This window comes from Lissotriton helveticus, chromosome 9, assembly GCF_964261635.1.
Source record: "Lissotriton helveticus chromosome 9, aLisHel1.1, whole genome shotgun sequence".
NCBI lineage: Eukaryota > Metazoa > Chordata > Amphibia > Caudata > Salamandridae > Lissotriton > Lissotriton helveticus.
The window spans coordinates 940,479,195-940,614,703 of NC_136070.1; the positions used below are offsets into that span (position 1 = coordinate 940,479,195).

Below are 135,509 nucleotides of genomic sequence, written 5' to 3' on the forward strand. Positions count from 1 at the left end.
ATGGCCAGGTTTATGACTGGGTTACACCTTTCTTTATTAAGGTTTCATCGATATCTGATGGGAGTTCCCGGCCTAACTGGGTAATCTATCAACGAACTGGACATCTAAAATATGGGCTTGCTTACATGACTTCGCTCTTTGTATTATTGTAGAAATATGTATATTGCCATACCATAAACTCAAGAATTCTTGCTTGAAGCCATATATCTTGTATATAAGGAGAAGGCTGGTTCTGTAAAAACGACCAGTCTCCCAAAACCTACTCTCCGTGTGGTGTACTTCTGGGACACGTGTTACTTGGTAGCTACCAATAAAACTTGATCTTTGACTGCGATAGAAGACTCATTGTTTCTGTGGTCCGGAACAAGGGAACTCAGAGGTCTTCGGGTGTTATCCCCTGACACCAGCGGGTTCCTAAAAACCCGTTACCTCAGTTGGCGCCCAACTCGGGGCGATATCAAGCGGTGACGGTCCAAGCCAGATGTTCGTGAGGAGCTTCGTGTGAAAATTCCGGAGGACGGCCAGCCACTTCAGCGACCCCTGTATGTCGACGTGGTTCCGAAGGTCTTTGCTGCGAGGTTCCCCGCGTCCCGACGGCTACGAAGGACTGCTGCCCTGACTATCGCCTTGTTTTGGACCCAGTGATCCTTGGTAGAGCGAAACGATAGACAAGTCTTCTAGCGACGTCACAGATCTTCAAATACTTCAGTTAAGTATAAGTGGAGCGTCTCCCAGTTCTTAGTTTGTCCTTAGTTTTTGGTATCCTTGAGATACGACTTGATTTGGTACTTGCAAGCCCCAAAGCCGAAGGACTCGTGTATTCACGAGAAATATCGTAACAAATAAATCCTTTGAAGTTTAAAGCTAGACTAGTGAGCGAAGATGCCTGGTTTTAGCAGACTTGGAAACTTGTTTTGTCTTGGTTGTAGTAAGGACTCCCAACTGGAAGATTCTTGTCCGGTTCCTCCAATTGGAACTCCAACGTATGAACTCTATGTAAAGCACGGCGTAGGTCCTATAACATATAACGAGGTATGGATAAAATACACCCGCAAGGATGGTGTTTTAAAATGGCCCCAATATGGTAGTTTCGACCAAGAAATATTAGATAACTTAGAAGTCAAATTGCTCAAGAAGAAAGCCCGGCCGGCGATGTTTGACTCTTTCCGCTTATGGCGCAAAGAAGCCAAACAGAAAGAAATAAGATTAGCAAAAAAGAATAAAAGAGGTATGTCAATGGTGCAAGCTGCCGTTGCATACAGAGATAACGAGGAAGAGCAGGAGAGCGAACAGATGCTTAGGAGCAAGAAACTAGCGATAGATAAATGTTACCCGATGCTGCCAAATAGAGGAAAAGGTCAAAAGGAAGGATCCGAGAAAGATCCATTAATGTCCCACCTATTAAATTCTCCGCCACCCTATGCACAAAATGCCACAGCACCTCCGCAACCTTTAGTTGCACCTTTGGTAGCTGTAATACAGGCTCCTTTACCGCACCCACCGGCTACTCTTCAGCTGGCTCCTGTTTCTTTGGCACAGCCTCCTCAAGGCTCACCGATCACATCTACTTCTCCTACCGTTCCTTCTAAAATTTCGCCTAGCGCACCTTCTAGTCTCTCTGATACTCGTTCTACGAACATTTCTGTTTCTGCTTTGCGTGACTGTTCTACTACCAGTTATTCCTCCACTTTCACCTTCCGTCTGGCATAAAATGGCCAGCATTGTTACTAACTTTCCTTCACCACTTTTTCGGTCGCCTAAAACGACCCCTAACACGGAACGAAGACAATTACGAAGCCAAATGCCTGATTATCAGGAAAGGGAATCATTGAATAAGTTAGCACGAAATTGGGCTATGGATACAGCGAGATATGATGTAGAGTCTGTCATGAACGTCTTCCGTCAATGGGATGAACCAACGCAAAGATACGTCTTTCAGCAGATGTGTGTTTTCCTGTGTGAGGATTTGGAAGATAATGGTCAGAAGAGCAGCCAGCAAGAGTTGTGTAGTGTGCGATTTAAATTTGGGGAGGGTATGATAGTTGGTCCCGACGTTGAAAAAGCAGTTGAGATATTATTATCACATCGAAGTACGGGTGGTAATTCTGGGTCATCCTCTGACAGTGGTACATCTAGTAGGAAAAGAGCGAGACAGTACCCCATGAGAGAGGTTCCTCCGGTTAGGAGGGAAGGTGATGCAAACGCAGTTCCACCGGTTCTGCCTCATTTCCAGCGTGTATGGGTACATGTCCCCTGGAAAAGATCCGAAGTTTTAGCGCTCAAACAGACACTACCCGATCCCCGTAAAAACCCGACTGGGTATTATAAGGAGTTGTCCCAAACTGCAAGCTCATGTATAATGAATTTAGCGGATATAGACATGTTGTTTGGGAACGTTGTTCCACATCCTTTATGGAGTAAGATACGTCATACGGATCATGACCAAGAATTAGGTGACTCATGGGCGAACATTGCGACTACAGATGCTAGACAAATCGGTGGTTTCAAGCCTGAGCCGTTAATAGCTGAACTTCCTGGTAGAATTATTGCGTACATGAAGACAATTATGCCTGATGTACGTGTAAACTGGGACAAGCTATCCGCGTGCAAGCAGAAGAAAGACGAGAATGTGTCTGACTTCTTCACGAGATTTGAGGAAACTTTCACTGACCATAGTGGTCAGGATATGGCTACCGAGGGTGGCCAAAGACTGTTTGTAGACAAATTTGTACACAATTTGCTTCCTGAATTGTGTGCTAAACTAAAAGACTCAGAAAGTGCTTGGGCTGTCTCTACGTCAGCGCAGATTCTAGCAACAGCCCAGTACTATGAAAATAGGCGTAAAGACGAATTAGACCAGGCAGACAAAAAGACGAAAGATTTGAAAACTAAAGTTCTTCTCCAACAGGCCTATCCACCTCGTATGGCTAGCCAGCCCAATTATCAACAGAATCAGCAGTACTCTAGAGACGCGCAACGAAACGAGCTTTCCCATCAGCGTCCTACGTATGGCCCGAATCAATGTGCGTATTGCAAAGAAGAGGGTCATTTTAAAGGTAATTGTCCGGCTCTTGCACGACGTTTAAACGGTGCCCAAGGTGTAAGGGGAAGAGGTGTTCAGCATGCCTCTAGAGGTAGAGGCCGTGGAAATTTCACTCAAAATATAACTTCTTTTCCGCCTCAGAAATCCATGAATAGCTTTGATCAACAGAGTAATTCATCGTCCAAGTCAGCTCAGTACTATGCTGACGACTATTACACCGAACACGACAATGAGGGTAACGATCGCTAGGACAGCCATGGACAAAGAGAGGGAGTTGTTTCAGTTCCAGTAGATCAGGATGGACCTTATGTCGAGGTTATTACCTCCGGAGTGTCAGAGCCATTTCTGCTGGATACTGGTGCTACAAAAAGTTCTATTATGCACTCAAAACTTCCTGGCGCACCTTTGTCTGGCGAAATGAATGTCTCAGTAGGCTTCTCTGGCGCCCGTTAGAAACCCGATCTCTAGTCCGGTTTCGCTTTCTGTTGGCCCCTGTGAATTAGAAGCACCCCTCGTTCTTACAACAGGTTGCGGTGAAAATGTGTTAGGATTGGATTTGCTAAAGAGGTTGTACGCGACTTTGTACTGTTCTCCCTCGGGAGTACAGCTTACTTTAGGGAAAAAGGTCATTTCTCCAATGTACTTGTCAAAAGAAGGTATCCCAACCGAATTGTCATCACTTCCGGATATACTGTGGGCTAATGGTTCCAACGATGTAGGTCGTTTAGAGATAGCACCGTATGTCATAACTTTGAAAGCCAACGTCAGATTGCCACGTATTCCCCAATACAAAATATCTAACGAATGCGAGAAGGCATTATTAACGATCATTTATGATTTGATCGATAAAGATGTTATCGAAGAAACAACAGGAAACATTTGTAATAGTCCAGTTTTACCGGTCTTAAAACGTACTGATCCTTCACAGCCCCCTGTGTATAGGTTTGTGATTGACCTCCGAGAAGTAAATAAGGTAGTTATACCGCAGTTTCCAGTCGTCCCCGACATTACTGCTTTATTGACAATGGTTCCAGCTTCAGCAGATTGGTTCTCGGTGATTGACCTGAAGAACGCTTTCTTCAGCATCCCGATCGCCGAAGAGAGTAGAGACCTTTTCGGCTTCAATTTAGGAGGACGAAGCTTCCGCTTCAAATGCGCTCCTCAAGGCTACTGCGAAAGCCCATCTATATTTAGTCAGGCTCTGAAAACACAACTAGACACAATTGTACTGCCAGATGGGTCAACATTGATTCAGTACGTAGACGATCTACTGATCGCTGCAGACACTGAAGAGATTTGCAAGGAAGCTACGTTGTCGCTATTACGTCACCTATGTGACATGAAGCACAAAGTCTCCCTTTCAAAACTGCAATTTTGCCGACAAGAAGTAACCTACCTAGGTCACATCTTATCGAAGGAGGGAAGGAGACTGACACCAGAAAGAATACAGGCAATCACAGAACTAAGTGCCCCAAGGACACAGAGAGGTGTTCGAGCTTTTTTGGGCATTACATCGTACTGTAGACAATGGATACCGAATTTCTCACTACTAGCCAAACCCTTACTGTCACTACTCCGCAAAGACACGCCTAATCCTATGCCTTGGTCTGAAGATTGTCAGACGAGTTTCCGCGAGTTGCGCGATGCATTGTGTTCGGCTCCTGTGTTGGGAAACCCCAACTACAGTAAGCCTTTTACATTGTATGTCCACGAAAAAGAAGGTTGTGCATTATCAGTCTTAATGCAACTCTTTGGGGACAAACAGCGCCCATGCGCGTATTTTTCGGCAACTCTAGATCCAGTGGCTAAGGCACTGCCAAGTTGTCTAAGAGCAACAGCCGCAGCAGCTGTCTGCATTCGACAGTCTGCTGGAATAGTCATGAATAACACTTTGATCGTTATGGTTCCGCATGCAGTAGACATTTTGCTAAATAGGACAAAGACACAACACCTTACTAGCGCTCGACTATCCAGTTACGAACTTACCCTGCTAGCAAGTCACATCCATATAAAGAGGTGTGATACACTCAACCCCGCTACGTTATTACCCATCCCGACAGAGACAGACAAGATTGACAAACATGACTGTTGTTTCAGGACCGAGGAAGAGACAAAAGGGAGAGTAGACTTACAAGACACTCCCCTTCCCGAATGCAATGATACTCTATGGGTTGATGGTTCATGTTTCAAGTTGCCGAATGGTGATACGACTACAGCATATGCCATAACGACATTACACACCATTGTAGAGACTGCACGCATTTCCCACGGTTCTGCACAAGCCGCCGAACTTGTAGCGCTTACTAGAGCATGTGTGCTGGCGAAAGGAAAGCGAGTGAATGTGTACACTGACAGCCAATATGCCTTTGGTGTGGCTCACAGTTTTGGGAGATTATGGCGTGAACGTGGGTTCCTTACGTCCCATGGTGCAAAGATACAACATGGCCAGCTAGTTAATGAACTCCTTGAGTCACTCACCTTGCCCCTACAAGTCGCCATTATAAAATGTAGTGCACACAAAAAGATTCAGGATGATGTTGGCCGGGGGAATGCATTGGCAGATGAGGTTGCGAAAGAAACTGCAAGGAACACAATGAGTCGGATGTATGTCATGGGTCCCGCTAGATGGATTGCTGATGTGGGAATGTGTGAGGACACCATTGAAAGCGTAAAATCGATACAAGCCGAGGCCACTGAGAACGAGATGAATGAATGGAGAGGAAGCACAGGTAGATTGGATGCGAATGATTGTTGGGTCGAATTATCGGAACACCAGCGATGGTTATTACCTAATGCATACGTACTTGCAGTAGTAACAATGCCTCACGGAATGGCACACATCAGTTCGAGAGGAATATGTAAACTATTGGCCCCAGTATGGCAGAATAGCAATATCCCAAAATGTGCAAAGAATGTGGTCGAAAAGTGTATGGTATGTTTGAAGTACAATCCCGGTAGGGGAACCCCAACTCCAGCTGGTCATTTTGCGCCTCCAACGTACCCGTTCGAGGTTTTGCAGCTCGATTTCATCCACATGGAGAGGTGCAACAATCTGAAATACGTTCTCGTTGTTGTTTGCGCCTTTTCAAGGTGGGTGGAAGCTTACCCCCTTAAGGACAATACCGCCTTATCAACTGCCAAAGCCCTTGTCAAAGAGTTCTTCCCTAGGTTCGGTATGCCTAGAATCGTCTGGAGTGATAACGGAAGTGAATTCGTAGGATGCGTGATGAAGAGAGTGTGTGAGTGTTTAGGCATCCACCAGAAATTCCACTCTGCAAATCACCCCCAATCAGCTGGATTAGTAGAGTGCTACAATGGCACTCTAAAACTCAAACTAGCCAAGATCCAAGCCAGTACAGGTCTTAAATGGCCTGACGCCCTGCCTCTAGCACTTTTGTCAACCAGGACGACTGTCCACTCCAGGTTAGGACTTAGCCCCCATGAGATTGTGTTTGGCCGCCCAGCCAACGTCTGGGGCGTGCCAAGACCCAAGAAACTAAGCGAGATAGAACACCCCGTACTGCTTGACTATTTGTGCGAATTGACAACTAAATTGCGTGTTTTACACCAACAGGTTCACAGTTCTTCTCCACCAGCCTCTGACGATCCAGGTCACCTCATCGAACCCGGCTCGTGGGTTTTGGTGCGGAATTTCCAGCTCACCAACAACGGACAGCCGAGGTGGACCGGACCGCACCTAGTACTACTTTCAACAAGATCTGCTGTGCGAGTGGAAGGCAAGAAGAACTGGGTACATGGGACCCACTGCAAACGGGTCCCTCTACCCCTTCCATACGACCAGTGGGTCAACAAAGGACTTGCCGACTCTGAGACAGAATCAGTACCTCGCTTCATCCCTTTCAGCGATGCCCGTTTGAAAGAAACTAGTACCGAAAAGGAGAGTGATCATATTTTGCAAGGACTTGTGTCACCATCTATGCAATTGGACACTACTGAACCTGAAACGCTGTTTGAAGATCACACCGTACCTGGGAAACGACGATACAACCTGCGGTCTAGACAAAAGAACTAATAAAAGTTTGATCTAGTGTAATTTCCTTTTTCCCCTAAGAACTATTTTTGGATTTGCAGCTCTCTCGTCCCAAGGGAACTAGCTCATTTTTGATTTTTCGAACCGCCATCCGGTTCTGCTGCTAGGGTCGCGGTTGAAGTCTGGGGAGTGCAACTGGGAAGTTCTAGGTCCACGGTTCTGATTGGTCCACGGGAGTTACCCCGGACTGAGCAGAGCGCGCTCCCTGGGAGAATCAACCACCGCGGGCAGCAACTAGAGGATGGAGTTTCCAAGGGTAGAGAGACCTGTCAGGCTCACGAACTTCAGAAAACAATTATGCACGATACTGTCCAGAAGAAGATTCCTGATACTATGTGTTTTAATGTTATGTAGCATACTTGTGTTTTTTACTAGTTATACACTATTCGTTTTTAAAGTTACCTTTTCGAATGACACCCAGCCACCACCTCCTCCCACTATTTCTCCACACTACTTTCACCCTTTACCTGAACACGAGTCTGCCCGAAGACTCGAATTTGTAAACAACTCTTTCATCCAGCTTCTACACCAACACCAGTCCATAATGAACACGTCAAACTGTTGGATATGCGGACTTATGCCACACACAACCGATAAGGGGATCCCATACTTCATTTTGCCATTTAGCTACTATGGTTCTCTGTGGGCTTTCCAGACCATGTTCTTATTTGCCCTAGAACCATACCCGACCCGTTCCGCTGCGAGCAATTCCAGTAACAAGGCACTAATCGCAGGGATAAGGAACATGAGTAGGGATATCGACACATATCTGACAATGCCCAAAGATGAACTGAGTCCCTACACCCGTTGGAATGTGACTAAACATGGGGTTTACCTGGTCAAGAGCCAGGCAGCACAGAAATCTCGCCCAGTTTGGATAGTTCCCCACCGAGGTCACTTATGCTTACAGGGTATTGGTAGGAACCCCACAGCACAGTTGGGAAAGAGCGTTTGCACGGAAACATATGTATTTGCTTCCCGAACTTCCCCTATACTCTTGGCAGCCAAAGGCACGTATTTCGTTTGCCACGACCAAGCCTACACGTGGTTGCCCCCTGATTTCTCAGGTACATGTTTTATTTCATTTCTGCTGCCTCCTACCTACACGGCCCGAGCAGATTACCATCGGACAAGGACAGCTAGAGGTGTCGTGAGTAAAGACGACACCGTGGGTCAGGAATTCGCTGACTTCGCAAAGGGTTTTCTGCCATTTTGGGGGCCTATGGTGAACAGCAGGAATATTCGCCAGTTAGCGAGGATAGTTGAATCCGCCGTGACTACGACGGCCGGAGCACTTGGCAATTTGACAACAGAGCTTCAGTCGGATCGACTTATGACCCTTCAGAACCGAATTGCCTTAGACATCATACTCGCCGATCGTGGTGGTGTGTGTAGAGTCATCCAATCCAGTTGTTGCATTTTCATCCCTGATAACGCACCGACAGTATACCAGGCCATCTCCAAATTACACGAAATATCTGGTTCCCTTCACATTGAGAAAGGGGATTGGTCCCTGCTGGGGTGGTTCTGGGAGCTGATCACTGCCTGGGGATGGAAAACCTTGATCTTCATTGGGATGATCTTGGCACTTCTGTTCATGTTTTGCTTGTGTATACAGTGTGCTCCTGCACTATGTGGCCTCTGTGCTACCTCGTGTGTACGGAAGCCTGTGTCGCAGGACGAGCTGAGTAACAGAATGATGCTACAGCAACATCTCCACGAATTTCTTCATACCGATATGGACTCAGATTAGCATGAGTTATTGCCTTATATGAGGGCAAAAGGAGGGTCTGTGGTTCTCAAAATCCGGACCCCGTTCTCCCGATATCGAGGTCCAATACCCGTGTCACGAAACCTCAACGTACCGAGACGATTTTTGTGTCTACGAACCGATAATGATTAGGACATCATTCCTATGTATTTGCGTTACAATCGAGGGTTGCCAACACCCCTAAATCACAGTTTCCGTCCCATCCCTTAAACTCCATTTTGTGAACGGCATCCATCTTGCATCTTGCCCTCATGATAAGTCAATTAAAGGTCGAGCTTGATCCAAATAGACACGTCCACCTTTCGTGACTTTCCCCTGACCTGTCCCAACTGACTCCACTGTCTTCGGCCAAACCTGTTTAGGCAGCTCCTCGCCCAGTGGCCGAATGCGATAGCATCTACGCATAACATTCCACGAACCATTCACTACATACAGACCATGCTTTCTGCAAACATGCACCTGTCCACGTTCCTTGTTTATGGCCAGGTTTATGACTGGGTTACACCTTTCTTTATTAAGGTTTCATCGATATCTGATGGGAGTTCCAGGCCTAACTGGGTAATCTATCAACGAACTGGACATCTAAAATATGGGCTTGCTTACATGACTTCGCTCTTTGTATTATTGTAGAAATATGTATATTGCCATACCATAAACTCAAGAATTCTTGCTTGAAGCCATATATCTTGTATATAAGGAGAAGGCTGGTTCTGTAAAAACGAACAGTCTCCCAAAACCTACTCTCCGTGTGGTGTACTTCTGGGACACGTGTTACTTGGTAGCTACCAATAAAACTTGATCTTTGACTGCGATAGAAGACTCATTGTTTCTGTGGTCCGGAACAAGGGAACTCAGAGGTCTTCGGGTGTTATCCCCTGACACCAGCGGGTTCCTAAAAACCCGTTACCTCACTGTGAGACCGGACTGTACCAAACGGGATGTGAGAGGCCATACTGCTTGCAAATAAGCCTCATGTGTGACATTTGTGCGGTTTCAGTGCTCTTATAAGTGACGTTCAACTGCCCAACGTGCAACACTTGAACACTTTCTCATGAGTAAAGCAAGCAATGAAGTGCACGGAAACTCAAATATCAGAAATTAAATCCTCTTGAGAAATTAAGTTCTAAAAGTATCTTAGCCCTTCTTAAGAGGCTATTAAGAAAATCACACGTTTTTTGTAGATTGCACCTTCTGAATTTAAGTATTTGAGCTGCTCTTATATGTGATCACTCGGTGCAATTTAGCCACTCTTCCGGCAATTAAAATGTATTGCTTTTTTTGCTTAAATGCTTTGTGCTCAATTCCTAAATTTTGTGATTCAGTTTTGGCGACAGGCAGAATCCAGTTTAGTTTATGCAGTTTTATTTAACGCGCACCTTCAACCATGGGCAGTATTACCCAGCGTTTTTCAACAGACACTGTATATTATTTTTTCCAGTGCCACTGCCAACAATCAATACATTTCTGGATTGGGCTCCAGGACGTCACGACTGCTGCTAATTCCTTGCAGGCCCCATGTCCCGACACTAATAGAGCAAGCAGCATATGTAACAGCTGCCTGCTCCAAACTCGGGAGACACATTGTGCTAAAAACCCGTTCGGACTAAAGGCCATGTAAACTGTCTGCCACTGCTCCTCGCATTTTTCAGCGCCAATTAAAGTTTTAGTGGCTATTGAACAGTCTCTTGCATGTGGTAGTGAAGTGCGCACTTTGGGAGAATACGTGCGAGCTGGTACCAAGTAGTGTGGGCGCCCGCGCATGCTACAGGGAACAATGCTCTTAAGTGACTGTAAGTGACCTTTTTGTTGCATTCTAGTTTAAATTGGTTGTGCAATTAGGGCGGCGGACTTCACTTAACTGTTTCCTCGGGTTGAGAAGAGGGTCCCACAAGGCACGGCGGGTAGACAGAACACGCACATCTCAAACCTTCTGAACAGCATATGCCAGTAATGGTGGAGACTACGCCTCAGAATGCACGTACGACGCATACGTACGCACGTCGCTCACCATGTTGCAGGATGATAAAGGTGGCATTTCCATCTTCCCCGTGTGTTCCCAAATTGTGTGCGGCGCCCCTGCCTACTCATTACGTCGCACCGGGGTGCCGCGGCGCACAGTTTGGGAACCACGGGCCTAAGTGCAAAGTGACGTCGGAAACTGATGTAGACCACAATGGAGGACTTCAGAAAATATGCAGCTCGTGAAGACTGTGCAAGAGTTCAGTGGAATCCAAGGGTAGATTCTTGAAGAGGAGAACCTACAAGCAGAGGGGACAGAGTCTATGCCACTCAGAGGTGACCAGGAGGAACGAAGAGCAATGCCCACCGAAGTCAGAAGTTGCAGGAGTGATGTCAGGGACCTTGTCGCTGCGCCACACTAAGGAAGACCAGGAGTTGTGCATGAGCTGTCCTACGCCGCAAGTCGAAAAGCAGGGGGTCGGTGTCCGGCTGGAGCATCAACAAGCCTTGGTACCTGCAACAGGCTTGGAAAGCAAAGATGGAGCAACGTTGGGACCAACAAGGTCCAAGGGACTCATCACAAGCAGGAGAGTCAGAGCAGGCCCAAGCAAGCAGGGAGCCCACTGAAGCAGAAGACCCTTGAAAGGATCCACAGGTCAAAGGCACAGGAATGGCAAGAGGGCCTTGAGCAGCTCACCAAGGATGATGGCCCACAGTGCAGAGGATGCGGTGAGGACATTGATCTTGGCAGGAATAGATGCTGGAGCTTCTTGTATCCTGAAGTTCTCTGGAGTGCGGAACCAACAAGCCTAGGCAACGGCAAGTCGAAGCGGTGCACAGGGGTTCGGTCCAAACAGTTTCAATGAGGGATACTGTCCTCAAAATTGCAGAGAGGACAGTTGAGGCCTCGAGAGAGTTGTAGAACCACCACCTGTGTTGCTGAACCTTTCCAAGTCCAGGGGACGTCAGGAGCAGCAGACCGATAAGCTTCCTTGCAGTGCCTGCAGATGCAGGGGAGGGACTCCTTCACTCCCAGGGAGATTACTTTGGGTGTCCTTGATGCCCACAAACCAGTTGAAAATCCTGGAAGAAGGACAGACACAGACGATGAAGACTTGCATAACAGTGAGACCAGGAGTAGCAGTAGTCTTCTGTGACACAGTCTCCATTCCAGGCGAAGTCTAAGTGTCCAAACAGTCGAATAGTGACATGGTTTCAGGCTTGAGTCTTGTCCCACAATGAATCCGAGGACCCACCCACAGGTAAGCCCTAAAATACCCTAGGAAAGGGGTTAGGCCGACTCAGGGGTGCCTCCCAAAAGAGGGATTGAACAGAGAGGTGGAGGGGCTGAACAGAGAGGAGCATACTGCTGTGGCCTTTGTCCAGTTTCGTGTTACAACAGGAGCCAAGGGCTCCCTAAAGTGGCTCAAACCGGAGTATCAAGGAGGGCACCAAATGTGCCCTTCAAAGCAGTCTGGTGGCACTGGCAAGCGCCCCCAGCCCAATACAATAAGTCCTGTCTGGAGGTTGTCACACCTCCCTGTGACAGGAAACCTATTGTTCAACCTTCCCCCCTCCTCAAGCTACGCTCAGCAGCAAGAGGGCAGAATTGTGTCTAGGGTCGGCAACAGCACTAGCTTGCTGGCAGACCCTGGAAGGCTGTTACTGGGAGTACCAGGGGCTTCCAGAGGAGACCGCAGCACATGGAATCATACCTCCGACAGCAGTAACGGCGTTGGGGTATGATTCAAACATATTGATAACAAACATGCCCAGGCTCGGCACAGCCCCTATATAGTTAGCCATCGCGTAATGACCGATGGCCACAATGTGTGTCAAAATGGCTGACCGCACTTACAAAGCCTGCAGAATCGCCTCTGGGGTTTGTAGGGGTGTCCTGCTCTTGCAGGGGCACCCAGACACTTATAACATAGCACCCTGCCTTCAGGATTGTACGGTCTGCCTGCCTTCAGGATTGTAAGACCTGCCTTCGGGTGACTTATAGGTTTAAGTGGGGTGACCTCAGCTCTAAGAAAACATATCTGCCATAGCGGGTGCTAGCACTAGCTTAAACAGGCTGCAATGGCAGGCCTGTAGTCAGTTTGAGTGGACTCTCATGGGTGGCATAATCCATGCTGCAGACCATGGGAGACCCCTGGAGTACCTATGCCCTGGGTACCTCAGTACCATATACTAGGGACTTATAGGGGTACACCAGTAGCCAATTGTGGAGGTACAAAAGTACTTACCCTGTCAAATTTAGGGCAGAAGCAGTGACTGGGGTCCTGATTAGCAGGATTCCAGTCAGACTAGTGAAAAAAACATACTGACACCTAACCAGGAAAGCAGATCCTAGTCACTGACTGGTGACCTGTGGATGAGCTGATTAGCCACACTAGTGACCAACTATCGGGGGTCACAGCCACACTGAGGTGAGAGGAGTTGCTGGGCTTTAGTCAGAATAACTGGGATCACTGCGATGGATGCTCTTTTGTATTTCTTTTGTAAGTTGAGGAACCGACAGGCCTAATGGGTAGGGACAGACTACCTAGGGGCTCCCAAAAGACAAAAATGGACCAATATACAGCACAGGGCACAGCTAGTGACCCGCCGCAGGACCAAGTGGGGGTGACACCACGGCCTACAACTGAGGCTTCAGGGACCCAGATATTGGCCGCAATTGAGGCCTCCGGCCCGGCGGTCCAGGCCAAAATTAAGGCCAGAGCCACTGATGTGTACCTCCTCAGGATCGAACTACGCAAGGTTGAGGAACAATCTGGGGAAACGGAGACCCCGGTCACAGAAATGTAGAAAGTGGTCACCACACTGAAGGCTACGGTGGCTGCCCTGGAAGCTCATTTGAGTCGACAGGATTTACAGATGGAGGATGTGGAAGGACATTCCTGCAGATGCAATGTGTTGAGAAAAAAAAAATAGCTGAGGGTGGCACACCAGAGGCCTTCCTCAAAAAAGATCAAAATGGTGCTCCCCAGCATGGCATTATAGAGATTTTTTGCAGGGGGTCGTTGGCCCCACAACCAAAACTGGGGGTTTCCATCCAGGTAATTTCTCAACTAGAGGGACCGTGACAAAATCCTGGAGGGGGTGTGGAGACCTAGTGACCCACTGTTTGGAAATAGCACCATACACATCTTCCCCAACTAAACAAGGGCTGTCCAACTGCAAAGACAGTCCTTCAGTGGTGTCAAACAAAAGCCAGAGCAAAGGGCCTGAAAGACATGTTATTTTACCCCCTTCAAACTTAAGGTGCTGTGAGATGGCTGTTCCCACTTCTTCAGGACATCCGAGGAAACTTGGGACTGGCAGAAGATCCATGGTGAAGACCACTTGCCATCGACATCCTCGGGACAAGCCTGGGATAGGCAGCGTTGTGGGGGTGGTCCCCCAAATATTCCCAGGAGACATCGCCAACGTGGGTACCTTTTGTGATCAACCATGAGAGTGGTGATACCACTCGATGGTACTCTGGACCTGGAGGTACAGCGGAAGGAACGTGAAGCTGCAAGGGCATTGGTCAAGGCTGTACTTCTGCCACTTGCTCATGTATGGATTCAGATCTGATGGGTAATCATGAACAATCGAGTGGGAAGGTGGCTAAGTCCGAATGTGGATGAATGTCTGAAGAAGCCCCCTGGAGGTGCTGTGAAGCTGCGCTGTACTGTGTTGGGCCGCTTTTTGCCTGAAATATAACCTCAGTTCATATCCAACAGGGATCTCACGCAAGCTAAAGCTGCATCTCCTGGAGGCAGAGGCCCAGAAACGTCCCAGAGAATGGAGGGGACAGCTTTAGTCCACCACCTATTCTTTCTACGCCAGAATGGTGGCCGTGTGGGTGACTCTGGGGTTCCCATTCCAGTTGTGGATGTAACAGGCCATTATATACTTATACATGGACTGTAAAATGGCCAGGAGACCTGCGTACTGAACATATATGCACCAAATACTGACTGTGAATTTTTCGGCTCTAAAGATGGAATCACTGCCCTACTTTGGACTTCTGCCCAAATTTTAGAGACTTTAATTGCGTGCTAGATGGTAGACTCGACCGGCAACCGCCCCAGATGGGCACGAAGCCCGCACGGTGGTCAGCTTACGAGACACTATGGCTAGATTACAATTACTAGAAATTCAGAGAGAACTTCACACCACGGTTGCGGAGTTCCCTTGCTATACCCCCACCCACGGGGTGCAAAGCCGACTAGACAGTTTTCTATCGTCTAATGAGGTCAACCTGAATGTTCAGAGGGTGAGTTACCAAGCACAAACATGCCCCACTATTATTGGAGTGCGGAGTTCGAGGTCATTGGCGTAGCCAGAGGTGTTGGGAGATCGAGAATTCAATACAGATATGGCAGAAGCACTACAAAGCTTCTTCACCACAAATTGTAACTCCTGTCACACACAAGGTTCAGAATGGTGAGCACTTAAGGTAGTGGTCTGCAGGATGAGCCTCGGTAAAGCATATGGTATCTGGCGGAGGCTTGAACGGATATTGCCAGAGGGGGACGAGGCCCTCGCACGTCTACAACAGCGAGTGAATAACAGAGTCACATAAGGTAGCTCTGGTGAAGGCGCATAGACAAGTGGAGGCTACATGGCAAAGTCTAGACTATCATGTCCAAAAGGATTACCGCCAACGTCTCAACCGAGATGGAGATAAATCTGGCCACATGTTGATACCCACAACTTATCCTAGCCCTCTTTGGTCCCAACAGCACATTGACCACTGGACAGGCGGCAATTAATCTGACACTCTATGATCACTTGCTGGTGGTGTATTCGGTACCAGTGCTTGGAAATGTCGCTGGAGTGGGATGCTTCTTGGATGGGGTTGCACTTACTCGACTTAAGGAAGCTTAAGTAGAAGGATTTGGGGAAGATCTCATGCTGGAGGACCTGCAAGAAGCCCTCAATGATATGGCAAGCGGGAAATGTCCGGGCCCGGATGGTCTCTACAGTTGAATATTTCCAAACTTACTCCGCTTCTTTGCTCCCTACCCTACTAGAAACGCTGCACGAAGCCCACAAGATGGGGGCATTGCCGGACCAAATGCGCGAGGCTCATCGTTATGCTCCCTACGCCGGGCAAGGATCTGACTGATCCAGGACCATATAGGAACCTCTCCATGCTTAACATTGACGTTATGTTGCTGGCCAAGATAGTGCTGCTACTACGGTAGAGCTGGTGGTTACATATCTGGTCCAAGAAGACCAGTATGGCTTTATGCCAACCAGGGGCACACACATGAACTTATGGGTGAATGCAAACAGAGACACGGAACTGCAGGCAGCGCTCACAGCACTGAACATAGAAAAAGCTTTTGAGACGTTGCCCTGGGCTTACTGGTGGGAGGTGCTGAGCTGTCGCATGGGCGAGGAGTTTCTGGCATGAGTGAGTACTGTATTCGGAACCAACTGCAAGAGTACGTACTGGTGGTGAAGTGTCTGAGGCACTTTGCATTGAAAGGGGTACAAGACAGGGTTGCCCGCTGTTGCCGCTCCTTTTTGCGCTTGCTATGGAGCCACTCACAATCAACCTTTGGGCTGAAATGCGAGACTTGGGCGTGCGGGGGAGGGGGGTACATGACTCATATTGAGTCTTTATACGCTGATGATGCGTTAATCTATGTGGCGGATCCGGAACAGTCAGTACCTCACCTACTGCGGCTGATGGCGCATTTTGGGGATGTCTCAGGACTCTGTGTCACCCACCAGAAGACAGTACGATTTTCCCTAGAGGCACTAGCTAATTTCAGTGCCCCCGAGCTTCCCCTGTTGGGATTTCAGTGGGAGACAGTGAGCTTCCACTACCTGTGAATGCAGCTAGCCCACGAGCAAAAACTTCAGTAGGACTACAGTATCGGCAGGGTGATGGCCGGACTCACTGCCGCCATACAATTTTGCACTACCCTTCCGCAGTCAGTCATAGGCAGAGTGGCATTGAGTAAAATGGTTCTACTGCCACTGTTTATACACCCTTCAGATTTCGTTCTACATGTTACCGCCCTCGCTGTTTCGTAGTGTCAATGGTCTACTGGTGGCCTGGGTGTGGGCAGGTAAAATAAACAGAGTCTGCCTTGAGATACTTAAATTTGATCTCAGCCAGTGTGGGGCAGAGGCCTTTCAGACCATGAATTCTATTATCCGGCTGGTCTGTTGAAATATGCCTCTGTGGTGGGAGGATGGCCACAACTGGGAGAAGAAACTCATATCGTGCTCTGTCAAATTGGCTGACCTCCCTAGGGTGCTCACTTGTGATCACTCTTCCAGCAGGTTCCCCCTTTGTAGACACACAGGTGATGTTGGCATGGGAAAGGGCTGTCGTAGGGCGTTCTATGCCAAGCTCCTTCCAATTTGGTGGGTGTGCCCGTTTATAAACATACAGGCCACAGAGGTGGAAGACCTTTTTAAACTGAGTCTTTATTTCCAAGGAGGAAATGGGTACACACTTTGGAATAGATGAGGGGCAGTTCTTACTATACGCCAGTATCTTGCGCATGGCCCAAGACATCTGGACAACATTCCCGGAGGAGCCAGGAGAATCCCAGGTGTTACAAGTAATAATGGACCCTGGGTCCACAAAGGAAATCATCTCTCGACTAAAGGCAGCCTGAAAGATGATAAAGACAACAAATGAAGGACGGAATGCAGAACAAATAAAAAAATCCACCCCCAGGCAAGAGATCTGTGTTAAATCCATCATTCTTTATCTCTCCATGCCAGCCCAGTTTAGACCCAGCCATATGCAAATCAGTCTTCACTCTGTGCCTCATGAGAACAGTCCAACCCGAACTGGCAAGCCAGGTCCTCCCAGATGTCAGGCAGATTCACACAGGACTTAAACGTGCAGCTTGAGATGCAGATTTAGAATCCCAGCTTATGGACAGAGAGTGGAGGAGGACACTGGTGCAGGTGCTATTCTGTGTTGTGATCCCTGTTCCCAATAAGGCGCGCGCACACACACACGCAGGACATCCAGCAAGAGTTCGCGCCGCCGCTTTAAAAAGCGTGTGGCACAAAAAACAGGCACTACCTGCGGTTTTGCCAACATGAGTCAGGAGTGCAGGTAAGGATGGCTTGGGGCTTGAGGCACTTTTGCAGTGCGGGGAGATGGTGGGCTTTTGTTTAAGTATTCATGTTATTCACAGCTCCATCTCGAGCTGTGATTAACATGAATACTTAAACAAAAGCCAACCATCTTCCCCGCACAGAGCTTTACTAGTTCAGTTCAACTTTATTTCGGCTAATAGCCATAAAAGCAGGAAGTACAGACAAGAAAAAGACATTTACAAACAGGTGCTAAAAAGTACATTTGACAACAGTTGATCACAGGACACATTACAATTAATATATAGTGGGGCAGAGTAACAATTAATTCTGTGCAATTAATTTTGCATATTGCGTAAAATCTAATTAAAACCATAAAAAAGGTTGATTCTTTATAAAAAGCCAGAGTAAAACCTAGAATAAAATCTTTAAAACCACATAATTTATACAGAAAATAGATTCAGTGCATTCTACTTTATTTAACGTTGTGGGAGAAGACTACAGATTTCATTATTACCTTATAGTTTATATCCAAAACGTTTTCTAATAAGGAACACATTGAATAAGAATCTGCTTATACAAAAAACCACCAGTTGTGAGGTATTAGACCGTATAATACGCTCAGCCTCTTTATACGTCCTGACACCCACATTTTTACACAAGGGTTTTATCCAGCGCTGTCTAGGTGACGCATAGACGGAACAGAAAAACAATAGATGGACATCATCTTCCTTGGCCTTTAGTGGGCAAAGGGTACAGATACCATCCTCTTTGCTATCTCCCCATTTGCATGTATGAGCATTGGTCTGTAATACCCCATATCTAAATTGTAAATATAAAGTTTTTGCTAGTGGTGGGTTTATCTCATCCATAAACGATTCGAATGCAGCAATATCCTTTATGGATAAAAATTTCTGAGTCAATATACCAGTAGATGGGCAGTGAAATGGCTCGTCATTAACATGAGACCAATAGGTAGTTTTTAAAATCTTTTTACACACAGAAGTCATATTATGGGGTTTGTCCCAGAAATGGGACAGCCCTAGCCTGGTACACCAATGTTGTAGTGCCACTTCAATGGGGAGCGGAGACTTAAAACCTCTACTGGGGACTAGGTGGCCACCCAGAGAAAGAACAAAGCAGCATAAGCACTGGAACTACTGGCAGAGGAAAGCATAAGTACCTGCTGCAAGTCAGATTGCGGTCTTGTCATCCACAAATGCAGATCCAGAGAGGCTACTCTGGACAGGCAGATCTTGCCCCAAAAGCACCCCTTGAGCATAGCCCACTGAGGGCACAAGTTCAAATTTAGAGCCACACCGCAAAGGGCCCCAACCCAATGCAGGAGGCTAACCGGTCCAGCTGCTACAAAAAGTTTGATGCAGGAAGAACTTTCACTTGATAGATCACAAAGATAGGATGAATGACTAGGACATGGTGAAATAGTCAAAAGACCCCAGGGGTGACTGTAACCAAGAAGGAACCCAACAAGAGCTGGAGAGGATACTTTGAGCCACGGATGTAGAACCCAAATGCTGAACAAGAGAGACAAGGTGCTCTGCAGGTAGTCTAACACCTTACGTGAGCTTGCCTTCAACAGCCAGTCATCGAAGCAGGAACACATGCTTTCCTGAGCTGTCAAGATCAGGAGCAACCACCCACATGACTTGCATGACGATCCGATGGGCTAATGTAAGACCAAAATTAAGTCCACAAATTGGTAGTCAGTTGAACCCACCCCAAAACATAGACATTTCCTGCGGGACTGCATCACAGGTACATGCAGGTATGCATCTTGCAAGTCCAAGGACACCATCCTGTCTTTGTGGTTCAAGGCCAACAACTAAGGGACAACAGTCTGAGGTACTCTTTCCAGAGGAAGGACTTCAACACAGTACAGTCCAACATGAGTCTTCAGCTCTCTTCTTCTTGGAGACACGAATGCTATGGGAATAGTTTTCTTGTTAAAGCTCCACTTCTGGCGCCAGCTTGACTGCAATATTGGCAGGCAACGTCAACACTTCTATGGAGAGGAGACCGCTGTAAGAACAGGAGGAATGTGGGGAGGAGCATCCTGAAAGGACTGGGAATAAAGAAATTGGATAATTTGTATAACCCATCTGTGAATGTAAAGATGATTGAGAAAGTGGCATTCTCAGGGCCCCATGGGCAGCTATGTCCGCACAAGAGCCAACTAAAGAAGTTTTGGTAGGGTGCTGGGTGAAGAGAAAGATTAATGCTGCTTTTGCCCACTATGTTTGGCACAGCTGCTGCTCCTGAAGCTCAAACATTCTGTGTGCTTCCCATAATACGGGCAACCAAATCTGTGTAATCTATAACAGAGTGCAAAATATGCTTGAAAAGTCTGCGAAAAAGAAGCGCTTGCATGTTCAGAAAAATGGCGCAGGTGGGTCTGCCGTCATATCCAAAGGGTACAGCAGTGGTCAAAAATCCCAAGGAGAAATCTTTTCACCAGTACAATCAATCTGCTTAGTCGGCCTTTCCAGGAAGGTAGAACAGAACGCATTAGGATTAATCTTGCAACAGGAAGCATGTACCATCAATCTCACTGGTAATGGGTGCAGCATTAGAAACTAGGGGTCACTGGAGGCTGCCTAGAATGCCTCACTGAGAAAAGAAGGGCACAAAAGCAGATGAGAAATCCTTTTTATTGACAAGATAATAAAGAGACTAAGTCCGAGCAACTTTTGAAAGTTCAGACATGGATCATGTGGCACACACCTTAAAAAATTGCTACAGTTTTTAAACATGGACATCTGTGCAATTTTTAAGCAGGTCTATTCAACACCATCACATATGCTAACATAACTACACCTTAGAACTCCTTCTGCATAATGAGGTGATAAACAACTTTCAGCTCAGGACATAAACTGCTCCCGAAAGATATAAAAAAGGCAATTTTTGGAGGTGCGTTGCCAGCATTTTTAAAGACTCTTGGGTACCAAATTGTACAAGTTGTCATATAAATGTACCTGGTGTTGCAAGATAAGCACATTCCTGAATTACTTTCAGATACAACTCCATGCTATTAACCATGACAAGCACACAAAAACCTTGCTTTTATTAACCAATAATTGTGTGACGATTACTTCAAGCATTCGTTCTTTCTCCAATTACTCAGCTGACACTAGTACACAGCTATTCCAGGTATTCATTTCTTAGCTATTAGTATATTACATGCACTTTCAGATATTCCAGGGTCTCTCTTGTAACACTAGATAACTTTACAGCTACACAACTTTTGTGTCTCTCTAAAAGGTGCAACACTAACATCTTCCATGGCCTCATTCTTTGGAGCTCTTGGCAGAACACTTAAATGTTTTTCATAGGAGCACGCCTTTCTCCATCTTTAGAATACAAGCATCTTCATGAATTCCAGAAGCCCCTTCTTAAAGTTGGTTGCCTTGTGGAACACTGGCAGATGCGGTTATTCATGGACTTCTAATGTCTATGTCACACTAACACCTTCTAGTATACAGGCTCACGTCCTCGGTCAATATCACAACATGCTTTTGTGCTACACCATAAAGCGGAGGTGCAGAGAATGCATGCCGTATATCCAGCAGCCTGAAGACTTCAGGTCCCGGTCATCAAAGTGCTCATACCATTATTGGAACAATAAACTAGGAAGTGCCTTTAGCTCCAAAAAATAATTTTAACAGCTGTGTGCCACAGGTAGCCTTAAGCAGGACATCCATTGCCCCACAAATACGAAACACACACTTCTGTAATCTACTTCAAAGCAATCTGCTACATTACGTGAGTCTATGGAGAATGTCTGTAATGCAGGCAGCCAGCAGCAGGTAAAAATATTGCTTGTCACGTTGATAAAGAAAGTCTGTAGACAGGCAGCTCTCAATAGCACAGGCCAAACATGTGTAACAGAAGTGTTCTTCTCTGTAGAGTGGTAAGAAAACAATCCAAAAGAATAAGAAAATTAGAGATGTATTAACAAATGGGTCGGTATGGAGTCGCTGCCAGTCAGGTGGTTTCGAGAGGAAAAAATAATATCTCGAGGTTCCTTAGGAAAGTGCATTCAAATAGCATAGGATGCTCACTTTGGAGCCAGCATTTGGTGACTTAGATTTGTGGTTGACACTTATTTGTCGCTGCAAAAGATTACTTCCCTCATCCCCCAGCTGCCTCATCTCAGTTTAGGCAGCCACATCCAATTCATCAGTGTGTGAGGGGAGAGGGTGACCAGCACAGCTTAGAGAACGCACACCTTCATCACTCTTGTTCTTTGCTGTCAGTTAACGACCGTCTCACTCAGTTCTTACACTGAATAGTGTTGATAACAAAGTCATCATAGGTTGCATCCTGCTCCTCCTCCTGAAGTTAAAAAAATATATATGTGAGGTTAAGAAATAGGCAAATACCATACAAAACAAAAACTTACAAACAAATCTTCCTTTCCCTGTTCATATGTATTCCTCGGCTAAGTCAGTTAGCTAGCAGCTCCTATTAAAGCTGTCAATCTGGAGCTCACAATCAGAGCTAGCTGGACCACAGCTTTAATTTCGACCGTGTGCTGGAAATTTAAACTAAGCAGAGGTACTTTTACTGCTTGGATACGTATGGCCTGCAAACTATCACTAGTGACGAAAAACCAGTTTGTTCTTTCGCCATACGTTTTTAATGTACTAACTTGCTTTTGAATCAACTTTCAATGATGTTAATTTCTTCTGTGTTTCAGCAGCCTCTGGAATGGGACTTGCAAGAGAAACAATTAAACTATGCAATATTTATTAAAAACCAATTCAATGCTGAAATCTGATTTTTCTAAATATAATGGAAAAGTAATATTTATAAAGTTATATTTGCCCTGTCTGAAGTATCTGGAAGACAGATCTACATTTGCTCTCCCAATTCTGCTAGCCAGTATTTTGCATTTGAATAGGTATGAATGAGGTGTGATCTTGCCCTCAGGAGCAGACAGTGTGATCTGAAAAGGAAGAGATGACCCATATGAACCTGACATAATATGCAGGGTGGGCTGTGAGGACCCGTTTTAACATTAAAGTGTCAAATCCTGCTTAAATGTTGCATCCTGTTTGACCAGTATGGTGGGGGTTTCATAAGACACTTGGAGCACACTTTAAAAAGGATTAAACTGTCACAGTGAAATGTTAGCCGACACTAGCAAAGGGCCATTTTTTTGTTCACCCAGCCAGCCAAGCCCCAATAACAGTAGTTCTCTTGTTGACATTTAGGGCACTGGGAAACATGATGCCAAAATAATGTGCTTATCAGCGTCTGCTTATGAAAAATAAGTTTTTGTTCTCCCAGGTTTCTCGGAGGTTGTTGTGGGTACTGGACCTGCCTCAAAGTGGATTTTATTGGGGAGATGTGTGGCGCCGCGGCCAGGGCAACTGACGCGGGAATCGGGATCACGGTTCGATCGCTGGTGGCAGATTAGCCCAGCACCATGCGACTCTGGGCAATAGCTTGCTTAATCTTCCCAACGGCCCCCAGCGCCTGGAGACCCTTACGGGTGATTGTTCGCGCTTTACAAATGTGGATTATTATTATTGTTAGATGTTGGAGGACACTAGGATTGCCATAAAATACATACATATACACACACACACACACACACACACACACACACACACACAACCAGCCCTCTAAGCACAAGATTAGTATGGCCAAAGACTTCGGCCAGCTTGAAAATGCCTAAAGTGGGTAAGGTTGGCTCTGAGAACCTCTACCTCATAGATTAGGGTATTCCTATGGGTCATTAACACCCACTAGCTAATTCATAGTGTGTATATGTATATGTGTGAGCTAATTCTTTCAAAAAAGTATGCAGTTCCTAGGATACAGGAAAATTATATATAATATATATATATATATATATATATATATATATATATATATATATATATATATATATATATACGGTATGTAAAGTTCCAAACGGGTCCGTAGGCGCAGCAGTACATCCACACGAACAGACAGGAACTAGCAAGACCCAAAGTGGTGCAATATTATTTTATTAGGTTTTTAAGCCCAGCACCAGTCCGCCATGACGCGTTTCGGCTAGAGATAGCCTTGATCACATGACAACGTCACGAGGGCTGACCACCCATTTAAAGTGCAATAGTGCCATCACATGTCATAGAAGCAGAAAAAATACTAATTCTCATTTTTTCTCCAACACATAGTTAATTACTGCATAAATGCTGTACCTTGCACATTATAAAATAAACCATTAGTTTCTGGACATTATCTGTAAAATACATGTTCCAACCAGAAATTAATGAACCACTTAGTACGTCAATCACTATATACACACAGGAAATGGCAATTTATCAATATTCACTAAAACCTTTAAAATAGCATACAAAAGTTAAAAGCTATAAATATTATCATTTAAACATTGCCATTAAAAAAAAGGGCATTTCATCAGAATATAACACCCCCATCTGTAAATTGGGGTATTGATGATGCAATTGATATGTGATGGAGGGAATTACAAAAATGGGATATACATCGATATTTAGGGTAAACAGTACAATTGATTTATGTGCAATTTTGCGTAACAAGTGCAAAACATGTCAAGATGGCAAAAAAAGTGCTACCGTGAAAAGTGCAAAATTGTTGAATCAATAAAGTGAGATTTAAAAAAAGTTACATTCAAGATCAAGAGGGGTCCAGGATACATGTTAAAGTTTCATATTACCGGCCATAACAAAAGCAGTCACAGTATGATGTTTAAAGTGCAATGTGCAATTCTGAAGATCAGTAGTTACTATAGATAGGTGTGGCAGTCCTCCCCAGTGTTCAGACCCTGTGGTGTCTTAGTGTCTAATAGAATGATATAGCGTGTCTCTAATTTACGCAACAGGGACTCTCTATTACCTCCCCTCCTCTGGGGAGGAACACAGTCTATCACATAGTATGAAAGCAGGGAGGCATCTTTCCCATGACATTTTTCAAAGTGCCTGGCAACTGGGTATGAAGGATCAACGTTGCTAATCGCTCGCAAGTGCTGTAGAATACGCTTGTGGACCTGTGGTCTCGTACTACCCACATATCTAAGCCCACAAGGGCACTCTAAAACAAACTGCAAATTCAGTTTTGCAGTTCAGTTTTTGCTTGATTTTAATCGGAGACGGAGAAAGTGGCGTGTTCACTTCAGATTTACTGATGCCATTCTTGCAAGCTTTGCATGTAAAACATTTCAGAAAACCCTTGCTTTCATTTAATCAGGATGCCGTTACCACCTCAGGGCTGCTAGATACCAGGCTGTCTTGCATTGACCTAGCTTTACGGTAAGTTATGCTAGGGCATTTAGAAATGTCAAGACCAAGAACAGGATCCTCGGATAATAGTGACCAATTATCTTGTGGATACTGTTATGCTGGTTACTGTAACCAATGATCAACCTGGTCTCTTCTCGAGGCCCATTGACCGGTGGTTTCACCTGCTTCACTCCTGAGCCCAGGAGTGTTGTTCTATCCATTCTATTCGCTTTCAGAATTGCACTGTCTATAACTTCAGATTTGTAACCCCTTTGAAGGAATCGGGCTTTACACTGGAATTGTGCCAGCCGGCATTCTTCCTCACTGCTGCATATTCTCCTGACACGAAGCATCTCACCATAGGGGATGCTTCGTATCAGGTGTGCTGGATGATGGCTTCCAGCATGCAACAGTGTATTGCCCGCTGTGGGCTTGCGGTACAACTTGGTGTGGAGACTGCCTTCCCGGACATATATTTCCACGTCAAGGAACACAATGGATTCAGCACTGATATTACTGGTAAATTTGATGTTGAGATTGTTGACATTCAATTTGTTAATAAAATCTCACACTTCCATCTCAGTGCCATCCCATATAAAAAACAAATCATCAATAAACCTTGACCAGAATTTTACTTTAGTATTCATGGTGGCACAATGTTCTAACATGAGGACCTGCTCCTCCCAGTACCCCATGTGCAAACAGGCGTAACTGGGAGAGAAGCAGGCCCCCATTGCCACTCCCCTGGTCTGAAGGAATAATTGTTTGGCAAACAAGAAGACATTGTTCTCTAAGCAGATTGAGATCATGTCTAACAACATTTTCGAGTGTTCCTGGAAACAATTCAGTCTTTTTCCAAGAAAATGTTGCACTGCTTTAAGACCATCTTGATGGAATATACTGGTGTACAATGAGGTGACATCCATGGACACCAGAATGTGGTTGGAATTCCATCTGAAATCAATAAGTCTTCTAAGTAAATCACTGGTGTCTAGGATAAAGGATGGCAATCCTTTCACAAAATCTTGCAGGAAGAAATCAATATATTTACTCATATTCTCCAACAAGCTGTTACAAGCAGAGATAATGGGCCTGCCTGGTGGCTGTTGATAGCTCTTGTGTACTTTAGGGATGAAGTAGATAACAGGAGTGACTGGGTAATCTTTTTTCAAAAACTTGAATTCATCCATAGTGAGCAGGCCTTTGCTCCTCCAGGCTGAAAGTTTAGAATATATTTCGTTTCTAGCCAAGAGGGCATCTTGTAAGGTGATGCGTTTGTAACAGTCCCTATCATTAAGCTGTTTTAGGGCTTCTTCTAAGTACATCTTACGTGGCCATAAGACCACGTTGCCACCTTTGTCCGATTGTCTTATCACCAAGTGTTTGTTTGCACTGAGTTTTTTGATTCGTTTGTGATATTCACTGTCCCTGTAGTTGTAACATTTAATTTTGTTGGCATTTTTAATCTGTAGTTCCTTCAATTGCATGGTTACTCTATCATGAAATAAATCCACATTGTCCTTAATCATGAGTGGGCAAAATTTTGATTTGGGTTTGAAGGGTGTCGGGCATAAGGCAGTGACAGGTTCTCCTCCGAGCACTACTTGATTGTCAGATTGTGAGGGGAATTCCACCTCCTGGAGCTCGAAAAGTTCTTGTGTTAAGGCTGCTCCCAAATTGGCCGCTTCATTGGTTGCATTGGTTGTATTTGGGAAAGAAGCAACAGGCTGAGTGCTACTAGATACATGCAAGTTCAATGTTGTGCGTGAGTCATGATATTTTCTCAATTTCAATTTACGCACAAACTTAAACACATCAATCTTGGTGGTGGCGTAGTCAAAATCGCCACGAGGACTAGAAGTTAATCCTAACGCCAAAATGGATGTCTCCTTTGGAGTCAGAACAATGTCAGTTAGATTGATGACTGCATGAGCATTCTCGTTGGCATGGGTGATGGCATTTACTCCTGTGGTGGTGCTGGGAGCGCTTTGTTCCACTGCCATCTGGTGCGTTGTTTCCTTTGCGTTCCTCTTACGTTTGCGGCGTTTGTTACTTTTCCGCCTCCCTGCACGTTTCCTGTTGGCTTGCTGCCTGCGGTTGACTGAGTTCCTGAGCGCAGGGTTAGTTTGCGATCCTGCTGGACCAACTCCAACTCCTGCGCTGGAGTAAATTTTCGAAACCCCGACCGTTGTTGTCGCCTTGCTTCAGTATCCGACTCACTTTCGGGTTGCGAGCTGTCCCCTGAGAATGAGGACAGTTCAATCTGCTGTGGGGTTACTGTAGTATCTGTAGTATTAACGGCAGCAGTAGTATTAGTGATCTTACTCTGTTTATATATATATATATATATATATATATATATATATATTCACTGAAAAAACCATAGGTTATAGACCATATATAGTTAGGAATTAGCATTTAAAAAACCTTATTTTACTCACACAAAACCATTGAAATTCCATATATAGTTAGTTGTACTAACTATATATCGCGCACCCGCAATCCACTGCTGATCATGTCACATATTACATCATTCATGACATGGTCAGTGACATCACTGATGACATCACTGATGACATCTCAAATGACATCACTGACGACATCACTGATGACAACATCCAGTGACTGTATGTTTCTGTAAAGTTAAAATATGTCTTACATATTGAAGAATGAGTGGATGTATAAGTGTCTGGATGAAGGATTTAGTAGGTGCATGACTGACTGTATAAGTGAGTGATTAAATGTGTCTCACTGAGTGCATGGGTTAGTGACTAAACTGTTTTAAATTGTGCATTATTGTGTCTGTTGTTCTGTAATCTGATGCATGTGTTGATCAGTAGCTAAATAAGTAACTATATGGGTTATTGATTGGTTGCCCAAGCATTTGTATGGGAGACTGAGTGTGTGTGTTGGTGGCTGGGAGGTGTATGACTCTGTGCATAGATGTGTGAGCAGTTGATTCACTAGATGTATGGGTTCAAAAGTGCATGTGGAAACAGCTGTATGGGCGGTTGACTGTGTGCATGAGTGTATTGGTGAGTGAATGGATATCTCAGTGCTACATGTCATAGTAAGTACATATGTAAAATACAGTACATGTGAGAGTTGACATATATAAATAACTGTGCATAGGAGCCAGTGAATGTGTGAGTGGCTGTATGCATCATTGTGAACTTGTATCCAGGATTGTATAAGAGAGTAAATATGTTTTAGTATATGTTTGAATAAGTAAGGTGTGTATAACTGTATAGTTGAGAAAATGGAGGTGTGATTGATTCTTTGCATGACTGACTAGGTGTCTGAGTAACTCCATGGATGAGTGACAGTCTGTGAGTGTATGTTTACACTGAGTGCATCTAAGGTTATATTAGAGTCTGAAGAGGTTCATTGTATTATCACATGAATGATGTCATCAGTGATGTGATCAGTAATGTCAAATGAGATGTCATCAGTGATGTCATCAGTGATGTCATCAGTGATGTCATCAGTGATGTCATCAGTGATGTCATTTGAGATGTCATCAGTGATGTCACTGACCATGTCATGAATGATGTAATATGTGACATGATCAGCAGTGGATTGCGGGTGCGCGATATATAGTTAGTACAACTAACTATATATGGAATTTCAATGGTTTTCTGTGAGTAAAATAAGGTTTTTTAAATGCTAATTCCTAACTATATATGGTCTATAACCTATGGTTTTTTCAGTGAATTTTCAAGGTTTTGTAAATGCTAATTCCTAACTATATATGGTCTATAACCTATGGTTTTTTCAGTGAATTTCATTGGTTTTTTAAAAGCTAATATCTATAGCTGTAAAATGTATTCTTCTTTAAATCCCAAAATATATTTTATGTTTATTAATAATTTTTTTTTTTAATATTTTTTTTGTTTCGCTCCCGGTTCGCGAACCGGGAAGCTTTCCGTTAGCTCAATTTGATGCCGCGACCCGGTCCGCGAACCGGTAAACGTTCCGTTAGCGCAACTGCCGCGTTAGAAATCAACATCGTGACGCGTTGCGGAAGCGCGACGTATCACGTTGTCGCGTAATGCGTCTTATGATGCGCTGCGTTAGCGCACCCGGAAGTGCTCCGGTACGCGAACCGGGCGCTACCCACGCAAAAAAACAAAAAAAAAAATTTTTTGTTTTTGCCCCGCGGGGCCCTTTTAAAGCCTCCACATTAAACCTAGGGGGTCAGGGAGGATCTACTATGCCCCCTTATGGTCATTTCCCCCTTTGTTTTGGCCTCCTCTTGTCTCTCAATCCTACCGAGAGACAAGATGGCGGCCGCTCCGGACTGTTTAGAATGTTGACAGACACCGGAGAGCCAATCAGCTTCGCTACGCGAAGTTCCGTTACGCGTAAAGTCCGCGAACCGGAGCGCTGCCCGGTCCGCTGTTACAGATATATATCTTTTTTTGAACGTTAATTTCTCAAAATCCACTGAAGCACATATATTGAGACCTACAAAAGGCACATCGGGCTACCAGTCCCTACAATTTTGCCAAGTTTCGTGCAAATCCATTCAGCCGTTCGGGCTAAAAGTGAGGCCAACCGCCCTATGGAAAACTCAATGTTAAAAACACGTTTTGGGACCCCCCTTTTTTCTCGGGCCCCCCTTGACGAACCCCCCCCAAATTTCCAGGGGCTGCTCAGAAACAAAATGTTCCATTTTCCAGAAAATTTCAGCCAATTCCGTCCACAAACGCCAAAGTTATTAGACATAGGATTTTTTCCCTATGGGATTTTTGAAAATTCTAACTATATATACCTACTGGCGACCACCAGTAGGTAATTAATATATATATATATATATATATATATATATATATATATATATATATATATATATATATATATATATATATATATATATATATATATATATATATATTTCCTGTATCCTAGGAACTGAATACTTTTTTGAAAGAATTAGCTCACACATATACATATACACACATACATACATACACACTTCATCATAGGGCTTGCGCCGTGTTAGGCCGGCAATGCCCGACTGGCACGCTTTCTAGGGGCCCTATATCGGGGATCTTTTGTTCCCAAGCCGTATTGTGAAGTGCGACCAGAAGTAAGAGGACTATCTAAACAGTGGCTGACATCCTAGTCCTATTCCTCCCAAGCTGGTAGGGCAAGGGTAGTTCGTCCAGCTATCGGGCTTAGTCAAAACCAACGCTATAACTTGGTGCTCCCTCTGCCAGTACTTAATGTAGTTGGTTACCCAACCAAGATGGGTTGGTATATCCATAAGGTTCTTTCACATTTAGATTGTTCTAATGCTTGGTTTACCCCTTATACTAACTAGGTCACCAACCACTGTGTAGATAGTCATTTTATTTCCGGTCCTGATGAATTGCCAACTGATCACTTTTGTGACAAACAGTGTTGGTGTTTTGCTAATGTCTAGTTTTCACTAGACAAGTAGACTCACTGATAAAACTTTTTAGAGTACTACTTAGTCTCTTTTAAAATTTTCCTCACACTATTCACACACTCATTAACACTCCACGGACCTACAGTTGCACTTCACATTACGGCTTGGGAACAAAAGAGCTCTGATAAAGAGCCCCTTAAAGGGTGCCCATCGGCCATTGCAGTGCCACTCGACAAGGAGCAAGCCCTATGATGAAACATGACACTGTCAGGTGTGTTAGGGCCCCCAGTTCCAAAAGGAGGAGACTAGCTCCAACCTTTGGTGTTGGAATCTTTCTCTCTCTCTCTCTCCAAATCGCTCTTCCTGTTTACTTAGGAACTGCATACTTTTTTTTATAGAATTGATAGATTCTAGGGGTTTATATGCTGGATCTATAAGCTACCTCAGTCCCCTCATTGTTGTTGACATACCCACTAGCTAATGCCACGTATAAATATGGCATCCCCAGGCACCCACTTCAGAACACTCCTGTATCTGTGGAAGATCAGACCCGAAAATTGTGGACCTGCATTCCTTGTACCCAGAAAAATTTTAAGGCTGCCATGCTGTTAAAGTTACAGGGACAAAAACTAAAAGAGGCCTTTTCCTGCAACTGCCTGGCAACCAGAGGAAACTGGACTCTCCTGTTGACCTCTGTCTGTCATCCTGGGAGCCTCGAAGTGCCTCCTCTGAGGTCCTGGGGGCTTTTAAAGTGTACTCCTGTGGTAGATCGAGACTTAAAGAAGAAACATCTTTGACCATGACAAACCTGGCTAATGTATCCGACCTGTGCTGCATCACGATCAGCCTTGAAATGAGACTTAGACCAGTTTTACTATGACTACTGTCAATCAGTGGCACATTTTTTTTGGTCAATGCCGTTAGATCCAAGATGGGAAACCATTCTCCATTTCTTTTTCAGGTTAGTAAAAATCTAGAAGGTAATTAATGCATATGGGGTCAAATATTTATAGATGATCCTAGTTGATCCTAGTTGGTTAAAACCACTTGGTCCAGTCTACTGGAGGGAAACCTCAGTAAGGCTATACAATTGCTATGTTCTCACGTATCTTTCTGGATAACCCTTCTGTTGTCCATGGCGGGACCGGTTATCCGATCTAAAATGGTGATGCTGAAGTGCCTCCTTTACTTTTTCACTAACCTTCTGGCTGTTGTCGCTCCTCGAATCTGACGGACTGACTGATCTATCTTATTTTGGGCTATGGCTGAAAAAGGATGAGTTGTGCATGCGGAGGCTTCCATCTTAGGGTGCGGCATGGGTGCCTCTAATTTTTCATACTACGACCTATTGGCTCAACTTCAATGGGCCGTTCTTTGGCTAGTGGTATACCATTGTGGGGAGGCGGGGCTCACACTAGCTTAGCCACCCGCAGGTCCCACCTTCACCTACATCGCTGGAGGACATAAGCTGGGGGTTCCCATATGCCAACATGCGGTGACCCTATTCCGAGCTCTTGCCATTCATAGGTCTTCCATATGGAGTTGGCATTCACATTAGAAGTGCTCTAGAAGCATGGGAGACAGCTGCCATCACGACAATTGATGACCGGTTTCTGGATGTGCCCTCCATGGGGCAGTATTAAATGTGCCTAGAGCAGTGCTTCTCAAACTTTTTTTAGAACCACAATCTAACTTTTTAGACCAGCAAACGTTTGCATCCCACCTAGCTTTAACGGACACGAGGGGGGCCATTTTTAATGTAATATTGGTCATGCGTTAAAAATGTCAAGAATGACCACAATAACATTAGCTTTACATTTTTTTGGGTTCCTTTAGAATAGCAATTGCTTGAAAATGTCACAACCATGACCACACCCTTCGATATGTCTTTATCGGATTGCGGCCAAGTTATGGAGCTGTCCAGAAAAGTGGCAGATGGTAAACTGCATTGGAGCTGGAAACTTTTTTGGAAGGGGTGCTGGCCTGTGGTATCTGCTCAATCACATCACAAGGCTTCTGAAAAATTGTGGTGCTGTTACCAGCTATTTTAGCAAATTTGAAAAACCATGAGGTGAGGTCCCATATCCATTTTTGTGCTAAAACAAGGCCCAGTGGTGCATTACATGCATGCATACACATATCTTGCAGTTTTTTTATAAGGTGAACACCGCCGAAGAGCATTACAGTGCTTTAGATGAACACCAGATTACATTACATAAGATCAGATTAATTTTATTTTAAGTACAGGGGATTACGTGGTTTACTCAGAGCCAACACTGAGATGAATGTATGACGGTATGCTGCATGAGTGTAGGACACATGCGTTCCGAATCCAGTCTTTTGTACGAACGTGTCTTTAGGATGCATTAGTTCAGCACGCAAGTAGTTTTAAAGACTTGCGGGGGGGGGGGCAAGGGGGGTGTACTGGATGTTGGAATAGTTTATTTTACTACTCAAACTCCAGTCTGTGCAACAGTAGGGAGGAACACCATTCCACCTGAATGCGTTGTTACGACGTACGTGCTGAACGAATGCGTGCTAATGCCACGTTTGTTCTATTGCAGGCGATGTGTTTGCCTAGCGTCATTCCGGGTTCGTCCGAAAGGACATTTCCCCGTTCAGGACTCTAATCACATTCCCCAGGTCTAAAGTCAACAGCTCTGGCCGTTCAACCACACCCATATTTCTCAATTTAAGTGTGAAAGTCATACACAAGAGGGTTGATTGTGTAGGATGACATATAGTAAGCACATTCTCTACTGAAGAGGCTTTGTGAAGTAAACAAAACACACAGCAGCAAGAGGTACTGGAAGGTTCACGCAGAGGCTTGGATGGGAATACTTGCAAGGGTTGGTTTTAATCTTGGACTTGGGTACATAGTTCAGGAACTTTGTATCAATGGTGCAGGAACAATTTTTGAGAGTGGGGGTGCGGACATCAGTGTTTCGTCACTGAAGTCATAAGGACTGTGAAAAATTCTATAATCACAGAAGGTGTAGCAAACATATTCAGCAGGAGTGGGGTAAGGGTGTAATATGTAGCTCAGCGGCGGCCCGTGGTGGGAGTTCCGTGGGGCAGTGAGGCGGGGCGGGGGAGGGGCAGGGGTAGTAAACACCGGAATATGGATGTAAGTAAACATTTAAATAAATAAAACTAATTTTGCTGCGCACGCTGCATCGCAAAATGCAATGCAGCACACACAACATAATTCGTTTTATTTATTTAAATGTTTACTTACCTCCGTACATCGATATTCCGGTGTTTACCACCCCCCACCCTACCCCTCCCCCGCCCCACGGAACTCTCTCCACGAGCCGCAGCTGATGTAGCTGGTGGTGCATTTTGGAGAACATGGTCGCACATAAATTACTATAGCATTGTGCAGTTGCGCACTAATTTACAGACAGCATATTTTCCCCTGAAATGGTCACTACATTTGCACAGACATACACCAATCTCCATGTTAAAAGAATAAGCAGCAATTTGTCAGAAAATATAGCCTGACATTTGACCTCAGGCTTTAAAGAAGAGCAAATGGGTCAAGATAAATACAAAATGTAAGCCTTCTATCTTTGTAGCTCTTTCACCACCCACCAAAAATCGTCTGGTGACCCACAGTTTGGGAAACTCTGTTTCTGAGATATCTATAAGGACCACTAAAATATACTGACCTTCTTCAATAATTGGTTTAACTAGGTCATGATATTCCTGAGGCCATGTTTCCATGAAGAAGGCAAGGTCATGCCACAGATGCTGATTACAGCTGGACAATATGGCGGCAGTAGTCGCTATTTTATCTGAAATCTTTGCAAATGCACTCATTTTCTTAGTCCTGGTTACAAACAGCTTACCCTCATGATCCCTATGAATCAAACCAGATACTGCTAGTTATCTGAGCTTCATTGCATTGCTAGGATAACAATCCATTTTTTATTTGATTAAACAACCATGCTGGTACATAATGTGGAGCCCAGTACTTTCTCTAGTCAAGAAACTAATGTTGCTCCTGTGGCTAGATTTCTCAAGCAGGTCTAACATTCCTCCCACAGGAGCCTGGAATAGGAAAAGACCCAAATGATCTTTGTGGTAAGGATTTATTTCTTATTTGATTTTAAGCTCCGGTCCCAATGACAATAGGAATGTTGAATGATTGAGACACCCCATCTATAAGACAACAGAAGTGATTGGGGTCATCTGGAGGTGCATCTCTGTGTTGGATCTGGACTGGGGACTTCAGTTGGGACATAAGTGCCCCATTCTTGGTCATGCTGGTCATGATCATGCAGGTCATTTATTGCTGACTAGAATAATGACACATCAAAGGCCATGTCTTGTGCTAACAGGTCAGTTGCTACTGGATTCCTTCATGTGGCGACACTAATATGCTTAAGGGAGGGCTCCGTATGTACATTGGCTTGCTGTTATGTGCGACTAGTATGGCATTGTCAGGGTTGGTTTACTTACACGTTTTTCACTCTTTTTAATGTTGTAGGTTGCTTGGTTCAAGCCTTCGGTAATTATATTCAGTTACATGATTAATTTGCAGAGGTCTGCTGTCCAGAGGATGGTCTATTACACTCTTGGCCTTTGATACCAAAACATTGACAATGACCTTTGCTTTCGCCTATTATATTGATCCTACATTCCTAATCTACTAGACAAAACAGGATTACATGATTTTTGTTTAGATAGTAAGGTCCTTTTTACACACCTTTGTCAAACTGTCTTATGTTGTGCTCCCATGGATTTGTCATGATTGTGTATCTGTGGAATTCTCCCTCTATGGTTAAACCTTTAATTCATTTTTGCATTTAAATTAAAATCATATAAACGTATTTACTTGCTTACAGGCTTCCAGCTTCCCCTATGAAAATTGGCCCATGTGGATGTGACCGTTTTGGATACAAGTTTAGTGAATACTAAAAAATTCCCCTGAAAGCAACGGTCTTGTATTATTTGGACTGTCCCAGCGTCTCTGGTGTTACTGGGCTGTCTTCACTCCTTTCTTTACTTACTGCATTGGCTTGTGCAGCATCGTGAGATAAGGATGGTGCTATGTAGCCATTTTGTCGCTAAATGTACTTATTCTTTACCTTCTGCCCGGAAGAGAAGATAGGCTGCATTATACTTATTAATAGAAAGCATGCTTCTTCACTACAGCCATGCAGCATATTTAGAGATGGCATCAAAAACGGAAGTTCCTGGGACCAGTTTCTGTGGCTTATCCGGACTCAAATTCCTTCATGAGGTCTACCTACATATAAGGTCTACCGACTCCTAGAACCCCCCCCCCCCCCCCCCGCCCACGTTTGGTTCTGAAATCCCGATTTACCACAGGAGTCTTGATTTCACATAGTCCAGCACCAAGGCAGACGCACTTCCCTGTGGTACCTTTCATACCACCATGGCTTTTATAAGTTATCCAGTACTAGAAACACAAAGTCGTGCAACGCCCTTCAATAAATACTCCCAAGTGCTTCGGCCAAGGGGTGCCACTTCCTAAGTGGGTAGTAGAGTGCTCCAGTAATAGGAGACTATCCTCAGACTAGTAAAGATAACTGTTGCAACCTAGTATCAAAGGGAGTAAAAAGTATTCAGGCCCAAATATGAAAGCTTTCTTTGGGCTACAAAATCCAGTCTCCTATGACACCCATCCAGTCTATGACAAACAATAGACATTTCTTCAGACACCTTAGATGACCTGTAAAGGAAAATGGACAACTTAACTACCTTATAGTTTAAAAGTCATGTGGTGTCCAGGTTAACCACTGATAACAGCATGCCAGCCCGAGACTGATGATCGACCGAAGGGCTAATTTATGAGCTAGCAAATAAGCACATTTACCTAGGGGTGTCCTGGTGTAGAGGGAAGCAAAGTTATTTTTAGAGCATCTGTAAAAAGCAACGATTTAAAATCCCACTCCTTTCAGGATAGATAGAATAATGAAAGAACAAAGGTCACTGTACAGCAACAGGAAACAATGTTTTAAAGGGAAAGTGTCAAAGGAGAGAAATAATGCATTCTGACAAAATGTGGTCAGAAAGTGAGCTGACTAAGGATAGCCAGTAAAGCATAGGTGTGGACCATGGAGAGCTTCAAAAACATTTCATTACTTTCAGAGAATCTTTTTGGTCATGCCTCCTGGAACTGGTAGCACAAGGGGTTGATGAAGAATAGAAGCAAAACTGAACTTAAAAGTCCATCTCTCTCCAACTTTCAGTGGCTTAACTGATGTAAGGGAGCTTTTTTGTGTATGTTTACTAATTTCATATTAATGAAGGCAGTTTGTGCTTCTTTGGAGTGTTGTGACGGATAAGCCACAGTAGTTTTTAGAGAAAGACTATCATACAAGAATGTAAGAGCACACCCTTTTCATTATCGGGATCACTGGCCCATGTTTACACCCATGTGCATTGGGACATGCTGCACAGCAAAAGATGCAGTCCTTTGCGGGACAGGTATATATATGCAGCATCCTTTGCTTCCAGCTTTATTGCCCATTTTCTTGATAATACCAACTTAATGTGTCGCCATTATGCCAAAACTTCACGAAGAGTCCAACACTGCTACTTACATCACTGCTCATATCCAAGCTCTCATCAGACTCCCACTCAGGCTCTCTGGATCCAAAACGCCTCAACAGCTGAAGAATGTGCTGGTCCTGCCGGTACATGGCACTATATAAAGGGGTGTAGCCAACATACATCTGGGCATCCTTGTTTGCCCCAGCTTGCAGCAGACATTCCACAACTTCAGGGCACTGAGATTCTACTGCCAAATGGAGGGGACTTCTGCCACAGCTCAGTTCCTAAGGAAGACAGATTAAAAAATGTGAAAGAGGGCTGAAGCCTCCTGGATCAAGAGGAGCATTTTTTCACAGTCAACTACTTATACATACTAAAATGACGACACTACTCAGTAAGTTAGTTTCTCAAAAGGAATTTACAATTGCTTCCACATTTAAAACGTCAAACATTTCAATGCTCTTTTGAAAATATATGTTGTTATATCATATTCAAGTGATCAAGGTATGCATAATGAGGAGGATAAAAGCAGGATATTCAAAACAGTTATTTCGTAAATCAACACCATCAAAGTCGTTCCACGCTGATCTCCCCCTGCAACTGAACTCGGCGGCATTCCCCCTTCAAGAAATACCATTCACCAGACCTCATCACATTCAATTAGCATTTAAAGCAAATCAGATCAATATTGTTTCTATTTAAGCACACCTGGGGTCCTAGTGCTTGAGGTATCAAAAGTTAAGTACTGCATACATTATCAAATCTAAACCAAAGTCTAAGGCTCACTTAAACACAAGGGGTTGTACCTATAACAAATGAACAAGACAGACACAAAGGCCGGTTAACTGCTACAAGATAATCAGCCTAGGTTTCCCTGTAATTCACACACTTGTACTTTAGATCAGCAATCACTTGAATACAACAACCATAAGTCAGTGTTTGATCATGCTAAATTGGTTACCACATAAAGCCTCCTACTAGGAGCTGCTCCAAAAGTGAAAATCAGGTGCTTGTGTTAGTTAGGCCTATCATTCTCAATCAGGCCTAAACTCCTCTCGGAACTAGGGCGTTTTTCTAGGCTTATCCTTCCTTATCCTGTACCTAGAGAAATAGGAGGATAAAAGGGGGAAACACTGTTTCACTGGTGATTAAAACTGTACTTTTCCTCTACTGTTACTTGAGATACAATGCACTTGATGGTAAAACCTTCCAAGGTTAATACTGCAGTGTGCTGCAAAGTTATCTTCTTCAACCGGTTTTGCAGACTGCAGTTCCGACCAGACTGAGAATGAGGATATTACAGTTCCATTTTTTTGGCTTTTATAGAGTGGCTTGTAGTGTTGTAACGAGCCATGGGGGCAATTTCGAACAGTACAGCTGACTGATGCTAAAATCCAACTATGAAAAACATTCTGTTCGCTACAGACAGACACAACAGACACAATATTCAACTAAGGGCCACCAAAATTATCCTGAAAAGATGGGATTCTGGAAAAGATGCCAAGAGCCAATGCTACCTCGAGATAGGTCTCAGATCTTTAGTATTTGTGAGAGTCAAGCTTCCACTGGTTCCCATTCTGCCTATGAGAGCGTTTACTATGTTAAACCTTCACAAGGTCAAGAAAGAAAGAAATACAATCACTTGGGGTAGGAGTTTAAAGGACTCCTCAAGGTCAGCAACGTATCAAGGTTTGCATTTCTAGAATACGAGGTTTGAAAGCTGAATTCTTAAAACCAAAGTAGGCCTGTAGCCAGCAAACAAATTTGTACGTCTACATTTCGCCTCATATTAGAATTCTTTTGCTAGCCTCTTTCGGCAATACTGACCGCAGCACTAACCTGTTTGTTCAGGTCAGCTCCTGAATCCAGAAGCAGTTTCACCATCTCCAAGTCTTTGCGGATGACAGCAATGTGCAAGGCAGTGAAACCTAAAGTAGGAGGAAAAAAAAAATGTCACCGGAAGATGTGGAAAATATTTGTAAGGTTAATATATCTCATAGGATAAAGAGTTCCAAGTACCATTGTAGGTAGCCCAAAGCTAGCAAATTGCAACAATCAGATTCTGGGAGATGAAAAATAAAGCAAGCTCTGGTTTGTCACTTTTTAAGCCCAAACATTAACATATAGTGTTCAGGCCAACGTTTGCACAAGTGATCTCAAATCAACCAAATCCACTAAAGGAAAAAAAAGGAAACCTCTGCGTAAATATAGGAAGAAAAGACAAAGGCGGATAATCTTTCAAGACTCTATTGTATCTATTAACAATGAGGAGAATGCCACTAATTCTAACCCGGGGTCCATTAAAAGGGCAAGTGAATCTTGTCATGAACATTTAGGTATGGAGACTAACGATAAATTTCTTCCTTTGCCTCCAGAAGACTTGTCCCAGAAGGGTGGTCATGGCCTGATTACCCCGCAGGTGGTTGAGACAGGAAGCAATACCCCGGCTGTACTGGGGGTCCTTAACCCTTTTGCTCCCTCCTTTGCCCCCTCGGTCGGTGCTGATATAGGCCCGTACCACGGTCCTCAGGTAAAAAAATCATTGAATTTTGTGGACACTTTTGTTTTGGACTTTGTTCCTTTATTTGATGTAAATTTGCCTCCAAATAGATCTTGGTTGCTTAAATGCCTTGGTGATCAGGAATCCCTTCACCTTATTCAATCAAGGGATATTGAGTTAGTGTCTCTGTTAGGTGAAGATAGTGTAACCAGTATTAGAGTCAAATTTTATTCTAAACTCATTGTAAATTTGATACTACAGCAAATGGAGAGTTTTCAATGTAGAGGTATCGATGTCCTGCCTATTTTTGGTTCGGATGTATCGATCTCTCCTCATGGGATGACCAGACAGGGCGACAAGGTGGATAGGCAATCCTCTCCGTTTGAGGATCTAAAAATTTGGGTCTCAAAGGGGAAACGGTCAGTCTCTAAAGTACTGCCTCTTCCGCCAATCCAGAACTCCGCCCCAGTAGACGAGAATCATCGGTGGAATTGGCTGCATGGTGTTCTTGCAACCAAGAGCGCCGATAATTCCAAATTATTCCATCACCTTTAACAATCAACTAAAATTAATTTCTTGGAACGCAGCCGGGACACACAGTAGCCCCGAGAAACTTGACTTCTTATTCTCGTTAGGAGCAAGTGTGATCTGTATCCAAGAAACATGGTGCACTGGTAGTATTTATGGAGGGAAGGAATATTTCGTGTTGGAGGCTCCTGCCGCCCCTTCTAGGAAAGGTCACGCTAAAGGGGGAATAGCTTGTATGTTGTTAACTAATAAACTGAGCTGGAGATTCTCGCACTACATTGATCCCAGTAATCTTTTTCAAGCTATAAGTATATCGAATCTCCCTAATTTTCCTAATAAATCCGGCATTGTAATTATTAATGTGTATGTCCCACCTGAAGAGTGTTTTAACATTTTATTGAAGCATGTATTTCAATATATTGGACAGATTAAGAATGTTCCCTCTCCTCCTGATGTCATTCTAGTTGGAGATCTGAACTGTAAAATTTCGAATGTCAGTTTACATTTATTTAGAAATATACCCAAAGAAGAGGCTTACTTTATTCCACAATCGATTTTTCCCGACAAAATTATAACTAATAAAAGAGGAAAGATTCTCTTGGAGGAACTGTCGATGGTTGAGGGACTTATCTTAAATGGGAGATTTCCTTCTGATACGCCAGCAAATTTCACGCATAAGTCTCCCTTCAGCTCCTCTATCCTGGACTGTGATTTCTGACTTTGACATTTTTCCTCATGTACAGGACCTAATGATAGTCCCCACTTCTCTGAGTGATCATTGCATAATTACCATGATGCTCTCTCTTAAACCTCCTCCCACCGAGTCTTGGTCGCTTGGTGGTAATGAGGTCACCTTCCAGGGAACTTCGGGTAGGTGTCGTTGGAATAGTACTTTAATAAGAGGTGTACATGATATTTTATGCAAAACTATACCAGTATTAAATAGCTGGTGTGGTGTTGAAATCGCTAATTTCGAAAAATTGGTGAGAAAGATCACTTTTGATGTAAAAAAGGTTAGTGGTGTTGGAAAAAAACCTTATGTCCCTAGTGCATTGCGCACCCTGAACAAGGAAATAAATAAACTTGTGCGAATGCAATATATAGGAAGATCTGGGGAACTTGCTAAAGAAATCTCGAGGTTAAAAAGAAGGAGAATCAGATTAAGAAGGAGTTTAAAAAAGGAGAAGGAAGACTCACTGTGGATAAATTTACGGGAGGCTGTTGTTCATGGAAAAACTAGAGAATTCTGGTCCATAGTTGGGAGGGGCTGCGGTACTAGAAGTAGTCCTCTTCCGATACCCATTTCGGAAGAGGTATGGTCCGCTTATATTAGAAAGCTGTATGAAGGGAATGATGACACGGGTTCAGACAGTGTTCCTGAACTCCTTTCTGAGGGTCTGATTATTTACCCATCTGTGAAAACAATAGAAATGGCTATAAAGAACATGCGTTTGTCGGGGGCAATGGGACCTGACGAACTCCCCATGACAGTCTTAAAGCAGGATTCTTTACTCTGGAGTAGGATTCTTCACCCAGTGTTTAAATCCTGCTTTGTTACTAAAACTGTTCCAGCCTCATGGAAGGGAAGTATATTGATCCCTATTTTCAAGAAAGGATCTAGGGAGTGTCCCATGAATTACCGTCTGATTGCTCTCCTCGACTCAGTCGGAAAGGTTTTCGCTAAATGTATCCTGGGCTTGCTGGAGGACTGGGTAGTGGAGAATAATATTCTCCCATGTGAACAGACTGGTTTCCGTAAGGAACACGGTACATTGGACAATCTCACTACTCTGCATGTGATTACAGATAAATATGTACGTGTAAGAAGAGGAGTGGTGTTCGCGGCGTTCATTGATTTCTCCACAGCGTTCGATAAAGTCGATCGTCGAACGCTGTGGAGAAAATTAGCTGCTCTTGGCTTACCAGTGTATCTCTTGGAGCTATTACGTGCACTCCACTCAAGAGACGTGGTGCAGTGTGCTTCAGGGGGGTGAGAGGGGACTTTCTCCTAAGATCCCCTCCCAGAATGGCCTTAAACAAGGCTGTCTTTTGGCACCTCTATTGTTCTCACTCTACACTGCTGACCTTCCTGCCTACTTAGCAGCATGTGTGGGTATAGCTCCGGTGGTAGGTGGGACCCCGATTTCTTGTCTCATGTATGCTGACAATATTCTCGTTTTAGATCTAACCCCTAAAGGTCTTGCTAATCGGCTGAAAGCTTGGCACGTTTTTGCTGATACCCACTGCATGAAAATTAATATATCTAAAAGCAAAGTTATGTGTATCGCTGGAAAAAAGAAATGCCGTTCTGTAAATTTTGGATGGTTTATAGGGAGCCAAAAACTAGAGGTTGTTAAAACCTACACCTTTTTGGGAAAAATTATTGCGGCTAACTTGAGTGAGAGGCCCCATATAGAGCACTGTTCACGTAAAGCATTTGCCCACGGCAGAGCCTTAAACTCCCTTTATTCTGCTACTGGAAAGAGACACTTGCTTGTCTTCTTGAAGTGTTTAGGGCCAAGATTCCTCCTACGATACTGTATGGTATAGAACTGTTAGAGTTGAAGAACTGGGAGTTCTGTAATAAAATTGAGGGGAAAATCCTAACATCTCTATCCAGCTTTAATACTTCCTGCTCTTTGGCAGCCTGTAGGTTGGATTTCGGCCTCAGAAGCAGCTGGGTTCAGGGACTATGTGCCTTGGTAAGATGGGTGGCCTGCTTGGCTAGAGCTGAATCAGGGTCAATGAGGGCCCTTCTTAAAAAGGAACTGTTGGGCAATTTCAACGAGTTTTCACAGATGGTAAGGAACTTCAGAAAAGTTGTGTCACTCTTAAAGCTAGATGAAAGTATGTTATTTCTGTATTCATCATCACAGCTAAAACTGGTCCTAAAACAGGCATCGTGGGAACTATGTCACCAAATGGATAGGAATTTAATACAAGGGAAAGGGGGTAGTAATCTTCTCCTCAATTCCTACATCATGAAGTTGCCCCAACCCTATGTAAGTTGGAATTTACCGCATGGTATTCGTAGATTATGGTTTCTGCTACGCTATGATGTACTGCCCTTAAATTCGCTACTCTCCAAATGGTACGGAACCTCCCCCATTTGCAATCTCTGTAGTTTGAGTACTCAGAACTGTATTCATGTTATGTTAATCTGCCCTGCACTCCGACCATTGCGCTTTAAATGGTTAAAATCGATATGTCTCCAATTGGGTATATTTGATGTTAATGTTTTTTTGCGAGCTTTATACTGTCCCCCAAATGAAATGTTTTGCTTCTATATTTTTAATTTTTTAAAGGTTTTTTAGCTCTTTATTAAGGTAACCTGGAGAGATTTGACTTTGTGCCCTAGTGCCATCGATTCTATGGATGAAATTTACTTTGTATATGTGATGTAGTTTCTTTTCTTTGTCTGTATTTGTCATGAATTTTATGTGGCCCTTAACCAGAGCCAAACATAATAAAATAAATTGAAATTGAACCAAATCCACTGCTCCACTACTTTTGCCTATAAATTCAGCAATGCCCCACAGGAATCTAGCGCAATGCTGCAGAGTCTGATCGCGTTCACCAACATTAGTGATTTCAGTGTGCTGCTAAACATTTGCTACTTCATCTGAGCTAGTGGCATATCAGTGCATCTGGTACATTGTGAACTATCAGCACCACAAGGACCAAAGGAGACGTCTGTGCCAAAACACAAATTCACATTGAACAGGCAGGGTCTGCCAACCCTCACTTACTAAGAGGTAACTGATGCAAAGCTATTTCCAACAAAATGATCTAGAAGAGGTTTTGGTCACATCTGTGGTCATTCACCTTCAGAGCAGTGGCAGCTTACCCATTAAGGTTGCACAGAATTAATGCCTTACACCACTATTTTCACCTGTCAGTCGGAGCAGGACATTCAGAAAGAGCATTAACAATCACACTGTACATGTAACTCCAGGCCCCACAAGTGCATGTAACTTTCCTGAGAGGGACTCTACATCACCAGCTGAGGAAAAGCAGAAGCCTATTCGGTATCAGAGGACAAGCAAAATGTATAAAACCTCTCAAATTAGGCAGGCATATGCGTATATGTATGTTAAGGCACATGTGCCTATTGATGGAAATAGTAAATACGTGCTCAATAAATATCACTTTAAAAGTATGAATATTTCAGGATAACTTGTAGTTCTTGCTTACTGACCGCATAAGCTGTCAGTCAGAGACCTTATGCTATAAATTATTTACCTTATAAATTTATTTATTATTTGTATTTATTTAGAAGTTTTGTATAGCGCTAGCTGGACCCGAGGGTATTGGAGCACTTCACAACAAGTACAATTATGAGCATTTTTGGTAAAGACAAAATCCGCAACTTACAAACTTAACAGCATTATAGACATAATTACAATACAGATCTTGTGGTCGAACAAGAGGGGTGAGGCGGAGGGGTTTCATGAAGAGAAGTTAGTTTGCCGATACCGAGTGGGGTGTCTATCTAAGAAGAAGTGGTACGGCGGGAAATCCCATCGATTTTAGTTTTAAGACTGTTTTAGACCGCATTGAAGTTATGGTGTGGTGTCGAACACTTTCCGGAATATCTTGTAGTTTTCTCATTACGTTCGAGAGCGCTCTAGGAAGAGGGCTTTGAGTAGGATCTTGAATTTCGGGAAGGAGGTGGTCGTTCTGATGTGGGGTGGAAATGGAGTTCCAGATCTTAGGTGCATTTTCCGCAAAAGATTTATTTGTGGTTTTGGGTTTCCGAGATTTCAGTGGGATGAGTAGAAGCGTGTTGGAACTTCTGAGGTTCCTGGACTGGCCGGCCCTTTTGAGTTTGGCAGCCAGGTATTCTGGTTTGCCTGTGTGCAGGGCTTTGTGCGTGAGACAGGCTGTTCGGAAGCTGGCTCTTTGTTCAAAGGGAGCCACTTAAGATCCTTGAGTGCTGGAGTGATGTGGTTGAATTTCTTAGTTCCTGTGACCATTCTTGCTGCAGCATTGAAGGTAGTTATCAGGGGACCTAGGTGAGATTTTGCTGTCCCGGTCAGGGCTGCGATTCCATAATTCATTCTAGAGAGCACCAGTGCCTGGGTGGCCTGTTGAAGATCTTTCGGGGGAAGGAAGGGTTTTATTTTGTATAGAAGTTTCAGATTGAGAAACACACTTTTGGCTGATCTGGAGATGTGTTTTTTCATGTCCAATTTGGGGTCTAGGGTAATACCTAGAGATTTCACCAAGTCCGTTGGCGTAAGGGCACCATTGAGGGCGTCAATGGCTTTGAGCTATTCCTTGATTTGGGGGGTTTCGTCTCTGTTGGAGATGAGGAGAACTTCTGTTTTCTCTTGATTGAGTTTAAGGTGGTTCACTGTGAGCCAATGTTGGACCTCTTTGAGCGTGACATTTAGTCTGTGTATGTCGTCAATCAAGGTGGTTTCCAGATAAAGTTTTGTGTCATCCGCATAGAGGTGGAAGGGGATGTTGGAGTGCCTGAGAAGTGTCTCTGGTTCAGTTTTAGCTTTGTCAATGTTTGCTGAAAAATAACATTCCCAAATGGTCAGACACCAAGACTGGCTTTGTTGATGCTTGCGATGCCAATGTACAAGCCTTGGACCCCCAACCTTATATCTTCTACTAAGTGCTTCCTAATAAGTGGTAAGTCCATTCGCAATTATAATAATTCAAGGCAACTGAGGCAGTCACAGGATGATGCATGACACCTGGGCAGATGTGATGTCTCTAAAAAATATTTTTTTTTAAATGTAATTGCCCCTAGGGTATCTGTGTCATGGTATCACATGTTGCACCTCTAATTGTATAAAGTCCTCTGTGCTTCCATTTGTATCCTCGACACCAAGACGGCTTTTTGTGTCTTTGTTAGTGACAAGGCGGTAGCAATCCCTGGTGGCCCTGCTCTCTCGTTTATTCCTCCCCCATATATATGGGGGTTCCCGTTAGATGTAAGCCTTGGCCAAGTCAGTACCACAAACAAGCACTTGAAAAGTGAGACCTATTGGCTTTGCCAATTCTTTTTGTTTTAGGTCAAGCCTAGCGGCAGCGCTCATGCACTGCTCGCTCTGCGAGGCATGCAGTAGTCTAGTATGCTGTGGAAGCCTCGCCTTCGCTCCACCAATATTTTTGACTGGCTGGTGTCATGGTCCTTGGTAAATGCTGGCTTCCGATTGATAATGAGGCTTGTTAGTCCCTCCTTGTTACCGCCCTGTCACCATTTGTTACCTCCCATAAGGACTTTAGCGGCTGCGCTGGTTTATTTAATTTACTTGCCACGCAGGCCTAAAGGGAGCGCTTCTACTCACTAATCTAACAAGCATTTGCAATGTAATAGGTTTCACATTTATGCAAGTTTGAGCTATTGACATTGCAAATAACAAAGCCTTTTAATTTTGTTTTTAAAACATAAATAAAAGCCATTGTCATTTACAATGCAAATAGTTGTTTTTAAAGTGATAAGCTTTTATTTGGGACAATCGAGTTTAGTGTTCTAAGAGGATAATTGCAAATTTATAGAAAGGTGCATATTTTGATAAACAGGCATTCTAATGTTTGAGGACAAAATTACTATATTTCCAAATGCACAGCCAAAGCAGATCATTGGATGGTAATTAGCACTGATCTATGAACTGCTAAAAATCAGTCTACCTGTGTACTATATACTACCCAAGACTGCAGGACCTCCTTTTTCCCAACCAGCTCCTCTTAAAGAGGAGTTTTAGTTTATGATGGTTTTTTGGCTACGTGCAGTATAGAAATATAATTTACGTAAAATAACCGTTCATAAACTAGCCCTCTCATCTATACTGTTGCAGACCTTTTAGGGAAGTTCCACAGAAAAAGCACAATTTTGTAAACCTTTGGTCAAATTTTCTTAGGGCAGGTAACCCATAATATTCCTAGAGATGGTCAGGTTTATTTGGCACATCATGAAAGTATTGAAATATTTCACCTGTCCTTTCAATTCTATGATTTTATGTGTAATGTATGCTCTAAAATGCAGCACTTGTCATATTTTCAAATCTTTCTTGGTCAGTGGCTGGGATGTTGGGAATTTTTTAAACACCACGAGACAGTAGCACTTTCTTACTTTGCTAACTGGTTGAAATGTGGGGCAGATTCATACCTCAACTCTTTCAAAGATCAGCAGGTCCTACCACTGCCCAAACTCTCAGATGAGACCTGAAATGTATCCTTAGAATTCACAAAGCATCCAGCACATCCAGCACCAGAGAGGTTAAGACCAGTGCCTTTGGGCACTCCGCCCGTTCTCTATAATCGAAACAGTTGTAGTACCCCTTGCACCCACCCACCACCCTCTTACACACCCAGACTAATTACCAGGCACTGTGTTAGTTAGCAACAGTCAAAAGGAACTGCCCAGGGTAATTCGGGCTATCTCCAGTTTGGTCGCTAGTCAACCGAGTAGGGCCCATCCAAAGGTTACCCAATTTCTGTACTTACGGTGAACTTCAGAGATCCATTACGTGATCATAAAGAGTCTCAAAACTACATCAGCTTTCTTATTATAGTTTGAAACCTGTTTGTTGAGCTTTATGGAATGCCCTTAACCAATTTTGTCCGGTGAGTCCAAGATTTTATATTTGTGAAGTACATGAATATTTTTTACAGCCAAATTTCAAATACATAAAAACATTCATGTACTTCTATGATTTTAACTCCTGAATTGATGGAATTAATAAAAGACCATCCAAATAACTTAATGTCTCAATTACTTACCGGTACTTGCAGTACTCTGAGTCCTACTCCCTCACTTCCATTACTTACGCATGAGGCATCCCTGCCTCAGACAACCATATCACGCGATTTATCACGCGGGGACTATAAGTAGCCCCCACCCCCTCAAACCTCCTGTAATACCACAGAGATCAAAACCATACCAAAAGGTTGGCCTGGACTACCAGGGAGGGAGGGATGTAAGTAATGGAAGCGAGGGAGTAGGACTCGGAGTAATGCAAATATTGGTAAGTAATTGAGACATTACCTCCTCGTCCCTCCCTCGCTTCCATTCCTTAAACATTGAGATGTACAAAGCCAAACAGGTCAACCAAAGAAGGTATGCAAAAAGAGGCTAATCAAAAAACCCAGACAACAAGAAAGAACACTACACGGGAACCGTAGCGGAAAGAACCTTGGATCCAAAACCCTCAGCATGGTCAAGCTCCTGGCCAATCCAGGAACGAGAGAGGACAACAGCGAAGCCCAGGCGGCAGCCTGGCAAAACACAGAAATGGAAAACCCCAATGACCTCCGCATATGACACCGCCATGGACAGAGTGGAACAACCCTGAACCCCCAAGGAGAAAGGTGCCTCGCCACCTTGCACGCCAAAGAAATCAGAGACCGACCCAACGACTCAAAGAAGGAGCAGCAGGACGCAAACCCCGACATACAGGCCCAAAATCAACAAAAAGCAAATCAAATAAACAGAAAGGAGAGACCCACCCCAAATAGACCAGGAAAGCCCTGCGAACATCCAAAGAGTACATCCGCTCCCCAGACTCCGATGACGGGGAATCGGAACAAAAAGGAAGGACCAACCCCGACCTATGCGAAACCGAGAAACCACCTCAGGACGAAAGATAAACACCGGACTCAAAACAAACCTACCCTCATAAACCCGAGAAAAAGGGGGTAAGGAAGAGAGAGCACCCAGCTCACCCAGGTGGCGAGCAGAGGAAATGACCACCAAAAAGAAGAGAGCACCCAGCTCACCCAGGTGGCGAGCAGAGGAAATGACCACCAAAAAGAAGGCCATGAAGGACAATAGGCGCAGGGCCACAGAAAGCAAGGGCTCAAAGGGAGGGGACAGAAAAAGCGTCCAAGACCAGAGACAGATCCCAGTAGGGAAAAAGGCGTCGAGGGGCAGGAAGAACACAACCCAAGCCCTCAAAAAGGCGACCAACCAAACCATCAGGATCAGAGAGAGAGCCCCAAGAGCGCCGAAACGCCTGAATCGCAGATCACAGCAAACGAAGGGAAGAAACCAGCAAGCCCAAGGCAGCACCCTCCTGGAAAAACAGCATCACCTCAAACAAAGAAGAGGAAGCAGGGACTAAACCCATGTCACGTCACCACCGACCGAAAGAACGCCAGAGCCTCAGGTAAAACTCGTCGGGCGCCATGCCGCCAGCAGAGTAGCGATCAAGCCAGCCGGAACCCCTTCACGTAGCAGACCCAAGCAGCCATCCACCAGGCCGCCAAGCGCATCCTGCCCAGAACATTCCAGAGCAACACCAGGAAAACCAAAGGTGACGGAGAAAGAGGCAGCAACCACTCTACTCCGACCCCATCCTCACCAAGAGAGGAAACCAGGAGGCACGAGGCCAAGCCGGAGCCACCAGAACCACCGGAGCCCCCAAGGATCAGACCCTCAGAAGGAAGCGGAGAAGAAGGGGGAAGGGAGGAAAGGCATACAGAAGCCTGCGTGGCCAAGAGCAGAAGAAAGCATCCACCGCCCAGGCAGAACCCTCCTGACCGCGGGAGACAAACAGGGTCACCTATGCATTGCTCATACATGCAAAGAGATCCACAAACAACCCCTGAAGGAGGCAGAAATAAACAGAGGACGGGATGGTCCTGCCGAGAGCATCCTCCAGGAAACAGGACAGCAGACAGTGCCATCAGAAGAGACGCCGCACAACTGAACAACAGCAACGCCGCCAGAGAAGAGGACCTGGCTCCCCTCTGCCAGTGCACGCAAGCCATGGCAACAATGCAGTCTGTCCCGACCAGAACGGAGCTCAGCAGAAACCGAGAGACGGTCAACAGAGCCAATGGACTGTCCCCAACTCCCTCCAAAACTATGACTTCCTGCCCTGTGAGGGGGACCAGAAGCCCCTGGTCTGAAGAACCCCCAGCCAGGACCCGACCCCGAGAGGCCGGCAACCGCGACGACCACCTCAGGAGCCGGAGGATAGAGGGAGATCCCTCACAGCAGATGATCCCGAACCATCCACTCACACACAGCCGTCCAGAACGGAGGGGACACTGGAAACAGAGGAGAGAGGGGGAGGCAACGGAAAGACCAACACGCCAGAACATAAGCCATCATTGTGCGCAATCGAAACCGGGTCCATGGAACCAGAAAGACCGTGGCCGCCAAGCTCCCCCCCCCCCTGCATCCGGAGCCAATGAGACGTCACCAGGACCGGACAGAAGAGACAGGATGCGAGAATGAAACTTGTCCACCCCCAAACCTGTCCGAAACCAAGCCCCCAACGGAGAGACAATCTTGGGACGGAACAAGGAACGACATCCCCACATAGAGAAGAAAGCCGTGCCCCCTCAAAACGGCCAGAACCACTCCCGTGTGACTAAGAGCCAAATGGAAAGAGGGAGCATGAACCAACCAACAGTCCAGGCAAGGATGGAGGAAGAACCCCCGGGCGTGGACCAAGGTCACCAACAGAGCCAGAAGCATGGTGAAGACACACGGAGCTGACTGCAGACCGAATGGCAAAACCGCAAACCGGAAGAGGGAGACTCCAATCGCAAAACGCAAAAACTCCTGATGCACCAGAGTCACTGGAACAGGAAGATAGGTGTCCAGCAGATCGTCAGACGCCATGAGGTCCAGGACTCCCACCAATGTAATGAAGGACACGGCGAGGGAAGCCCAGGCCTTCACTGCCAGGCCCAGCAGGCAGAGAACAACGAGGGAGAGGACCTCCCACTAAGAATCCAAATGAAGAACTTCAGAAGAAGACCGCAGCACCGCAAACGGCCAGCGAGTGGTACGCGCGTCTCAACAGGTGAGACAAGAGAAAAACAGGAGGTTTGATGGGAGTGGGGGCTACTTATAGTCCCCGCGTGATAAATCACGTGGTATGGGTGTCTGGTGAGGCAGGGATGCCTCAATGCATAAGGAATGGATGGGAGGGAGGGACGAGGAGGTAATGACCAGACTTTAATGTACTATAATAAAGGCAATATATTTGTGATGTATCTTGATCGCATGATGAATAAGTTCAGAAACAACATCTCCAGACACTGTCTGCATGCACATATCATTACCTAGCTCTCATCTTGTGAGATCAGCCACGATCCACACAGCTCCACCAGATTTCACTCACACCAGCCAAGAATTCCTTAAAAAGCCCTCTGCAGCGCTATGGACCCTCTCACATCCTCTATGAAGGGCACATAACTTCTAGAATGGCATATCCTGACACTCAGCCAGCACACACCAGCTCTGCATCCACATCAATGCTGTGCATGTCTGAAACCATTTTGTATGTGAAAAAAAAGACTATTGAGGGAACGGGATAAATGTTATCTTGCTTCTCAGTCCTCCTCTCCCCCCCCCCCCCTCCTCACCCCCTCAGCGCAGCCCAGAACTACATTATGCATGCATAGTTCACCTTAGGCATGATAAATGCTTCTTCGTGCAGTTTATTCGGCCAAACAGGCTCAACACCCTGGGACAGTGTGAAGTATAAGATATATTTCCTTACTGTCATAGTTGGTGCAGTCCAAAAGTTTCTGGATATCATTGAGATTACCAGTCGTAGGAAACAAGAGCACTTTCGCACAGTCATATCTTCCTTCTTTGCAGGCCAAGTGCAAAGCTGTGTTGCCTGCCTTTTCTGGAACACATAGGCTGGCCCCAGCCAGAATCAGCTTGCTGGTGAATACAGGCAGTCCAATGATGACAGCAATGTGAAGAGCAGTCTGCCAAATAAGGAGAAAAATCAATGAGAAACGAATAGTACCAAAAGTAGAAATCAAAGATTTGAAGGGACTCACCAGAAAGGAAAACTGTGTAGTGCAAAGCCAGACCAAATTAACAGACCTAGATATCTTGTCAAGTGAGCACAGGCCGTCTCCGTTGCCAAAACAAATAAGTGTGTAAACTTGTAAACTTATAAACTTGGGGATTTGTAGATGTAGATTTGTAGAAGTGTGTAGGTCACAAACGCTCTAACTTCAGTTCAAGAACAGTGCAAACGTATCCATTAAAGGAGGTATACGTTTCCCACTTCCTCTGATCTCTTCTACCACCAATACCGCCCCTCTAAATGCCTCCCTAATTTACAACTCAGTTTCATTCACGAATCCCTTATTCTCAAACATCTGAATTCAAATTCACTGCCGGGCATCATCACAACGTTTTGGACCCCAGGTAAGTTCTAGCAATGATGAAAGGACAATTGCTTTCACCGATGACAGTGTGAAATGCTCCACATACCCATAACATGTGTACTCGGACAGAGAATTTGTAAATGGAATTAGGTAGAGGGGAAGAGTAAAGAAATCATGCACCATAAAGCCTTGCCTTCAATGGTCAAGAGGAAAAGCACACACAGTACCGGATTTTAAAGTGCATATTTTCCCTGACAAGCTTTTTTATAGTATTGTAATTCTTGAGGGTAGAGGAGAGTACCGATGCCACTGGACAGGGAAATCGCTATGCATTTAATGGGAAAAAAACCTGCAACCCGATGTGTGTGGGGGCTTATTTTGAAATGTATACTTAAAATGATCCAATAGGAGAACGTGCTCAGGTTTTTCCAACTGTCCAGTATTACAATCGGAGGGAGCCACTTCATAGTCACCATGACTGAAATTGTTTGATGATAATGCTGTTATGCGTTTTAGTATTTTTATTCAATTGCGGGTTTTAAAAAAAAAAGTATAGTAATTTGCGCTTTGAATTTAAGCTGTGTATCAGACTCATCAACTGTATTACAAGAGACCATTAGACTTACCCCAAATTAATAGTCGATCGTTTTTTTAGGGATATCTGACCATGTGGGTTAGTTCTCTTAGCAACAAGGGCATTAGTACATACCCGATGGTAGTACTTTGTATATTTCCTACAAAATCTCTACTGAGTAATTGCCAGTTACGTTCCAGGGAGTTGAAAAACCAGATCGAGATCCTCTGTACCATTTAATAAAAAGCATATTTAGAAAAAACACCTTGACATACAGTTTCCAAATAGGTTTTTAAAATGGCACGAAAATTCCCAGCCCAATTCCTACTCGGAGGAGTTGGTTCTTAAAAACAGCTGGAAAAGGGAAGCTGAAAGCCAATAATGCCACTCAATGTCATTAAACGGATAAAAATTAAGTAAATGTGCAATCTGGGGTCGGAGCACTCAATTCATGCAAAAGTGACGCTGCCCATTAAGGGCAATAGGCATGGGAGACAACAGACATCTTTTGGGATTCAAGGGGCACCACATTTAATAAGGTTATGGCTTCCAGTTACACAGACATTCTTTTCTTTCTCCTAGGGGAAGTTCAGATGGAACCATAGCAAGTCAACTGAAAAGCATTTGTTGGGTTCAAAGACAATTGATATGTGGGTTTATTTTATCCATAGGAGTTATGCAAAGCTAAGTTGGCACGACATAAAACGCACAAAGTGTCATAATGAAGCAGACCAAACCACAGAGTTTGTAAGTATGGAACTATTTCAAGAGCTGGCAAACTTTCTCAGGACACAAAGTATCAAAGCCTTCAGAAACCAGAGGATAAATGTTTGTAAGCATCGAATCATCACACCTTACATGGAATATGTGGGATCTGTTGTCAATGTATATGGGAGCATGCAAATCATGTTGCAAAATCAAGACTGACCTGTCCCAAATCATTCTGTAGGTCCAGGAATTCAGTTCTCCCCATGTACTGCAGAACAGCATCAAGAAAGGTTTCATGCTCATGAATAACAGCCAGGTGTAGAGCTCTAGATAGACAAAACACCCTGTAAGTGCATTGTTCGTCACAGAGACCACTTAAGCACATCCAAAGAAATGACAAACTTGGAGAGAGATCACTGAATATGAAACAGAAATGTTGCCCTGACAAAGCATTCGTAATAGAACACAAAACTTAACCAGGTAAAGATTTGGCTTTCCAAAGTACAGTAAAATCAATGTAAATTTTCCAAAGTCATAGGCAGGAAATTGTTCTGAACAATGCCATAAGTATAGTGACATTCATATTCAATCCCTACCCGTCATGCTAGAAGTGCATCAAACAAAAGGCATGTGATTTCTCAAAAATTGCAATAAGCATTGGCAAGGTCAATAGGTCTCACCAATTAAAAGATCTGTTGGCCTTGGCAAAGTTAGCACCATAGAGTAGAGCGCCATGGAGTCTCGCAGTTTGGAGTATGTATGGTGTGGCAGCACAATGCTATCACAGACAACACATTTTCAATTGAAAATACCATTGTATTTGCACAGACTTAATACTATACAGAGCACAAACGATAATGTGCAGAAATGACTGTGTATTAATCTGTTCCAGATTGTATTAAAATATTTGTTTCCACCACACATCAGATATACAAAAAATGTGCTTCATGTGTGCTTTCTTAATTTGGATATCTTCCGAAATATTTGTCCAATTCATTCACTGGCATTTCAATTTTGTTGTGTGTTAGAAAGAAAAAAAGCAAGCATTGGCATAGCCAGTAGGTCCCGAGTTTGGGACCTTATAGGTTTTTAGCCAGTCAGCACATTATTATATTAGCCATTTAAAATATTATAGTTTGGGGTAAATCAATGGCGGGAGACAATTCATATGCTGTCAAAAAAAGCCATCGAAGAAATGAATAAGCAAGCACCTTAGTAATAATGATTGCTTTGTCAGAAATTGATTGTTACCTTGATTAACTGCTAAAAGGCAGCGGACCAGGTGTTTGCTATGTGCAGATTCGCTTCTGTGTACTGTCAACCCTACACTGCATGGAAGGCACAGACATACCCAGTTGGAGCAATAAGCTTTTGCTTGATTTGTCAGGACTGGGAGCTCCCTGGTGGCTGGTCCATGTAAAGTCCTCTCTGTTACCAGCCAGTGATCAACGCAGCAAAAAATAACAAGCATTTACAATGCAATGGTTTCGCCTTTGGAAAAGTTGGAGCTATTGGCATTGTAAATGACAAAATTTGTATTTATGTGTTGGTTTTGAAAACAGATAAATAAATGGCAGTCATTTACATTGCCAATAGCCTGTGCAGTCACTAACAATGCAGCAGGCACACCTGACACGGACAGGCAAGCAATGGAAGAATCAATGGGACACAGCGTGCTCTCGCACAAACTTCCATTCCGTATGACGCATGACACCTTTTCCATTCCCAAAGGATTTTGCTCGGATACCATTAGCACCACATTGGGAGGCATGCTCAGCCACGTCAGAACGATGTCCGAAACAAATAAGAGGGTGAGACTAGAAATGGACTGCCTGTGGAGAAACGGAGATAATGCTGGACAGGTAGCTGGCTCTAACGTTGGCGTGTGCAGAGGACGTAGTTGCATGTCAGGCCTTCCTGACATAGGAGTGGATCTTCAACAGCCTCACCAGCCAGCTAAGCAGATACTGTGATTGGTGTCAGGGATGTCTCCGTGTTACATAAACAGCCCCTCTCTGCCATCGCTCCGGGGGCACCGTGCGCGCTATTTGCGGCGCCTCCTGTGTCGGATCGGGTTACCCTGGCACAGACGGAGGCCTGCCCCCCGGGCACCCTGGCACAGCCCGCGCTGCTCTCTGGGCGGCATGCACACGGCGTGCAGAGGGCGGGGGGACTGGAGGCATAGGTCCGGTGGGAGCTGCTACTAGACGCCGCTCAGGGAACCAGCTAGTTAAAGCTTGCTCGGGAGGCCACCCTGGCGCATAACAGGATGCTGTGGGGGCGTGTGCACGTCGGTGTGCACACATCCGTCCGCCTGGAAGGGGGAGAGAGGCGCTAGACAAAGGAATCGGCCGCCTTAAAGATGTGCGCGGTGATCGGTGCCACCTGTGAGGTGGTGCCCGTGTGCGGCACATGGCAGAGGTAATGGGCCACGGGGTACAGGCGGTGGCGGGCGTCGCACAGGCCAGGAGCGCCCGTGTAGAGCCGGTGTGTGTACTCAGCAGACGTGCAGTAGAGTGCCTTCCGAGGTGCACAAGTGTGCATCTCAGATACCAATGCGTCGTGTGCAGCATGCGAGGGGAGGCGGGCTCTAATGGAGCGAGTGGGGTGCACACGCGGTGGGTGAGGCGGTGAAGGATTGTTATTATTTTTTGGTAAAGTGTGAGTAGTCCAGTGCCCTCGGCCGGGTGCGGCGTGGACTCACGTGCTGGTATTCCGGGGACGAATGATGGTGAAGTATTCTGCGCTGCGCTAGCGCAGAAGTGGTCTGGGCGCTTCTTTTTGCCGTCTTTCACACTCACTAACTGGAAATATTTCCGAGTTTATGCATTTTTTTTCTGACAACAGTAGTCCGAAACACAGAGGCAGTTACCCCCTCCCTGGTTTGTCCTGTTTCTCAGCTTTTTTGTCCGAAAATATATATATTTACTTGAAAAAATACTTTGACTGACCATATGTGCTCAAGACGCCCAAAAGAAGCGCACATACCGCCTCTGCGCTGGCGTCCTATGTGGAATGACAGCAACGACAGTGCAATGTCTGTGCAGCGGCGCAGGTGAAGGGAGGTGTCCGTGCGCTTGAAGGGAGCACCCCCTAGGACCACCTCTCAGTCTTCTGTATCTGATGAAAGAGTCCGGAATCGTGCAGGATATATTCAAGTTATTTATTCAGAACGCCCGTGAGCGGGCCCCAGCTGCACAGTCCTGGAGAGTGCCAGACATAAGAAAGCAGCAGGTTATTTACATCACAAGCGGCTGGGAACCCGACAGTCGTATGTGTACATAGATATTATGAATTACCAATAGTGGGGGGTGATTAACAGCTCCAAAATAGATGCGGACCGGAGTCACCACTCCATCTCGAGATAGTCTGGCCGCATGCCATGTGAAGCATAACATGAAGGCTAATCGGCCTGTGGTTACAGAATCGGGCAGTGAATCATATATGGGACGTCTGGTTTCTGCAAAGTAAACATGAACTTCAGCAATCCTCTCGCTTCAGCTGGCATGAGTTAATTATAGCCGGGAAGTAAGGATAAATCCATCCTCTCATTTGCCTCTGCACTCTGACCTACTAGCAATGTACCATGGGAAAGATAACATATGCTCTTTGCACTCAGACAAATGTAAATGTGTCCACAGTTCTTTTTCGTGTATGGGAACATTCCTGTCTGCTCGGGCAGGAAAGTAAGAGTTTAACGCTCTGCTGGGAAAGGAGGCTATATGTGGAACACAAGCTATTATTCTCACAGGGTGGGATGGCAGATTAGGTTGATACACAATGGAGACACTTACGTCCATATGAAATTGCAGTTTCACACGCTTCAGCAGGACATCCACAGAAGTGTGCTGTTCGTTGTGTGACGGCACAGCAAAGAGCCGTGTGCAGCGCGGGAAGAAGGTACAGGGGCGTGTGCGACCGAGTCCTGGAAAGACAGGGCAACTAGGTAGTAGCAGTGAGATACGGTAACTGTTCTTTGCAGAGTGCCCAGATAAACACGTCCTTGGCAGTGTGCGGAGATGTAGACAGGTGTCTTGTGCAGTGATGCAAAATGCAGCTCGTTGTGTGCAGTACACAAAGAGGCACAGGAGTGTGCCGTGCACGGTGCGCAGTACCATGGACTCGTGCCGTGTGGTCGAAGTGAGCAGAATGCGTGCAGAGCAACAGAGCATTGACCGGCAGAGGAACCGCTAACAGGGAGGAGCAGGACAGCAACGGAAGAGCATGTTAAAAATAAAAAACAAGTCAGGTCCCGGGCCGGCAGCCAATCACAGCGCGGCCCGGGAAATGACATCACGGGGTGTCCCGGGCCGGCAGCCAATCACAGCGCGGCCCGGGGAATGACGTCACGGGGTGTCCCGGGCCGGCAGCCAATCACAGCGCGGCCCGGGGAATGACGTCACAGGGGTGTCCCGGGCCGGCAGCCAATCACAGCGCGGCCCAGGACACACGGCAACAAGGGGCGGGACTTAAAAAAAGAGTCAGAAACGCCCACGATTTGCGTTCTGACCGGGAAAGAGTGATGGACAACCGTGTCTTCCAATGGCTAGCCTCCATTTATGGAGCTAGCCAATGGAAGAAGGGGCGGTTTCAAGTCCCCACTATTGAGATTACATTAGATTTCGCCCTGGGCGGAGCAACTGCTACGCAGTTGCAACGCCAGGGCGAAACCTAAAAAGCCATGTCCCCCAAAAATTGGCATGGTACGATGAAGAATGTATGATGCTAAGCAAATGACAACAGCTTCAATGCAACGACAGGGTCAAAACTGCGCCGCTCACAAGCTGTCATCAGTGGCTTACTCGAGGAGGCCGACGATGGCGACGAAAAATACAAATGAAAAGCGACAACAAGTCCTAAACCATGCTAACAGTTATGGCACGCTCAACCGCCTCATTTTGTAAATTGAGTTTTTGATCAATACTGGTATTGTCAGGCTGCAGCTCTAATACCTACAAAACCCTCATGAAAAAGAACAAGAGAGTGAGAATGGAAAGGCGGAAAGGAGAAGGAATATACTGATGATGCACACGGAGGGTGTGACAGCAGATGAGAAACTCGTGCATTTGGAGGACGGTCACTGCAAGATGTAAGATGCAAGAGGTAATGCTCTGTTGGTTAAGCTGCCTGCCATACAACGGCAGACTAAGGATTCTTTATTCAATTAGATGCGATCTCACGTGTTTTTCGAACAGCTGCCGCAGGTCACTGTATAGACATCAGTCCGAGGCTGCAAAGGCCTTTTTTTGGATCCGCAGTCAAGCACCGCGTGCAGGCTTTTTGTATACTTCACAGCTGTCACACAAAGTTGGTACCCCCCTTTCCATGGACACCTCACTACAGGAGGCCGCAGTCAGTGCTGCATAACACATTCTGAAAAAAACCCTCCCCTCTCCCCACCTTCCGTTCCTCATTCGCAAGCTATAGTCCAGCCCCTCACGAGGACCGTCATCGTCCGATCTCAGCGACATTGATGAAGTACAACATGTCCTCAAACACACACAAACCTTTTCTTGTAGTTTTATATAGCGCAGACTCGACCCGAAGCCAGTCTTGGAGTGCTTTTTGTAGGCACTGGCGGGAGCAGGAGAGCCAGGGGTTAAACTGGGAAAAACAATGCATGGGTGGACAGGCTTGGGGTCTCATGCTATTAAAGCCTTCCCTCGCATCACTATGCTGCAAGCACTAGCTTAATAATAATAACTCCACGACCGTCATGTACTGCATCGTCTCGTGCTTCTGACAGCCTTGAAGAGCTGCAAGTTAATAGCACTTGGTTTACCGACCTGGTAAGGATGAAAAGCTGAGCAGCCACTACAGCGATTAAAGTTCATGATGCCCTGCGGACACAGACAGATCTCAGCATTAAATCGAGCGATGCTCGGATACTGTAATTAATTGCCAGGGTGAGAGACAACAACAAGCATTTACAATGCAACGGTCTCGCCTTTGCGAAAGTTAGAGCTAATGTCATTGTTAATGACAACATTTTTATTTATGTGTTGGTTTTGAAAACAGATAAATAAATGGCATTGTCATTTACAATGCCAATAGCTTACTCTCGCAAATGCGGGACCAATTGCATTTGCACACACACACACACACACACACCCTATCACCCCAAAGAAGGCACTGAGAGCTAGTGCATGGAGACATTAGTAGTTTGAATGTACGCTTCAGTACACAGCAGTTTCCCACAGCACGGACTTGTGTATTAATACTGCAATTTCTCGTTTCAGTTCTTACTGGACACGCAGGATGGTTGATGAATATTTTAGTTTCAGAGGCGTTCAGCAAAAGCGCAATTTCACTGCTAACATCCCAGAAATACTCAATAAGGTCACCCAATTTCTATCAACCACAGCTACTGCCAAATATTTGAAAAATATTCTGGTTTCTTCGCTCTACTAGTCTCCGTCAAATGAACTTGAAATTGGCTTAGCCTATTTAAGTTTTCAGTGCTTAAGCAACTGCTAGGTCTCGCAAGAGCCCCTCCCACTGCTATGGATCGACAATCAGCAGTAGGTTACTGTGTTTTATCTCACGGTATCTGATCTCCACCGAGCGACAAAAGCTTTGGGCAAATCGATGCAATGGTGTCGGTCTAGTTCCCCCACAGTCTGGTGTAAGAATTCGGGGAGGATTCCAGGCCCGCATCACAACAAGCATCACCTGTGATATCAAGCAAGGCTGCAACCTTGCGTCCGAAAGTGCAACTTTCCCAGCAACTGATGGGCTTATCCGGACCCACGTCTTCCCACTGCAAGACAGGTTAGATAACACTGTGCAGCGGAGAGGCCTGTGTGCTGGAGTGCAGAGTGCTATTAAAAAAACAACAACACCACAGCCAGTGCAGATAGCCTCAAAAGTCAAATACCACTACACAGCATCTTACATTGAGAAGCTGGTGCAACAGACCGCGAGGTACCCAGGCAAATCCCACTGTACAAAAACAAGATCTACAAGCATGTGCAGTTAGATTCAAGGGCCAGGGTATCTGGAACTAATAATTACAGTGCTTCTAAACACCCTGGTACAGAAGATGCAGTTTCTATTGAGTGACTGACAGTGCCCACTTCCTCCGCCCCCCCTCACCCCCATCTTACAAAGAGCCTCAACTAATGTGAACACCGCTGCCTTAACACGTGACACCTGCAGGTTATTTTCTATCCATCTGCTCTTTTAATCAAGTACGAGATGATGCTATTAAATGTAATTTGCATTTAAAAGTAATAAGTCTTTTGACATTAAAGAACTGGCAAAATTAAAATTGTTGCGTGTAATTGCAGCTTGATTTGAAGCTTGCAGTTACCAAAAGATTGTCAGGGGAACTTAACTTCGCAAACACGTTGCCTACTGAAAATCAAACTGTGGCCCAGGAGCCGTACAAACAGAAACCACGACTGCAGCGGGTAAACAAATGAGGCAAGCTCGTCCACAACATATTTGTGATGGGTGTGCAACATACTTCCAACCAACAAAAAAAACGAGAGAAAGGGGGGTCGTCTTGTTTGAGGAAGTAGATTGCATGGAATGGGTAGATGAATGGGATGCGTGCAGAGTAGAGGGGCTGGGGGCAAGGACACAGCAAATGGCAGCAGCGGAGAGGGCGGGGGCGCCCGGGGGGAAGGTGCCAGACTCCGCAATGCAGGGTGTGTGAGCAGGCTTCACGCGTGGGGTGTGGCCATGGCCTCCGTGCACAGCGGTGGGTGCGAACTAGGTTCGGGGTGCTGGGTGGGCACGAGGTGTGAGGGTGATCAGTGTGCCCTTGATGCGGACTTGGCGGGCAGCGGTTTGCACAGAAGCGTGGGCTTAATCCTTTGTTGGAAGTGCGGGATGGGCTCGTTGTACGGGATGTGACACCTGTGTGTGAAGGTGCTGGATGTAAGTGTGCTGTCGTTGTGCAGCATGTTGGAGGCGACCATTGTGCAGTGTGCGGGCCCTAGTCTTCGTGCTATTGGCCTTCCGTCGACTGAGGCCGGGGGGGGGGGGGATCAGGGGCAGTGCGGGGTCGGACGAGGTGGAGCTCTATTTACTGCCGGTTCCACGGATTCCTCGTGTGCTGTGCGAGAGGAGTGGTGTGCAGCGTTCAATGCGCGGGACTTGGGCGGTGCCTGCATCGCACGAGCGGGGTGGCTGGACCACACAGGAATGGTCACGCATCCCAATTACAATGGTGATCTTAGGAAATCCAGTAAAAGAGGTAAACAGTTCTCAATATATTGATACGGCGAAAGCGAGAAAAAAAATGTGACGCTTAGGAGCGGGCACGTTCTTCTGTGATTGGGGGGTGGGACAGATCTGCAGAACGTCACGTTATATATTACTTTGCAAGGTGCCATTTTATTAAATGTCCATGAACCATTAACTGTTTGATGTGTACAAACTAAATCCTGATTTCTTCAGCCCGGAAGTGAGGGAGAAGGTATTTTACATTTGGGTATAATGTTGAGCAAGCACTGCAGTATCTGGAGCAGAGATACGTTGTAGCAAACAAGTGTTTAATACAGAGAAACTAACCATAAGACAAATGTCTGAAGTTTTGGACCAGGTTTCTTCTTTCTGCAATATGTCGAGCAGCCATATAGAAAAAAATGCCCCCGGAATCCCGCCGCGGCCGTACCGGAAGTCAGGCAAGGGCGACGGGGGCGGGGCCTCGTCCGGACCGGAAGAGGAGGCAGGGGAGTCAATGCGTCTCGCGGTCCGGGGCTCCAGTGAGCGGTGGAGAGCCCCGGAGCCGCCAGCAGGAGGCTGCGCGAGATTGGCCCGGTAAGTTCCAAAGGGCTGGGGGGGCTTGGTGCACTCGTGTGTGCATGCTCGTGTGTGTATGTGTGTGCATGCTCGTGTATGTATGTGTATGCTCGTGTGTGTATGTATGTGTGCGACGGTGACGGTGGGGGCGGCTCGGTGCGCGTGTGTGTGTATGTGTGGGGGGGTGTCTCTGTATGCATGTGCGTGCGTGTGCCCTTGTGTGTGTGTTTCTGTTTATGCGCATGCGTCTGTTGTATTGGAGCTGCGCGCATTGCTAGAAACTTGCAACAGCGCTCGTACTTGTGCGCGTGTCAGTTTGAAATCGCCTGCAAGGTGATGCGCGCGGCCAGGATTGTCTCCTGGAAAGCAGACACGGCAGCAATAGGTTCTCGGCGGAGACGCGCTTCCGCGCGGCTTAGCCGAGACCTAAAAATAAGGCACATTTTACACACAATCAAAAACAGAGAGGAGAAAAGGCAAGCATTTTCAGAGTCTGTGGGTTGGTTATCTCAGCGTTCCAGTATACAAATGGTTCGTCCATTGGAAAATGAACACTAGCAGAGGAGGCTTTAACAAGCGCGGCCGCGCAAAAGCTAAACGAAAAACAACCTTTGAAATCTGACCCGAAACAGATGGCACACTGCACACCGCTGCTTGTAACCACAAGCCGTGGGCGGATACATTTCCTGGGAAAGGTGGGACATGCACCCGCCTTTGTCCAATTGCGTGCTGTCTTCGCACGCAAAGCCCTATAGGAAAAATGCTTAAAAAAAAATATATTTTTTTTTAAAACACGCAAGAGCATGTGAAAAGTCCTGAGTGATTCCAAGAGGTCGATTTCCTAGAGCAGCGCATGCGTACTGCACATGCGCGCTGCGCTCGGCTCCACATAAAAAAAGCATTCCACACTTTCCTTTAAACCCCACAGGACCCAGCAAGTTTGCCACTTAAATCCTCTCACTTTGCAGTCAGAGTAAGAAAAGTAAACACCAACCTCCATTGGAAAACAGAGGGTAACATTTAACTTCTGGACAGGAAATGTAACAAGAACAAACACAATTTACAGGCTTGTTTTATTGCTTATTCACTTCTGAACTCCAGCATGATTACTTTCCCTACTTCAAGCACTAATAGGATACGTGTGAAATTGAGGAAGAGGATTGTTGAAGTTATTCTTATTAGTAAAGGGTACAGACTAAAATAAACAAGCTGGCAGATAGAACATAGTTCTTCTCATAGGCATGAAAGACTGGGTGGTGACAGATAAAGAGAACCATTCAAGCAGAGAGATAGGAGGCAGGAAATAACAAGCATTTGCAATGCAACAGGTCTCGCATTAATTAAGTTTGAGCTATTGGCATGGCTAAATATTGCAACAAAAGTCTATAAATTGTAGGCCAAAAAATGTGTATGTATTTTTGTAGCAATGGTGGCATGCTGCGCTTTAGATGAATATGTTTCAAAGTAAAGTGCGCTTGTGTGTGGGTGTGTGTGGGTGTGTGTGGGTGTGTGTGGGTGTGTGTGGGTGTGTGTGGGTGTGTGTGGGTGTGTGTGGGTGTGTGTGGGGGTGTGTGGGGGTGTGTGGGGGTGTGTGGGGGTGTGTGGGGGTGTGTGGGGGGGTGTGGGGGTGTGTGGGGGGGTGTGGGGGTGTGTGTGGGTGTGTGTGGGGGTGTGTGTGGGGGTGTGTGTGGGGGTGTGTGGGGGTGTGTGTGGGGGTGTGTGGGTGTGTGTGGGGGTGTGTGGGGGTGTGTGGGGGTGTGTGGGGGTGTGTGGGGGTGTGTGGGGGGGTGTGGGGGGGTGTGGGGGGGTGTGGGGGTGTGTGGGGGGGTGTGGGGGTGTGTGGGGGGGTGTGGGGGTGTGTGGGGGTGTGTGGATGTGTGTGGGGGTGTGTGGGGGTGTGTGGGGGTGTGTGGGGGTGTGTGGATGTGTGTGGATGTGTGTGGATGTGTGTGGGTGTGTGGGGGTGTGTGTGGGTGTGTGTGGGGGTGTGTGTGGGGGTGTGTGTGGGTGTGTGTGGGTGTGTGTGGGTGTGTGTGGGTGTGTGTGGGTGTGTGTGGGTGTGTGTGGGTGTGTGTGGGTGTGTGTGGGTGTGTGTGTGGGTGTGTGTGGGTGTGTGTGTGGGTGTGTGTGGGTGTGTGTGGGTGTGTGTGGGTGTGTGTGGATGTGTGCGGATGTGTGCGGATGTGTGCGGATGTGTGCGGATGTGTGCGGATGTGTGCGGATGTGTGCGGATGTGGGTGTGTGCGGATGTGGATGTGGGTGTGTGCGGATGTGGGTGTGTGCGGATGTGGGTGTGTCTACTTACTGCATTTCCACAAAACAAAATAATGGGTCAAATCTAGTATAACAACTTGCTTTGTGATAGATATATTTAGTGTAATTCTGTGAAAAACGATTTCATGTAGTAAAGAGCAGTGGCTGGTGAACTTCTTCAATTATAAACAAAATCCACCTACGTACACAATTCACTCTGGGAATTATTTCTGTTTGTTCATAAATCTGTTCTGCTGGACGATTGGCATGCTTTTCACACAATGCCATCCACTTTTCTGTTGTGTAAAAGAAAATGCCCAGGCCTAGTAAACAGCATTCGTACCAAGTGTATCTGATAATATGCACGTTTAAAACTGCCCCCAACTAACCAGCACTTCATTAACTTATATATACCGAAATGTATTAATACCTACAAGCATATAAAACTGGGTGATCTTTTATTTATCGAACTAAGACATTTCAAAGGTGCAGACCTGGCGGCCGCGGTGGCTGCCTACCTTTAGCCCGTGAATGTTGCACTTTTACCAATGGTTTGCAGGCTGGAACAGTAATTTACCAAATTGAAGCACACAGAGTCATTCACAAACACGTTCAAAAGCAATTGCTTAACAAGCAGGAAGTAAGATAAGAGAGGGGGTGGCAAATGGTGAGCACTTTCGCGGCCGCTTTGATGTTCTCAGTGGCCGCGGGACTCACTGAGAACATCAAAGCGGCCGCGAAAGTCCTCCCAAAGGCTGCAGGCGGACAAATGGTGCGCGCGCCCGGCGCACATGCACTGTGCCCGATCCGCCTGCAGACTTAGGGAGCATTTTTGAGAGCCCTTACTTAACTCTCGCAGAGCAACGCATGCGCGTTGGCTCAGCGAGACCTAAAAACCCACCACACACGTTTATTGCTTCCTGAACTAACATACAAGGGAGAAGACACACATACTCTTGTGGAGTGTGTGAGAAGTTGGCCTGATATGCAGTGCTCACTATTCTAGTGATCACTATGTATCAGTCCAAACAACCCTTATTGATGTTTGGTTGTAAGTCAACCTGATAGACCAGCTATCCTAGTAGCATGGACACGTGCAGTCTTTAGGCTAAACTCTAGAGGGCGTGTTAAGCCAGCTGTTTTACCATCACATATACCCCTTGAACACCAAGTGAAAGGACACCACACAAGTTGTTATGAAAATAAACGTATATTTATTTATAACAAGACTACCCTGGCTCTTTATGAGACAGGGAGCTAAGCACACAACAAAACTCTTAAAGAAATACTTAAGGTCGCACAATTTACACAAATGCCCGAGGGGCACGAAAAACCATATACACAAGAAGTGGAATGCGAATTACTAGCAGGTAAGTAACTATTCTCATAGGCTTTAGGATCGCTAGGACTAATCTACTGAACCTTCAGATTGCAAGCAGGAGGCCTAGGGACGTCGTGTGCAGAGTGGGAACTCTCACGCGTAAGGCGGGAAAAAGTCTATGGAGGCTAGTAATAGCAAAGTTAGTGTTCTCGGGCGAACCCGACTAAGTAGAGCTGAAACGACAAAGGATCCTGACACTTAGATAGTTAGACTATGCTGGAGCACCGAAATGCTCAGGTTACCTAGCCCAGGGGCTGCGGCTGCATAGGGCTGAAAAGACGTCGGAGATCCTCGTTGCAGTCTATGGAGCCTGAAGAAAGAAGTTGCTGGCAGGCGACCAGTGAAGAAGTTCGTGGTGATCCAAGCCTGGGTCGATGAAGATGAAGACCTGTAAGCAGAGGGGACCAAGTTCTGAATCACTAGCTAGTGATTAGGTGGGCACCAGGATGGCACCGGACGAAGTCACCTCGACCAGGTGAGTGGGCGACGCTGGGCTCTGCAGTCTCTAGGACCAGGAGGCTTTGTCGGCGACCAGGATGGAGGGGCGAGCTGTCCCACGAAGGTATCTGCTATCGACGTCGCTGGACCCAGGATTGGGGCAACAACTCTTGGCAAATGCAAGCCCACGCGGTGGACTCAAAATGGCGTCTGGAGTGGACCAGGAGGGTCCGGGGTGCTCGTCTGTTGGAGGGGAGCAAGGGCCAGTCTGGAGCAACCAGACCAGCGGTGTTTGTCGTCGAAGTTCGTTGTCAGAGGGTCACTAGCCAACGGGCAAGCGACCTGGACAACGGGGTGAGCAGTAAAGAGCAGAAGGGCCCCACGCAGATCTCGTGGATGCAAGGGGGCTGGACTTCGGTGCTGGAGCTGCTCAGGGTTGGGGCTTCTCGGACCCCAAAGCACTTGGGCGAGGGTCACTCGGTGGTCGTGCTGGGCAAGCGTCGGGCAGTCTTGAAGATGGCCGGTCCCTCGAGGTCTCGTCACACCCACGGGTCTCAGCTGGGCTGAAGATGCAGGTAGAGGTCAGAGGTGCCAGGGAAGCCGGTTCTCGTCGAGCTGGGCAGTCTTGATCCGGAGGAGAGACTTACAGCAGACCGCGTTGCTTGGATGGTGCCTGCTGCTGCAGGGTGACTACTCCTTAGTCACAAGGGAGAAATCTTAGGAAGAAGTCTTGAGTTCCTTTCGTGGAAAGTAGTTTCAGGATTCAAAGATGATCTAATTTGGAAGGGGGCCTGCTCCTACCTTTATCCTGCAAAAGGGGGCTGGCACGCGACTATGTCCTGCCCTATGGGTGGGACTAGGATGGGGGGTGGTTACACCCCTCTCCTTTGTCCGGTCTCTCCCCAGCTCAGGGGCTGGTGTGCCCCCAGAACTGGTTTGAGCCGGCCTATGCACAGTGAGCACCGGGGTGCCACTTGCAGTCACCTTCCTCTAAAGCCCTGCCTACCTGGGATACACAAAATCCTGTCTGGGATGGTGCTGGCACCGCCCCTGACAGGAAACCCTTTGTCCTTGCCTCCGTTGCTGGAAGGACTCCCAGCAGCAGGAGGGCAGACTTGTGTCTCGGTGGCAGCATCCATTTTGTGGAGCTGAGGCTCTGTCTGACTTTAACCGGGGTTACAGGTTACATACATGTCGTGTCCCTCTAGAAGGGTGGAACGCTAACCCCGTCGCCAGAATTGGCGAGGGGTTAGTATTCCAATTCGTATGACACCTTACTCGACATGTTTTGATAATGTTATACCAAAGTTAGCATTTGACCGCGAGGTACATAATGCACTTAAGAGTATATGGTATAGCGTTATCATGGAACAGCTATTAGGACTTGGTTCCGCAAGCTGCAAACGGGCTCAGCTCATGCCAGAGCACCATTTCACATTATTCCAAGCACTCTGCCTTCAAGATTGTTAAGGCCTGCCATAGGAGTGACTGATAGGAATATATGTGTCCATTTTAGGGTTAGATATAGGAATACTATATCTAAAGCAAAGGGTGATTACACCACCTTGCCCCAGCTGTCAAGCAGCCAGTTGTGTCAGTTTTGGATGGCCAGCCAGGGGTGGCATAATACATGCTGCAGCCCCTGGTAGGCCCTGTGTGCACCTATGCCCTGGGTACCTAAGGTACACTGTACAGGGGCTGATAAGGTGACTCAGTATCCAATTAGATATGTACCTAGGGTACATGGAATCCATTTTACAGAGAGAGCAGTGGGCCTGGGGTCCTGAATGGCAGGGCCCCAGGTCAACTAAGTCAGAAAACCAGCAAAACACCAGAAAAAAAGTTGGGGGCAACCATAGTCAGGGATCTACCTTCCTACATAACCCCCCCCCCCAAACGAAAGGAGATAAGGCTATCCTTGACCAGGTAAGCCTACATTGCCTAAGTGGCCATATAAGGAAGTACCAGCACTGGCATGGTTACCCCCTATCTCATGGTCCACTAAGCAATCCCTCACCCTAAGGGTATCTGAGGGTCTCCACCATAGGGAATCTCTACCTGTGGTGTGTTTTGGTAAAGTAAAAGGCTGGTGCTGGGATGGAGTACTGAAGTGAGACTCCACTAATGTTGGGCTCAACTTCCTCCAATCACCATCTACCATGTGTGCCTTTCTTTCCAGGACTGAGTTGCTGTGAGCTCTCAGGGTCAACCTCTGGCTACCTAAAGCTGGAGGCTGGGTCCCTCTGTTTGGCTTACTGGAGGGACAGGTCAGGTCTGGGGCCCTCAGGTCCCAAGTTTGGCTGTGCCCAACAGTGTCCATCTGTGGGAGGTCCCTAACTAATTTTAAGGGGGATTCCTCAGGAGTGTGTTTTATTTTCACTTGGCTAGGTCTGCTAGCTTCCGTGCCCTTAATCTGCTGATTGGGAGATTCTTTTGGACAGGGGGCCCTTTGGGGTCCAACACTGGCCTCCCTGACCTCTACAGCCCTGGGCTGACTGAGGCAGGGTAGAGAGGGGCAGGTTACCTGCTCCAGACTGGGTCCCACCTTGGAAGGGTCCACTGACATCAGAGGCTCTGCCAGGCTAGGCCTGACTACCTCTGGGGCAGTTTCTTCACAAGGGGTCAGGTCAGTTCCCTGAGGAGGCAGACCCTTTCCTAAAGTCTGGTGGGAGGGAGATTTCTCTTCCTCCTCAATGCTCTCTGTCTGAGTGGAGTGATCCATAGTTTCAGGCTTCACAACACTATTATCTGTCTGAGTTTGAGCTGTGGCCATCACAACTCTCCCAACCTTTTCAGGAGGGGACTCAGTTCGGGTATGGGCTGTGACCATCACAGCCCTGCTAACCTTTTCTGGGAAGGAAGCGGTCTGAGATTGGGCTGTGACTGGCACAGCCCTCCTGACCTGTTCAGGGAGGACATCTTGGACTGGGGCTGTGGCTATCACTGCCCCACTAACCTTACCATGGAAGTTTACCATTTTGGAATGGGTTTCTTGCTCTACCTCAGCCCAGGCTGAGATCTCTAAATCATTCCCCAGTAGGCAATCTACAGGCAAGTTTGATGACACTGCCACTCTCTTGGGGCCAGTGACATTTCCCCAGCTGAGATTTACCACTGCCATGGGATGATCTCTCTGCACTCCATCAATATTGGTCACCTGGTATGTGGCTCCAGGTAAAAGTTGCCTTGAGGGGACTAGGCTCTCAGTCACCATGGTGATGCTAGCCCCTGTATCTCTATAGGCCTCAACTTTTATACCATTGATGAGGGGCTCCTGTCTGTACTTGCTCAAAGTGTTGGGACAAGTAGTGAAGTTGGCAAACCCCATGCCATTTTCACAGACAAGAGTATCCAAGTCAGGGGACCTGGTTAGGCCAGAGTCCCCAGGAACTCCCAAAGTAAATGCACCCAAATTCTTGGGGGCACTCCCACCACCTGGGGGATTACTACTAGTAGTAACAGGAGGCTGGGAAGTCTTACTTGGGGGTATGTTTTCCTTATTGGGGTTCTTTGGGCAACTGATGTCAGTTTTCCAATGACCCACCTGCTTGCAGGTTTGGCAATAAGGTTTCTTTTGGGTATTGGAAGGATTCTGGGACCCACTCCCTTCAGAGGATTTTTGGGGCCCTGATGTGGTTTGATCTGAAGATTTATTCCCACCCTTCTCTTGAGGCTTGGTTGATTCCTTCTTTTGGTCACCACCTTGGTTCTTAGGCCTAACCCTGGTTCTGACCCATTTGTCTGCCCTCTTACCCAATTCCTGTGGAGAGGTCAGATCAGAGTCTACCAGGTGCTGGTGTAATAACTGGTTCTGACAATTATTTAAGAGTTGCTCTCTCATAATTAGATTATACAATCCTTTGAAATCAGTAACCTTACTACCTAGTATCCAGCCTTCAAAAGCCTTAGTGGCACAGTCCACAAAGTCAGACCAATCCTGAGACTGAGTTTTCTGGGTATCCCTGAACAGCAACCTGTACTGCTCAGTGGTTAAGCCAAACCCATCAACCAGTGTATTTTCCAGGACTTGGTAATTGTTAGCATCCTCAACTCTAGTAGTGAGGAGCTTATCTCTACCTTTGCCTTCAAAGGAGAGCCACAGTATAGCTGCCCACTGACTCTGGGGGATGCACTGTACAGTGCAGGCCCTCTCCAGAGCAGCCATCCACTTGTGGATGTCATCCCCTTGTTTAAAGGGGGGCACTATCTTACTCAGGTGTTTAGTATCTAAACTCCTTTCCTTATCTCTTGGGAGATTGCTGCCACCAATGGGGACTACCCCACTCATCTGCTGCTCTCTAGCAAAGGCAAGCTTATCTTTGGCCAGGGCAAGTTCTTCCCTTTCAATCCTCAGATTAGCCTGTTTCATCCTTGCTTCATGCTCTCTTCTCTGAGGGGAAGTCAATCTCCTCTGGGGAGAAATCCTTCTCCTCTGAGAAGAGGCATTAGAGTGCAGAGATCTATTGGAGTCCCTAGAATGAGATCTATCTCTTCTAACTACAAGGTTAGGCCTCGTTAGGGTCAGTACTGAGGGTCCCCCAGATCCTTCCCTAAGTAGGTCTAAGTTGGCCCTAGTAAGTCTGCTGACTAACTCAGACCTTTTGTCTGCCTCATCCCCAGAGAGTTCCTCTTCTTCCTCCTCCTCAACTGCATTTTCAGTGTCAAGGAGGTCTGGATCACCAAGGGTACCCTCTAAGGCTGGCATACTCCCATCTGTATGAGAAGCTTTCCTAGCATAATATGTCTCTAAGAGACCTAACAGAAAGGGAGTGGTGGGGTTAGACCCCTGTTTCAATTTCCTGGAGGTACACAAGTGTCTCAACTCCTGGAAATTGAGAGCTGCATATCTTGAGATGACCTGTGGAGGGTCAACAGCCACAAGGGGAGTCTCTGAAGACTCTCCATGGGTAGACATGCTTTTCTAGTGAGGTGCAAGTGGTGCACTTACCTACACTATTTGTTTGCCTACTGATCCCTTGCTAGGAGTTGTAGGTTAGGGTGTGCTAAGCCCTAGGAGCTACAACAGCTGGTTCAGTAGAACTCAGAGTATTCTAAGCTAAGTTATATGTACCTTGGTACTTATGTGATCTTTCAAATGATATTCTTAGGATACGTGTGGTAAAACAGCAAGCTCAAATCCCACCCGCTGCTCACCAATGTGAGAAGTTGGCCTGATATGCAGTGCTCACTATTCTAGTGATCACTATGTATCAGTCCAAACAACCCTTATTGATGTTTGGTTGTAAGTCAACCCGATAGACCAGCTATCCTAGTAGCATGGACACGTGCAGTCTTTAGGCTAAACTCTAGAGGGCGTGTTAAGCCAGCTGTTTTACCATCACATATACCCCTTGAACACCAAGTGAAAGGACACCACACAAGTTGTTATGAAAATAAACGTATATTTATTTATAACAAGACTACCCTGGCTCTTTATGAGACAGGGAGCTAAGCACACAACAAAACTCTTAAAGAAATACTTAAGGTCGCACAATTTACACAAATGCCCGAGGGGCACGAAAAACCATATACACAAGAAGTGGAATGCGAATTACTAGCAGGTAAGTAACTATTCTCATAGGCTTTAGGATCGCTAGGACTAATCTACTGAACCTTCAGATTGCAAGCAGGAGGCCTAGGGACGTCGTGTGCAGAGTGGGAACTCTCACGCGTAAGGCGGGAAAAAGTCTATGGAGGCTAGTAATAGCAAAGTTAGTGTTCTCGGGCGAACCCGACTAAGTAGAGCTGAAACGACAAAGGATCCTGACACTTAGATAGTTAGACTATGCTGGAGCACCGAAATGCTCAGGTTACCTAGCCCAGGGGCTGCGGCTGCATTGGGCTGAAAAGACGTCGGAGATCCTCGTTGCAGTCTATGGAGCCTGAAGAAAGAAGTTGCTGGCAGGCGACCAGTGAAGAAGTTCGTGGTGATCCAAACCTGGATCGATGAAGACCTGTAAGCAGAGGGGACCAAGTTCTGAATTACTAGCCAGTGATTAGGTGGGCACCAGGATGGCACCGGACGAAGTCACCTCGACCAGGTGAGTGGGCGACGCTGGGCTCTGCAGTCTCTTGGACCAGGAGGCGTTGTCGGCGACCAGGATGGAGGGGCGAGCTGTCCCACGAAGGTATCTGCTGTCGACGTCGCTGGACCCAGGATTGGGGCAACAACTCTTGGCAAATGCAAGCCCACGCGGTGGACTCAAAATGGCGTCTGGAGTGGACCAGGAGGGTCCGGGGTGCTCGTCTGTTGGAGGGGAGCAAGGGCCAGTCTGGAGCAACCAGACCAGCGGTGTTTGTCATCGAAGTTAGTCGTCAGAGGGTCACTAGCCAACGGGCAAGCGACCTGGACAACGCGGTGAGCAGTAAAGAGCAGAAGGCCCCACGCAGATCTCGTGGATGCAAGGGGGCTGGACTTCGGTGCTGGAGCTGCTCAGGGTTGGGGCTTCTCGGACCCCAAAGCACTTGGGCGAGGGTCACTCGGTGGTCGTGCTGGGCAAGCGTCGGGCAGTCTTGAAGATGGCCGGTCCCTCGAGGTCTCGTCACACCCACGGGTCTCAGCTGGGCTGAAGATGCAGGTAGAGGTCAGAGGTGCCAGGGAAGCCGGTTCTCGTCGAGCTGGGCAGTCTTGATCCGGAGGAGTGACTTACAGCAGACCGCGTTGCTTGGAAGGTGCCTGCTGCTGCAGGGTGACTACTCCTTAGTCACAAGGGAGAAATCTTAGGAAGAAGTCTTGAGTTCCTTTCGTGGAAAGTAGTTTCAGGATTCAAAGATGATCTAATTTGGAAGGGGGCCTGCTCCTACCTTTATCCTGCAAAAGGGGGCTGGCACGCGACTAAGTCCTGCCCTATGGGTGGGGCTAGGAGGGGGGTGGTTACACCCTTCTCCTTTGTCCGGTCTCGCCCCAGCTCAGGGGCTGGTGTGCCCCCAGAACTGGTTTGAGCCGGCCTATGCACAGTGAGCACCGGGGTGACACTTGCAGTCACCTTCCTCTAAAGCCCTGCCTACCTGGGATACACAAAATCCTGTCTGGGATGGTGCTGGCACCGCCCCTGACAGGAAACCCTTTGTCCTTGCCTCCGTTGCTGGAAGGACTCCCAGCAGCAGGAGGGCAGACTTGTGTCTCGGTGGCAGCATCCATTTTGTGGAGCTGAGGCTCTGTCTGACTTTAACCGGGGTTACAGGTTACATACATGTCGTGTCCCTCTAGAAGGGTGGAATGCTAACCCCGTCGCCAGAATTGGCGAGGGGTTAGTATTCCAATTCGTATGACACCTTACTCGACATGTTTTGATAATGTTATACCAAAGTTAGCATTTGACCGCGAGGTACATAATGCACTTAAGAGTATATGGTATAGCGTTATCATGGAACAGCTATTAGGACTTGGTTCCGCAAGCTGCAAACGGGCTCAGCTCATGCCAGAGCACCATTTCACATTATTCCAAGCACTCTGCCTTCAGGATTGTTAAGGCCTGCCATAGGAGTGACTGATAGGAATATATGTGTCCATTTTAGGGTTAGATATAGGAATACTCTATCTAAAGCAAAGGGTGATTACACCACCTTGCCCCAGCTGTCAAGCAGCCAGTTGTGTCAGTTTTGGATGGCCAGCCAGGGGTGGCATAATACATGCTGCAGCCCCTGGTAGGCCCTGTGTGCACCTATGCCCTGGGTACCTAAGGTACACTGTACAGGGGCTGATAAGGTGACTCAGTATCCAATTAGATATGTACCTAGGGTACATGGAATCCATTTTACAGAGAGAGCAGTGGGCCTAGGGTCCTGAATGGCAGGGCCCCAGGTCAACTAAGTCAGAAAACCAGCAAAACACCAGGCAAAAAGTTGGGGACAACCATAGTCAGGGATCTACCTTCCTACAGAGTGCCTCACGGAAATGAAAAAAAATATTCCCAGGAAGCGAGCACTTCTGGAAGACTACAAGGAGTCAATTAGAAAGATGGTTAACAGGCTATGCTCAACAGGAGGGAGAGAGACATGCCGCACAGCCTAAAACAAATAAAGTCAGCAAACAGAAACCAAGCAAATGTGAGTTACAAAACAAATAGCAATGGGCGGAATGGATTCCTAGGGAAACATGATGGTTGCCAGTTTATGTGCACTTGAATAGAGTTGTCGGATCAGGTGCAAAATCAATGGTAAAGCGCATAGGCCTTTTTTGTTTCATAGGGAAAGTCATGCCAGATTTCATAGGTTTGATTGGTTTATTGTGAAACACTAACAATGTCAGTAGGTCTGACCTACTGAATTGTAAAAGGTATCTAATAAAAAGACAATAGGCATTGAAGGTTGGATTGTTATTACACCGTGCTAAAGCCTGTAAACAAGTATTTTGTTACATAGACTTTCACAGATTACCAGAGTATGCAAGTGTTTTCGTTTTGGCAATCCAGCCAAACTATGGGAATACAAGATATGCACTATAAAAATACTGGTACAGCCCTCATGGGGAATACAATTTTTCTTTGACATCTATAATTTCGTATACATTTGCACTTTTTGACTGTATGCAGGATGGCTGTCTTGTGGAAGCTTGCATTCACCCACACTGACAAACCCTGGGAGTAGAATTACACTAACTATTCCTGCTAGTCCTGGATTTTTCAAATCACCGAAATAGTTATTGTTGATGCTGAACAGCATTGGCAATTAAAAAAAGCCTTGCATGCGTCTTTACACATGTGCATTTATGTATCACATTTCTACAGTGGTCACAGTGTTGTATTACAGCCATTATTGTTTTTTTTTAACATATTATGTAAGTGCTGTAAGTTCCAATGGCGGATGTCTTATTTGATGAAAGGAGTGGGCTGGCAGGTATTTGCAGCTGTCTGGTTTTCCCCAAAAACTATTTTTTTCTTAAATAAAAAAAGGAGCGTAAGAACTGTGGAAAAAACAGGGCAGCAAAGCATCGGAGGAACTAGATGGGTGTAAAAATGAAAAACAACCGAGAGGTATCGGGGTGGGGGGGGGGTGGGGAGAAGTGATGGCGAACTGGCTTGGAGAGTGAAGCAACACGAAGAAGTAAGGATGAGGATTTCAGTTGGGAAGCAGTACACGAGCGTTAGAACAAGAAAACCCATGCACTTGCCGCGTGTGCTGAAAGGAAAAGAAAAAAAAAAGTAGTTCCTGAAGTAAGAAGCAGAAAGATGCAAGTCGTCTAGTTAAAAGGATGATAGGTAAGGTGTGATCCAGGAGTACGAAAAACACATGGGTAAGGAAAGCAATTGAATAAGTAGCAAACCAATAGTAATTAATGGCTGACCCAAAGTATTGCTATTGTCAGCAGTAAGCCTGTGAAAAGAAATAGGTAACACGTTCTGTAGGGAGAAACAGAAGCAACGGGCCTGAAACCCCACTCGCTAAGCCATGGAACCTTACCAAGCCATGTAAAGGGCCCTATGTAGGCAAAAAATGAGGCGTTGTTTCACAGGATGAAAAACTCTGAACAACAAGTAACCTGAGACAAGAATGCAGCCTGCCCTCGCCACTGCTGCGTGCTCAATTTATTTGTTAAAACAAGCCGGTAATGACGTGCAGCCGCGAGTTGTGTGTGCGCGCGCGAGAAAGTAGAACGCGAAAGTGAAACTGATTGCGTTTCAGATGGCGCCTCGAACGGTGAAAGCTGATGGGTGCGCGCGTGAACGCAAGCGCTAGGCCATCAAAAGCATGGGGTAGCACTATGAAAATCCCGCTTACTAAATGACTCGCAGAGAAGTGCAGGCGCTTGCTCAGTGAGACCTAAAAGCGCTATGACGCAGCCAGTGACGACGGTGTCATAGCACTTTTATTTCTTTTACTTTCACACACACACACACAAAAAAAGAAAAAAAACACAGACGACGCCGATTGCTCCCGCGTATTTGGGACCTATTGACTTTGCCAATGTGATTCAGCATCAGCAACAAGCACTGGCAAACCAAAAAGGATTCCTAACAGATTTCAAAGGGGAGAACTCGTTTGTTTGCCTAGCTATTTAAAGGCTGGACCTCTCGCTTCTGTAGACACCATTAGTTCTGCCTATTGCAGCTGGCTTACAGTGGCTCTTAAAGTTCAGACTCTTGCTCAGTGTACTGGGTTACACTCCTATCTTCTTTGGGTTTATTAGTCGAGACTTAAAAGTCCCTAAAATATATGCAGCTAAATAACGTGCACATTTTTTTCTCTAGTTATGTGATACAGCTGTGTACTTTGAACTATGCCTCCATGTAGCTTCTAAGGATGCTAAATATAGAGCTCATTTCTGTTGTGACTACTCAGTAAGGCCTGGCGAAAGAGGGAATTTAAAGTGAAGTGTTTTTTGGAGAAACTTATTTCTCCAGAACACATTTTTTTTCTAGTCTACAATATCCAGTGTACATCAAATGTGATTTTTGGGGTCTGACTATTGTTTGAGCCATCCTACTCTGGTGAGAGACATTTGTGGCTAACTGATCTTGTAGTGATCTGGCAGTTTAAGGATCTCTTCCAGAAGCATGGTGCGCAGGGAGAGGGGGGACAAAGGTTAGTGAAGAACAAATGCAGCCTTTGCAAACATCTGCAGAATACTGATTTACACTTTCGTCACTAAAACTTTAAACGGCTACCTTTTTTGCTCATTATAACGTTTACAATGTTATTTACCTTTCTGAAAACAAAGTCATATTGTCGTGGGTTGACATGGACTGGACCCTCCAGATTATTATTTATATTTATGTTTTTTCTGCAGTGCTGGAACCATAAGAGGTTGCCACAGAAAACAGTAAAATATTGTGCAGAGGAGATGCCAACAGGGGCAAAAAACAATATCATACCTTGCACGGTTACATACACTAGCTACAAACTTGCACTTCTTATACTCCTTATTTCTGCACAGTGAACATCTAATGACTGTTATTCAAGGGATTGCAGCCTTCATAAAATGTACTATAAAAGTGACAGGGTACTGGCAGCCAGACGAGCTGTCAACATGGTTTCGTAATATTGCCTTTAATGTATGCTTCCTTGGATGAGGTTCGCATTAATATCTCCCTTTCTATCTGGACTATAAAGGTAGTATGAATGCATAATACCACTTACACTAGAGTACAATTTTGTCTCTTCACTTTACAGCAAAATTAGCACCAACACCTTTGCACTTTAGTCTGGAGGCATGGAAGAGACAATATAAGATGCTATGTGAAACCCTTAACAAGCCGAACAACCAATAGGACATAAGGCAGCCTCACGGCTAGCAGTATCCGTATTTTATGACCACTTGTTATTTGCACTTTAAATGCCAGGTTTGTACCGACTTCAAAGCATTTTTGTATGGGAAAGCCAGGAGCTACAACTTCAGGTGCCGGAGTGGCACAGATAAACAGAACAATTAAGTGGCAGAAGATCAGTCTGTGCACTCTTCTTTAACCTCACCTCAGTCGTCATGCTAAACTATTGATCTGTAAAAGGCCCTGGAAAATGCGCCGATTCTTTTTATGTCGTATTACTTTTAACGTCTCTTAGTTCATTTTAAAATGTCAATCTTTGCACTGTGTTGTCAATTTTTTGAATGGGTTTTAATCAACTTAACATACTTGAAATGTGCTACTCCTAGTTAAAGTTGCATTAATGTTAAGCATCTTGTCCTTTATAACAGAATTTCCCCTCGATTTGTTAGGTGTGGTCATGTGTTCAATACAGGGCCCATCGTGGTTTTCCCTAAATTAGCCTAACTGTGCACGACCCAGGACGCATTAGCTTTGCACACGTTGCTATATAAAACACGTTTGCTTCAGTGACACATTTATTTTCACACAGAACCTTCAGTTGTTTTCTCGTTCTGTTCTTTCCTGGGATTTAGGCTGAACAGCAAACAAGGTCAAACAACAATGTCCCTTGTTATTTTGTTCTGGTCAGGGACTCACCTAGACAACACAGAAATGCAGCTGTTTATGAACATGTGAACCTTGTCATATGGGTATGCACAGCAGGGTAACACAGAGATAGATATTTTCTAAGAGACAGTCAAGTTTATTTCTGTAGAAGGGGAGGGGGTTAGGCTATTATGTCTTATAATATAACATGACCAGGCTTTTCATAATACACAGTTTATTGACAATGCTGATGGTATTTTTGCTAGGCAATTGTTTTCGGACTGTGGCACATATAATGCGTTCTAGAGTAAGATAGTTTTCACCCAAGTAGAGTCTATGTTTACATCTTTTCTTTGGGCAAAAAAAATCATCACGTATCGCACTCAGCACTTTATATGAAGAACAGGACCGAGGAGGTTTAGTCCTCCCGAACCTCAGGGATTATTACTTTGCTTATTTTGCTCAGTATTTGTCTAGATTTAAATCTCAATCTCAGTGAAATCTTTTTATTAATTGCTTTATGGAATTAATGTGTAAGGAAAGTCAAATCCATTCCCTATTGTTTATTTTCCAATCTGCTAAGCGGGTTCGCTATAAGTGCCTTCACTGTTTTTTTAAAAAACCTCCGCTGCATACTCAACACCCGCTCCGCACGCAAACTCGCCGTCGAGCTCTGGGACCTGCTCGACACCACCACCCCAGACGTTGCCTTCCTTAACGAGACCTGGTGGAACAACTCCTCGGCACCGGACATCGCCACAGCCATCCCGGACGGTTACAAGATGTCCAGCAGAGACCGCACCAATGGGATGGGAGGAGGAATAGCCATCATCTACAAGTCCACCCTCCCGATCCACACCCTCGCAGAAGACTCCCTCAAATCCGCCGAACACCTTCACTTCCGGATCCACACCGACCACAACACCACCCTGAGAGGAACACTCATCTACAGACCTCCCGGACCCCGGGCCCTCTTCAGCGACTCAGTCGCCGACCACACCAGCACCCACGCACTCGCCTCCACGGACTACATCCTCCTCGGGTACCTGAACGTCCACCTCGAGAACACCGACGCCAACTCCAAAGCCCTGATCGACAACCTCGGCCTCCGACAACTCGTTACCGAACCCACCCACGCGGCCGGCCACACGCTCGACCCAGTTTTCTCCACAAGCACCCACGCCACCTTCAACCACACCACCGAACTCCACTGGACTGACCACCGATGGATCCACTTCACCTTCAAGAAACCAACCACGCACCACCGCACCAAACAGCTGCCTCGCCGCTGCTGGAGCAAAGTTAGCGAAGACCAGCTGACCTCCACCCTCGCCCAGAACCCACCCACCGACACAGACGCCGCCACCCGAAACTTCAGACAGTGGATCGACGACTGCGCCAAAACCCTCGCCCCGATCAAGAAACCCTCCATCAACCACCCCAGCAAGAAAGCCGCCTGGTTCACCGAAGAACTCCAGATCTCCAAACGAACATACCGGAAGCTGGAGAAGAAATAGCTCCACGACCGCACACCAGTTAGCCACGCATCCCACAAGGACGTCATCCGCAGACATCACCAACTCATCAGAACAGCCAAGAGATCGTCCTTCAAAACCTGACTGGACAACAACGCACACGACAGCAAACAAACTTTTCAACATAGTGAAGGAACTCTCCAACCCCAGCACCAACACCAATGACATCCCGCCCTCGAAGGAACTCTCCAACCCCAGCACCAACACCAATGACATCCCGCCCTCGCAAGATCAGTGCGACTCACTGGCCACCTTCTTCCATCGCAAGATCGCCGACATCCACGACAGCTTCAACTCCTCATCCGCCCCGACTGCAACAGACCACACCCCGAATGCCACCTGCACCGACCAGCTGACCTCCTGGTCCCCACGTCAACGATGAAGAGACACGCAAGGTCATGAACTCAATGCACTCAGGAGCTTCGTCAGACCCCTGCCCACACCACGTTTTCAACAAAGCTGACGCAACCATCGCACCCCAACTGCGAAAGATCATCAACATCTCATTCGACACAGCGACATTCCCGGAAAGCTGGAAGCACGCAGAAATCAACGCCCTCCTCAAGAAGCCCAAGGCGGACCCCAGAGACCTTAAGAACTTCCGGCCCATCTCCCTGCTCCCCTTCCCGGCGAAGGTCATCGAGAAAATCGCCAACATGCAGCTGACCCGACCTCGAGGACAGCAACATCCTAGACTCATCCCAATCCAGATTCAGACGCAACCACAGCACCAAGACTGCCCTTATTGCCGCCACGGACGACAGCGAAACTTCAGCCCTCATCATCCTGGACCTGTTGGCCGCCTTCGACACAGTCTGCCACCACACACTAAGAACACGCCTCCAAGAAGCAGGAATCCAGAAGAAGGCCCTGAACTGGACCGCATCCTTCCTCTCCGGCAGAACCCAGAGAGTCCACCTCCCGCCCTTCCGATCTGAAACCACCATCATCTGCGGCGTACCCCAGGGCTCATCCCTCAGCCCGACCCTGTTCAACATCTACATGGCCCCCACTCGCACAAGTGGCCCGCCAGCACGACCTGAACATCATCTCCTACGCGGACGACACCCAGCTCATCCTCTCCCTCACCAAGGACCCGCACACCGCCAAAACCAACCTCTACGAGGGAATGAAGGCCGCCGCCGAGTGGATAAGGAGCAGCCGTCTGAAACTGAACTCGGACAAGACGGAGGTCCTCATCCTAGGTCCCACCCCCTCTGCGTGGGACGACTCCAGGTGGCCGACCACACTGGGAGCAGCTCCAACACCCACGGACCACGCACCCCAGGATTTATCGTCGACTCCTCCCTCTCCATGTCGAAGCAGGGCAATGCCATCATCTCCTCCTGCTACAACACCCTCCGCATGCTTCGCAGGATCTACAAGTGGATCCCGACCGAAACAAGAAGAACAGTGACCCAAGCCCTCGTCAGCAGCAGGCTGGATTACGGCAACGCACTCTACGCAGGAATACCGGCCAAACACCTGCGACGACTACAACGCATCCAAAACGCCTCAGCCCGACTGATCCTCAACGTCGCCCACCGCAGCCACCTCACCTCCCACCTAAGAGACCTGCACTGGCTCCCCATCAACAAGAAAATCACCTTCAAACTCCTCACCCACGCACACAAAGCACGCCACAACACCAGACCAGCCTACCTGAACGACAGACTCAACTTTCACACACCCCCCCCGAGCTCTGCCAGCCTCGCCCTTGCAGCCGTCCCGTGCATACAAAGAACGACCTCCAGCGGCAGATCCTTCTCCTTCCTCGCCGCCAAAACCTGGAACACCCTCCCCACCCATCTACGGCAGACCCAAGACCTGCTCACCTTCAGAAGGCTCCTCAAGACCTGGCTTTTCGAGCAGTAGCAAACCCCCCTCTCCCCCCCTCCAGCGCCTTGAGGCCCTCACGAGTATGTAGCGCGCTTTACAAGTTCATTGATTGATTGAATGCGAAAAGTGTAGCATAGACTCCAGGATCCCCAAATAATAAGAAAAGAAAAGGACCATGGCGTCATTTTGTAGGCGCAGGTGTGCTGACAAAAATATGTTGATGCTTTTAATTTTTGACCAATGCCCATTGATCATTAAGGGGTGGGGGGGCACACAAAAGGTATTTTGTGTTTTTTTAAAGTGGGTAAGGGTGGCAACATGAGGCGCAGAGGCAACTTGGGGGCGAAGGGAACACTTCAAGGTAGAAGGAACAAACAAAACTGGAGAAAGGGAGAACAACATGCAGCGGGGAAGCACCCACGAGCGAAAGCAACATGCCCGGTGGGGAGAGCTTGAGGGTTAACACATCAGAGGGGGACCGAATTATCACACGTGACAGGAGTGTGCAGAGCGAAAGATAAGTACACCAGGGAGACAGCAAAAAAACATTTACAAAAAAGAAACCACACACAACCCACCATGAACTTTTTGAGAAGTTTAACACAAAAGGGAAAAAAGCTGAATCTGAAATATCACACAGAGTAAACAAACAAAAGAAGATGGAAAACCCGCACATGCTAACTAACAAGCAAGCTAAAGAGTGTCAATGAAGCCTCCCAATGTACGGCAAAGGGCGGTATAGAAGTACACTATAAGCTAACAATAAGTATAGCAACAAAGAACGCATGCGATGTCTAGTAGGTGAGACCTAAAAATGCAGCAAACACTGTCTGGGTATTTTTAGACTTCAGAGTAATCACCAAGGCGGAAACGCGTTCTTTGGGATGAAAATGGACACCAATGCAATTCAGGAATTTCCAGGGTGATCTGGGCTTCCTCCTGTAGTGCGAGGGAAAATCCCACATCAGCTAAAGATAACAAACCAGTGCAGGGGTGTATCGATGGACTAGACCAGGAGTTGTTAAAAGAAATAACGATTACACAACGTAGATGTTGAATGCGAAAAGCAAAAACGTTTGATCACTACTGTGCAGTGATGTGCCCACTATGTGATAATAAACAGGTTCAAGGGTTGCTATACTGCTATTACTGTGCAGTATCCAAACACATTGACACGTTCAAATGTTTCGATAAAGGAGTGACGGAAATTAACATGACGTTTCACATTCACACTACAAAACCAAACCGTAGTAACTGTGCAAGATCTACTGATGCACATTCTGGGGGTCCCACATTAATTTCCGTATATGTGAGTTTTAGATTTCATTTCACGATACATCTAGGACATCGATTTATCACAAGGGAAGGGGATCAACAGGCAATACAAATACGCAAAAAACACCCTTGTGTCCATCATTCAACTCGCCGCACGCTGGTATAATAATAATTTAGCTATACAGAATTTAAAACATTAGCCTTGCATGCAAATCACAGGACATAGGGGGCACTGGCGTAGAGATGGGCTAGGACATGGCAGCGCCGAACTGTGTTCGTTTCACCTGCGAATGTAGGTACCTTGATATTTGCAATACCTCTTACACTTGACGCGATTAAGAATAAAAAAAATAAAAAATCTAGGCGGCTGCTCTGCAGGCACTATTTTTAGCATTATAGAGTATTAAGAGCTTACGATCTAAAGTCCAAATACGGCATCCTTTCAATGAGCATCTCTCACACCGATGGGAGCGAGCTAGACTCCAAACAACCTTTTAGCAATGGCATCCTTCTCGTAACGGGGCAAATTACCAAGTGCTTGCAGCGGTGCCAAAACTACAACACCTTGGTGTAAGAACGCTGCAAACTAAATCACAGGCGTATTAGTCTTCACAGTGACCCGAGGTTAATCGTGGAGAACAGCCCAATATCTCGAAATTCAACACTACGATTAAAGAGGATGTGCATCACCAGAGAAACAATCCAGAATATCCCCATAATGAAGTGGCCGAAAGGTGACTAACCTGCCAAGGAATGGGCGGTAGCTTGCTGAGGTGAGTGTGACATCACATTGAGCACAGATTAAAAGCAGTAGCTTGTCCTTTCCTTTTCAAAACAGTATTTATGCTCGTCTTATACAACAGTCCGTCGCTAAAATCCCTAATGAAATGTAGAAGTGGGATGTCAATTACAAACACTACTCACTTTAAAGACCGTATGGCCGGGAAAAGGGTTGAGCAAAAGGCAAACAGTATAGTGTATGTTTAATTTCTTTTCTTACACAGGACGTGCCAGTGTGCTATACGTTCAGAAAAGCAGATCCAATATAGGGCAAATCCACTTGCACTAAGTAAATTAATATCCTATTGAGTTTTATTGATGTGCTTCAGTACATTGAGCTTTAAGCCATAAAGTATACGTAGCATAACCATCACTGTGTCGTTTTAGGTTACCTCACAAACGGGGGCACTTTGCAAGTTTCTAAACTAACAATATGTACAGTGGTACAGCCCATGGCACGGATGCGGCTCATAAGCACTCTAAGTCACGGAAGATAAGGAACACAACCATCTATAGTGTCACCCGCACCACTGTTTCTCCGAGAACTTCATAGCAGCAGAGGGTGCCAAGTTAAAGCTTGCGCTGCGAGTGAGAGGACAGGCAAGCGTTACACAACACCATATTAAAAAGGCACCATATACTTACGTGTCTCCCTCGTCTGAGAGATATCCGAAAACTTCCACGGCCCAGGGATCGGGGTCTGCGCGTTGTTCCAAGCGGATGGCCTGCACTAGATCCCTCACCTCCACGACAGTCGCATCCTCATCCTGTAACGAATCGCCCAAAGCAGAGTCAAAGCGTTCGAATTCCTGTTCCACTGAGACTTTGTGGGTCTGTTCTTCACTCCAAGGTTTTGGGTCCTTGATCCCCGGAAGCTCCCCAGCCCTCGCCAAACTATCAGTAGACTTAGGACTCCGGAGTTCTCTCTCCCAGTTATTTGTTACCGGAAGGCAACCGAGGGAGTCGGGAAGGCTCAAGAGCTGCCCCTCCAACAAGGAGCCAAGACCGCTGTCGCAACAATCCTCGTCAAGCCGTTTCCCCGACATGACTGCGCCGAGCAGCCCTGTCGTTTCGCTACCGGATTCCCCCCAAACGGGGTATTTTTATGTAACCTGGGAATTCCCCATTAACCCGACCAATAGCTATTTCAGTTCATCCCAGCTCAAACCAATGACAGAGAAGATCACTGCGAGGCCGAAGGACAACAAAGATGGCGGCCGAAGCTATTTTAAAGTAATCTTCAGAACCTATTCATGGAAATAAAAAAGGGACCCATATCTCACAGCTCATTCCATAGCTGCAAACGGCGGCCGTTTTGGAATGGCGATTATTGTACTAAATAAACCTGATAGGATTGAATATAATACAGAAGTCCACTACGGCAGATTATCACATCACTTTAACACTAAATAAGGATATGAATCACTGCCAATGAAAGCTATATATGAAGTGAGAAAATAGATATTAAAACAAGATTACATAAGTTATTCATTTTATAAGGGACACGTTTTCAGTCTACGCTACAAAAAATGTGTGTTTAAGATTGATAGGTGTGTCTCTCTCTCCTATGCCAACACATGCACCATCATACCTCCAAACAACCGACACCGAAAGCCAACAAACTCCCTACAATGTCATAAGATTTTTCACATAATGTTGTTATAACATTTTTCTGCTTTTGTGTGCTGACAAACGATGTTGATGAGTGGATGTATGAAATATATCTGGCAACGTTACAAGACAAACATGAGAATGATACTAAAAGGTTATGCCTATACTGGAAAATTTGAAATATAGTGTAAAGTCGCTCTCTTGTAAATAATGGCACTGGGCTTGATCAGTAAGTAAAGAACTTTATTTGGCAAGTACAAGTCACAGAGGAGCGCCGGCCGGCGCTTCCGATCACTCTGCGCCCTTCGCGCGCTCTGCCTACGCTGCGCGCGCAGCTTCTCACTTCGCCGTCGCACGTCACGCCTACGTGACGTGCAACAACTAGAATGCGTATGCTACATATCTCCCCCTTTTTATTAAACAAGAAAGAGTCACTCACAGTTCATTGTCCAATTCAAAATCTCGGTATCTGGAAGGTCTTACCACCTGCCTTCCACTCCTTGTGACCCTGACGGGGTTCTCCATTGACTCTTGACTCTGAGTCTCAGGGTTTACTGTCCCTTCGTTCTCAACTCTTCCTTCGTGCGTGCTTCTCTCCTGCCTGTCCCATTCCAATCCTTGACTTTCATTTCCTCCTTCTTCTCCACTTTCCGTTCCAGCTCTCTCCCCAACTTGCTGTTCCGCGGCTGCTTGATTATTCTCCACTTCGGGGCCTTCCTTGTCTTCCCAGTCGGCGCTCTGTTGTTCCCAGCCCAAAACTTTATTGCACCTGGCCATGCGGTCTTGGGACCACACATTCCCGTCGCTTAGTAAGGCAGCCCGATCGTACACTTCCACCACTTGCAACGGCTTGCTGTACTTGCTGTCTCCCTTCTTCTGCAGGGTGGCCAATCTTACTCTTACCCACTCTCCATGCTCCAGACCTGTGCCTTTGACATTCCTTCGTTTGTTGTAGTGGTTGCTGTAAATTGTCTGTGCTTTCTCCAGGTTGGCGCGCACCACTGCGGGGGACCATTCACTGGTGATGAGCTTTTCCTTCCAAATTCTGTTGTCGTGGGTAAAGGGTTCACGTCCTCTCAGTATTTGGAATGGACTATATCCCGTTCCGGTAGGGGTTATTCTGTAAGCCCATACCATGTTCTCTAGCGCCTTCTCCCAGTTCTGTCCACTTGAGATGGCCGCTTGTATGGCTCCCATCACCACCCTGTTAAATCTCTCCACTAAACCGTTTCCGGCCGGATGGTAGATTGCGGTGTGTTTGACAGTGACGCCATTTCTGTGCATGAACTTAGTCCATTTTTCTGACGTGAACTGGGGTCCATTGTCACTCAAGATCGATTTTGGTATTCCTTCCCTCGTGAAAGTCTCAGACAGAAACTTAAGGATGTTCTCCGTGTCCATGGATTCATCTACTCTCACTTCTGGCCATTTTGAATAGCGGTCCATAAGCACACACACATATTTCTGTGTGCCTTGGTCGTCTAGGACCGGTCCCAAAATGTCTATGGATAGTTCTTCCCACGGATTTGAAGGGGGGTCAAACTTTCCTATCGCTGGCCTCAATGGTTTTAATGTCTTGTCCGCCCGTTGACATTGGGGACACTCTCTGACATGCCTTTCAGCCCTTATGTCCATGCCTGGCCACCAGTAGTTTTGTTTGGCTCGTGCCTTGAGTTTCCCTATGCCCAGGTGTCCCTCATGTAGCAAGTCCATCAGTTTTGAGGTGAGGGTCCTTGGGGGAATCACCTTATCTCCTCTGTATATGAAGATCCCTCTGTCTCCTATCGACAGTTCTTCCCGCACTTCGAAGTACGGCTTGAGGTTTGCTCTTACGTTCCTTTTATCCGGCCATCCATGTGCGATGTACCCCTTCACTTCCTTTATGTCAGTGTCTTCTTCATAGGACTCTGTCCATTCTTGTAGACTGATCAGTTTCTCTTGGTCCTCTATTAGAGCTACCAAATCCCCACTGCCGGTAGGGTCATCCTCTCCTGGCTCCATGGCGGCTGCCCTGCTCAGATAGTCCGCTACTCGGTTCCGGCTCCCAGGAATGTACTCGACATCATACCTGAACTCGAGCAACTTTAGAGACATCTTGGATATCCGAGGGGTGGCACTGGCATGTCCACTCGACGTCAGCACCTTCACCAACGGCTTGTGGTCTGTTCTGAGTAGGAAGCGTGTTCCCCACAGAAACTGCCGGAATCTCATCATGGCCCATACGACCGCCAGCATTTCTTTCTCGATCACGCTGTATTTGCTCTCTGTATCTGTCAGTGCTCTGGATGCGAAGCTGATGGTCTCCATCTCCCCTCTGCCTCTGTCTTGCATGAGTACAGCACCCAGGCCTTTGTCGCTGGCATCTGTCGTCAGTATAGTGGTGCCTTGTGGGTCATATCCCTTGAGGGGAACAGCTCCGGTAACATCCCTTTTGATCAATTCGAACTCTGCTTGGGCTTCCGGTGTCCATTGGAACACTGTGCTGTCTCTGGTCAACAGCCTCAAATTGTGGGTCTTGGAAGCGAAGTGTACCACAAACTTGCTGTAGTACTCCGCCATCCCCAGGAACGACCTGACCTCTTCCTTGTTCCTGGGCGGCGGTGCTTCCGCGATGGCTTTGACATTTTCCGATTTGGGGGTAACGCCCTGTCGTCCGATCTCGTGACCTAGGTACGTCACCGACTGCAGTCCCAACCTACACTTCGACCACTCCGCTGTGAGACCTTTGTTCTCTAGTGTTTTCAGCACCTTTCCCAGCTTCTGGTCATGATCTTGCTGGTCTCGCCCCATCACCAAGATGTCATCCTGGAAATACTGGACATCCTTGCAGTCTCTGAACAGTTGGTGCATCATTTTCTGGAAAACAGCGGCTGCTGAGGCCAGCCCGAAAGGCATCCGACAAAATTGGTAACACCCAAACGGGGTGATGAAGGATGTGAGCCGTTTACTGTCCGGGTGCAGTGCAATTTGGTGATAGGCCGAGGTCAAGTCGATAGTGGAGTACCACTGCACCCCCCTGGTCTTGGTCAACATTTCCTCGATTCTGGGGAGGGGGAATTTTTCCACAACGATATTCTTATTCAGTTCTCTCAGGTCCACGCAGAGCCGGACCTTCCCATTTGGCTTCATTACGACCACCAGGGGCGCCAACCATTCAGCACATGTTATCGGCTCAATTATTCCTTTCTTTTCCAACTCTTGGAGTTCAGTTTGGACTGCTTCTCTCACCGCAATCGGCACATTCCTCACCTTGTGGGCTACCGGAATGGCCCCTTCCTTGAGCACAATCCTGTGTTGGAAGTTTTCCATCCGTCCCACTGTGCCACCAAATACCTTCGGGTAGTTCTCCTTCCATTTGTTCATGTTCGGCCATTCTTCTTGCTCAGTCAGTAAAATCTGCTCTTTCCCTCCTGGATCCAGTTTAATTCCTAAGTCCCCTTGGTCTAGCCATCCCAGGACCGAGGGTCCCTTTTCTGCAATGTACAGTTTGCACCATGCTGACCGGCCCCTGAATTCGAACAGTAGGCGGCGGAACCCCAACATAGGAATGCGATCTCCATTGTAAGTGACCGGTCTGATGTCTAGCTTTTCCAACTCCGGTCCCAACCTGGGTCTGAATGTTTCTTCCCATACTGCCTGTTGGATGATGGTGAAGGGGGATCCTGTGTTCGCCACCACAGTGATGGTGATTCCTCCCATTGACATGTCCAGGATGGGTTTTGTGGATTTCCTCCCTTCTATGCTCATCACTTGGTCGTATATGCACAGGACCGTGATCACCTCTTCTTCTGCTACTTCTTCTAGATCTTCTTCACCTTGCTCAACACATTTCACTGTTTCCTTCGAATGTTTCTTCCTACACACCTTTTCATAGTGGCCTAGGATACCGCAGTGTAGGCACTTGGCTCTGAACGCAGGACATCTTCTGTCACGGGCATCATGGGACCAACTGCCGCATCTGTAGCACGATTTCTTGCTGTCGCTCCCTGGTTGTTTCCCTTGCCACCTGCTAGTACCTTTGGCTGCTGCGTCTTATCCTCTTTGGTCCTTACGGTGGTCTCCTTCTTGTATTCTGTTCACCATTGTCGGAGTGCCCACGTCTTTCTTGGTTGCTGCCGCACACCTCCTAGCAAGCTCGGCCCTCTTTACGATGACCATAACTTCTTTGAGCGTGGTGTCGCCGCTCGCCCACAGCTTGTCTTGGACCTGTGTATTCGTAGTGTGCATCACGATCTGGTCTTTTATAAATTCATCCTCCCACAGTGCGTATTTACACGGGGCCGCTAGTTTTCTCAAGGCTCCTACATACTCCTCTATGGTTTCTCCAGCCCGTTGTTTCCTTTGCTGGAAGTTGAACCTATCCACAGACACACATATGGTGGGGCGGTACCTCTCATCCAGGTCTTCTACTGCATGGGCATAGACATCCGTATCCATGTCCTCTCTCTTCTTGGGCACCAGACTCTTGTAAATCCTGAGACCCTCCGGTCCCAGGTTCAGCAGCAAGATGCGTTTCTTCCTTTGGGGGGTGAACTTCTCTTCATTTTCGTCCTCCAGGACCCCTATGAAATTATCAATATATTCCTTCCAATCCTCCCACTTCATCAGGGGTTCACCAGGTTTTGGTAGGAATTGCACCGGTGCAATTGCATAGCCTGCCGGCGTGCTCATCTTCACCTCCTTGCTCTCTGTCACTTTGACGGCCTTGCTGGTGGGGCTCCCTGGGGTGCTGTCTTTTACTTCTGTATCAGCGTCCTCCTGGGGACTCCTAGTGCCAGTCCCCCCTTCTTCTTCCTTGGCAGCCAGCGCTGTTCTTACCTTCCACGGTGTGCTTGGAAGGTATTTGCGGTGATCGGTGTTCTGTGGTTTGCAGCGCAGCCACTCTGGCCACTGCGCCGCCCCTCTGGTTGCTGTGGCACTGCCACGCTCCTCTGCCTGTGTTCCTTGGTGGGTTCTGCTTTGCCCCCTTGTGCTCTCCACTCACTGGCCCAGTGGCGCCGCTCTGTGCTGTGTCCCCCCGTGGCCTGGGGGTCGCCTGCTTGGCTGCAGACCACGTGGAGGTGGTGGTTCGATTTTTTCCTCTTTTTCTTTTTTTTTCTGTTGGGTGCCAGTGGATGCCTCCCGTCCTCGTCGCCACTGTAAAGTCGCTCTCTTGTAAATAATGGCACTGGGCTTGATCAGTAAGTAAAGAACTTTATTTGGCAAGTACAAGTCACAGAGGAGCGCCGGCCGGCGCTTCCAATCACTCTGCGCCCTTCGCGCGCTCTGCCTACGCTGCGCGCGCAGCTTCTCACTTCGCCGTCGCACGTCACGCCTACGTGACGTGCAACAACTAGAATGCGTATGCTACATATAGGTGCATTTTAAAGCAAAACAAACCAAGAATGTTGATCTGAATATAAGTTAAAGACCATTTTACAGGTCATTAATTGTGCAAATAGTGAGAAATAGTGTGGCCTGAAGCAAAATGAGCCAGTGTCATTAGCGTACATGCCAACCCTCCAGATTCAGGCGATTTCAAAGCTAGTCTCTGCATCCCAATTCCTATAGAAACCCAGTCCTGCCAAGTATCACGCATCTGCCGTGACGTTAACGCATTTCAGTGTGGTGATCCGCATCACCGCACTGAAAAGCATTGTCACGCATTTGCGTAGCTTCCCTAAGCACTGACTAAACGATATCATGCAGTGAAAGTGTGGCAGCTGGCAGTGGCAGCACGCTCTACCTGGGGTGCGTGCGCTGTTCCTGCTGCAGGCTTGGGTCTTGGAGCAGAGTTGATGCTGCTGTTAGTCTCGCAGCGCAATGCAACAATGTTACATTTTGATTTCCGCGTCGCAGCTCACACAGCCTGACGTCGCGGTAGTGCCCAGGCCAGTCCGATACATTAATTAGTCTGGCGCCGAAGGGAGGGGGGATGCCACGTCCTGCTTGAGAAGGCAGGAGTTTGATGTGGGAGGAAGTAGCCTCGGCTGGCTACTGGTGTGCTGGCGCCGCCACAATCTTAGCTCCTTCAGCAAGGCTCGGGCTGCTATCGCAGGAGTCCCACAGTGAATTAAATTATTCATCCCAAGGCTCAGCTTCACGTAATCGTCAGTGACCAGCAGTTGCAGTGGCCACCGAGGAAAACCCATCACTGATTGGAGCAGCAGACTTTAGGACAGCCGGCCCCTGGACTAAAGAGGCGGGCGGTAAACCTGAACTGCCACGGTTACTTGCAGTTCGCTTGCTTAGGAGAGTTGCTGCCTACAAAGGAGTCAAAGTAAGTACCAGCCACCAGAGTGTGTGCGTGCTTATTTGACCCAGCGAAAACAGTACTTGCTGAATATTTAACTAAAATAATTTGTTCATAAGCAAGCCAAATACGTGACGATCATCATGATTTACATCCTAAATGACAAGGAAATTCATGCAAACAAAATGCCATAAGTCTGCCTTTGTGTTTGGATGTGTTTTTTTCAATGATTGGCGGGTTTTGTGCTTGTAAGTGTCTTGACGCGTGAAAGATTGCGAGATTGTTCTTCTGTACATTCGTGAAGTAACGTTTCATGCCCCCTCACTATGTTTCTATCACAAAGTACCTCCTGTGGTGCATGGATCCTTAATTTCTTGGATGTTTTTTCTCACTGCGCACCCTGCTGAGATGGTGGCGAGTGTGTTATTCAAGGTTCAAATGGATATCAAGTACACCCGATAACAAACAGCAGTTTATGTTCTTCAATAGTTTAGAGCCAGTTTGTTGCACTGTCGCAAGTGAAACTACTGTCACCAAAATGTTACATGCTTTTTTTTGGCTAAAGCGCCATTCTGGCTGGAAAGTTAACTTGGCAACTGTGGTCTAAACTGCAGAGACAGGTAAAAGTAAAGTACTGTGGCAGTAACTTTTTTTGTAATAAAAAAGGAGGAAATCCTAATCCAAAAATGAATCACTGCGTGTGTGCCATCAGGACTGAGCATAATGTTTACCACAGAGCTGGCTCGTCACCTTCCTCAAAAGAAAGTGTTCTGAAAGTCAGGTTAGTGAGACTATACTATTAGCCTATAGCTGTGGCCTAAAAGAGTGCCTCCCCGTTTTTTAATGCTGCCTTCATACAGCTCGTGGTTGGCGTCAATCGAGTGACTCTGCAGCTGATTATAATAAATCATGAACGCCTTCTAGACTGCTTTATCTATTTTTTGCAATTTCAGCTGCAGTCTGATAAATTCGTTATTTAACAATTATTTCTTATGCTTTGAAGCAGTGAACTTGAACATTCTTGTTGCCCAAATGGGTGTAATTTTCGATATTTTATGTTTCCCTCCTCCTCATTCCTTTATTTTGCTCGGGAGCAAGTGTCACTCATAGTTGCTGAAATGTCACTCATAATTGAAAATGTGACACATAGCAATCTGAAACCTTGGCAGCTATGGAAACCTGATTCGGAGTTCTGTAAAACTGCCAAAAATAAAATGTTGATGCCAGTCACGTAAGCTCCAATCCCCCCTCCAAGAATTACCTCTGACATCAAAGGTTAACTAATACTTTGTCTTAATTTTTGGAGGGGAGATTAGAGGAATGTATGACGTTACAATGCATACATTTACAACGCATTCACTTACAACGCAATTTTTACATTGCAACATCCACTACAATGCATTCCATTACATCGCATGACACATCACATTTTTAACAACTACCTTTACGACTCATTCCATTACATCGCATACTACCTCTACAATGCATACCATTACATTGCATTTAAAGGTAAGTATTGGATAGTATAGGGGTAAAAATTACTATTCTAACTCCAGGGGGTGCAACAGAAGGGTAAGTGTTGGATAGTGTAGGAGTAAAAATTACTATTCTAACTCCAGGGGTGCAACAGTAGGGTAAGTGTTGGATAATGTAGGGGTTAAAAATTAATAGTCTAACTCCAATGGTATGCGTTGTAATGGTATGCGCTGTAATGCCTGCGTTGTAGTGACATGCGATGTAGTGTCATGTGTTGTAATGGTATGCATTGTAATGCTTACGTTGTAGTTTTATGCGTTGTAAAGGAATTTGCGATGTAATGCCTGCGTTGTAAGTGTAGTATGATGTAATGGTTTCATTGTAAAGGTTGTTTTCCGGATTAGAGCATGCGACAGGCCTCAACAATTTTATTTTTGACAGCTTTACATAGCGCAAACAAAAAGAGAGTTTAGAACTCAGTTTTGGTTACGCTATGTTATTAAACTTTCAAAAATGAAATGATGATTGTCTGTCACCATACATACCAATAGGCCAGATTCAGGCAGATTGTATTTGCCTCGATATGTCAGTGAGAAAAATACATTCTCCTCACTATTTTAAAAAAATCTCTCACTTGCCTGCCCTAAAATGTTAGCATGTATGCATTAGTTACAACTGATGGATCACCTTAAAATCAACTTTATTGGAAAATAGTCCATTTTCATGGTCAATGGATCTTTAACATTTCTGCCAAAGTTTTTTTGTAAATCATGGGAAAACTGTTCTAAAATTGCGGTCAGCAATACAATTGGTCAGAACTGGGTCTAGCATCAAGACCGCTTGAAGGGATCATGGGTGGTTCTCTCATGGAACTTTATTTTGAAACATGATATTTATAAACTGGGTCAAGTGGTGAATTTTAAAACACATTTTCTGGTTAGATTAAGGAATAGAAATATGGGTTCATCATTGTAGATTCTTCCCCAGTCCAGGAACATGCAGATAAAATATGCCACACCAGAGCTGCTATCAAGAGTTACTTTATTCCTCAGCATACACTCAAACACTGCGCATTACATCATACTTTACAGTAACCACACTCTAACACATCCCCGCATATTACGTATTTCCTCTTCAGAGTCCACTAGAACCACAAGGGTCCAAGTGCGCATGGCATTAATATGCTACACCACCCCTTTGTTAAATAAAAAGTGGCAGACATCACTAACATCACTTTTCCTCAATTAGCTGGCGAAACGCTCCCACTTGTCAGCGAGCTCAGGTGATCGAGGTCCACCCTGATTGGGCAATGGTGACAGGCTCAGGCGTTTGAGCTGTATCTGCTCCTGGGGTCACCTCAAGCGTGGTTTCAGGACTCAACAGGTGTAGCAGTAGGTGTTTAAAATGTGATGAGTCCTGAGTGACGGATTGTCCAGGACGATGTGCTGTCACCAAATGTCCCTTGCACGCCACTATCTGTAGAGGATCAGCAGTAAAGGAGTGTCCATTTTCTGCATTTGTCTCTGCTTAACCACTACCCAGTCTCCTTTGTCAAAGACTGTCTCCTGGACATGGCTATACTTATCGGCATACATTTTCCTTTTCAGAGTCAAGTTGGTGCCTCGAACCTTGTCAGTACTCACTGATCAATCCAGGATCCATTGAGGTAGTTTCGTTCGGATGGCTCTCCCAAATAGCAAGGTGGATGGACTCTCACCAGTTGTGGAGTGAGGAGTTGATCGAAAGGCCCGGAGGGCCTAACACATAGCTTGGTTCAGATCAATTCCCTCCATGAATTCTCATTGAATGACCCCCCTGATGGTGCACATGAATCGTTCAACTACACCACTGCCTTACGGACAGATAGGTGTACTCTTTTGGTGTTTGACATTGAGTCAGACAAGAAACACTTTGCTGTTGAAGGACGTGCCATTATCAGATCTGAAAATTTCGTAGATGCCCCACGTTGCAAAGATGTTATCAAGCCATTGTATGACTTTGTCATAAGTTGTTGAAGACTGCTCTTCCTCCAAAGAAAATGTGAATATTCATCTAGGACTACCATAAGGTGGTGTCCATTTCCTTTAGGACTAGAAAAGTAAACTGCCACCCACTCCCAAGCATGGGCAGGAAAGTCCGACATTGTCACGGGGTGCTACGTCACCTTGGGAGACAAAAAGTTGCAAATGTGGCACGCTTTCGGCTCGCTCTCGACTGGCTCATCTAGCCATGGGAACCATACTCAAACTCTTAAGGCTTTTTTGATCGCTACAATACTGCGTTGTCTTTCATGTGCCAGCTCGATGACCCGATGTCTTAGGCTTCCAGGTATGATGATTCTTGATACCTCGCAGTATTCCGCCTTCTTGGGTGACTGCTAACTTATCCTGTACATTTTTGAAGTTTTGGAATTCCACATCATCGGCAAGGGGCCGAGTACTTCTCCTCCAACAGTGTGTGGTAATAAGTTCTCTGATGACAGGCATATCTTTATCTGCATTGGAGGCAGCAATGATTTGTTCCACAGACAGAGCCACTGGTGTGCTGGATCTTACAGTCTTATGTGAGGTGGAATCTTAGCATTCGGGTTTCCCAACATTTTGAGCAACCCCTGCTGATCCACGATGATGGTGAATTATTTTCTATTAAGGAATACCTGAAAATGTTCGCAGGACCACACCACAGCCACTCTCCTTCTCAAGCTGAGAGTAGGCATGTTCTGTTTCAGACAGGTTGCGACTTGCATAGGCCAGGATATGTCTCTGAGAGTTCAGATGGCCATTGTGTTGAGCAAAGATTAGCCTCAGCCCTACCAGGCTCACATCAGCTGGTAATCGGTATGTAACTTGTGGTCAAAGTAGGTGTGAGAAGCTGGCTTGGTATATGGTGCACACTTATTTAAGTGGGCACCCTGCACCGATCCAGACGACCCTTGTGGTGATTTAAGTGGTCTTAAACAACCGTAGAAAGTTCTCTAAGTGGTAGCTGTGGAGAGCAGCCTTCAGGCTTAGTACAGAAGGAGTGTAAACAGCTTGTTTTACCAGAGCATTATCTTATTGGTTTATATTAAGTGAAAAAGAACCACACAGTATATTTATAAAAATATGTATTTATTATGAGACACTCTCTAACAGATACAGATATCTCCTAGCTGGAGATATACACAATGCACGCAATAGTTTGCGATAGAAACATATAAGTAGCCCAAATACACAGTGGTCGCCAAGGGAGGCCAAACCATATACTAAAATAGTGGTATGCAAACCAGGACTCGAGTCGAGACTATACCCAGAAGATATAGAAGTGTTGGGGACCCAAGGACCCTCCAGAGGTAAGCAACCAGACCATGTGCAGAGTGGAAACACGACCGCAGGCTCAATACAAGTCAATGGGTAAGCAGCAGTCGCAGTTCTAAAGAAGAAGGACCCTTCCCAGTGGACCATGAAGAAACCCTGTGAAAGACAGAAGGTTGGAGAGCCACCCCACCCGTGGATACCCTAGGAACCAGGATACCAACACCAGGGAAGCTGGGTGCATAGGTGTGAAGTGGCGTCAGAAACCGCGATCAAACACAATGGAGGACTTCAGGAAGACGCCGCTGCTGGTGAAGGTGAAAGTTTCCCGTGGACCCCAAAGGTGGATTCAAGATGAGAAGTATCTGCAAGCAGAAGGGACAGAGTCTCTGCCACTTAGAAGTGACCAGGAGACCTGGAAGACCAATGCCCACCGAAGTCGAGTGCTGCAGGAGAGCTGAAGGTGACCTTGAAACTGCAGCTGTGCGGACTAGGTGACGCAGTGGACGACCAGGAGCCATGCACGAGCTGTCCCATGTTGGATGTCAAGAGTTGAGGGGTCGGTGTCTGTCAGAAGCACCAACAAGCCTTTGCAAGTGCAACCAATGTGGACAGTGAAGAAGGTACAGTTTCGGGACCAGCAAGGTCCAGGTGACTCACCACAAGTAGGGAAGTCAGGTCAGGCCAAAGCAATCTGGGGAGCCTATAGAAATCAAAGGAGACCCTCCAGAGGAACCACAGGCCAGAGGTACTGGAGTCACAAGAGGACCTCGAGCAGCGCAAAAAAGACGCATGCCCATAGTGCAAGTGATGTGGTGAGGACAAAGATCTTGGCTACAAGAGGTGCTTGAGGTTGGGGCTACTTGGAGCCTGCATTTCTTGGAGGAAGGAAGCTGACAAGCCTTTGCAACAGCAAGTCATTGCGGTGCACAGAGGTTTGATTCCTGCAGCTCCGACGAGGTATACTGGCCTCAAACTTGGAGACAGGATAGGGCAGGCCTCGAGGATGTGAAGAACCACCACCTGTGTTGCTGAGCCTTTCGGAGTCCATGGGAGCCCAGGATCAGCAGACCGGTCAGCTTAGTTGTGGTACCTGCAGATGCAGGGAAGTGACTTCTTAACTTCAAGGGAGATTCATTCAGGTATCTTGGATGCCCACAGGCCTTGGAAAGTTCCTGTATGGAGCACAGGCACAGACATTGCAGTAGACAAGCAGGGCTATGAGATCAGGAGCAGTCTTCCCAGTTGCAGCCTTGTTGCCTAGAGCGAAGTCCAGAGTGCACAGACGGTCGAAGAAAAAGTGGTATCTTGAAATGAATCTTGTCCCACAACGAATCTAGGGACCCACCCTCAGGTAAGCCCTTAAGTACCCCAAGGAAAGGGTTGGGACGATTCAGGGTTCCCTCCCAGGGGAGGGGTCATGCAGTGGGGAGGATACTCCCATGTCCTTTGTCCAGTTTTGCGCCTTTTGCGGGAGCCATCGGCTACCTGAGCTGGTTTGAACTGGACTATGCAAGGAAGGCACCAAAGATGCTGTTCAAGCAGACTGAGTGGCGCTGACAAGCGCTCCCAACCAGCCCCAATACACTAAACCCTGTCTGGGAGGTAGTCACACCTCCCTATAACAGGATAACTATTGTTCTGCCTTCCCCTGTTCGAGCTTGGTACCGGCAGCAGGAGGGCAGGTTCGTGTCTCTGGTCGGCAGCAGCCATATTGTGCTGTGCGGGTCTAGAAGACTGGTACCGGGAACACTGAGGAACTCCCAGAGGAGCTTTACAGTGCATGGAATCATAACTCCCACACCATTTATGGTTTGGGAGTATGATTCCAACATGTTTGATACCAAACATGACAGGGTTTATTACAGCCAATTTATAGAGATGGTCATTGCGTAATGACACATGGCCACCCTATGTATCGTTATGGCTGATGCACTTACAAGCCGGGAGAATGGACTCCGAAGGTTGTAGGGCTGTCCTGGTCATGCAAGGGCAGCCTCACACTTAGAACCGAGCACCCTGCCTTCAGGATTGAAAGGCCTGCTTTAGGGGTGACTTACAGGTTTTAAGTGCAGTGACCTTAGATATAAGGAAACCTATATATTTCGTAAGTGGTGCTAGCACCAGCGTACACAGGCTGCAATGCAAGGCCTGTAGTTACAGTTTGAGTGGTCCACCATGGGTGGCATAATGCTTGCTTCAGCCCATGGGGGACCCCTGGTGTACCTATGCCCTAGGTACCTCAGTACCATATACTAGGGACTGATAAGGGTACACCAGTGTCCAATCTGGGATGTATTTAAGTACTTACCATACCAATTTGGGGGAGAAAGCACAGAGACTGGGGTCCTGGTTAGCAGGACCCCAGTCAGACTAGTCAGAAACAGCATAGCACCAGGCAAAAAGTGGGCGTAACCATTAAAAGCAGATCCAACTTTCCTACAGTAGGCCGTTTCAGTTGCATTCTCAATTGCATGTTTAATGTCTTTGAAATTCTTGTCGCATTCTGGAGACCACTTAAATGGTACATTTTGCTTTGTCAAGTCTCTCAATGAAGCACTCAGTGTAGCAAAGTTGTGACTGTATCTTGAGCAATAACTGGCCATGCCTAGAAAGGATTGCAGCATTGTAACATCTTGAGAGGGTGCAAGTGGATGACAGTGCTTGCACCTTGTCCAGGTCTAGAGTAATTCCCCCATCAGAGAAGATGAGCCCAAAAACTTGAGTTTGGCTTTGTGAAACTCACACTGTGCAGCGTTCACAGTGAGACTTGCATCAGCAAGTAACTGGCACACTTGTGTAAAGGCTTTGTCGTGTTCTTCTTGTGTTCTGCCAAAAACCAGTATGTCACCATTGCACTTGAAAGCATATGTAACAGGTTGGATTACTCAGTAAATAACGTCCTGAAATATGTCAGCCGCCAAAGATACTCCAAAACGTAAACTCCAATAGACAAACCAACAGGAATCGGAAAGATCGTAAAGTACCTGCAGTTCTCCTCCAGGTCATGTTGTTGATATCCTTTATTTAGGTCAAGAAGGGAAATAACTTTGGCTCCATTCAATTTCATGATTATGTCCGTTATTAGTGGACTAGGGTCCCTCTCCCTCTCAATGGCTTTGTTTGTCTAGCTCATAGCAACGCAAACCCACCCCACTCCGCTACTGTCCTTTTTTGATACCACTAGTATGGGCAAAACCCCTGGCATGGGACCTGTGGAGCGTTCAATAATGTCATGTTTTAAGAATGCTTCCAACTTTTTCTCTGCAGCTTCTTGTAGATGAAAAGCTACTCTACAGTATTGAGTTCAAACCCGATTTAGAAGCCCCCGGAAGAGAAGTTACGGTGGCCTCCTGGAGCAATCCAAACATTGTCATGGAAGTATGGCATCATAGGGACCGTTTTTCGAAATGGTGCATCGGAGTAAAAAACGATGGAGACAGAGCGGTACCTGGGCCCACTTTGACCCAATCCAAAACCATCGCAAAATATTAATCCTACCATTAGTGGGGTACTAAGGGGAGCTAGAGGCCCCAAGGAATACCCTCTGAATTGTCTCCCAAATCTAAGTATCCAGCATTCAGCAGCACCAGCAGCCCCAAGCTACATGAGACAGGTGTCTCCAGCCACAGTGTGCGATTCAGCACTACCAAAGAGAGTCTCTTGAACTAGCAAACACACAGGCTAAAGCAACATCAATCTGAAACGGTGCTCCTGGAATATAAACGACCTCAGTTGCAAGGTGGATGACATTGATTTTATTTCCTTTCTCCAAGAGTTCGACATCTTATTATTGCAGGAAATTTGGCCCGTGCTTCAAACTCCAATCACAGGCTTCAAGGAGCACTATTTACAAGTGACCATAATCAAAACATAATGCGGAGCCTCAGGTGGCTTATCAATATTTATCGCATCCCACCTAAGGTGCCAACATGAATCAATCGATCTAGGCCAGACAAGGGTTCAATGCGTCAAACTCTCAGTACAACAAGATTCAAATTACGCAATTAAATCTGATATTGTCACCTTGTTAATTTGCAATGCATACATTCACATTCCCAGTGGCAAAAATGAGGAAAAATTGAGTCCCTAATCTCTCAACTGAAATCATTACAATTCACTTAGCTGCAGGCCGCCATTCTCTTGTCAGGTGATTTCCACATGTCGCTACTTCAAACAGGCACGATTCACCAGGCCCTATTAACGCACCCAGTCGTAATTAGCATTCCCCCAGTAATAGTCAATCACTCCAGAACAGCTTGTCAAGGCAGAACTAGCACTGAGGCATTAATGAATATAGGCTTGTTTGCCCTCAAATGTACTTTTTCCCAAGATCAATCAGCAGCCACTACAAGAGTCTCAAACTATTCCAGCAGTATTTTAGATTACACTCTCGTAGATATCGATCTGTTCCAAATGATCAGCAGTTACCAGATAAACGCAAGACTGGAGAGCGACCATTTTCCTCAACTCATTGAGATTACCATACACCCTTCAAGAGCTCTACGAAGCAAAGATTTAAGGGTTCTTCCAAGCGCATACACCCTGAAAAGGCTCACTTGTGAGAGGTGTGGTGCAGTGGCTAGGGAGGCTGACTCAGGAGAGTGGGGCACACAGTTCGAATATCAGCACCGGAAGCAGATCCACTTAACATCAAGTGACTCTGGGCAATAGCTCACCTAATCTCCCCAATGGCCCCAGCAGCGCCTTGAGACCCTTAAGGGTGATTAGTTTGCGCTTTACAAATATCGGGTTTAGTTTAGTTGGAAAGTCACGGAGGCAGATACAATAATGGAGTTGTATTGCTATTTATATAGCGCGGTTGCTGCCCAGTGGGCGTCCAAGCGCTGAAGCATGAAGACAGAACTGGGAGTGGCGGAGTCTGAGGTTTAAGTGGGCCTGGCAAACAGATAGGTTTTCAGTTGTTTGCGGAATGAGGGTAGGTTAGGATTGGACCGGATTTGTAGTGGGAGTGAATTCCACATCCTGGATGTGTTTGAGGAGAACATCCTTCCTCCGGTCCTGGCTCTCCTTACTCTCGGTACTACGGCTAGGAAGGCCTCCGTGGACCGGAGGTTTCTATTAGGATGATATTGGGTAACCAGTTCGTTAATGATAGCCGGGCCTGATTTCCAAAAGGCCCGGTGGGCAATGCAAAGTGCTTTGAATGCCACTCTCTGTCTCACTGGGAGCCAGTGTAGGCTACTCAAAGCAGGTTTGGCAGACTGCATCCGTGGGATCTGTAGCAGGACGCGGGCTGCGCAGTTTTGTACCACCTGTAGTTTCCGCAGGGTCATCTCGGGGGCCCCAACATACAGGGCGTTGTTTGAGTCCAGCCGGGACTGGATCAAGCCTTGGACCGCCACTTGTTTGGCTTCCAATGGGAGTAGGGGGAGGACTTTTCTTAGTGTTCTCAGTAGGCCAAAGCAAATGGCGGATAGTTTGGTGGCCTGGGTGGAGAAGGAAAGATTTTTATCCAGCCATACTCCTAGGCTTTTCACGCTTTCTTTGGGAGTGGGAGGGGTGCCCAGGCACGCAGGCCAGAGGGAGGAGAGTGAAATAGGTGACGCGGGACCTAAGAGCATGAGCTCGGTTTTGTCTCCATTAAGTTTTAAGGAGGAGCGTGTCATCCACTTTTTAATGTCCTCTAGGCAGGTCATCAGACTTCCTGAAGTATGTCTGGTGCCCTCCTGAGTCAATGAGACCACTAGCTGGGTATCGTCAGCATATGATATAATTTTTATACCAAAAGGCTCGACGATCCCAGCCAATGGTTTCATATAGATATTGAAGAGCGCAGGGCTCAATGAAGAGCCCTGCGGTACCCCACAGTTCAGGGGTTTCCTGGCTGATATTGTGTCCCCGTCAAAGATCTGGAAGGATCTATTGTGCAGGAATGACTCCAGCCATTTTAGAGCATCGCCTACGACTCCGATGTTACACAGGCGGTTCAGCAAGATGGCATAACTGACCGTGTCGAAGGCCGCACATAGATCAAGGAGGATCACTGCCACTGATCCTCCCTGGTCTAGTATCCTTCGGGACTCTTCGGTGACTGCAAGCAGGGCAGTTTCAGTGCTGTGTCTGGGCCTGAATCCTGTCTGGGTTGGGTCGAGGAGTGCATGTCTTTCCAGAAATTGCACCAGCTGAGAATTTATGTACTTCTCCAGCACCTTACTCACCCATGGAAGCAGTGAAATTGGGCGGTAGCTGGAGTGATCTTCTGGGTCGAGGGTGGGTTTTTTAAGCAATGCCCGTACCATAGCTCTCTTCCAGCCAGTGGGTACTGTACAGGAGGATATGGATGAGTTGAGGAGATCCAGCACCACGGGGAGAGTGGCCTGGCTTGCTTCGAGCAGTATTTCTGGTGGGGCAGGGTCAAGGGGAGAGCCGGATTTAACTTGACCTGCCAGTTGTTGCAATGTCTCTAGATTTAGTGGGGGGAAATGATCCAGGATTGGCTGCCCTGGGGGGGGGAGAGTTGCTCAGAGAAGTGTGATTGGATGTTTCTGAGTTGTTGGCTACTGCTGGGAAGGAGGAGTAGATCTTGGTGACTTTGTTGTGGAAGAAGTCTGCGAGTTCATTGCATTGTTCTGGCGTTTTCGGAGCAGGGGGAGCAGAGTTGACGGTAATACATTTTTTAACTAAGTGAAAGATTTCCTTAGGTTTTGATTTGGCTGCCATTATTTGGTCTGCAAAGTAGGAGGCCTGGGCCGCCCTGACCTCATTTCTGTAGGCCTTAATTGCCTCTTTGTATTGGGATTTTTTCCCCGGAAGGAAATCTAGTCGCCAAGCTCTCTCTTTTTTCCTGCAGAGGCGTTTTAGGTCTCTCAGGGAGTCTGAGAACCACGGGGCAGATTTATGCGACCTCTTAGGGATGGATTTCCGTAGAGGGAGGATCGTGTCCAGTGACTCCCTGATCCAACCCTCATAGTTACTGTTTGCTTGGTTGGGGTTTGTGCAGGGAGGTGGGCGAGAGCATTCTAGGTTGATTGTCCATGACTCTATGGGAAGTTTTTTCCAGTTTCTCTTGGTTATGGGTTGGGGAGCCAGTGAAGGGGATTTAATGGAAGACCAGGTAAGTGGGACTAAAAAGTGGTCTGACCATGGAAGGCAGGTGGGTTGTCCTACCGTTAACTTGGTGCAGTTACTGAAGATCGGGTCAAGGAGGTTGCCTTTTTCGTGGGTGGGGGAACTAACCAGCTGGATCAGCTGTAGGGCTGCTAGGTCCTCTGTTAATTCCCTGGCGGCAAGATCTGTAGGGGAGTTAAAATGGAAATTGAGACTTCCTAGAACCGTATAGCTGGCCGAGGTTAGAATTCGATTGGCAATGATATCTGGGAGAGATCTGTGGAACAGCTTCCCTGAGTCTGGGGGTCGATATATCAGGGTGCCAGAGAAGGAGCTGTTCGCTGTGAAGTCTATGCTGAATGCTAGGCTCTCGCACTCAGGGATAGCTTCGATGGTGGTGCGGCAACTGAATTTGTCTTTTAGGATGATGGCCAGGCCTCCACCTCTCCCCTTAGTCCGGTCTAATCTGTGAATTTGAAACCCGGGGGGTAAAGCTGAGACTATGTCTGGCTCTGAGTGAGACATGAGCCATGTCTCGGTCAGGAAGATAGCGTCTGGATTGTATTGTTCTAGTAATAGGAATATTTGCGTGCTATGTCGTGGAAGGGATCGACAGTTCAGCAGGTACATCTGGTATTCCTGGGACGTGGCTGGCGACTCAATGGTGTTAAAAGAGTGTTTGCAGCCGGGGCAGTGAGTAGGAAGTTCGGCTGGGGGGTAGGAGAGGGGGCATTGTGCAGTGGTAGTGGCCCTTAACGTTTTGATGGCCGCCGAGCTGTATGTCCTGACTTGGGTGAGGAGGGGGGCAGGGGTTGTGGCCCCTGGTCACGCCCGGTCGCGGACGGGCGCAGACGGGCTTGCCTTTGGGGCGCCTTCGGCGCACCGCCGGCGCGCCCGCTGCGCCCGTCCGCTGCGCCTCCGAAAGCAGCACATGCTTAAGTGTCAGGGGGAGGGGGCGTGGCCTAAGTCAGTGGGCGTTGCCCGGGGGGTCACGGCGGTTGTCTTCCAACCCGCTTCAGCGCCTGACTTGGCTGCGCGGGGAGGCAATCACCAAGGGGGCAAGCGGTAAGAGTTTTTTAGAGTCACAGAGTCATGACCAGGCATACTATAGGCACACCTGACAATCAATTACGGCCTCCGTGGCAAACATGGGCGTCCACAATAATGCAATTTACCCATAATTTTTCGGCTCATCGCTTTCACCATCAGTCTAATCACGGAAAAGATGCACCGGGGTTCACCAAATTGCTTCTAGGAAAAAGAAAACTAAATAAGGAGATTAGAAAACTCCAGAAACAAGACTCAATGCACAGCTCAGACATGAAACAACACATTAAAATATTAAGGGACCTCTATAAAAAGGAGGTCTGGTTAGCAAAAAAAGCACATCAATCAAACATCTGGAGAAATTTGCTTCATATGATCAAAATAAAGAACAACAAACAATTCCGGGCAGAAATTAACATCATAGCTAACGGTAATTTCTGCCACCACAATGCAAACATCTTGGAGGAAGATTGGACAACACACTTGGAATCTTCTAATGTACAAGCATAAATGTCCAAAGATCTCTAAGGTCGAAAAACTAAGATAAACTTGTACCCTGATAACCAGCTAGAGGAACAATGGCTGAATGAAACACAAGTCCGGAACACTTTAAAAAGACTGACAGAAGACGGATGTCCCGGCCCAAATGGGCTTCCAATCGCTCCATTCAAACTCGATCAACCATTCTGGGCCAAGTACCTTTCCCCTTAGTTCAATCATACCTTCATAACTAACCTCATACATGAATCATAGAGAGGTAGCAATCTCCACCTAGTCTTCAAAGCAGGCAGTAGATCAGACTTTGAAAATTATCGACTGATTGCACTTATTAACATCGAAGCTAAATCATACGCCTCTAATCTCCTTTTAGAACTCGAGACATGGGCCACCGAAAAGAATATCATTCCAATTACACCAACTGGCTTCAGACCGGATACCAGCACAAAGAGCAACCTTTTGGCCCTCACCCTTCTTGTCGAAAAAGTTTTTCAGAAGGCGACCAAACTGTACACCTGCTTTGTCGTTTTGAAAGCGGCTTTCGATTTGGTTCCCAGAGAGTGTCTATGGTCCAAGATGGTTAAATGGGGAATCCCCCCCAAAGCTACTCGAGGCCATAGTCAATTTTTACTCAGAGACATGGGTCAGTGTCAAACTAGGCAAAGGCGATAGAACTAAAGGGAAGATCCCTAAGCATACAGGTCTAAAACAAGGGTGCGTTCTCGCCTGAGCCTATTTAATATCTACATGGCGGACCTGGAGGTTCGGCTATCGGAAACTCAAAGCGACCTGCCCAAACTAGCATATCGTGCAGTGAGGTGCTTACAATATGCGGACAACATAGTCCTATGCAGCCAGACACCAAACTGACTCCAGCGCCCAATACATAAATTACACAAATATACAGATGAGCTTGGTTTGAAATTAAACTATAATAAAACAAAGATGATTTGTTTTTCTGCAAATGGGCACACCCACAACGTGAAATTCAAGTGGATGGTAGCAAGAAAAAAATTACACCTGGTTGAATCATACGAATACCTAGGGGTGGTCCTGGATCCCAAATTAAAATATAAAGAACACCTAGTTCACAGACGGGCCCGGGCGAACTACCTCCGATTCGCTCTTAACATACTATGAACAAAGTTAGGGTTCCTGTCCCATGCTCACCTTTTACAAGTAATTGCAGCCAAGTTCCTACCCATTCTCACCTATGGATCAGAACTTTTAAAGGGAAAGGACGTGACTAGCTTGAATCAACAAAAATCCACTCTGTTTAAATGGATCTTCCACCTCCCACAGTTCATCTCGCAGGCACAGGTATGATTGGAATTTGGCCTATTCCATCAATCCCCAGTCAGGATGGCCACACTTATCAAACAGTGCTGGAGATTGAGAGCCGTACCGCCAGAATCGTTGGCCACCCTATGCTGGAAAGAACTAAAGAGCCAGCCTAAATCCAAGAATGACTGGCCAACAGCGCTTCAAACCGAATAAAGCATTAACATCAGTTTTTCTGTCTTTAACAAAATTGCCTATAAAAAATCCTAAACACTAGCCTGGTTACTTGATAAAACTGAATTGGCAAGGAAAAATAATGGATGGATGGTATTGTAATCATATGACAGCTGGGGCCCTCAACCCTACCTTTTAAGTCATATATCACCAGCAATACAGAATTCTCTTCTCCTTATTCGTCTGGAAGCTTTTTCAACAAAAGACCAGGTCCCATCTTGGAAACAAACATGGCTGAAACTCCTTTTCAAGCTATGTGGCACTTATGAACAAACTATATTACATATTTTGTGTATTTGCCCCGCAGTTGGAACGCTGATACAGAAATTATTATTACCAGCACTCTGGTCTCTTCAGATAAGATCCTGCCGATCAGCTGTGATGACACTTTTGAATAGCCAGTCACTGCAGCTTGCTTGTAGGGCAACAACGTTTCTCCAGCTAGTACATAAACAGTTACAAACACAGCGGGAGTAGAGCGAGAAGTCCGACAGTGCCAGTACTGCATATGGAAAGGAATCTAAAATGAAAATCATGCTCATCTAAGATTCAATGGCATGTCAATAACAACCGGGTATTTGAATTCCATTGAGTTGCTCAAAAACGCACAATGTCAAATCTGACCAGGGGCCATATTTGGAGTAGAGTTGATGAGATGACCATCCCTGCTAAATGAAACCACATAGCTTATGAAAGGCTACAAATGAGGGCTATGTGGAAAATCAAACTTTGAGTGATTACCCTGAGGTGAGGCACACTCAACTGTGCGGGACAACTCTACCTTCATCGAACTACAATTCACGCCTCATAAAGAGAAGTGACACGCAAAATGAATTGGTTTGGCCTGGCATTAAGCAAGCCCCTGCACTTTTGACCAAAAACACCCCCACGGCTAATTTAAAATTTGTATCCTTATTATTAGTGTATGGTCTTTATTTTTGCTAAGCGATATTAAACTCTAGCTGCTATGTAAATGATTTATGTTTTTGTAAAGGTTGTAATGAACCAAACAATAAAGATATCTTCTTCTTCTACTCTACGGTGCTGTTGAGCAACAAGGAAAATGTCTTAATTGATATGAAATTGCACTTTCATTTTCTTTAATTTCACCAGGCCATGGAACAATGACAGGAATCGGCTGAAGATCTCAGACTGGACACAGAAGTTGTAGTTGAGGGATATCAACCCCATGTCAGCAGCGATGGCAAAACTGAACAATCAGCCACTCGACGAAGTACCTAGTAGAACATGAATGGTGGCTCGCACCGATATCTTTCTGTGTTGCATTGTCTCTGTGAATGACCCTTGGCTTTGCAATGACTCAGAAGCAGCCTAGGTATACCTCTTCGTGCCTGACAGAGTGAGGCAAGGCACAAGAGATAGGCTGTTAAACTTTTCCACTGGCATAAAAGTAATCTACGCACCACGGTCTATGATGAAAACTACTGGGTGATTGTAGGAGAGTAGGGTCTGCTTCCTATAGTTACCCCCACTTTTTGCTGTGTTTCAGTGGTTTTTCGACTTTAGTATGGCTGTGGCCCAGCTAATCAGGCCCACAGCCTAGCTGTTCTCTCTCTAAATTGAGACTATGTACTTTAGATACATACCAGATTGGTTACTGGGTCACCCTTGTGAGCCCCTGTATATGGTACCTTAGGTACCCAGGGCATAGATGCACCCTAGGCCTACCAGGGGCTGAAGCATGTATAGTGCCACCCCTGGTTAGCCTTCCAAACTGACACCACAGGTCTGTACTTGCAGCTTGGGTAAGGTGGTGTAAGCACCCCTTACTTAGATATAGTATACCTATATATACCTTATATATAGACACATAGTAACCTATAAGTCATTCCTATGGCAGGCCTTGACAATCCTGAAGACAGCGTGCTTGGTTTTGTGTGAGAGGGTGCCCTAGCATGAGCTGAGCCCCTCTGCAGCTTTCGGAACCATCTCCTTATTGCTGTTCTATGATATAGCCATACCATATACTCTTAAGTGCATTATAATCCTCGGGGGTAATGCTAACTTTGGTTTGGCTTTATCAAAATATGTTGTGTAAGGTGTCAAACACTTTGGAATACTACTCCCCCGCCAGTTCTGGTGGCGGGGGTAGCATTCCACCCTTCTAGAGGGAGAATACATGTACTTACTGGTAAACCCGGTTAAAGTTAAACAGCGCCCCAGCATCACAAAATGGATGCATCTGCCACAGACACAAGTCTGCCCTCCTGCTGCTGGACGAAACTCCGGCAGGGGATGCCTGGACAATAGGTTTCCTTTCCAGGAAGGTGCTAGAACCTCCCCAGACAGGCTTTAGTGTATTGGGGCAGGGTGGGTTGTTTTCAGTGAATGCTTTCCAGACACTGCCTGGGGCACACAAGGTGCTCCATGCATTTCCCAGTTCAAACCGGTTGCTGGGGCGCTCAGCCCAGGTCTGGCACGAAACTGGACAAAGGGGAAGGGGTGTAACCGCCCCCTCCCCAGGTCCACCCATAGGAGGGACCGGAGTTAGTCCAACCCCTAAACTTACTACAAGTATAGAACCCCAGTCCCTAGGACTTTAGATTACCCTGGACGAAACTCTGCCACATTTATCTTGGACCTTCGACATTCCATATTGACTGGAAGACGGAAGAAATCTCCCTTGTGGTCAAGGAGTGACCAACCTGTTCAAACAGGCACTAACTGCATCTTTGCCGGTCTGCATTTTCAAGGCTCCTGCCGGATCCCGAAGAATCTGCGACACAGGACACGGACTTCCAGACATCTCTGAAGCTGACCCGAGCTCCCAGCAAAGCTGAGACCCGCAGCTGACACGAGAGACGTGGGACCGGAACTCCTGGACATCCTGCATTTTTGCAACTGCACCTACTTCCCGAGGTATCCCGAAGTTGTGCATTGGGGTATTTGAACCCCCTGCCCCAAGCTCCTTTTGCACTGAAGTACAGAGACCAGAACTCCACGAGTGACCTGTGAGTCCCCTTTCTTCACCGCAGCTCTCGGCGCCTTCGCGTTTCCTAGTCCGTTGGCTAGTGAGCCCACACAAAGGCCAATCCTTTGTTTCTTGAGCTTTCCTGGTTGTTCCAGACGTGCACCCTCTCCTCTCCAAAGGAGGAGTGCCTCAGAACTTGCTGGTCTGCACCAAAGTCAATCTTGTCAACTTGCGTGGGTTGATGTTGCCGAGGGTTGCTGGGTCCAATCCGGATTCCGACACCGCAGTCAGCTAGATCCTTCGTGGGACAGCTCGAATCCAGCTCCTGGTCATCGTTGACGCCTCCTGGTCCTCGTGGCTGAAGAGTCAAGCTTCATCTCTTTCACTTGATGCACAAATATGGAAATTTAGTGGCGTTTTGCAGCACTTTATTTTACTCATTATCATTCGTTTTCAGCCTGAAATCAATGGAAACTGTTTTAGCAGAGTATTCCACTTTGAAATAGGCATGTTTAAAGTTTCTGCAGCTCTACGGAAGCACAGCTCCGGTCCTAACCTTGTAAGAGGGAGCTGAATTTCTCCCTGGGATGTGCTAACGCCCAAGTATGCACCCCTGCCGGGGCACTGCTGCCTCCCGGATCCGTGAGGCAGGGTACATTTTACTCAGGCGCCCTAGGGCACAGGATCGTAGTGGCTGATCAAGATTAGGTAGACAGACCACATAGGGAGGCCTACTCCAGCTTACCTGGTCCAGTCCTCAGAGGTTAACTTGAGCATACACCAAACACCCTGGTACTATTCCTTGTGCATAATACACAGAGGCATCCTAAAACCTAAGAGGAAGTTGTCAGTGTGAAGCAGGATACCACGTTGCAATCAATTGCACTTGCTGGGTGTTTTACAGTAAGCCACAAAGGAACACACCAGCTATCACTCAGGACCTGCAAAAGCCTCCTAGAACCGTACTGCCAGCATTCATCAAGATATGAGAATATTGTGACACCATACAATTGAAGATCAGCAACAACAGGAGGTAGTACCTTGCTGAAGATCCTGGGAGATGTTGCCAGACCAAAGGCAGGACTTGAAATTGGAAATGTTGATTACTTATCTGCTCCTTGTTCACTGGGCTGATTCCTGATCACTGCTGGAGGCTAATCACCGGATTTAGGCAGGCGCGGACCCCGCTCCACGGGCGTGCCGCTGTTCCTGTTTGCACCGCTGCGGGACTGCGAGGCAGGGACAGGACACACCTGCAGCCTCTTCCCGCAGCGGCTACGCCCTCCTGCCTGGCTGCCTATAACTTTTCACGGCACCCGCTTCGCGGGTGCCACTCACTGCTCCTTGTTCACCGGGCTGATTCCTGATCACTGCTGGAGGCTAATCACCGGATTTAGGCAGGCGCGGACCCCGCTCCACGGGCGTGCCGCTGTTCCTGTTTGCACCGCTGCGCCCACCAGCCTTGGAGGAATAAAACTAGCCAGCTCCATCCGGGACGCGCGCGGGACAGAGCACGGGGTGAAGCCTGGGCAAAGGGCGGGCCGTTTGAGGCCGTTAGAGGACGGGAGAGACGGGACCGGGCCACACCCCTGGCTTTGGCTCTACTGTGTATCTGGCACACCTTCTTACAAAGACTGGACCAAACTCCGTACTAAGATGACTACAAGAGAAACACGGAGTAAAAGCAGCTTGGCAGCAGCGGGTGCTGGTAAAGGTATGCTGGAAAACTATTTTGCTAAAGCCGGATCACAATTGATCGATGAAATCTCGGTCCTAGAGAGGCGCATTTCACAAGAACTAGACTGGGCAAGGAGATCTTCCATGGGCCCTCTGGCACATGCCAAGTCCCCTGTCAATAGAGCTGATCATACACCAAACATTGAAAACATTGAGCCTAATAATGAGACATCGGGCGTTGTCAATTCTCCTATGAATCTAGATACATTAAATTCTACCTCATTTACTATTGCAAAGGACCTGAGCGAATATATTGATATGAGCATGTTAAATTTGCCGCCGAGTCAACCATATTCCATCCGACCTACCACTGTAGCCCTCGTTCCAGATGTAATCATTGACAAAGGTATATCTAATAACCCTTTGCAGGGGGCAAGGGAAGGAGCTATTCCCAAAAGGAAAACAGATGTCCAAAACAAAGGGAAAAGGAAGACAAAAACTACCAAGCTAAACCCTATCCACGAGGCTAATAGATCTGGCTCATTCAATACAAAAAACAGACCCACTAACGCAACCGAGATAATATCTGCTGAGGTATTGCTTGTAGAGGGAACAGAATACAACAACACGCACCTCCTTTGATACCTCTAGTGAGGACATCACGTTAGCAGACATGGGTGCTCTCATGAGATCCCTACTAAGCCCTCTAGAAGCACGGTTAATAAAGATGGAAGCTAGGCTAGTATCTATAGAAAAATCGACTGTCCAGGTAGCCGACAGTCTAAAGATAGACAGTGGGGGTGGCAGAGGGGGCACAGAGCCAAAGAGTAAAAGGGATCCCCCAACAAACTCAACAAAGGATAATAGGGCAGTCCCTCTGGTGCAAAAGGCCAAATCAATCTCCCCCCAAGCACGACCAACCAACCAAAGGCAAAGAAGGACAGTCCCAATCTACCCACTAATCAACAACTACCGAATCCCCCCCCCCCAGACTAACCCTAACCATACTAAGGATAATACCCAAGCTCCAAATGAGTCACACAAATCACACAAATCAATACCATCAATAGTTGAGGCACCTGGGAATACCAAGAAGTTTAGAGCCATGTACTTGCCTCCTGAGACGAGCCCCTATACAGTGATTTTAGTAGGGGTTCCTGAGTTGAAAACCACCTCCAAGGAATCAACAGCTTCCTTGAAGAACAAGGTGATTAGTTGGTTATCAATGTACAGACCTTTACCGCAAGGTATAACTAGTGATGTCCTGATGGTTAGAAGGGTTCCATGGGTAGGTAGTTCAAAGAAAACCATCCATGGAGATTGTGTCCTGATTAATTTTAGAGACCCCAGGACCGCCTCCTATATTTTCGGATGGCACTCGGACGATCAAGGGAGCAACATCAAGTCATTACCCCTTTCCTTCTTTTATCCCCCATCGAACTACGAAAGGGATGCAGAGAGATGGGGTAGCTTTCCAGAGAGGGGGGGCGGGTGGGATCATAGTGAGAGAGCAAATTTTCACTACCCCAAAATCCAACAACAAGCAATCTTCACACCAACCTTGGAGGAGGAGGGTTGGGAAACTTATCATGGTTGGGGAGGTGGCTGGGCCGGAAGAAACAGAGGAGAATACCGTCCTAGAGTCCACCACCTGACTTATTTTCCCACATTCAATAGATATAGCGAACTAGAAATGGTGGATTGACAGGCAAGGCCCCATGGCAAGGAGTACCACCATTGCCATAGAGAGGGTCTCGAGGGAATCGCCATACCCTGTAGTTTTATAAATGAAGTAATGACAGACTCCACCCAGAATGAAGAAATAAATCATAGCAGGGATGCAAACAAAACTACTATTAGGCCCTCCAATAGTAATAGGGAATCAGGAGAAGCACAAGGATTACTGACCTCAGCAATAACGCCCATGGGTAACATAAACGGCCACGCCCCCTCTCCAACATCACCCGTAAATCCCAGGCCGCCCTCCCTGAAAATTATTTCATGGAATGTGGCAGGCCTGGGAAATAAATGGGACCAATTGGACTGGATATCCTTCATTGATTCCAAAGACATATGTCTCTTCCAAGAAACCTGGGCGAGGGAAGAGTATTCTCCCCTTGGTTATGCAACATTTTATATCCCTGCTTTATGGGGGGTAGGGGACGTCCTTCTGGTGGCCTTGCAGTATGGGTGGCAACTCACTTGGGATGCACGGCCACACGGCTCCCGCTGATCACACAAGACATATTAGCTGTGCAGCTTGACTGGACAAATTCCTGTAGACTCTTCTTGATAAATGTTTACTCTAGACCAGTAAACACAGCACGAGAATCGACTACCATTGAGGAACTCTCAGCTTTCCCTAATGAATTACCCACGGGGATCCCAATCGTGGTGGGAGGGGATTTTAATTCACACTTTGAGCCTCTTGCTGGCCTCCTGGATGGGTCCTCACTAGAAGAGAACGCTAGATGGTTAGTTCCTCCAACGACAGCTCCCCCCCTAGAGCATGGACCCCACTTGCCCTACAGATTACCGCCCTAACCCTCAAACATGGACTCAGGGCGTGCAACGGCCGCACTAAATCTGACAACCCCAGCAAATATACTTTCAATAGAGTGGGCAGGGAGTCAAGAATAGACTATGTCTTAGTCCAACTGTCCTCGTGGCAGCACATTATTGATTTTAGGGTGCTAGCCAGAACAGACAGTGACCATAATGCCCTAGAATTGGACTACGCCGTCCCTGGCAAGGAGGGTAGGGACCATGCTATGGTGGCGGTGAATCCAAACCCATGTCTCCTCCTTGAGAACAATAGAAAGAGAGTAAGGTGGGAAAAACTGGCTACTGGCAGGGAAAAACTATCCAGCCTTTACACGAGAATAATCCCAATATTAGAAAAAGTCGGTCTCCTCAGTGTGGAACCAGGTTCACGGGAAACTCACAAACTACCGGGGCTGGTACATGAGGAACTTGTTAGGACCTTGGCGATAGATCTCTTTTCCAAGGCGCATAGCAGAGGTGCAGCCTATCATCGCTCGACATGGTACAATGCCACATGTCGCAAGGCAAAGGGGGATCTTCTCTCTTCTATTAAAGAAGGCAAAAGTAGACTAGAGATACAGACTAGAAGACGGGCATACAAGAAAATGGTCAACAGTGCTAAGATGGAGTGGGATCAGAATAAATGGGAGGAACTTGCTACCTCCCTAGCCGCCAGGGATTCCCAAAAGTTCTGGCGCATTGTTAACACGGGGTCTGAAGACCTAGTACCTGCAATAGAACCCAATATCGCACCAAGCGTATGGCAGGAACACTTCCAGTCCCTCTACACAGAGGAAAATGGGGCCAAATGTTATTCATCCCCATCTGTCATAAATCAATTAGAGGGGGACCCCTTCACAGAAAAGGAGGTGAGATCAGCGATTGCAGGCCTACCACTGGGCAAAGCGCCGGGGTTGGATGGCCTTCCAGGTGACCTGTTTAAACAGGAGCCTGATGTATAGGCCCCATACCTATTGGTATTATTCAATGCAGTTCTGAGGGGCATGGATGTGCCTTACACTTGGCTGGGAGCAGAGGTTGTCCCTATATTCAAGAGGGGCTCGCCTTTGCTCCCAGCCAATTACAGGCCCATCAGCCTCATAGACGTGACCCCGAAGCTTTTTGGGAGGCTTATATTAGATCGGCTCCAGAGCTGGATGGAGGAATGCGACATTCTGACCCCATACCAGGCCGGTTTTAGAAGGGGGATATCTACAACCGACCAGATATTTCGTCTGAACCTCATCTACTGGAAGACTGCACTAATCGAGGGCGGCAGCTTGTACACGGTGTTTGTGGACTTGCGAGCCGCCTTCGATTTGGTGCCAAGATCAAAGTTGTGCAGTGTCTTGGCAGATATGGGTGTCCCAGCAGATATCCTATCCATCCTAGTTAAATTACATCAGAATAACTTTGCACGTGTCAGGTGTGGCAGGAATGGGGACCTTACAGACAGATTCCCCGTTGACAGAGGGGTGAGACAGGGTTGTGTGCTCGCACCGACCCTGTTCTGCCTCTTTGTGAACGGGGTAATCACCCACCTGTCCAGGATTAGTAACATTGATGCCCCTAAATTGGATGGCAGCAGGGTGCCCGCTATTATGTTTGCGGACAACACCCTGCTGCTGTCGAAATCCCCCATGGGAATCCAAAAGGTACTGGATAGTTTTCTGGAATTCTGCACGGAAAGGGGACTCGAGATCAATGCCTTAAAAACAGAATATATGATCTTAAACCCCACCCCCTCAACACGCTCTACCCCTATGCTTGGCTCAGTCCGCTTGGAGAGGGTTTCCACGTTTGAGTACCTGGGTGTAACTCTAAACGAGAAAATGACCTGGGAAACACACAAGATTAAAGCCAACATGAAACTTGTGCAGCTAGTGGGTGGTATCTCAAGGATGGTGAAGAACTCTACATACCGCCCACTGGGTCCAGTTATTCAAATTTATAAATCACAGGCCCGGGGGGCAGTTGCATACGGGGGCGAATTGTGGGGTCACACCACTGCTCAAAAACTGATGTATACAGAAAACAAGTTCATTAGGCAGATGGTAGCTCTCCCCTCAAGTACGGTGCTGCTTCCTTTGAGACTCGATCTGGACATCAGGCCAATTGCCGATGAATTGGGACTCAAGCCACTAACCTTCTGGCGACGACTCTGGAGCAGTAACGATCTCACCAAATACAGGACTGAGCTCCAGGAGTTCCTAAATGTACCAAATGCAAGTGCTATCCCATGGCTAACCTATATAAAAAGGTCACTTGAGACCCTTGGCTTATCAGAACTCTGGACTGATCCGGAAAATGCAAGTACCAGGATCTCACGGAAAGAACTATCAAAAGCTTATTACGATCTAAAGCTTACTGTTGCCGTGAATGAGACGCGGGTGGGCTCTCTGACAAATGTATTCATCCAAAACAAAGACTACTATTCTTTCAAATGTGTCTTGGATGGCATGACTCCCGCGCTATCCAGGAAGCTCTTTCTGCAGTGGCGGTATGGTACTTTACCTCTAAGGTCATTTACAAGTTCATGGTCTTCGCCCCCGACTACTGAGCGATGCCCGGCATGCGCGCATCCCCAAGAAAATGACTCACATGTGGTATTTTTTTGTGAACCCTACCAAAAAATCAGGAAATACTGGCTTATTCCCCTCCTTAAAAACATGGGTTTTAGAAATGTTTTACCTGCGTATAGAATCTTGAAGACTGATCCTTCCCCACAGATAGTGTTTGCAATGGCGAAGTATCTAACGGCAATGTGGCACGCACGTTCACGCTTCCTTAAGCGGGACGCGGATTTATAACTTTGTTTTAACAAATTGTAGCTGGTAACTGGTTTTAGCTCTCATTGAGATCATTATGACTTATATTGTAGAGACCAATTTTATAATTATTGGTATAATGCATTGTTCAAATTTTATGTGATTGTGATGTGTGATATCTTTTATGATCTTATTGGTCGAAATAAAGATTTCAAACTGAAAAAAAAAAACTGATTCCTTACAGCAAACCATAGAAATTGTTGATTGGAGGGTTGAATCCAGATGAGACAGTATGCGTCTTGAAGCTCAAACGTCACCAGGAAATCGTTCTCACCCGAAAGGGGGTGATTTCCCGGAGAAAAATTATCTTGAATATGTCCACTGAGATTTAATTGGTTGGGGCCCTCGGGTTCAAAACAGGCTTTATTCCCTGTCGGATTTGTCAGACAAAAATAGGACAGAATAGAATCTTTTTCCTCTCTTCAGCAAAGGCGCAAGTAAGTGTTGCTTCTTCTCTAGAAGAGCTTGAACCCCCTATCCTTTCTAAAAATATGGAACACAATTCTCTCACTTATGCCCCAAAATCTCCTACCTAAATGTGCACCCATCCATCCTTTAGTCCCACAGCTTCATCACTGACTGATGTGAGCACTATACTGAAAGCACATTGTTAGTTGTGATTTCTGTAAGGCAGCGATACAAAAGCACGTGGTGTGACCCCAGGGCCTCTACTCACTAGGTTGGTTTCTAGTCCCACCCAGGTCACAACAGCCGAACGAGTTTGCACTCTCAGGTCCTGTGTCAGGAGCCCCCCTTTATCAATGCCCCCACTCACAGGTGAAAGTCTTGCCAGAGCCATGAGCTGTCCTGACCCCTCTAATCCATAAGGCTTGTTCAATTTGCTAACCACCTAAAATTAACTAGTACATCAGTTCAGCACCACTTAGTGACGTGTGCGCCGACAGCTAATCGCGTCACCATTTTGTTTGCTGAGACCTTTTTTAGGCCAAAAACATAAATATTGCTGTCAACAATTTTGTGATTATTAGCAAATCGCGAAATGCTTGAGAGTCTGACTGCCACTCTCCAACAGTGCACCTCATCTCCCCATAGCCTCTCTCTGACATACATTTCTATTTTTTAAAGTGCAACTCATAGTTCACTGACACTCAGTTCTGTGATTAGACTGGTACAAGTTCTTTGCAGCAGGCACACCAACCTTCTACGCTACTTAATGATGAGTCAAAACTGCCACTAGATAAAATGCTGATCTCTCATCAGTAGGAACATTAATCACCAGAGTTATTTTGACATTTTTATTGGTGCCTGAAAAACTGCTGATCGCACACGGAAGTTCGCGCGCTTTTAACCCGTTCCATGCTGATGACGGCCGGGAGCCGTCATGGCACACAGTGCTCGTGTGTTGATGACGGCCGTCATGACCGCACCCGCGATCGGAATGTGCGGCACAGGCGCAGAATCGCGGCCGCGCCCAAGGGGTTAAACCAATAGTTATTTTAAAACACAGTGCCCCCCATCAAAGTCACTGCAAGTGCCTGCAACACCAGTCGCACCGCCCTAAAGCCACTCTGCGGACGCAGCCTATGTATCCATATTAGGGCCACCAGTCACACTACGCAAGGTCACATTCAGGTTTTTTTCGGCACTGGGAGAGACAGTGATTTACGCAAAAACACAGATGTTGAGCCCAATTCTGCGACTCAAACCTGGTTACCCGGTTGCAAATTCGGCAGCTCTGGCTGTTAGACCACAGCCTTTTGCATATTGGATAAGACAGGGATGTCGAGGGAGTGAAACAGCTTGAGCAAATTGGGATTGCAGACTATACTATATGTGGAAAATCTATTATGTCGACAACTCTTACTCCAAGTCTTGAACTAACCCAGCCCAAAGCTAAGTCAAGAGATGTACTGAATAAAGAAAAGCGCACTGTTAGTCAAATATCTCCAATGTATCTCACAGATTTAATAGATCCTTACACGCTATCTGAAAAAAAATGTGAGCCCTGTCTGTATCCTCGGACACTATAAACATAAAAAGGCCATAACCAATATCCATCTATAATGTCTGCGCCAAATAAAAGGCCTATATTTCTACTCAAGAAAAACTGAATGTTCAGTTTACCACTCTAGATCCATGCCCAATGTCGGTAAAGTCCAAAAAAACTGAGGACAGTTACATATTGCCATTCAGCAATGGGCTCAGTTGCTATAATGTTTGTGACATGCCCAACAGGCATCACAAATTTTCATCTATGAATGAAGATGTAGACGTGAAGCAGAACGGAGACCCGATTATAGCCAATCACCAATAACACTGGTAATTACCACAGATGTGTTTACAACCAATCCAAATAAAGGTGTGATTAATCTGATTACAATAACAAACAAAATGCTTACATGACAACTAACAAAATGGATGGCAATACATCACCAGCCTGGTGGCCTATCAAGGGAGCCCAAAAAGTAATAAGTGAGCCAGACCCTGAATTAGAACCAGTTAAAATATCTAAAAAGAACAAGTAACGTTGGAAGAAACTAAACAAAAAATAATTTAAATGCCGAAGCTTACAGCTGCCAGAGGGACAAGGAGTATATTAAATATTTGAAAAGGCCAGTACAATAAAGCCACAACATTCTCCAACTAAGGAGCGGCCAAGTCTAAGACAGAATGACTTACAAGTGTCCCCCCAGACATTGCATAAAACCTTGACTGAAGACTCTGATTTGAAAACATCATAGACTAAAAAAAAAAACAAGCATTTGCAATGCAATAGGTCTCGCATTAGGAAAGTTTGAGCTATTGGTATTGTAAATGACACATTTTTTATTTATGTTTTGTTTTTGAAAATAGCGAAATTAATAGCTTAGTCATTTACAATGCCAATAGTTATAACTTTCGCAAATGTGACACGTATAGCATTTGTAATGCAACATGTGTTGTATTTACGTGACTTACATGTATTGATATTACAAATAACAATGGCTTTTAATTTTTTTCAATAATTAATAGTTAAATAAAAGTTATTGTCATTTATAATGGCAATAGCTTAAAGTTTTGTAAATAACTTTTGTGAAGATTATGTTCAGTGTATTTTATTCTGCCGAAAATCCAAGAACAGAAATGAAATATTAACATGTTTTTGTTACATTTGTAATGAAGCTTGAAACATTGAGAGAATATATATGAACTAGGTGTTGTTGAATGGTTGCACAGATTGATGCTGTGGTGGCGCTGAGTGATGTTGTGATGGCGAACAAGTGATGCTGTGGCGTTCAGTTATGCTGTGGTAGCGCATAGTGATGCTGTGGTGGTGCGGAGTGATGCTGTATGCTATGCTATGTTTATTTTTGCTATCCTATGTTTTGTTTTGTTATGCTATGCTGTGGTTTGTTATGCTATGCTATGCTTTATTATGCTATGCTATGTTTTGTTATGCTATGCTGTTTGTTGTGTTTTATTATGCTATACTATGTTTTGTTGTGTTTTGATATTTTTTTTATGCTATGTTTTGTTATGTTATGCTGTTTTGCTTTGCCATCCTATTCTTTGTTTTGTTATGCTATGCTTAGTCTTGCTATCCTATGCTTTGTTTTGTTATGCTATGCTGTTTTGTTATGCTATGTTTTGTTATGCTGTTTTGTTATGTTATGCTATGTTTTGTTCCGCTATGCTATGTTTAGTTTTGCTATCCTATGCTTTGTTTTGTTATGCTATGCTATGTTTTGTTATGCTATGTTTTGATATGCTATGCTAAGCTTGGTTTTGTTATGCTATGCTATGTTGTGTTTTGTTATGCTACACTATGTTTTGCTATGCTTTGCAATGCTATATTTTGTTATGTATGCTATGTTTTGTGTTTTGTTATGCTATGCTATGTTTTGTTGTGTTTTGCTATGTTTTGTTATGCTATGTTTTGTTATGCTATGCTTTGTTTTATGTTATGTTTTGCTGTGTTTTGTTATGCTATGCTATGTTTTGTTATACTATGCTGTGTTTTGTTTTGCTATGCTTTGATATGTTATGCTATGCTTTGTTTTGTTATGCTGTTTTGTTGTGCTATGCTGTTTTGTTGTGTTTTGTTATGCTATGCTTTGTTGTGTTTTGCTATGCTATGTTTTGTTATGCTACGTTTTGTTTTGCTATCCTATGCTTTGTTTTGTTATGATATGCTATGTTTTGCTATCCTATGCTTTTTTTGTTATGCTATGCTATGCTGTGTTTTGTTATGTTATGTTTGTTATGCTATGCTGGTGAGGGTGTGTGAGTGTGTGTGAGTGAGGGGGTGTGAGGGTGAGGGGTGTGAGGGTGAGGGGGTGTGAGGGTGAGGGGGTGTGAGGGTGAGGAGGTGTGAGGGTGGGTGAGGGCGAGTGAGGGGGTGAGGGGGTGTGAGGGTGAGGGGAGTGAGGGGGTGAGGGTGTGTGAGGGTGAGGGTGTGAGGGTGAGTGAGGGTGTGTGAGGGTGAGTGAGGGTGTGTGAGGTTGAGGGGGTGTGAGGGTGAGTGAGGGTGTGTGAGGGTGAGGGGTTTGAGGGTGAGGGGGTATGAGGGTGAGGTGGTGTGAGGGTGTGGGGGGTGAGGGTGTGTGAGACTGAGGGTGTGTGAGGGGGTGTGAGGGTGAGGGGGTGTGAGGGTGAGGGGGGTGAGGGTTGCGATGGTGAGGGTTGCGAGGGTGTGAGGGGGTGTGATGATGTGTGAGGGGGTGTGTGAAGTTGAGAGGGTGAGAGAGGGTGAGAGGGGGGTGAGGGTGTATGAGGGTGTGTGAGGGTGAGGGTGTGTGTGAGGGTGAGAGGGTGTGTGAGGGTGTGAGGGGGTGTGAGGGTGAGTGAGGGTGAGAGGGTAAGTGAGGGTGTGTAAGGGTGAGGGTGTGTGAGGGTAAGGGTGAGGGGGTGTGAGGGTGTGTGTGTGAGGGTGTAAGTGTGAGGGTGTAAGGGTGTGGGGGTGTGAGGAGGTGTGGGTGTGTGAGGAGGTGTGGGTGTGTGAGGGTGAGGGGGGTGTGAGGGTGATGGGGTGTGAGGGTGAGGGAAGGGTGAGGGTGTAAGGGTGAGGGAGTGTGTGGGTGTGTGGGTGGGGTGAGGGGGTGTGAGGGTAAGGGTGTGTGAGGGTGAGGGGGTGTGAGGGTGAGTGAGGATGAGGGTGTGTGAGGGTGAGGGTGTGTGAGGGTGAGGATGAGGGTGTGTGGAGGTGTGAGGGGTGAGAGAGGGTGTGTGAGGGTGAAGAGGTGTGAGGGTGAGGGTCTGAAGTAGTGTGAGAGGGTGTGTGAGGGTGAGGGTGTGTGGGGGTGTGGATGTGTGAGGGTGAGGGGTGTGAGAGTGAGGGGTTATGAGGGGAGGAGGTGTGTGAGGGTGAGGGGTTGTGATGGTGAGAGGGTGAGTGAGGGTTGTGGGGGTGAGGGTGAGTGAGGGTGTTAGAGGGTGGGTGAGGGTGTGTGATGGTGATAGGGTGAGAGGGTGGGTGAGGGTGAGAGGGTGTGTGAGAGTGAGAGGGTGTGTGAGGGTGAAAAGGGTGTGTTGGGGAAACCTGCATGTGGTCACACTCCGGAAGGAAAAACAATATTCCAAGAGGAAATGAAGCCACTGGGATCGATATGGAATCTGTGGCTAAAACGAAGTTAAAAGGCCTCGGGCAGTGAGTCTGGCTCCTAACACTGAGGAAAGTCGAGGAACACCTGGGGTCTTGGTTTTTAGGAAAGCTACCCTGCTGGAAGAGAGGGGGTTTTGTTTGTAGGGGTAATTGATGCAGTGTGTGTTAACTACGTTAAGGAACATATTGCTGATTTCTAACATGTTGCAGTTGAAATTGATATTGTGTCGTGCTGAGGAATGAAAAAAAATTAAGAAATGTGAACCAAACAGCAATCGGAAACTAATTATAGCTGGAGTAAGCTGACACATCAGTGACGGCGGAAGGCATTTCCTTCTTGGAATTAATGTCCCAATGCTCTATCCGAAGACATCAGGTTGTCGGGATTAATGTCTCGAGTGTTTCCACATCAAAAGCACTTTTAAAGCCGTGCACTTCGACACTGCGCACTTCGAATGGCTGGCTGCTGGGAAGGTTTAAGAGTTGGGCTTCTGCTGAGAGTTCGGCCAAACCTCGTTCAGTTGATTGCAGACCTCGGGGTTCCGTACCTCACGATGTTTATGACTGGCTGACTTTCTCGCTTCGCCACCTGGATTTCTGAAGGCCTCTCGGTCTCTGCTGGGGATGTGCCCCGGCTAGGACCCGGCTGCTCTCCCCTATCACGTATCACCCCTCTGACAGATGAGTCGGGGCTGTGACTGGCAGGTTGGAACGGGGAAAGACATTCAGCTGGAGTAGGCTCTGGAACTGCTGTCAAACAAAACACTCTAAAACGTGGCGTGAAAAAGGAGCAGGAATGAGCCAGGGCGGGCGGACGGGACGGGAATCCGTGATAAAAAAACAAGCACCTCATTTCGCCTTTTCATTTTAAATAACGTCCACGCCCATTTATTTATTTGACGACCTGCCTCTATAGACAGTGGCGCTGCTGCCATTATGTTAAAGCACCGAACGGGCAACAATAGGTCTCGAGCAGACTCTGCTCGACCTAAAAAAGAAGTTCTACCTGTGGAGTTAATTCAAGACTTGTCAAATATGCAATTTGAGAGTTAAAGCCTCGTTAATTTTGCAGAGAAAGATAAACCCTTATTTACATTATGCTCAAAAGTAGCCTGTTTACGTCATGCGACAAAAAAAACACATGACCTTTGACTTCTGATTACTGTTAATATCAGGGTTAGGAAGCAAGTCTCTTTACTTGGCAAATGGCAATCCGGTGAATGTGAGAGAATTGGTGAATGTGAGAGAATTACTGAAGCAATTTAAGAAAGATGTTCGGAGCGTGACACTCCGGGTCGGACAAAACCAGCTTGAGGAGGTGACGGATGTATTACAACTTTTTGTTTGAGACAGACAAGGTCTCTCAGGCTCGATGTCAGGAGCTCGCAACCCCCCCACCCCCTTTATGCCCCCCCCCCCTGTATGCCCTCACTCACAGGTGAAAGTCTCGCCAGAGCCAGGAGCTCTCCTGAGTCCCGACCCCTCAAATCACAACGATTATTGATTTACTCACCACCTGTAAATTAGAAAGTACTGCTGTGCAGCATCACATAGTGACGTGTGCTCGGACAGCCAATCAGATGGCACCATTTTGCGATTGCCTATTTTTTGCGTAAAAAAACTGAAATATCGCGGTGATAGCGCTCCTCAGCTGATTTCACGATTATTTTGCGAATCGCAAAATCTCGAAATGCTGGAGGGTCAGTTCTTTGCTGGTATTCAATAGTGATGTCAATGAGCCTTTGCACAATGAGCTTGATCACAATTGATTTTGCCTGGTTTCTAAATGTCGTAGTTGATGTTGCTTTATGGTTTTAGGCGCGTGGCAAGAAAGCTTCCTGAACGTTTTCGCTTCCAACTTTTCTTGCCATCGTGACACACTTGATTTTTCTTTCGCTCGGCACACAGTTATGAAATGGTCCTCTGTCCCACAACCTTTGCAGACTTATCCTTCAGCTGGACATTTTCCTTCATGGGGAAATGAAAATCCACATCCGAAAAATAGCTCAACTTTTGTGCAACTAGTTTTGCTTTTCACAGTCAATGCCGATTCATTGTGGCTGTTCCTGCTTGCATGTCAGCAGCTTGTTGATCTGCTCGCTCTTCTGCTGTCACTGATATCAGCATTTTTTCTAGACTGTGTGTTTCTTTCAGCATGCGCCTTCTAAACAAATCTAAAGGCAGCCACCAATGACTTTGAGACGTATAGCTCCTTCGTCGGTGAAGTCACAGAACTTGCAATGCTTTGTGTGTATCAAGTCTTTCAACAAACTCGTTCACTTCTTTCACTCCATCACCTGCGAGGTTTTTCAAATGTTTTATGATCTTCCCATCATCTTCCTCTAGCGCATCTACGAAGTAATCAAATGTTTTGATCATACAGCCCACCTGGCACCAATGTTGTTTTTTAGAAATGTCGAAAGGCAATGGTGGCTTCAGGAACACGGCTGTAGTGTATTTCGTGCTACCTTCTGCCGCCATTGAGAGCCATGGTGTTCAGACAGTTTCAGCTGCGCAGACCAGCACCTACAACATCTGAGAACACAGGCCTTGTGCTTGAACCAGGGTTGCAGAAAGCTTTAATTGTAAGTTTTCTGTTTCTCGTACCCTGTTGTCTTGATCGTTAATTCTGGCTTTGTCCGATCACTTGCTTTATATTTGGGTGTGGTGCAGCGTCTCTGTTGACCACCTCATGGGCAGTTTTGGTGGGCGTTTGGAATGTGATCCTCTGTAGGGCCTTCAATTTCTTCTGTCGCCATGTATGGGCGGTGGCAGGGTTTTGACTCCTCATGTGCTGGTTGAATACCACTCTGCACACGTGCACAAGCAGTTTGCCATATCGTTGCACACTCTCAGGTAGAGCAATCTTGGCCTCTCGGAAAACTGTTAGCAATGGGGATCTCTAGTTGGAAGAGGCAGGCGGCGAAGTCCAAATAGGGATCCTTCTTCCTAAATCAGAGTGAGGGGGCTACACCCTTTGATGACACCTGCTCAACCCTGTGGTAACGTAGCATGAGCAGACAGCCCTATCTCAGAGGCAGTGTGTGAAGCATTTATGACCATACACAATAACGCAGGAAGGACGCTACAAACGGACACCACAAGTAAGTAAGGAAAACTAGTTATCTTTATATAGACTGAACTCAAGGCTTAAAAGCGCTCAAGGAGCCACCATACACGTAATTACAGATTCACTTCAAAGCAATAAAGGCACTCAAAAAGCATGCGGAACAAACATAGTTCGAGGCCGGGATCCACGCGGCCAGGTGATGCACAATGGACCTGGGGTTTAAAGGGGCATGGCACGCAGCCTCCCAAGGAAGCCGCAGTGATGACAGGTGGACTCGCAGTGTCCACAGCTCCCGGCTGTAGCGGTCCGCAGCGTGTACTCACGATAATCCTGGGACGGGGCTTAAAGGCAGGCACTCAGCGGCACATGCAGGTGATAACAAGATCCTCGAAGTGGGGACTAGTGCGGGCACTCAGCTGCACAGCTCCTCAGCTGCAGCGGCCCGCAATAGCGAGGATTCTTGTAGGATGGCAAATGCGGGCACTCAGCAGCACAGTTCCTTAGCTGCAGCGGCCCACAATAGTGATAGCGAGGATTCTCTTAGGACGGCAAATGCGGGCACTAACGGCCAGATTCATCATACTAAAATCGGCTCGCAAGGGGCCAGATTCTGAGAATCTGGCCCTTTGCGAGCGCAGTTTTTGCATTTGGGAATCACGTGTCTCGCCGTGAAGTCACGGTCCCATCTGGGCTAGAGTAGCGCCCTCCCGTGGCCGCAGCTCGCCAAGCACACTACCGCTACCACGATTCTCCTCCAAAATTGCCACGAAGTGCTTGGTTCATTGGGGTGGGTCTCCTTATATTTATATATAGTTCACAACAATGTCCACAATATCCTCTGCCTCTATAAAAAAAGGTCTACATAGCTACCCTGTCTGTGTGACTACTACTGCCACCATCTTATACTGGTTATTTGTAACTGGATATATGACGTTTATATAATTTTTCTTTGTAGAGCATTAACAAATTAATTTCAAAGGTTTACATATTTAGCAAATTGATGTGAACTTGCGAAAACAAAATTACCAGAGTGCTGTTAAATCCAACTACTCATATGAATAAATGAGGTGGTGTGTGTATTACTGTGTAGGTGAGTAAATGTAGGTTTTAATTGATCCTTTGCATGAGTGAGTAGGATAACTTGGCCTAACGGCTAAGGCGCTCGACCTCGGACCTAGGGATCTGGGTTCGAGTCTCGGTAACGACCCAAAACCTCCTGTGATTCTGGGCAAATCACTTAATCTCCCCGTGCCTAAAAATGAAAGTGTGTGTCCTCATGTAAAAACGTAACTTGTGCTATGTAAAGCGCTCTGATACCTGATTCAGTTCGGGTCTAGTTCGCGCTATATAAAACTCTACAGAGATCATCCCAAATGCAAAAATCGCAATACTAGAAATCGCTATATTGCGAAGAATCGCATTTAAGGAATCTCAATTAGAGATTCTCTAAATGCTATTCATGAACCTTTTTGAAATTGCGAATTCGCAATATGGGGTCGCTATTTACCGCGAAGTGTAACTTCGTGGTAAATAGCGAAAACTTAGAAAAATGCACTTTAGTGCATTTTTCTAAGTTGTATGTTACACACACACCTGTCCTTTGGACATGTGTGTGCACAACATCAGTCTACATTTTCATTTCAGGGGTGCTACAGGGTGTTCTTTGGACACCCCTGGCACCCATTGAAATCGCTTCCTTATTTGCGATTAGCAATTTGCTAATCACAAATAAGGAAGCAGTAGAAATCGCAAATAATACTGCGATTTCTACATGAATCCCGTTTTGCGAGTCTTTAATAGCGATTCCTTAATAATCGCTATTAAGGACTCGCAAAACATGACAATGTTGACTCTGGGGGTACGCGGCACAGCTCCTCAGCTACAGCGGCCCACAGTAGTGACTCTCCCCCCCCCCTCCCTCCAGCGCCTTGAGACCCTAACGGGTGAGTAGTGCGCTCTATAAATGTACTGATTGATTGATTGATTGAATAGCGATAGCACTGATTCTCGCAGGATTGCAAATGCAGGCACTCAGCCGCACAGCTCCTCTGCTGCAGCGGCCCACAATAGCGATAACAATGACTTTTGTAACACAGGCAAATACAGGCTCTCAGCGGCAACAGCTCCTCAGCTGCAGCGGCCCACAATAGCGATAACAACGACTTTGGTAACACAGGCAAATGCGGGCTCTCAGCGGCAACAGCTCCTCAGCTTCGGCTGCCCACAATAGCGATAACGATGACTTTCAGCCCGCGTTCCCCGCATTAGAACCAGAGGCTCTGGAATTCTCAACAGAGGCCTCACCGGCGAGTAGAATTCCCCTCAAATAGGAATTCAGACAGCTGGTGGGTGAAGTCTAACGCCCCTGAGACTTCAGCAGGAGGCAAGCTCAAATCAGGCCCTTGGGTAGTTGCTTCAGCAAGATGGATGAAAGTTTCAAAGTCCTTTCCCTCTCGTTACACGGACAGAGGTTTGTCTTGACATCCAGAAGTAACACCCAGTGTAGGGGTTTTAGCACAGATCTTTATACCCCAAAAGTCTTTGTTCTCAAAAAGTCACAAATCACTGAACTCAGCCAGAACCAGTTTGGTGTCGTCCTGGAGCACTTTGTTTACAAGGCTGCATCCTGCCTTTCAGGAAGAGGGGGGTTTGCCATCAGACGCACAGTGGGAGGTGGATCCATCAATTAACCTTGCCAGGCACAGCCCTGCTCAGATCAAAGGGTCACCCTCCCCATACTCCAACTGCAAATCTCTCAATTCAATCCAGGTCGGGCTCAGCCTGCGCTGCCCCTCCAAAACCAGACAGCTAATACACATAACAGCAGAGCATACTGGAAGGTTTAGGCAAGAAAATACTCACTTTCTAAAAGTGGTATTTTCTGCCACAGAATATAAAAATAAGTTTGACTACCACATGCACTTTAATATTGTGAGCTCAGGCATACTAAATTTGGCTTTCCTATCATGCTCCTAGGTCCAATTAGCACTATAGAATGCAATACAGTCAATTTACAATAGGGAGCATTCGCGCTGTGACACTGAATGGCAGTGGCACAGCGCCCAGAGCATCTAACACCAGGAAACACAGGGGAGACAAAAGCGAAAAATGGAAGGGAGACCCATGCCAATGGTGACAGGTCTGACAGAAAAGTATCCTCTACTCATCGCCATTTGTAGCATCTTCCCCAGCCCAAAATCATGCAGACCACACCGAAGCTGCCATCACAGGTTACTTTATTCCTCAGCATACACTCACACACTGTGCATTACATCAAACTTCACAGTAATCACACCTTAACATATTACGCATTTCCACTTCAGAGTCTGTCCAGAGTCATGAGGGTCCTAGTGTGCATGACATCAATATGCTACAATCATTATTTAAGTGCACCAAAGTGAGCAAGGGCTGATGAGGGCTGTTAGCCCGAAACCGGTCCCAGGATGCTTGTTTCCGGTATAGGGAAGACATGGCTGGACTGTACCCATGAGGCACATGGTCAAAACTTATTTGTATATAGCTGTGTCTGAACTGGGGTCCCTTGCTCACTTTGCCACTAGATTCAAGCAAGCCTGGCTGATGAGGGCTGTTAGCCCGAAACCGGTTCCAGGATGCTTGTTCCGGTCCAGGGAAGACATGGCTTGGCAGTTCCGGCTGGACTGTTCCCAAGAGGCACATGGTCAAGACTGATCTGCATACAGCTGTGTCTGAACTGGGGTGGTGATGTGAGCTAAAGCACAAGTTACTACTTGTGTAACGATATATCTGTAAGAGACATTAGTTAGTGATAGATTCCTTATCTTAGAATATCCCCAGGCGTCAGACTGGATCCGGAAATGTTTTGCGTAGGAGTACCCTTGCCCGTCGGTAGGTGTCGTCTGCGGCTCCGCGGGCGTCGTGGGCGCCGTGGGCACCGTAAAGACGTCGTCGGAGTACTTAGACGCTGCCTCCGCGTGCTGATGTCAGTTCTTAGACACAGCTTTTCCGCGCCAGAAACGCAGAGCCATGTTAAAAACCAACACTGGTGCCATTGAAACTAGGGCCCTGAAAGGGGATGACCTTAACCCTAGATATCGGTTCGCAGAATGGGGAGGATGGGTGAGTCGGTAAGGAATCTATCACTAACTAATGTCTCTTACAGATATATCGTTACACAAGTAGTAACTTGTGCATCTGAAAGAGACACGTTAGTGATAGATTCCTTACCTTAGAATAGATACCCCAGCAATACCAACCCCGGTGGTGGGTCTGCGAACCAATAATCACACCAGAAAGTCCTGGAGGACGGAACGGCCAAAGAAGCCATCCCTCCGGACTTGACTGTCCAGGCAATAGTGTCTTGCAAACGTGTGCAGCGAGGCCCACGTAGCTGCCTGGCAAATGTCCTGCAAGGGCACTCCCCGGCCCAGGGCAGTTGTAGTCGCCGTGGCCCGAGTGGAATGAGCCCACAATCCAACAGGGGGCTCCTTCTTACCCAAGGAGTAACAGGCTTGGATACACAAGATGATCCACCGGGAGATGGTCCGCTTGTGCACCGCCTTTCCCTTCTTAGCGCCCACGTAACCAACAAAGAGTTGGTCATCCACCCGGAACTGGCGTGTGCGATCCAGATAAAATGAGAGCGCATGTTTTGGGTCCAGACGGTGGAGCCGCTTTTCCTCTTTAGAGGGATGCGGTGGCGGAAAGAAGGTAGGCAAGGTGATAGACTGCCCAATGTGGAAGGCCGTGACAACCTTGGGCAGGAAAGATGGCCTAGTCCGCAACACAACCTTGTAAGGATGGACAGAAAGAAAAGGGGGTTTAGATGAAAGAGCCTGGAGCTCACTCACTCTCCTGGCAGAGGTGATGGCAACCAGGAAAGCAGTCTTCAGAGTAAGAAGGCGGAGAGGACAGTTGTGAAGTGGCTCAAAGGGAGCGCACATCAGGAATGTAAGAACAAGATTCAAGTCCCACTGAGGCATCACAAACGGAACAGGAGGGAACGTGTGTGTGATGCCCTTCAGAAAGCGATTTACAACAGGGGACTTGAACAAAGAAGGTTGATCAGGCAGCCTTAGAAAGGCTGAAAGGGCAGAAAGGTATTTATTTATTTATTTTATTTTGAAAGTTTTATATAGCGCGAACAAGATCTTTGCAGATAACAGAGCGCTTTACAGAGGCAGGTGTAATCATCATCAAGATCATCACGTTCCAGTACATAGCAAAAATATTTCGTATAGTACAGGTATGAGGTAGCCAGGCATAGTAGGAGCATATGACAACAAAAACGCTGCGATTATACAGAGATGGAGAAAAAAAAAGGATCTAAGCATTTCAGACTAATATAGGTCAAAATCATCATCATCAAGATCATCACGTTCCAGTACATAGCAAAAATATTACGTATAGTACATGTATGAGGTAGCCAGGCATAGTAGGAGCGTATGACAACAAAAACGCTGTGATTATACAGAGATGGAGAAAAAAGGATCTAAGCATTTCAGACTAATCTAGGTCAAAACACACGTGCAGAGGAATATATAGGCTATATCATAATAAAATACTGGAGTACTGTTCGCAGTGTAAGTCAAACGCATTGTTCAAGTGTATTTAGCCATAAGGATACTTTTGACTTCTTTCTTAAAAAGAAGGGAGGAGGAGATGAGCCTCGTTTCAGGAGGGAGTGCGTTCCAGATCCTGGGCGCCATTCCAGAGAAGGAGCGTTTGTAAGTTTTTTCCTTCCGGAATCTTCGCGGTTTCAGCAGAAGATTGTTTGAGCTCCTGGTAGTTCTGGACCCCCCGGAAATTGTCAACTTATGAGAGAGGTAGCTGGGTGATTTCAGGTGTATAGCCTTGTGCGTCATGCAGGCAATTTTCAGCTGTATTCTGGCTTCAAGAGGAAGCCAGTTCAAGGATTTGAAGTCAGGGGAGATATGCGAGTGTTTTTTTGATCCAGTGATGAGTCTCGCTGCCGCATTTAGTGACGCTCTGAGGGGTGCAGTTGTCGTTAGGGGGAGGCCGCAGAGGGCCACGCTGCCGTAGTCTATGCAAGGAATGACCAGAGCTTGTACTGCTATTTGGAAGTCTTTTGCTGGAAGGAAAGGTTTCAGTTTCCTCAAGGTATTTATTTGGAAGTTCGCCCCCTTGGTAGCCTTGCTGATATGCTGCTGCATGTTGAGGTTGGTGTCAAGTGTTATGCCTAAGGATTTTGCTGAGTCCACGATGGTCGGTTGGACATTGAGTGCTGTTAGGTGTTTAAGCCATGTTTGAGCGGAGGATATTTTCGAGGGAGGTGAGATTAGGAGGAACTCAGTCTGCATAGCATTGAGTTTGAGGTGGTTATCGGCCAGCCAGGATTGGGTGCTTCTGATCGTTGAGTTCAGACTCAGGATGTCATTGGGGGAATGTAACTTGAGATATATTTGAGTGTCATCGGCGTACATGTGAAAGTGCACATTTGATGTTTGTAGCAGGGTGGTGAGAGGCTCCATAACTAGGTTGAACAAAGTAGGGGATAGGCAGGATCCTTGAGGGACACCTAACGACACCGGTACTGGGGAAGACATCAGGTTTTTGCTCTTGAATTTTTGAGACCGGTTGTGTAGGAAGGAAGTGAACCAGCGAAGCACAGTCCCAGAGAAGCCCATTCTTGTTTTTAGGAGATCGAGTAAGTTCTCATGTTTCACTGTGTCAAATGCTGACGAGAGATCAAGAAGGATGAGGAGGCAGGTATTATTTTGATCTAGGATTTGGATGGCATCGTCAATTATGTGAGTCATAGCGGTTTCAGTGCTGTGCCCAGCTCGGAAGCCTGATTGGTGTGGGTTGAGGAGATCAAACTGTTCTATGTGCTTTGTCATTTGTAATTGGACGCATATTTCTAAGAGTTTGGCGAGAGTGGGAATGTTGGTAATCGGACGGTAGTTGTTTAGATCAGTGGGGTCGGCTGTTGGTTTCTTCAGTAAAGGTGTAACTTGTCCAACTTTGAGGGAGTCCGGGATGGCTCCTTGTAGTAGTGAGCTATTGATAATTTTAGTCCAGAGTGGGAGTAGCAGAGGAATGAAGTCTTTTACGGCGTTAGCAGGGAGAGGGTCAGTGAGGTGATTGGATGGTTTTAGGGTGCTGAGTATTCTGTCAATTTCTACTTCCGAGTATGTGTCAAAGGATGACCAGGTCGCATTGTTTTTTAGATTATTGTGAGTTATGCAATTGGGGATTGAGTAAAGGCTTGCGTCATTGAGGAGGTCTCTCCTTATATTGTCAGTTTTTTCGTTAAAGAAGGATGAGAAATCTTCACAGGAAGGAGTAGTGCTCATAATGTCGATAGCTGGGGGTTGTTCTTTAGATTGAGATCGGATTAGCTCGAACAGTTTACTTGGACGGTTTTTTGCTAGGTCTAGCTGGACTCTGAAGAACTCTGACTTTGAGCGTTTTATTTTCCTGAAGTATGCATTTCTCTTTTTCCTCAGGGTTTTAAGATGCAGTGCCGAGGGGACCGATCTCCAGGTGCGCTCTGCCATTCTCATAGCCCGTCTCTCTTCATTGAGACTCCCGTTGTACCAGGGGTTGGATGTCTTAGTGGATGCTCTTTTCAGTTGCATTGGAGCGGCCTCATTGATTATTGAGGCCATGGAGTTGAGATAGTGGTCAGTCAGGTCCTGGACGTCAGTAACGTCAGTAGGGGGGAGTAGGAGATTGCAGCTGTTAGGGGGTAGAGAGTTTGCATTGAGTTTCTTCATGTCTCTTTTCCAAACTTTGGGCATGGCGTATTGCACCGGAATGAGTTTTACTTTTTCCTTGATGAGGAATGTGATAATATGGTGGTCTGACCAGTCACAAGGTTGGATTGATTCAAGTTGAGTGGTGCCTTCTTTGGAGATGACCAGGTCGAGGATGGAGCCTTTGTCATGTGTTGGAGTGTTGCAAATTTGCGTGAGGTTAGAAGCGATGAGGAAACTTTTGAGGCTATTAACTACAGCGTCACTGCTATCATTCCAGTGGAGATTGTAGTCACCAAGGTAAATTTGTGTGTTTTGCCGTCCAGCGTTGATAGATATTGTGTCCATGAGTTGTTGGGAGAAGAGGAGGTTGTCCCCCGGGGGGTGGTACATGATGTGTAGTGAACATACAGGTTTGTTCTCACTGATGACATCCAGGCATAAGTATTCACAGGAGGTATGAGAAGGGGCGGTGACTTTGTTAATAGAGAGGTTGCTCTTGTAAATGCATGCGATTCCGCCGCCTGTCTTGTTGGGCCTGTCAAGTCTAGTGATGCAGTAGTTGGGGGGGACTAGGATATCCATGATAGGATTGGAGGATTCAGTTAACCATGTCTCAGTTAGTATGGCCAAGTCAATGTTCCTGGACAAGATGAGGTCAGCGACCTCAGTCGAGTGTTTTTGGGCCGATCTACAGTTGAGAAGTATGCATTTGAGTCTGGGGGTGCACGGGGAGGTGGAGGGGTCCATAGTGAGAGGGACTTTAGTGAGGTTGTCGGGAACAGAGCCTCTGTTGCTATGCGAGGGGTGCCTAATAGCGTTGGAGAGAATCGTAGGGATGGACATGTGCGTGGTGGCTAAGCTGTTTTGGGTTGCTGGTGCATAAGTGCTGAGTAGGGTGTGTATATCGCTGTCCGAGAGAGTCTTGATTGCGCGCTGGGGGCGGTTGGCGGTATTGCGAGCGGGGATGGAGGTCCAATGTAAGGAGCGATTAGGATGTGACTCGATGGTGCGCTTAGGCCTGTTGGAGATATTGCGAGAGGGAATAGAGGTCCCACGTATGGGGTGCCTAGGATGTGGGGGGGAGTTGATGATTCGTTGAGACGTGAAGGAGAGGGGTGTACGCTCGGTGTGCATGAGGAGTGACTCTGTGAGTGTGTGGAGATCTTCTTTCACTTGGAGGAGGGTGGTCATGATTGCGTCCAGCGTGCCGTTGGGTATGGGGTTAGAGTTATTGGAAGGGTAATCAATAACAGGTGGGGTGAGGCAAATGCGAGACGTGTGGAAATTGGTCGAAGCGGGGGGCAATTGTAGTACTGGGGAGTGAGAGTGGGGGGGGAGATGTTGAGGGGGGAGTGGGGACCAGGAGTGGAGGGGGAGCTAAGGGTGGGGAGTGAGCTGTTGAGGGACGAGTGGAGGCTAGGAGTGACGGGGGTGCATGGGGTGGGAGGGGAAGTGTTGAGTGTTGGGTGTTGATCTGGAATGCGTTGAGTGCCACAAAAGGGGGGGGCGCTGTTGGGGGAGGAGTGAAGGCTAGGAGTGGCGGGAGTGCATGGAGTGGGGGGGAGGTGATGATGGAGGGGTGTATGTCAGGAGTTGTATGAGTGCAGAGTGGGGGGGGAGGTATTGAGGGAGTAGTGGGGGCCCGGAGGGGGGGAGCAGGGAGTGGGGGGAGAGTGGGCACCGTTGGAGGGGGAGCTAGGTGCGGCAGGAGTGTAGGGAGTGGGGGGGGTGGTGATATTGAGGGGGCATTTGGGATGGCATAGAGTCGGGTTGTGAGGGTCAGAGGCGGTGGGTCGTTCTGCGGTGTTAGTTGGAGGCGATGAGTTCTGGTTCAGTTGAATTGGGGTATGTGTGGAGGGCCAACCATTGGGGAGGTGCTTTTTGAAAGTGGGGAACAGGTTGTCAAGTAGTTCCAGGTTTCTGTCTGTGGATTGGATTAGAACAACCCCGTTATTGTAAATAGTAATGGCTGTGCTGCCTGGGAAGAGTTTAGATGGTGCGATGGAGAGAGTTAGTCCATGAGCGGATTTCCTGGTGGTGGAGACGTTGAGTAGGGTAAAGAACGCTTTTTTCCATTGAGCTCTGCGAGCGGTGTGGAAGATGATATCAGTGTTCAAGGACCCATTTACCGGAGAGAAGTAGGTGTCGGCAAAGGGTGTTTCAGGGTGGGACCTCAGGAAGTTGTGTTTAAAGCGTTTTGCGGCTTTTTTTGTGAGCGCGGGTGGGTAGATTATTTTATACGTGTGCTTGCCGCAGTGTTCCATGTTGGGATGGCGTCAAGGCGAGTGTGGGGGAGTGCACAGAGTAGGTATACAAGAGCACAGGTAAATGCAGACAATAAGATACCCTTGAGGTAGCCCTTGATAGTGCCCAGAGCAGAGCCCTGCTGGGCAAGAGGAAGAAGGAAGAGAAGTACCTCAGAAAGAAGGGCAGAAAGTGGATCCACAGCCTTTGCTGTGCACCATGCCACAAATTTATTCCACCTGCAGGCGTATACCGATTTTGTGGAGGGACGCCTGGCTGCCAGAATGACATTACAGACTTCAGGAGGCAAGTCAAATGGCCTCAACTGTCGCCGCTCAATCTCCAAGCATGGAGGTGGAGACTGGACAGGTTCGGGTGGAGGACCGTCCCCTGCTGCTGCGACAGAAGGTCCACCTGAAGAGGCAGACGAACCGGGGGATCGACTGACATACTGAGTAGCTCTGGATACCAGTACCTTCGTGCCCAGTCCGGAGCAACAAGGATGACTTGGGCCCGGTCTCGCTTGATCTTCTTCAGCACTCTGGGCAGAAGTTGTATAGGCGGAAAGGCGTACAACAGACCGCAACTCCACTCGCGACGAAAAGCGTCTCCGAGCGAGTGCCGCCTTGG

The 135,509-nt window shown here is 46.6% G+C and overlaps 1 protein-coding gene across 1 annotated transcript; it reads right to left on the bottom strand.

Moving 5' to 3' along the window:
- Positions 1-20,543: 20,543 nt before the first annotated feature.
- Positions 20,544-84,786, bottom strand: NFKBIB (NFKB inhibitor beta). Its single transcript, XM_078661177.1, has 6 exons — positions 84,245-84,786; positions 53,716-53,821; positions 51,586-51,802; positions 38,920-39,008; positions 37,131-37,364; positions 20,544-22,245 (listed from the first exon to the last, which is right to left on the bottom strand). The coding sequence occupies exons 1-6, from the start codon at positions 84,643-84,645 to the stop codon at positions 22,183-22,185; spliced, it is 1,110 nt and encodes a 369-aa protein (XP_078517303.1). The 5' UTR covers positions 84,646-84,786; the 3' UTR covers positions 20,544-22,182.
- Positions 84,787-135,509: the final 50,723 nt, after the last annotated feature.

What these genes read in the sequence shown, in the direction of transcription:
- NFKBIB (XM_078661177.1), bottom strand. Translation starts at nt 84,645, where the DNA reads ATGTCGGGGAAACGGCTTGACGAGGATTGTTGCGACAGCGGTCTTGGC. An exon ending in TACAGAATGATTTGGGACAG is followed by an intron (nt 51,803 to 53,715) that starts GTCAGTCTTGAT and finishes CTTATTTGGCAG; the next exon opens with ACTGCTCTTCACATTGCTGT. An exon ending in GCTTGGATATGAGCAGTGAT is followed by an intron (nt 22,246 to 37,130) that starts GTAAGTAGCAGT and finishes TTTTAACTTCAG; the next exon opens with GAGGAGGAGCAGGATGCAAC.